Source organism: Bos javanicus, chromosome 6 (genome assembly GCF_032452875.1).
Source record: "Bos javanicus breed banteng chromosome 6, ARS-OSU_banteng_1.0, whole genome shotgun sequence".
In the NCBI taxonomy this organism is placed as follows: Eukaryota; Metazoa; Chordata; class Mammalia; order Artiodactyla; family Bovidae; genus Bos; species Bos javanicus.
Genome location: NC_083873.1, coordinates 73,880,471 through 74,024,649, shown reverse-complemented (window position 1 = coordinate 74,024,649; position 144,179 = coordinate 73,880,471). Strand labels below are relative to the sequence as shown.

Sequence of the window (144,179 nt, the reverse complement as noted above, 5' to 3'; positions counted from 1 at the left end):
TATTTTTCATTTAGTTCTCACAATAAAACTAGGTATTTTTTAACATGAGGCTAAAGGAGATATGGTTTAAAAAGCTTAAATGACTTTAAAAATAAGAATTACAATGTGCTACACCAAGATTAAAACCAACATCTGTCAGGATAAGCTGCCAGGAGTGTGGTCCATGGAACAGCTGCATTAGTATTACCTGGGACTTTGTTGTAAAAGTCTACCTTGGCCCCATCTCAGACGTACCAAGTCAATCTGTAGGGGTGGCACACAGAAATTGGGTTAAACAAACTTTCTGGGTGATTCAAATGTATTCAACAGTGTTAGAAACTACTTCCCTATACCACACAGGGACTTGGAATTGGGTTTAATTTATCATATTTACACTATGTCCTTGTACAAATCACTGAACTCTATATATAATTTCATCATCTTTGTAAAGGTGAAAAAAAAAAAAAACCCTCTATGCCTTTCTTTACAAGAGAATAGTGTATTCTATAAAGCATTATAAAATATAAATATTGGAATGTATTTGTATCATCAAACATAATTTAATATAGTTATTTTTATGTCACCCTGCATGAAATTTTTTTGTAAGTTAAAATTCTTTTAAGAAAGAAGCCAAAATACCATCTCCCTATTTTATTACTTCATCTTTTGTCAAGAGTTCTTAGCAATTGCCCTTGACCACAAAAGTAACTGATGGCCTTGTAAACATGATTATCTCATTTGAGGATCTACTTTCCAACTTTAGAAATAATTAGCTTACTTAAATTATTAAATTCAAAATTGGAGTGGAACTGTTATTTATTTTTAGGAGAATAAGTTTTTTTGGATCTCAAAACCTGCTTTGTACTATGTCAGTTACTTGCAAGATTCATTATCACTGTCAAGTTTCTATATACCATGGGCAATGCCCTTAGATCAGAAAAGGGTTATATTCACTAGATTTTCAAACATTTCCCTGGGTGTTCTAGTTACTATCTAGGAGTAAATAAGGAACAAAATGTGCTTTTAGACTTTCTCCTGAGGATGAAAATTTCCGGATTAGAGGTAGCCCTATCATAAAAGAGATTTTCCTTGAAGATGGAAGAGGCACCCCTATCTTTAATTAAGATGCTTTCAAACTTACATTTCTTTGTTCGACTTGTTTCCATGAATTTTACAAGGTGAAAATAGGTGAAGTAAAATGTTTTTACTGCTGCACTTGCCTTGAAATCTTTGAAATAAGATGGAACAACATGAAAATAGGGGTGAAAACATATCTAGGATATAGAGATAAAATTCTGGAAATGCACTAAAACGGTGTGATCTGGCTGGCAGAGCAGAAATATGAGACAGAGAGATGAAAAATTACTCAAGAGATAAGTTGAGGTCTTGACTTTTAAAAACTGAGTGTGATAAAGTTGGTTGGATATTACATTTAGGTGGCCCCTCCTCCTCCCCAACTCCATTGAAGGAGAGATTAATCCCTCAAAGAGAACATTGCTAACACTTCAAAAATCCAATTTATGAACAATGTTCAAGTGTCTGAGAATACACATTTATAATCTTAACAACCTCCTAGTCACTCAAAACTTGGAGGAAACATCATTCATTTTCAAATATCAGAGGATGTTATACCCTGAGGAGAAAATTAACATCCAAATGAAAAAAAAAATTGTGGAAAATTGAAGAAAGAACAGTAAAAGATATAGGTATTTTTGTTCCCTTAACAATAATATTTAGCTGACTGGTACTTGGGCAAATATTTTGGGTTTAATATTTTGGTTGGAAGAATTAAAATGACCTTTTCATGTTATTTATTAAGTACTTAAGAATATGGAGAGGTCTACTTCAAGGTAGACTAAAGTTGCAGGAGAAAAATTCTCAAAATAAAAATTATAATAAATATGTTTTATATGTAAAGTTTGAATCTCACATACTAAAATCCATCTTCTCAAAACAAAATTAAAATAACTAAACTTCATACACATTTAAAAACTATTATTAATGTCACCAAGTTTTCATTATTTCATCTGTAAAGTGATAGCATTTATCATAGTTGCTGTGAAGATTAACAAAAAAATCATAAAAGCTGTAGCAGAGTTCATGGCACAGAACAGATACTTGTTAAATGTTAGTTATACTACTACTGGCATTTCAAAGACTTTTAAGTATTGTTGCTGTTGTTCAGTCATTCAGTTGGGTCCCACTCCTTGCAACCCACCAAGTTCCTGTGTCCTTGGGATTTCCCAGGCAAGAATAGTGAAGTAGGTTGCCATTTCCCTTCTTTAGGGGCTCTTCCTCACCCAGGGATAACACCCGTGTCTCCTGCATTGCAGGTGAAGTCTTTACCACTGAGCCACCAGGGAAGCCTCTTTCAACTATTACCAATATTAACATCAATAATGATGACTTGTTGTTTTTAAATTTGTATTGCTACTCAGTTTTTATATATCCTATTAATATGACATTATGTTTGCTTGATTACTTGATCATAAGAAATTAAATATAAGACAGATGTTTAAAAATTATTTACTCTTGTTTCTCTTTAAATTTGCTACAATAATCTATACCACAAAGATTTTTCAAGATATGCATCAAACAACTAAAATTTAGGGGAAAATGCCATTTTCTTTGATTAAAAAAGTAACAAAACACATAGTGAAATTATTTGGCAAAATTATTTTCTGAAACCTGTGTTGGCATATAGATAGAAACAGTCAATAACAAAGGAAAACTTTTACCTGTGTTATGAATGGTTTATTTTAGTAAAAGAAGTTTAAAAAGTTTGTTGTTGATATTGTAACATAAGGCACAAAGTGTTGTTAGTTATTAATTTTGTTACTTTCCTGTATGGTTTCATTTGAGCATCCATTCTATGTAAGGCGCTTAGACACATGTGCTGTATACATTTTGAAGGTCTGGTGAGAGGAATTGTGGTATACATTAAAAGAATAAAGCTGTGCTTTAAAAAATATCCTCAAATTAATAACTGGAGTTACCCTAAGCAAGAAAAAAAAAAAAAAAAGGAAGAATTAATGAAAGGATGGGAAAAAGGAACGATGGTTACTTGCCAGGGGTTGAAATCAAAAACTAAAAATCCAAAATGAATTTCCTCTCATAGTTGGTTCGGCATTTCTCCAATATTTGCCTCAGTTCAAGGCTCTACATGACACAGTTTCCCACTCTCATAGCTGAGAATGGCCACCCTGCTGTTCCTGAATTCACAATTTCTAATTCCAGCTCATACAGAAAGACTCAACAGTGTCCTTAAATCCCAATCTTGAATTCTCAGGGACAGAATACGATTGGCCCACCGTGAGGCAACAGTTTATCCCTTCTGATTAATTGTGGCTGAAATGACAGCATCACATACAACAGTAATAGCTTTCAATCCCTGGAAGTCAGGGAGGCAAGTCAGGAATAAGAGGACATGTGAAATGGAAAAATCCCCTCCAGTGTATTGATAGTATCTAGTATTATTCACAAGGCTGAATACTCAGTGGTTTGGCTTATACTGGCTACCTTTCAGAAACTCACGTTCATGCCAAACAACTTCCATTGTAAGATTCCCTCCAAAATGTGCCCTATGACCCCACTGCAGATAGTGACTTCACTTTTCTCCACAGTCCAATAACTGTTTGGGAATCTTTTGCCATGCTTCCAGAAATATATTGAGGAAAGGCAAATTGAAAAAAAAAGCTATATTTTCTCATTGCTATTTCTATACTGTCATTTGTGAAGCATGGTTTATAAATGCTGATTAACAATGCTATTTATCTTTCACAGGCAAGATTCCAGTTATACTTGAAGCATACAAAAAGCCCCAGTGATTTGGTTAGTCTACAAAAGTCAGTTCAATAAGAAATATAAGAGTAGTCAGGTCAGTTGTATGCTATTATGTATAAAGAGTAATAGAAGCAACAACAGCCACAGAAACCAGCTCATTGGTTGCCTGAATATTTTTCTTAAACAATAAGTTGAAATGGTGTAGAGACAATTACAGAGTTAAATTTGGGGCATATCTTAGTTAAAATTCTGAGGTGTTCATCACGGTGACTGCCCTTTAGCTTTCATAATTCTCTGTGTATTTTTTAAAGCCCTTCCACTTTTTATGTGCACTGTCTTCATTGTATCTTACCACTCATAAGAGTAAGTTGAATTATATTGGGTGGTCTGATGGTTTGAATATTAGTATGTCCCCTCAAGTAACTAAAACTGTGAGTTACATGAACTTGCCCCTCTCTTAAATGGAAAATATGAGTAATTGAGCAAGATAGACTCAAATCCACTTCAAGATATTAAACTGAGAAATTTTATGAAAAATAATACTTACAATTTTACACTAAATTTTAAGTACAGAAAAGAATAACATTCAAGATTTCTCCAGGAACCAGGGGAATGTTTCTTGCCTCTATGAATAGTAATGACTACATAAAAGCTGCATATGTATCTAAAGCTAGAGGTAGCTGGAAAGAGTTAAACAGGAAAATCCCCTTGGAATATTTGCCTTCCCAAAGAAGCTAGGGAAGAAGAAGATTAACCCAAAGCATTAAGTACTGTAAGTGAATGATATGTGATGGTGACCAGCCTATAGAAGATTCGGACCTATGGGCTGCACCAGCTCATATGGAAAACTGGCACATGTGTCAAATGTTTACAAAGTAAAATTCCTCACTTATAAAAGTTATTTCTATATATTTTAAAAAGCAATCTTAATGTATTATGGCTTATTATTATTCCTCAGTTGTATCTAAGTTTGAATTGGTTTTTTAAGATAGAATGCTGTTCATCTTGCCTAATCAATCCAAAATTCATCTTTTGGGATGATTATGTTGAAGCCTAAAGTCAGACAGATAATTATGGTAGTTACTTTCGCCCCTCTGCTTCTGAGACTCCAGAATTAGGAACTATTTTCTGATTTTTCGATTTAGAAGCTGCGACAATTATCAGTATATTTCCTCTCAGTTCTAAGTGCAGACTTCTTTGAGATGTTTTTTGCAAAGTTGATACTAGGACTGAATTCTGTAAACATTTCTCTGGCTAGCTAGAGCAACGTTAGGTCTTTTCATGGAGAATAGAGGAGGGTCATTGTGGGGTCTGTGTCTGTGCACGTTCAGTCCTGTATGAGTCTTTTGCAACCCCACAGACTGTAGCCCACCAGGCTCCTCTGTCCATGGAATTTCCCAGGCAAGAATACTGGAGTGGGTTGCCATTTCCTTCTCCAGGGATTCTTCTTGATCCAGGGATGGAAGTTGAGTCTCCTGCATGGTAGGCAAATTCTTTACCGCTGAGCCACCAGGGAAACTGGGTCATTGTGAGACTATAGCAAAAGTAAGATGCGTTTATTCCTAGCTATGACATGTTATTGCTTTGTGGGTGTGCTTGCTAGCAATTGTGCCTGTTGGAGACCCAGTGGTGCTTATCTCTATGTCCTTTCAGACCAGCCCTGGATCATCTGGACCCTTCAGCAAGTTTCTTGGCACCAGTGGATTACTATTACAAACCAGCTTTGGCTTGCCCACACTTACTTTTTAATTTCTCCTGATCATTCACCCTTTCAGCCCTCATCTATTCCTTTTGTTAAGTTTCTCTGCCTCGGATAGACTGTACGTTTCTGTGGCAGTCACACATTCTCCCATTAGTTCAGAACCTCCCGACTGATGGAAGTGGGCCAGAAGATGTCTCCATGAATTTTTAGTCTCTTCCTTGCTCACTTTTTATCAGTCCTAGAGGTAGTAGCTCCCCCTGCATTGACTTTTTCCATATTCCTAGAGTCTCAACTTACAACCCTTTTATAGTAGCTAACCTTTTACTAGTTAATAATGATTTGCATTAAATGGTACCTGTTCAAATTATTGATATGGTTTTTACTTGGTGACTGATGGAAATGCATATTTGTATTTAGTCACACTGAAAAGTTTAAATTGTATTGGTGGTGAGCCTTTTATAAAAAAAATATCACTAGATTTCAAAGAAACAGAATTAAAAATACCAAATCAAGGAGGTAGGTTTATTTATTTTAATATTTAGGTTTGAGACTTCAGACGAAAATATAGGAAGGAATAGACAACATTTGCTAGTAAGAGGTAAATATATCCAGTTAACTATTGTACTCATTACTTGACTCAGTACAGAAACATCTTGTCCCTATGTGTTTCAAATACATAAGAAGCTTTGGGAATGTTTTTGTGGCTTTGAGGGTCTTCCAATGACATTCATTTCCATCATCTCTACTCATTTATGAAGAATTAGAGAACAGTAACTGAAGCAGCTTAAAATAATTAATGGGATACTGTTTCCATGTAGACAAAATTCTCTCAGGAAAGCAGCCCATATCCTATTAGACACTCCTAAATCTTTTCTATTTGGGATTTTAGTTATATAACTTCCCTTTATCATCACCATATTATAAATTACCTTGGGCAACTTTAAAGCACTGATATTTTCATGAGAAGAACACTTCAAGCCCAAAAGCATTGGAAAAGATGCTTTTGATGTTGTCTGGTAAAATCTACCTTCCTTCCCCAAAGCAGAAGATGCTGAAATTGAGACTTTCCTGGCAGTCCAGTGGTTAAGATTCCATACTTCCAGTTCAAGGGGCATATGTTTGATCCCTGGTCAGGGAACTAGAATTCCACATGCCAAGAGGTACAGCCAAGAAAATGTTTTTTTTTTAAAAAGGAAGAAAATTTATTATTCAAAAGACACTGAAATCACCTCAAAGAAATCAGTGGAAAACCTAAAGACAGTGGAAGAGGAGATTCCTTAGGATTTATCTCCTCCCAGTCTCGTCCTAAGGCCTATTAGTTCACTGTAGTGTTCACTAACTCACACTGTCTATTTCACCACCTTCATTGCTGCTGAAACAGGAAAATCTAAAATTTTCCACCATGTCCCATTCACCTCAAGGTCAGAAAGTAGAGATGGCACCCTCACTGTTCTCTAATGCCTCTACTAGGTGGTCACTCTTTCAACTGTATAGGTCTTCCAGCTCCTGTGAATTAATCATATCTGACTATACAACTCTTCTTTCATTGCAACAGACTTCAAATTTCCCTATCAGAACCGTTAATCAATTAGTCATTAATCATTAATCATCAATCAATGAAGGCTTTAAATCTACCCTTTCCAACCTAACCCTTGTCATTAGTTTAACATATCAAAGTCCATGAAAACACATTTTCCAAAGAATACTAATAGATCAGTCTTTCTCCTTATAATGAATGACTTTATCCCCCAATCCTTCTCAGCCACCTGATCTTATATTCTCCGCATGGCCTGAAACTATTTTATTTCCTAAAATGTTAACTTTGGCATGTCATTCTCTGGCCACAATCTCTTCCCTCTTCAGTTTTCTGTTCTTAGTCATAATGCAGACCAACAGTATATGATGTAAAATCAGTGCCATCGCCCCTTTATTTTCTCCACGTCCAACTTTGAAAGTGTTAATCACTCTGTTGTGTCTGACTCTTTGTGACTCCATAGGCTGTAGTCCACCAGGCTCTTCTGCCCATGGAATTCTTCAGACAAGAATACTGGAGTGGGTAGCCATTCCCTTCTCTAGGAGATCTTCCTGATCCAGGGATCAAACCAGGGTCTCCTGCATTGCATATGGATTCTTTACAATCTGAGCCACCAGGGAAGCCCATATCCAGCTTTAATTACAAGCAAAAACAAACAAACAAACAAAAACCCCTCATTTCAATCACTATCTTGAAAATGTCCAGATCCCTACACCACTGCTTTTACATTGCCACCTCATGGCAAATTTATATCCACAGTAAACGCAGTCTGAAGCTTTGTTCTTGCCTACAACCAAGTAGCTGGATGTTTCTGGAAAAAAAAAAATCACATATTTGAGAAACTTATAATAATTTGTGACTTTTAGCCTCATAAGGGACTTCAGTACTTCCCAGAGATATCACAATGTTTCTCCAGTAAGTTAGCTCGTCTTAAACCTCTGACCTCCTTATATTCCTTTGTGCAAAGAATATTACTTTTCCTCTGCTGCACTGACAAAAATAGAAGTTTCTATCAGATGCAAACTCTGTCAATATTCTCTAATAAACAGAATGGCAGATACTATAAACATTCTGCTCTTGCCTTAATGCTATAATGTGGGGGGAAAGAAATGTCTTTTACTTAAGGTTTAGCTATTTATTTAAGCTTTAGTGCCACATCTTTTGGAATTCTTAAGACTCTTTTGCTATAGATTTTCTTTTCTACCTCTCAGAGACATTTTCAATTCACTAAATTCTTTCCATTAGAATTCAAACATGTTTTGTCAGTAGTTGTCATAATATGACTCTACACTACAATCATGTGAAGTTCTTTTACAAATGCCAAGAGATTCTGGTTAATTGACCATTAGCAGGTCTTGTACATCTTTTAAAAAATAATCTCTGGATTATTTTAATGTACAGGATTGAAAAGCACTGTTATAATCTCTCATATAATTAAAACTTTACTGGGAAGAATATCCCAGTACACCTATCTGTTCCAGACATTGTTTTCTTCCCTTCAATGCAAAATATCTCAAAGAATAATTTACACTACTTGTCTAAATGGCCTTCTCTGTTGAACTATCAACACTCTTTACAAAATCTTGCCAACCAAAAAAATGAGTACCATACAATTAAATCTAATATGTACCTTCAGTCCTTATTTTACATAACTTCACATCATTTGACACTTGACTATTTGATATTCTTACAACACTTTCTTCTCTTAATTTTCTCTTCTAATTCCATCTACCGTTCTGAAAACAGCCTTTTAAACTCTTTTGTCATTGTTTCTTTTGTATAAAATCATTAAATATTGTAATTCATAATTTATTGAGATTCCTCTAGGATATAAGGTATTAATTTTAGATCAGTAAAGTTTCTATCCAATGATCTCAAAATGTGGACTGAAGCATATAGCAATCAAGACAGGTTAGATCTGACTAAAAGGTAAAAAATATCCATGACTTAAAGTAGAAAGTGTTCATTTTTCATTCATAGTTCATAATCTGCATCAGGGACTGGCAAGGAAGAAATATCTGCTAATAGTACTCACTCATGAAATACACCTGGCAGATCAGCTATCATCATAAATGTTGCCTGTTACTGTGCAAAAAAAAAAAAAAAAAGTCCCAGCCCAAAAGTGACAAGTATCACTTCTATCTTCAATTCAATGGCTAGAACTAATAGTCATATGCCCATGTTAACCACAAAAGGTCCACAAAAAGCAATTCTACCATGGGCCAGAAATCAGAGAACTGCATAACAGTGAACAACACTAATGACTGCCGCCTGAGTAAAAAGACCTTTTTCACCGTTATGGAGCTGCCACACAAGACCATTTGGGAGAGAGCTCCAGTGCTTTATGTGTGATATGTAACAAGCATTCAAGAGATCTGTGTGCACACTAAAATTAAGATCCACTTTTCTGAGGGTTCCATAAACAGACTTCAAGGAGGCTTAACAAACATGTAAAAAATCTGGTTAGTAAATGTACATAAGCAAGGTTATAATTATAATATATTATCCAAAGCAATGCACTTTTAACAGTGAAAGGTCCTTGATTAATATTTTACTAGGAAACAGACATAAAGTAGGACTATCAAAGAAACAATACAGAGAAACAGAAGATAAGAAATATTAACTAATTTCCCCCAAACCAGATGGCTCACTTGTATTAAAAAAGAAAAAAAAAAGATGAAATGGTTTTCCTGGTTCTAGTGATCATGCAGTTGCTTCAAAATCTAAATAAGATCCCTGTTCATCTTCATTGCAAATGTAGAATTTTTCATACCATTATATAGTTGGAATGAGTAATGACCACTTTCAAAAATAAAGGGATATTTTCCTTATAAATTCTACATTGCAGACTCCAATTTGGAATTATTTTTATCCTACTTATATCTTTAATTGCCTTATGTTTCTAACTTGAAGTTTGAAAATGTAAATTTCTAGAAGTTAGAAAATAAACTCTTCAGATTTTTCCTAGCAACTGTAACTATCCTAATGATAAGAAGACTTTACTAAAACTTCAGTGTAACCCTGATTTTTCTTTTCATGTGATGCATTTATGCGTCACATTAATATAACTGAAATGTAATTCCCACTGATTCTAGATTATAAGAGAATGAAGGTTTATGCTTTCAGAGGATGATCTCAATTTTTATAATCTTCATTTCTCCTACAACATGCTAGTACCTATTCTTTCAAGTAGATGTCCTTCACTTTATCTTAGTCATAATGATTCTTACTCTATCTTTGTGTCATGTGAGTTCTTGATAAAGAAATAAGTTGTAAGAAAAAGAATAACATAGAAAGCATTCTCTTGACAAAGGATAAATATACATATATACAGAGAATATATTTCAAATATATGCAAAGAACTCTTAAAACTCAATAATAAGAACCAACCAATCCAATCAAAAATATAGGTCAAAGGCCTGAATAGATACCTTGCCAAAGATTTACAAATAGGTGCCACATCATATGTCTTTGGAGAAATAAACATTAAAACAACACTGCAATTTAAAACACATTGATGGAATAGCCAAAATATGGAAAATTGACAACATTAAATGCTGATGAGGATGTAAAGCAATAGGAACTCACATCCATTGCAAAAACTTTGGATGACAGTTTAATGGTTTCTTACAAAATGAATCATACACTTACCACAAAATCCTGCAGTCAAGTTTCTTGATATTTACCTAAAATAACCAAAAACTTACATCAATACAAACACCTGCGCATGGATGTTTACAGCAGCTTTATTTGTAACTGCCCCAAACTTGGAAGCAAACAACATGTCCTTTAGTAGGCTAATGGGAAAATAAGCTATGGTACATCTAGGCTATGAAATATTATTCAGTGGAAAAAAAAAAAAAAGAGCTATGAAGTCATGAAAAAATAAGAAGGAATTGTAAATGAATATTACATGTGAAAAGAGTCAATTGGAAAACATTACATAGCAATTCATTCCAGATTATATGACACTTTGCAAAAGGTAAAGCTATGGCAACAGTAGAAAGATCAGTAGCTGCCAGGCTTAGGGGTGTGGGTGGGATGAATAACTGGAGCACAAAAGATTTTAGAGCTGTGTGGTGCTGTAATGATGGATACTTGCCATTATACCTTTGTTCAAACCCACAGAATGTATAATAGCAAAAGTAGAATTGTAACATAAACTATGAACTTTGGGTGATTATGATGTGCCTATGCATAAATTGGAGAAGGCAATGGCAACCCACTCCACTACTTTTGCCTGGAAATCCCATGGACGGAGGAGCCTGGTGGGCTGCAGTCTATGGGGTTGCCAAGAGTCGGAAAGGACTGAGCGACTTCATTTTCACTTTCATGCACTGGAGAAGGAAATGGCAACTCACTCCAGTGTTCTTGCCTGGAGAATCCCAAGGAAGGAGGAGCCTGGTGGGCTGCCGTCTATGGGGTCGCACAGAGTCAGACAAGACTGCAGTGACTTAGCAGCAGCAGCAGCATGCATGCATAAATCATCAGTTGTAACAAATGAACCACTCTTGATGAGGATGTCCATAATGGGGGAGGCTATACATGTGTGGAGGTGGGGGTATATGGGAAATCTCTATACCTTCCCTTCGACTTTGCTGGGAATCTAAGACAACTGTAAAAAGTAAAGCAATTATAGAAAATTTACATGTTCCTTTTAGCTCTGTCCTAAGGTGAAACATTTAATATCACACATGAAATAAATACCTATACAAGGTACTATATAATATTCTTCCAAGTTTTCTGATAATAGTAAATTTGAATCACCCTAAAAGAATGAATATTCATAAAGAAAATAGAAATACACCCTCAATTTGGCAGTCTGTCACATGTGAAATGAAACTTCTGAATAGACAGGAAAATAATAGTTATTGAAGCACAAACAAATATGACACCATCTATGCAAACTACAAATGACAGCTACTTAGCCATTTCACTGCTTATTTTTCTTACTGATCATCTTTAAAGAAATTCACATGGAATATGCATTATATAGAAAGTTGAGCAATAAAGTGATTTTGTTAAAGGCTTTAACATCATGAAATGAAACCTCTAAAAAAAAAAGAAACCTCTATCACATTTAAATAAGCTTGATTAATACTTTAAAGTACAAGTAAAAATAGGATTTATTATTTGAACTACTTACTACCTAACCTAATCTGGGGTATCATTAAAGTTTTTTCTTATTTTTAAAATTCTTTCCAATTTGTTGTAAATTTAAGGTCACTTATGCACATTCACTCATACCAACTTTGCTTATTAATATACCAAATTTTACATGAGTACAGGCTGATTTAATAAGGTTGTCTTTAAAATGCCTGTATCCTCTTCATTTCTCTTACCTCTCTCTTCCCTTCTGTGCAAACCAAATTAGTAATGGAATCTGCCTTAGTTCCATGTTTTTCTATATGTCTGCCGCTGCTGCTGCTAAGTCGCGTCAGTCGTGTCCAACTCTGTGTGACCCCAGAGACGGCAGCCCACCAGGCTCCCCCATCCCTGGGATTCTCCAGGCAAGAACACTGGAGTGGGTTGCCATTTCCTTCTCCAATGCATGAAAGTGAAAAGTGAAAGTGAAGTTGCTCAGTCATGTCCGACTCTTCACGACCCTATGGACTGCAGCCCACCAGGCTCCTCCATCTGTGGGATTTTTCCAGGCAAGAGTGCAAATGTCTACCTAAATCTATATATTTGTAAGAGATTCTAAATTCTTCGGGGGCATTATTCTTGCCCCAAAATACAAGCATGACGTATTTTTATGCACCTTATATTTCTTTTCAATTTAGCTTTTATAATACTTTGAAAGTCAACTGTTAGAGCTTAAACTATTTTAATGATTACATATTAGCTCATGGTGCATATATGGCATAACTTGATAGATCATCATAATGAATGATAGGTTTGTATGTTGTTTCTACAAAATGTTGCAGAAAACTTTCTTATATGTTCATCTTTATGTTCTCATGCTTTAGCATAGATTTGTATAATTCATTTTTCTAGAATGATACATAAATAATTTAAAATGTTAATATGTTTATCCAGTTTGCTGTTCAGTGTATTTATAATTTTGCATTTTACAACTCTCAGTATACAAGAAGACCATTTTCTCACCATGCTAGTTGGCAAAATCTTTTTGCATCTTTGAAATACTTTTTAGTCTGATACATATAAAACTACTTCAAGTTATCGAAATTGGCATTTATCTTACCATTAGTGAATTAAATAATTTTTCTCAAGTTTGTTAGTCATTTGAATATGTTCTTCTCACAATTTCTTATTCAAAATCTTGTTTTAATTACTCATTGAGTTGCTTGCTTTTACCATGTCAATTTGTAAGTGCTAAGAACTTTTTGTGTGTTCCAGAATCTAGACTCTTACCATTTGAGTAATTTTCTGAATTGAGGATAGTATGGATAAATAATTTCTCCAACTAGTATCCTTATATTTTTTTTTATGGTTTCTAAAGTTCTACTTTTTGTAAAAAATATTTTCATGCCTTTAGATTGTAACAGGTATTGATTTCGATTTTTCTAAGATATTTGTTGTTTTTTCACATGCATACTTTTATTGTCAAAAAAATCTTTCATCTATGTTATAAGGTAGAGACAAAACTTCATTTTCTTCTAGATCTATCATTATTTAAGCCAGATTACTTAACAAATAATATCAATACATCTCTTTCCTACTGAATTGAAAGGTATTATACTTTTCATAAAATATATTCTTGTATACTGAACTGAAATCTATCTCTGTATATCAGGTTGTATGGTTCTACTCTATTCATCTACATCAATTGTTGGTACCAAAAAAATATTGATGTTATTATGGTTATGTTGATAGACAATATGATACTGACAATTAAGTGCTTCTTGTTTTTAAAACTTCTTAGATATTGTAAGGCATTACTTTGTAATATGAATGTTGAAGTTAGTTTATCCAGGGGGCATAAGAAAATTGTTTATAAAATGTAAAAGTAATTGGAGAATTCACATCTGTAAGATACTAGTTTCATAACCAAGGATATTTGTGTTTTGCCATATGTTTAGATTTTTACATATTTCACCAAGATTTGTAATGTAATTTCTATATCATCTGTCTTCCCTAGTGGCTCAGACAGTAAAAGCGTCTGCCTACAATATGGGAAACCCGGGTTCGATCCCTGGGTCGGGAAGATCACCTGGAGAAGGAAATGGCAACCCACTCCAGTATTCCTGCCTGGAAAATCCCATGAATAGAGAAGCCCGGTAGGCTACAGTCCATGGGGTCTCAAAGAGTCAGACACGACTGAACAACTTCACTTTCACCTCTCTACATCATCCTAAAACACATTTCTAAATTTTTAGACTTTATGTTTATTGTGAAAAATAATATTTCCCCAATTTTTACTACTGGAAGTATATTTATTACTGGAAACTGGCATAAGTAATAATTGACTTTACATGCTAATATTCTATACAACTAAACTATCTTTTTTTTCTTGGCAGTTTTTTACTAGATGCTCCCAGGTTTTTGAGCAAATCAATAATAAGGAATTTGATGACAGTAAAGAAGCTAAACTTTCTTCTTATTTTCCAATGTTTATGTTGCTTATTTAGTTTTCTCATCCAATGAATCTTTAGAAACTCTAAGACAATATTAAGCAAAAATAGGTGATATCCTTTAGCTGGTATCTTTTGCTAGTTCCCATTTTAGTGAAAATATTTTTAAAGATTTCCACATTGGCATAGTATTTTTATTAAGTAAATTTAAGTAGTTTATATTATTTATACAGTTTTCTTCTATTATGTATGTTTAGTGTTTGATTTATAATGGTAGTGAAATGTTATCAAGTGTTCTATGTTTTATTGAGCTTACCTTCATACTTTTCCCCCTTATGTGTTAATATAATTATGTATGCATATATAATTCCACTGAAGCCACTTTTCCATTTCTAAAATTAAACTTATTTGGCATAATGAATTAATCTTCACGTATGATTGAACTATAATGCTAATTAATATTTTAAAAAAATTTTTAATTTTATTTTATTTTTAAACTTTACATAATTGTATTAGTTTTGCCAAATATCAAAATGAATCTGCCACAGGTATGCATGTGTTCCCCTTCCTGAAACCTCCTCCCTCCTCCCTCCCCATACCATCCCTCTGGGTCATCCCAGTGCTCTAGCCCCAAGCATCCAGTATCGTGCATCGATCCTGGACTGGCATCTCGTTTCATACATGATATTTTATATGTTTCAATGCCATTCTCCCAATCTTCCCACCCTCTCCCTCTCCCACAGAGTCTATAAGACTGTTCTATACATCAGTGTCTCTTTTGCTGTCTCGTACACAGGGTTATTTTTACCATCTTTCTAAATTCCATATATATACGTTAGTATACTGTATTGGTGTTTTTCCTTCTGGCTTACTTCACTCTGTATAATAGGCTCCAGTTTCATCCACCTCATTAGAACTGATTCAAATGTTTTCTTTTTAATGGCTGAGTAATACTCCATTGAGTATATGTACCACTGCTTTCTTTATCCATTCATCTGCTGATGGACATCTAGGTTACTTCCATGTCCTGGCTATTATAAACAGTGCTGCGATGAACACTGGGGTACACGTGTCTCTTTCCCTTCTGGTTTCCTCAGTGTGTATGCCCAGCAGTGGGATTTCTGGATCATAAGGCAGTTCTATTTCCAGTTTTTTAAGGAATTTCCACACTGTTCTCCATAGTGGCTGTACTAGTTTGCATTCCCACCAACAGTGTAAGAGGGTTCCCTTTTCTCCACACCCTCTCCAGCATTTATGATTTGTAGACTTTTGGATCGCAGCCATTCTGACTGGTGTGAAATGGTACCTCATAGTGGTTTTGATTTGCATTTCTCTGATAATGAGTGATGTTGAGCATCTTTTCATGTGTTTGTTAGCCATCTGTATGTCTTTTGGAGAAATGTCTATTTAGTTCTTTGGCCCATTTTTTGATTGGGTTGTTTATTTTTCTGGAGTTGAGCTGTAGGAGTTGCTTGTATATTTTTGAGATTAGTTGTTTGTCAGTTGCTTCATTTGCTATTATTTTCTCCCATTCTGAAGGCTGTCTTTTCACCTTGCTAATAGTTTCCTTTGACGTGCAGAAGCTTTTAAGGTTAATTAGGTCCCATTTGTTTATTTTTGCTTTTATTTCCAATATTCTGGGAGGTGGGTCATAGAGGATCCTGCTGTGATGTATGTCAGAGAGTGTTTTGCCTATGTTCTCCTCTAGGAGTTTCATAGTTTCTGGTCTTACGTTGAGATCTTTAATCCATTTTGAGTTTATTTTTGTGTATGGTGTTAGAAAGTTTCATTCTTTTACAAGTGGTTGACCAGATTTACCAGCACCACTTGTTAAAGAGATTGTCTTTAATCTATTGTATATTCTTGCCTCCTTTGTCAAAGATAAGGTGTCCATATGTGCATGGATTTATCTCTGGGCTTTCTATTTTGTTCCATTGATCTACATTTCTGTCTTTGTGCCAGTACCATACTCTCTTGATAACTGTGGCTTTGTAGTAGAGCCTGAAGTCAGGCAGGTTGATTCCTCCAGTTCCATTCTTCTTTCTCAAGATAGCTTTGGCTATTCAAGGTTTTTTGTATTTCCATACAAATTGTGAAATTATTTGTTCTAGCTCTGTGAAGAATACTGTTGGTAGCTTGATAGGGATTGCATTGAATCTATAAATTGCTTTGGGTAGTATACTCATTTTCACTATATTGATTCTTCCAATCCATGAACATGGTATATTTCTCCATCTATTAGTGTCCTCTTTGATTTCTTTCACCAGCGTTTTATAGTTTTCTATATATAGGTCTTTAGTTTCTTTAGGTAGATATATTCCTAAGTATTTTATTCTTTTCGTTGCAATGATGAATGAAATTGTTTCCTTAATTTCTCTTTCTGTTTTCTCATTATTAGTGTATAGGAATGCAAGGGATTTCTGTGTGTTGATTTTATATCCTGCAACTTTACTATAGTCATTGATTAGCTCTAGTAATTTTCTGGTGGAGTCTTTAGGGTTTACTATGTAGAGGATCGTGTCATCTGCAAATCGTGAGAGTTTTACTTCTTCTTTTCCAATTTGGATTCCTTTTATTTCTTTTTCTGCTCTGATTGCTGTGGCCAAAACTTCCAAAACTATGTTGAATAGTAATGGTGAAAGTGGGCACCCTTGTCTTGTTCCTGACTTTAGAGGAAATGCTTTCAATTTTTCACCATTGAGGATAATGTTTGCTGTGGGTTTGTCATATATAGCTTTTATTATGTTGAGGTATGTTCCTTCTATTCCTGCTTTCTGGAGAGTTTTTATCATAAATGGATGTTGAATTTTGTCAAAGGCTTTCTCTGCATCTATTGAGATAATCATATGGTTTTTATTTTTCAATTTGTTAATGTGGTGTATTACATTGATTGATTTGTGGATATTGAAGAATCCTTGCATCCCTGGGATAAAGCCCACTTGGTCATGGTGTATGGTCTTTTTAATGTGTTGTTGGATTCTGATTGCTAGAATTTTGTTAAGGATATTTGCATCTATGTTCATCAGTGATATTGGCCTGTAGTTTTCTTTTTTGGGGGGATCTTTGTCAGGTTTTGGTATTAGGGTGATGGTGGCCTCATAGAATGAGTTTGGAAGTTTACCTTCCTCTGCAATTTTCTGGAAGAGTTTGAGCAGGATAGGTGTTAGCTCTTCTCTAAATTTTTGGTAGAATTCAGCTGTGAAGCCGTCTGGACCTGGGCTTTTGTTTGCTCGAAGATTTTTGATTACAGTTTCCATTTCCGTGCTTGTGATGGGTCTGTTAAGATTTTCTATTTCTTCCTGGTCCAGTTTTGGAAAGTTGTACTTTTCTAAGAATTTGTCCATTTCTTCCACGTTGTCCATTTTATTGGCATATAATTGTTGATAGTAGTCTCTTATGATCCTTTGTATTTCTGTGTTGTCTGTTGTGATCTCTCCATTTTCGTTTCTAATTTTATTGATTTGATTTTTCTCCCTTTGTTTCTTGATGAGTCTGGCTAATGGTTTGTCAATTTTATTTATCCTTCCAAAGAACCAGCTTTTGGTTTTGTTGATTTTTGCTATGGTCTCTTTTGTTTCTTTTGCATTTATTTCTGCTCTAATTTTTAAGATTTCTTTCCTTCTACTAACCCTGGGGTTCTTCATTTCTTCCTTTTCTAGTTGCTTTAGGTGTAGAGTTAGGTTATTTATTTGACTTTTTTCTTGTTTCTTGAGGTGTGCCTGTATTGCTATGAACTTTCCCCTTAGGACTGCTTTTACCGTGTCCCACAGGTTTTGGGTTGTTGTGTTTTCATTTTCGTACGTATCTATGCAAATTTTGATTTCTTTTTTGATTTCTTCTGTGATTTGTTGGGTATTCAGCAGCGTGTTGTTCAGCCTCCATATGTTGGAATTTTTAATAGTTTTTCTCCTGTAATTGAGATCTAATCTTACTGCATTGTGGTCAGAAAAGATGCTTCGAATGATTTCTATTTTTTTGAATTTACCAAGGCTAGCTTTATGGCCCAGGATGTGATCTATCCTGGAGAAGGTTCCATGTGCACTTGAGAAAAAGGTGAAATTCATTGTTTTGGGATGAAATGTCCTACAGATATCAATTAGGTCTAACTGGTCTATTGTATCATTTAAAGTTTGTGTTTCCTTGTTAATTTTCTGTTTAGTTGATCTATCCATAGGTGTGAGTGGGGTATTAAAGTCTCCCACTATTATTGTGTTATTGTTAATTTCTCCTTTCATACTTGTTAGCATTTGTCTTACATACTGCGGTGCTCCCGTGTTGGGTGCATATATATTTATAATTGTTATATCTTCTTCTTGGATTGATCCTTTGATCATTATGTAGTGGCCTTCTTTGTCTCTTTTCACAGCCTTTGTTTTAAAGTCTATTTTATCTGATATGAGTATTGCTACTCCTGCTTTCCTTTGGTCCCTATTTGCATGGAAAATCTTTTTCCAGCCTTTCACTTTCAGTCTGTATGTGTCCCCTGTTTTGAGGTGGGTCTCCTGTAGACAACCCATGTAGGGGTCTTGTTTTGGTATCCATTCAGCCAGTCTTTGTCTTTTGGTTGGGGCATTCAACCCATTTACGTTTAAGGTAATTACTGATAAGTATGATCACGTTGCCATTTACTTTATTGTTTTGGGTTTGAATTTATACACCATTTTTGTGTTTCCTGTCTAGAGAATATCCTTTAGTATTTGTTGGAGAGCTGGTTTGGTGGTGCAGAATTCTCTCAGCTTTTGCTTGTCTGAAAAGCTTTTGATTTCTCCTTCATACTTGAATGAAATCCTTGCTGGGTACAATAATCTGGGCTGTAGGTTATTTTCTTTCATCATTTTAAGATGGTATGTCTTATGGCAAGAATGGTATGTCTTGCCATTCCCTCCTGGCTTGAGAGTTTCTATTGAAAGATCAGCTGTTATCCTTATGGGAATTCCCTTGTGTGTTATTTGTTGTTTTTCCCTTGCTGCTTTTAATATTTGTTCTTTGTGTTTGGTCTTTGTTAATTTGATTAATATGTGTCTTGGGGTGTTTCACCTTGGGTTTATCCTGTTTGGGACTCTCTGGGTTTCTTGGACTTGGGTGATTATTTCCTTCCCCATTTTGGGGAAGTTTTCACCTATTATCTCCTCAAGTATTTTCTCATGGTCTTTCTTTTTGTCTTCTTCTTCTGGAACCCCTATGATTCGAATGTTGTAGCATTTAATATTGTCCTGGAGGTCTCTGAGATTGTCCTCATTTCTTTTAATTTGTTTTTCTTTTATCCTCTCTGATTCATTTATTTCTACCATTCTATCTTCTAATTCACTAATCCTATTTTATGCCTCTGTTATTCTACTATTTGTTGCCTCCAGAGTGTTTTTAATTTCATTTATTGCATTATTCATTATATATTGACTCTTTTTTATTTCTTCTAGGTCCTTGTTAAACCTTTCTTACATCTTCTCAATCCTTGTCTCCAGGCTATATATCTGTGATTCCATTTTAATTTCAAGATTTTGGATCAATTTCACTATCATTATTCAGAATTCTTTATCAGGTAGATTCCCTATCTCTTCCTCTTTTGTTTGGTTTGGTGGGCATTTATCCTGTTCCTTTATCTGCTGGGTATTCCTCTGTCTCTTCATCTTTGTTTAAATTGCTGACTTTGGGGTGTCCTTTCTGTATTCTGGCAGTTTGTGGAGTTCTCTTTATTGTGGCTTTTCCTCGCTGTGTGTAGGTTTGTACAGGTGGCTTGTCAAGGTTTTCTGGTTAGGGAAGCTTGTGTCAGTGTTCTGGTGGGTGGAGCTGTATTTCTTCTCTCTGGAGTGCAATGAAATGTCCAGTAATGAGTTATGAGATGTCTATGGTTTTGGGGTGACTTTGGGCTGCTTGTATTTTGAAGCTCAGGGCTGTGTTCCTTTGTTGCTGGAGAATTTTCTTGGTATGTCTTGCCCTGGAACTCATTGGCCCTTGTGTGGTGCTTGGTTTCAGTGTCGGTATGGAGGCGTTTGAATAGCTCCTGTCAATTAATGTTCCTTGGAGTCAGGAGTTCCCTGGAGTCAGGGTTTGGACTTCAGCCTCCTGCTTCCAGTTATCGGTCTTATTTTTACAGAAGTTTCAAAACTTCTCCTTCTATACAGCACCATTGATAAAACATCTACGTGAAAGATGAAAAGTTTCTCTACTGTGAGGGTCACTCAGAGAGGTTCACAGCGTTACATGGAGAAGAGAAGAGGGAGGAAGGAGTTAGAGGTGACCCAAATGAGATGAGGTGGAATCAATAGTGGAGAGAGTGGGCTAGCCAGTAGTCACTTGCTTATGTGCACTCCACAACTGGACCACTCAGAGATGTTCACGGAGTTATACAGAGAAGAGAAGAAGGAGGAAGGAGACAGAAGTGGCCAGAAGGATAAAAGGGGGGAATGAAAAGGAGGGAGACAGATCCAGCCAGTAATCAGTTCCCTAAGTGTTCTCCACCGTCTGGATCACACAGAAATTCACAGAGTTGGGTAGAGTAGAGAGGGGTTAGAGAGGAGACACAGGCGACCTGGTGGAGAAAAAGGAGAGTCCAAAGGGAGAGAAAGCAGTCAAGCCAGTAATCTCACTCCCTAGTGAAAAATGGGTCCTGAAGATTGGGTTCTTAAAGGTACAAAATTGGTAACAAATACATAAAAGCAAAAATTAAAAATCTAGAGTAGAGTTTGGAATTTCAAAAATACGATGTTAAAGAAAAGAAGAAGGAAAAGAAAGAGAAAAAACGAACAAAGAAAAACAAACAAGGTCACGAAAATTATAAAGAAAATATAGGTACAAAATTGATAACTAATACCAAAAAGCAAAAATTAAAAATCTAGAGTAGAGTTTGGAATTTCAAAAATACAATGGTAAAAAAAAGGAAGAAGAAGCATAAAGAGAGAAAACAAACGAACAAACAAAAACAAACAATGTCGCAAAAATCATAAAGAAAATACAGGTACAAAATTGATATCAAATACCAAAAAGCATAAATTAAAAATCTAGAGTACAGTTTGGAATTTCAGATATACAATGTTATATAAAAGAAGAAGAGAAAGAAACAGAAAAAAAAAAAGTCACAGAAATTATAAAAAAAACTATAGGTACAAAATTGATAACATATACCAAAAAGCTAAAATTGAAAAACTAGAGTTTGAAATTTCAAAAATACAATGTTAAAGAAAAGGAGAAAAAAAAAAAAGGTCAAAAATTATTATATATATATATATATATATATATATATATATATATATGAAGTTTGCTGAAGAAGAAAAAATAGGGTCTTTTTTTTTTTTTTGCAAAGTAATAGGTTATAAAAGTGAAAATTAAAGGAACAATAGAGGACTTAAATTTTTTTTTTTAATTAAAAAAAAAAAGAAAGAAAGAATGATCGTAAAAATAGTAAAAATATATCTAGGACTTTTTCTGGTTTTGTTGTGAGTATTATGGGTTCAGTTCATTTTTGGCTAGTTCCTTGGTCCGACTTATATTTCTCAAGATCTATAGGCCCCTTCCTATGTAGTCCGTAGTAACCACAGGGTTTTGATCTATTGCCTGTAGCTTCCAAGGCGTTTCCCTCTGTTATATCTACTTCTGTTTGCTAGTCTCTTCAGTATGTGGTTTCCACCCTGACACAAAGGGGACGGTGGAGGACACTTTTTTTTTTTTTTTAGGCTCACTTGTTCAGTCGCGCTGTGGGGAGGGAGGGAGGGATGCTGCAAACAAATAACACTGGCGTAAGCTCGCAGTACCTCAGCCACACTGGGTCTGTCCCCCCCTCACGGCACGTGTAGCCTCCCTGCCCACACTGCTCGGGCTCTAGGTTGTTCTGCTGGGATCAATCCGAGGCCGGCCCTGGGCTGCATGTACCTCCCAGGTCCAAGCCGCTCAGGTTCAGGCACTCGGGTAGTCCTCAGAGGCGCAGACTCAGTTGGGCCTGCGTTTTGTGCTCTTCCCAGGTCCGAGCAGCTCAGGTGATGAGGTGTTTGGCGATCGCCAATGCTGCGACTTATCGCCTCCCTGCCACTCGGTTATCTGGGTGTAAAACTGGCACACCTTCTCAGGCAGATGTTAATCGTCCAGACCCCCAAGAAGTTTTAGTTAGCAAAGAAGCCTGCTTACAGTTTTATAGATAATGTCTCTCTGGGGCTGCGATTGCCCCCTTCCGGCTCTGGCTGCCTGTCACCAGAGGGGGAAGGTCTGCAGCCGGCTATCTCTGTTCAGTCCTTTGTTCCGTGCGTGGGCCTGGTGGTGTCTTAGGTTGGGGCTGGCTTTTCGCGTGGTAGATATCCCACAGTCTGGTTTGCTAGCCCAAATTATTTCGTTCAGATAGCGCTCAGGGTATTCAGGCCAGATTCTTACTCTGAGCGATGCAACCCGCGCCGCGCCTCCCTGCCCAGCCCCCGCTTGCTAATGGCGTGTGCAGGCGTCTGCACTGCTTCTCCGCTGGGGGAATTACCGTAGGGCTCGCAATCTGCGAGTTTTAATTGTTTATTTATTTTTTCTCCCTGTTATGTTGCCCTCTGTGCTTCCAAACCTCGGCACAGATTCGGCAGTGAGAAGGTTTCCTGGTGTTTGGAAACTTCTGTCTTTTTAAGACTCCCTTCCTGGGACGGAACTCCGTCCCTCCCTCTTTTGTCTCTTTTTTTCCTACCTCCTTTCGAAGAGTTGGGTTGCTTTTCTGGGTGCCTGATGTCCTCTGCCGGCATTCAGAAGTTGTTTTCTGGAATTTACTCGACGTTTAAATGCTCTTTTGATGAATTTGTGGGGGAGAAAGTGTTCTCCCCATCCTACTCCTCTGCCATCTTGGCTCCTCCCCTATTTTAAAATTTTTGCAACTATTTTCATAAGTGATATAATCATGTTTATAAGGTATAAAAAATGTATCTAACAATTTATTATTATATTGAATGCATATGTCTTGAACTAATTTACCAAAATAAAATGTTCTGACTTCAGTTTTACTGAGACCATGATAACAAGCATTACAGAAATCACTGAGGTAAAGAAAACTTGACATTCATGATTCTGTATTTGGTGGTTTCTTAGCATATAATTTCAGCCCCAATGCATTTAAACCCACAGAAATCTAAATTTCTTAAACTTCAATAATAAAAAAATGTCAAATTGTTCAGAAACAAATAAGCCAGTGAAATGCATGTAATTATACATTGAAACAGTTAGAACTGGATATGGAAAAACAGACTGGTTCCAAATAGGAAAAGGAGTTCGTCAAGGCTGTATATTGTCAACCTGTTTATTTAACTTATATGCAGAGTACATCATGAGAAACACTGGACTGGAAGAAACACAAGCTGGAATCAAGATTGCCAGTAAAATATCAATAACTTCAGATATGTAGATGACACCACCCTTATGGCAGAAAGTGAAGAGGAACTCAAAAGCCTCTTGATGAAAGTGAAGGTGGAGAGTGAAAAAGTTGGCTTAAAGCTCAACATTCAGAAAACAAAGATCATGGAATCCGGTCCCATCACTTCATGGGAAATAGATAGGGAAACAGTGGAAACAACGTCAGACTTTATTTTTCTGGACTCCAAAATCACTGCAGATGGTGACTGCAGCCATGAAATTAAAAGACGCTTACTAAAGTTATGACCAACCTAGATAGCATATTCAAAAGCAGAGACATTACTTTGCCAACAAAGGTTCATCTAGTCAAGGCTATGGTTTTTCCTGTGGTCATGTATGGATGTGAGAGTTGGACTGTGAAGAAGGCTGAGCGCTGAAGAATTGATGCTTTTGAAATGTGGTGTTGGAGAAGACTCTTGAGAGTCCCTTAGACTGCAAAGAGATCCAACCAGTCCATTCTGAAGGAAATCAGCCCTGGGATTTCTTTGGAAGGAACAATGCTGAAGCTGAAACTCCAGTACTTTGGCCACCTCATGCAAAGAGTTGACTCATTGGAAAAGACTCTGATGCTGGGAGGGATTGGGGGCAAGAGGAGAAGGGGACGACAGAGGATGAGATGGCTGAATGGCATCACTGACTCGATGGATGTGAGTCTGAGTGAACTCCAGAAGTTGGTGATGGACAGGGAGGCCTGGCGTGCTGCGATTCATGGGGTCTCAAAGAGTCGGACACGACTGAGCGATTGATCTGATCTGATCTGATACATTGAAAGTGAAAAGTGAAAGTCACTCAGTCATGTCTGACTCTTTACGACCCCATGAGCTATAGAGTTCATGGAATTTTCCAGGCCAGAATACTGGAGTGGGTAGTCTTTCACTTCCCTAGGAGATCTTCCCAACCCAGGGACTGAACCCAGGTCTCCCTCATTGCAGGTGGATTCTTGCAACATAATATAAGTATACATTCTTGCAATGTAATGTAATTATACATTACTTTAAATTAATGGGCTTCCCTGGTGGCTCGGACAGTAAAAAATCTGTTCATGTAAAGCTTTATCTTCATAGCTGATCCCAGAAAACAACAGCTTGATTCTGATGTGATCTGAAAGGTGCAAGAAGCCCTTCCATGCTCTGCTGCTGCTGGTGCTGCTAAGTCACTTCAGTCTTGTCTGACTCTGTGTGACCCCATAGATGGCAGCCCACCAGGCTCCGCCATCCCTGGGATTCTCCAGGCAAGAACACTGGAGTGGGTTGCCATTTCCTTCTCCAATGCATGAAAGTGAAAAGTGAAAGCTAAGCCACTCAGTCTTGTCCGACCCTCAGCGACTCCATGGACTGCAGCCTACCAGGCTCCTCTGTCCATGGGATTTTCCAAGCAACAGTACTGGAGTGGGGTGTCATTTGTTAATGTTTTGAAAATCTTGCATAGTTATAAACATACATTCTGAAAGTATGTTTTAATAAGAAATGGTTCAGTTCAGTTCAGCCGCTCAGTCGTGTTGGACTCTTTGCGACCCCATGAATCGCAGCACGCCAGGCCTCCCTGTCCATCACCAACTCCCGGAGTTCACTCAGACTCACGTCCATCGAGTCAGTAATGCCATCCAGCCATCTCATCCTCTGTCGTCCCCTTCTCCTCCTGCCCCCAATCCCTCCCAGCATCAGAGTCTTTTCCAATGAGTCAACTCTTTGCATGAGGTGGCCAAAGTACTGAAGTTTCAGCTGTAGCTTCATTCCTTCCAAAGAAATCCCGGGGCTGATCTCCTTCAGAATGGACTGGTTGGATCTCCTTGCAGTCTAAGGGATTCTCAAGAATCTTCTCCAACACCACAGTTCAGAAGCATCAATTCTTCAGCTCTCAGCCTTCTTCACAGTCCAACTCTCACATCCATACATGACCACAGGAAAAACCATAGCCTTGACTAGACGAACCTTTGTTGGCAAAGTAATGTCTCTGCTTTTAAATATGCTATCTAGGTTGGTCATAACCTTCCTTCCAAGGAGTAAGCGTCTTTTAATTTCATGGCTGCAGTCACCAACTGCAGTGATTTTGGAGCTCCAAAAAATAAAGTCTGACAATGTTTCCACTGTTTCCCTATCTATTTCCCATGAAGTGATGGGACCGGATGCCATGATCTTCATTTTCTCAATGTTCAGCTTTAAGCCAACTTTTTCACTCTCCACTTTTACTTTCATCAAGAGGCTTTTGAGTTCCTCTTCACTTTCTGCCATAAGGGTAGTGTCATCTGCATTTCTGAGGTTATTGATATTTCTCCTGGCAATCTTGATTCCAGCTTGTGTTTCTTCCAGTCCAGCATTTCTCATGATGTACTCTGCATAGAAGTTAAATAAGCAGGGTGACAATATACAGCCTTGATGTACTCCTTTTCCTATTTGGAACCAGTCTGTTGTTCCATGTCCAGTTCTAACTGTTGCTTCCTGACCTGCATACAGATTTCTCAAGAGCAGATCAGGTGGTCTGGTATTCCCATCTCTTTCAGAAATTTCTACAGTTTATTGTGATCCACACAGTCAAAGGCTTTGGCATAGTCAATAAAGCAGAAATAGATGTTTTTCTGGAACTCTCTTGCTTTTTCCATGATCCAGAAATTTGATCTCTGGTTCGTCTGCCTTTTCTAAAACCGGCTTGAACATCAGGAAGTTCACGGTTCACATATTGCTCAAGCCTGGCTTGGAGAATTTAAGAGGGCATAAAGACATTGAATAGCTTTTAATATAAAAGAATACTCAAGTCCAGGAGCTAACTGAGGTACATACGGAAGTGAAGAATTGAGTCAATATAAATTGATAGTAACTCGTCCCTCAGAGTTGTTTTTGCTCACATCTGCATTGTTAAGTATACCCTTTCTATCTTGACACTAGAAAATCATTGAAAGGGACCATGCATCTTAAGCCATTGACTAAGTGAGACAATTCACCTATTTCACAGAAGGAAGAATCCCAAGGCAACGAAGGTCCTTATACATGGCCATAATTAGATGATAAGGTTTAGATAATCTTCCTCTTCTATGGGAAAAAAAAAAGATACATATAAACACACACACACATATATAACATCTTTCTAAGATATTCAATTCTATCCAGTTAAAATTAGTATATACATGGTTTGCACCTGCAAACATATATGTGTGTGTGCAAGAGCAGTTACTCAGTCATGTCTGATTCTTTGTGACCCCATGGACTGTAGCCCACCAGGCTCCACTGTCCAAGGAATTTTCCAGGGAGGAATACTGGAGTGGGTTGCCGTTTCCTCCTCCAGGGGATCTTCCCGACTTAGGGATTAAACCCAGGTCTCCTGTGTTGCAGGCAAACATACATGTGTGCTAAATCACTTCAGCTGTGTCCAACTCTTTGCAATCCCATGGGCTGTAGCCCATCAGACTCCTCTGTCCATGGAATTTTTTTCTTTTTTTTTTTAATATCAATGTATTTATTTTAATTGGAGGCTAATTACTTTATAATATTGTATTGGTTTTGCCATACATCAACATGAATTTGCCACAGTTGTATTCCCCATCCTGAACCCCCTCCCACCTCCCTCCCCTTACCATCCCTCTGGGTCATCCCTGTTCACCAGCCCCAAGCATCCTGTATCATGCATGGAACCTGGACTGGCGATTCAAGAATATTGGAGTGGGTTGTCATTTTCTTCTCTAGTTGACTTTTCCAACTGAAGGATCAAATCCATAGCTCTTACATCTACTGCACTGGATGTTCTGTTCTTAATTGCTCAGTTGTGTCTGATTCTTTGCCACCCCATGGACTGTAGCCTGCCAGACTCCTCTGTCTATAGGGACTCTCCAGGCAAGAATACTGGAGTAGGTTGCCATGCCCTCCTCCAGGAGATCTTCCAAACCCAGGAACTGAACTGGAGTCTCCTAAATTGCAGGTGGTTCTTTCCTTCTAGTGCCACCTCACTAAATAAAAAAGGAGTTTAGCTGTTAGCTGTCTTATTATCTGAAAGTGTAATAAGAATTTTTAAAAAATTACTTTCCTAAAAATTATCAGCTGTTGAGTTCATTTAATAATTCCAAAACTGAAATCACTCTAAAATAGAATACAGAGTCTATGCTGTTGTTAATCCTAATTTAAACACTAATTTTTCATATAGAAAAGTAAGGTTGGTTGACTGTGAAAGATTGAGACCAATAAGAAGTCTGAAGGAAATCTTATACTTTCTTTCCTCAGATAAATACCTGAGACACTGGCAAGGAGAAGGGAGTGTTACCTTGAGCTGCACCACCTGTGTAAAATTCTAGAAGTATCCTAGATACAGAAAAGGTTGGGATGACCCAGAGGGATGGTATGGGGAGGGAGGAGGGAGGAGGGTTCAGGATGGGGAACACATGTATACCTGTGGCAGATTCATTTTGATATTTGGCAAAACTAATACAATTATGTAAAGTTTAAAAATAAAATAAAATTTAAAAAAATAAATAAATAAATAAAATTTAAAAAAAAAAAAGAAAGAAAAGGTTCAGTAAGATCACAATGAGCTGTCTAAAAGCCCTTTAACCTCAGGACGAGTAATCAGGATGGAAGAAAAAAAAAAAAAGCATGATATTAAGGAAGAGGGGAAAAAAACATGGCTGTTTTTCTTATTCCTTTAATTTGGGCCAAACTGCCAAAAAAAGATATGGATCTTCCTCAATCTACAATACTGAATCTTTGGCCTTTAAGGCCACAGCTCCCCACAGGTTAATAGATTTTTCAACAACAGAAGAGAGGCTGTGATCGATTAGAGCACTTCATCATGTCAAAGCATTTTTTGTTGTTGCAAAGAAGGACGGATAATGATCATTTGTCACTAGCCCAGCCATTCCTCAGTAAGAGAGGTTTTTATGAACAGTTGAGTTCCATCTTTAAGATGAAGGCTAGCATAACCAACAGATTTTATATTAGAGAGAATTGAAAGGTAATCATTTAATCATGTTACTTGTTAAAATGTTTGGTTTTTCACTTTGTAAAGTGAATTGCGTCACTTGGCGTATATTCCACACAATTTGCAAACAAATGTCAGTATTGATTTTATTCTATCCTGGTACTGTATGGAATCAGTAGAACATACATATTTACAGAACACAGAAAACATAAAAATGTAAGACTATAAATGAAAAGGACTTCTTTTGTTTCTCCATTAGGGTGTTTATTAGAAAAATAACCAAAAGTCATTTCCAGGAGTTTTAATGAGATCTAACTTCTTGGAAGGAAAGTTATGACCAACGTAGGTAGCATATTGAAAAGCAGAGATATTACTTTGCCAGTAAAGGTCCATCTAGTCAAGGCTATGGTTTTTCCAGTGGTCATGTATGGATCTGAAAGTTGGACTGTGAAGAAAGCTGAGTGTCGAAGAATTGATGCTTTTGAACTGTGGTGTTGGAGAAGACTCTTGAGAGTCCCTTGGACTGCAAGCAGATCCAACCAGTCCATCCTAAAGATCAGTCCTGGGTGTTCATTGGAAGGACTGATACTAAAGCTGAAACTCCAATACTTTCACCACCTCATGTGAAGAGTTGACTCATTGGAAAAGACCTTGAGGCTTGGAGGGATTGGGGGCAGGAGGTGAAGGGGACAACAGAGGATGAGATGACTAGATGGCATCATCAACTCGATGGACATGAGTTTGAGTGAACTCCGGGAGTTGGTGATCGACAGGGAGGCCTGGTGTGCTGTGATTCATGGGGTCGCAAAGAGTCGGACACAACTGAGCGACTGAACTGACTGAACTGAATTTTTCATTCCAGGTATCTCATGACTTCCTACTTTTGCAAGGCATCTGGTCCCATCACTTCACGGTAAATAGATAGGAAAACAATGAAAACAGTGACAGAATTTACTTTCTTGGGCTCCAAAATCTCTGTAGATGGTGACTTCAGCCATGAAATTAAAAGACTTGCTCCTTCGAAGAAAAGCTATGACAAACCAAGACAGCATCAAAAGCAGAGACATTACTTTGCCGACAAAGGTCTGTCTAGTCATAGCTATGGTTTTTCCAGTAGTCATGTATGGATGTGAGAGTTGGACCATAAAGAAGGCTGAATGCCAAAGAATTGATGCTTTTGAACTGTGGTGTTGGAGAAGACTCTTGAGAGTCCCTTGGACTCCAAAATGATCAAACCAGTCAATCCTAAAGGAAATCAATCCAAAATTTTCATTGGAAGGACTGAAGCTGGAGCTGAAGCTCCGATAGTTTGGCCACTTGATGTGAAGAGCTGACTCATTAGAAAAGAATCTGAGGAGGAGAAGGGGACAACAGAGAACAAGATGGTTGGGGGGGCATCACCGACTCAATGGACATGAGTTTGAGCAAGCTCTGGGACATGAGGAAGGACAGGGAAGCCTGGAATGCTGCAGTCCATGGGGTTGCAAAGAGTCAGACATGACTGAGCAACTGAACAAATGAGGTCTAAAGAACCAGGCATTTGAAGTACTAACCAGTATGCCTTGGTTGGTGGAAGCAGTCCAGAGTTGCAGTGCTTGGCTGTGCTGCTTGGTTATCTTCCAATTTGATGTTTGTCTCCAACATCATCTTCACCTATTGGTGAAGCTAAATTGGTTTTAGACTTGCTTTCTGTGTGTGCTTAGTATTGAAGAAAAGACAGAAGAAAGTGAATTGAGGATTTAGAGAATTTTCATGGGGACCTTGCAAAATAAAAAAATTTAATATCCTAAAATCATGATAAACTTTTTGATTCAGAGTTGGTTTTTTTTTTTTTTTCCAGAAAAGATAGTGCATAAGAATTAGATCTAAGAAAAATAGGCATATATGGATATATATATATATATATATATATATATATACACACACATATATTTGTATATATGTGAACTTTTCAAATTGCTATCTTTAAACTCCTAGGTTTTTGAAACACACAAGAACACTTATAAATGATATATTATGACAACGGTCTTATCATACCATTATATCCCCTCCCTTCACCCGAACTAAACTAAATCATTTTTACACAATGCAGATACCTTTTAAAGAATTGGATGAACTCCAAAGTGGAAATTATAAGACTTCAAAAGATTATTTTGATTGCCCTTCAGCTAGGATGGAAATTCTATGAAAAGCTCCTTTGTGACAGGCTGTCATGAGAGCCAGAAGAACCTTGAAATATTCGTATGAGGCTGGAGACAAGACACCAAATACAACTAAATAAATACTTAGAAAATTATAACATTGATGACATCTATTAAAATATTGATATTTTTGAAATAAAGTATTCAACTGAGAAACTAGATTAACAAGAAAAGAAAACTAGACAATCTAGAAATAAAATAAGAAAAAGTTTAATGAAATATTAAAGACAGACTAAAAGGACAATTCCTTGAAACAATTAATAAAATTGGCACATGTCTGGCAAGGTAGATCAAAGATAAAAAAATGATATGGAAAATAATATTAGCAATAAGACTTTTCAAACTATCATTGCCTGATTTTATGAAAATACAGATGCTACTGTTATTGTTTAATAGCTCAGAAGTGTCTGACTCTGCAACCCCCTGGACTGTAGCCTACCAGGTATCTCTGTCCATGAGATTCTCCAGGCAAGAATACTGGAGTGGGTTGCCATTGCACTCTCCAGGGGACAGATGCTATAAATTTGTCAATAAGCAGAATGTACAGCTTTCTAGAGACATAGCTTAACAAAAATTAGTATAAAATTTGAAACACATACTATTTTATAAGTATTAAGTAATCAAATAAATATTTAAAATTTTCCCTCAAGAAACATCATTAAACTCAGCTATTTTTATCAGACTTTCAAGTAATAGATATCATCAGTCTCATACAGACAATTGAGATAATAGAAAAAAATAGAATGTCCCTGGTTTCATTACATAAAGCAAGCACATTTTTGATGAAAAAGCAGGCATCAATCATACGATAAATTAAAATAACCATCCAATTTCACAAATTATCAAAAATATATTGTGACTAAAATATGAGCAAACTGAATGCAATAACATTTCATAAAATAAGTTTCAGTCTGCCTCAGAAATGTAAGTATAGTTTATAATTAAAATAAACACATTTTATTAATATATTAATATTTTAAGGTTACAAATGTATTATCAATGCAAAATACAAAGACTCTTATTTCACTAGAACATCTCAACAACTTATCAAAAGAAGTGAGCTTCTATAACTTATAAAATATAGCACAAAGTGATAGAAATGTATTTTAACTTTAGAAATTAGGAAAGGACTCCTTCTAGTGAGAGATAAAATGCAGATACTACATTTATTAAAACATAAATTTTATGTTTGGAAAGAAAACACAAAAGAGCAATTATTTTATATATGCTCATTATTATTCTCACAATAATGTCAAGTAACTTTGTAGAGAATATTTACAATATGGAGATCATACAAATCTGTATCCAAAATTTATTGTGCCTCCAACATCTAAAATGGAAATTATTTACATCTATATCATGTACAAGAGCAGGAAAAAAATTAAAATTTTAAAAGGTCTGACACAGAATTTTGATAAATGATATTGAAGAACTTTTCAGAGAAAGGTATGAAATATTCATCAAAAGACCTATAAGAAGATCTAAACAAATATAGAAATATATGTTCTATACAATTTTATTTAAATTCTCAAATATTTTTTCATGAACTGACAAGCTAATTCTAAAAATTACTGAAAAAATAGTGGACCATTAAGAACAAAAATAATTGGAAGAAATACTAGCTCTAAGGACTCATTTTTCCAAATATCTGTAGGCATCATTGCCTAATAGACCACTGTAAACAAAATCACCTATATAGGAAAGCAGGGTATAAGACAAAGGAGGCATTGCAGGTAATCATTGACCATGACAGACTTTTCAATAAGTAATGTAAAAATTGTCGCAGTTCAGTTCAGTCACTCAGTCTTGTCCAACTCTTTGCAACCCCATGAACTGCAGCACGCCAGGCCTCCCTGTCCATCACCATATCCTGGAATCTATCCAAACCAATGTCCATTGAGTCGGTGATGCCATCCAACCATCTCATCCTCTGTCGTCCCCTTCTCCTCCTGCCTTCAATCTTTCCCAGCATCAGGGTCTTTTCCAATGAGTCAACTGTTAGCATGAGGTGGCCAAAGTATTGGAGTTTCAGCTTCAACATCAGTCCTTCCAATGAACACCCAGGACTGATATCCTTTAGGTTGGACTGGCTGGATCTCCTTGCAGTCCAAGGGACTCTCAAGAGTCTTCTCCAACACCACAGTTCAAAAGTATCAGTTCTTCAGGGCTCAGCTTTCTTTATAGTCCAACTCTCACATCCATACATTTGTATGTAAAAAAAGATAAAATAAAATCCCTAGCTTGGACAAATAAAACATGAAAAATGTAAGGATTAAGGGAATAAATATGAAGAACAAAACTGTATAATTATTAAAATCAATATATGCCTTATTGCCTTAAACATAGTTTCTAAGATATAAATTTGTATGTAGAGACCTTTTTTTTATTTTTTCCATTTGAAATAATTTAGCTGTTGTCTTCACATAGTTGGCTTGTCCACAGGCAGAGAATTGAACACTTAGAGGAATGTCATCAACAAAATCTTATTGCATATCTGGTGATGTTTTATTTTATAAAAAGAGCTAGAAAGGATTGTATGCATTGTATGAATACACACTGTGAATTTGGCAAATATTTCTGTGAAGAAATGATGATTGATGATTACTTTTCAGGTATAGATGGTATTGTTGTTATTGTAGTTCAGTGACTCATGGAATTTCCCAGGTAAGAATACTAGAGTGGGTTGCTGTTTTCTTACTCCAGGGGATCTTCTGACCTAGCAATTGAACTCAGGTCTCTGAAGTTTCCTACACTGGTAGGCAGATTCTTTTTAGTTAAAAGCCCCATGTTTGTGTCACAATAGTGTTTCTTCTATTGGGCTGATCATCTCAAAAGTAAATTTGCATGCAGTGTATAGAGAATAAAGAGCAGCTCTTGCTCAAATGAACCCAAATGAACATTCAGAGTATATCTGCTCAAGCCTGCAATGCTATCTAAGTAAGAATTACACCATTTCTAAAGCAGCTTAAATTCGAGTACTGTATTAGGAGTCTCTGGAGAAACAGACCCAATAAAATAGAAATAGATAGAGACAGAACTAGGTATCTGTATATACCTATGTATTTATATATTCTTATAGGAAATGGTTTATGCAATTACAGAGGCTGAGAAGTCCCACATCTGATGTTGTCTGGAGAACCAGAAAAGTGGGTGGTGTAATTCAGCCCAAGTCTAAAGGCCTGAGAACCAGGGAAGCCAGTAGTTTTTAAGTCTCAGTCCAGTCTAAAGGCCTAAGCCTGCAGAATGAGGAGAAAGGGAGGATAATGATATAAGTCCCAGTCCAAGTCTAAAGGCCAGAGAACTAGGAGCATTCATGTCAGAGGAGATGATAGATGTCATCTCAGGCAAAGAGCACATTTTCTCTTCCTCCATTTTTGTTCTATTCAAACCATGAGGGCAATGGATGATGCCTACCTGCCCTGAAGAGAGCAATCTTTACTCAGTCTATAGAATCAAATGCTAATCTCTTCTGAAAACACCCTTACAGATACACTTAGAAATAATGTTTTGCTAGCTATCTGGGCATCCCTTAGCCTCATCATATTGACATATAAAATTAACCATCATAGGTACTATATTTCACCAAAACCTAGATTATCCTAAGGAATGCCACTTGTCATTTTCAGAACAGCAACTTGCAGTAACTCTTAACTGGAAGTTATATTTCAAAATCAAGATCATTTTTGTTCAATTCTGCTTGCCATATTTTAAGCACAGCATGGACTAACAAACATGCATTAAGATGCTTAACCGGATAGATAGCAGGCCTCAAATTAATAAGATATTGGAGAACTACTGACTACTCAACTTGAAAATAATGCTTTCAGAGCTCACTACTCATTTACTCATTCATTAATTCATTTACTTTTAACTTACTGATAGCATGTACATTTTAATTTAATTCTTTGCCCTGGAACTGAAAAGATGATTTAAACAGTTTCCACACTCAAAAGGCAGATAGCATTGTGGGTAGAAAAGATTAAATAACTACAGTAAATTATAATAGATATTCTAAAGCATGCAGAGAACTACAACTTGGTAGAAGTAATGATTAACAGAGCCATGGTTTGAGGTTTGCAGAATTTTTAGATAGGCAGGTCTAGGTTTATTCTCGTAGGATATGTAAGAATTTAAGGAAAACAAGGTTTAGATGGGCGATTGAAAAGAAAAAGCAGTACATGAAAAGCATAAAATCATTCTCTTCCAATATTGTTAAGTGCTGTCACATGGAAGAGAGCACAGAGTTGTTTTGCTTTGATCAGAAATATCAGTGAGGGCATTTTCTGTGGAAGACTGAACAGAGGATGTGTAAAGGCAGTCATTTTCATGGTACTAAAACTGGACTTGATAGATGAACACAAAGGGCTTTGGGAAAAGACTTAAAACTCCAAAAGTGGTTTCCTAGATGACACCAACCAAGTCAAGCAGAAAAGTGAACATGGTCATTCATCAAAGGAGCCAGGCAAATGCTAAATATAGAGACATGTTTGTAGAACGAGAAGCTGAAGAGCAATTTAACAGAAGGGTTGGTCTAGGTTAATTCTGTACAGTGAGTACCAGCGTGGCTTTGAAACACCACCAGCTAGACTTGGGTAAACAACTGGTCCTCACAAGTGTTATGCATAAACAGAGAGTTTGTAGAGAGAAATTTTTTTTCAGTATAAAACAGAACTTTTACTTTTTTAAATTATATTTCTATATTCTTGCAATAAATTCCTTCCTCTAAGAGGTTTAATTGTATCCCTCAAAAAAGATATGTTGGAGCCCTAATTCCCAATCTCTTGATATCTTTGATTGTGACTTTATTTAAAGGAACTTTACAGAGGTAATCAAGTTAAATTGAAGTCATTAGTATTAGTCACTCAGTCATGTCTGACTCTTTAAGACCCCTGGGGTATAGCCGGCCAGGCTCCTCTGTCCATGGAATTCTCCAGACAAGAATACTGGCATGGGTTGCCATGCCCTTCTCCAGGGGATCTTCCCAACCCAGGGATTAAAACTGGATCCCAATATCTTTCATTATGGCTCTACTTAGAAGGACCTTTACAGAGGTAATCAAGTTAAAATGAAGTCATTAGGCTAGACCCTAAATTCAATATGACTGATATAACATGTAGAAATTAGGACACAGGGCAGAGAGACACACCAGAGAGAACCATGTGAAGGCATGTGAAGATAAAAGCAGAGATTGAAGTGAAGCATCCACAAGCCAAAGAATGCTGAAGATTGACAGCAATTCACTAGAAATTGAGAAGAGGTGTGAAAAAGATTCACCCTCATAGCCCTCAGACAGAACCAACTTTACCATCATTTTGACTTCGGACATCCAGATTTTCCAGATTTTGAGACAATAAATTTCTATTGTTTAAATAAGCCCAGTTCACGATATTTTTGTTATGGCAACCCTAGGAAACTAACGTAATAATAATTTGTTGGAAATTTAACACATTATCGGGCTTCCCTGGTGGCTCAGAGGTTAAAGTGTCTGCTCGTGATGTGGGAGACCCGGGTTCAATTCCTGGGTCAGGAAGATCCCCTGGAGAAGGAAATGGCAACCCACTCCAGTATTCTTGCCTGGAGAATCCAATGGACGGAGGAGCCTGGTAGGCTACTGTCCACCGGGTCGCAAAGAGTCGGACACGACTGAGTGACTTCACTTCACTTCACTTCACTTTAACGCATTATATGCTCTGTTGTGGTTTTCTCATTGGCTCAGCAGTAAAGAATTCACCTGCAATGCAGGACACACAAGAGATGTGGGTTCAGTTCCTGGGTTGGGAAGATCCCCTGGAAAAGGAAATAACAATGGATTCCAGTATTTTTGCCTAGGAAATCCCATGAACAGACAAGCCTGGTGAGGTACAGTCCATGGGGTTGCAAAAGAGTTGGACACAACTTAGCAACTAAATAACAACAACAACATGTGCTCTGTTAGACACTTTCCTATCATGTTATTGGTTATGACTTTATTAATGTATATTAAGGATAGTAGTTAATGCATCTATCAGTAAGCCATTTCTGTAATTTTCTTTCTCTTTATTTTTTTCAAATTTCCTTGTCAAATTTTAAAATAGGGTCATAATGGCTTCAAAAAAAAAAATTGACCCATCAGCCCTCCTCCTTTATTTTCTGAAAATATTTATATTAAATGTGTGCTATTTTTTCCTTAAATGTCTAATACAATACAACAGCAAAATCATCTGGACCTTAACAATTTCTGGAGATATTTTGATAACAAACTCAATTTCTTCAATAGATACAGAATTATTCAGATTTTGGGGGAAGAGGTTGTATCACTTTTGATGTTATCTTTTTCAAGAAATATGTCCATTTGTCTAAGTTGTGAAATTTGTTGGTATAAAGTCATTCACAGTATTCAATTACTACATCTTAATTTCTAAAATATTTGTAATAGGCCCTTCATACTGGTCATTTTTGTTACCTCTTTTTCTTGTATTTAGTCTACCTAGGAATTTGTTGATGACATTGATCTTAACAACATATATCTTTTAGCTTTTCTAATTGTTGCCTATCTGTTTTCTATCTGTTTTCTATCTGCCTATCTGTTGCCTATCTGTTTTCATTGCATTTATATATGTTCTTCTATTTATTATTTCTTTAGTTCTATGTACTTTGTGTTTTGCTTTTCTTTTTCTAACACATTAATTTTGTATCATCGATAATTTATTCTAAATTATTTTTCTCTCCTAACATAACAATTTTAAGCTATGAATGTCCCACAAAGTATTTCTTTAGCTGATTCAAACAAATATTGATAAGCTGGATTTCAATTGTCATTCAGTTTATTTTCTAATTATCTTTCTTATTTCATTTATCACCCACCCAGGGATGTGTTGTTTGGCCCATGAATTGCACAGATGTGTTTTTTAATTTCTAGATATTTGAGATAGAATTCTACATCTTATTTTAATTTAATTTTATTTTTGTTAGAGAATAAAAGCTTTATGTTATTTCATCATTTTAAATTTAGAGTATTATTTTAAGGTCCACTATATGGTCAATATAAATAGCACTTTTCCTATGGAAAACAATGTGCATTGAGTATACATCATTGAATATTATAATGCAATACATAATATTTCTAGTGATGAATAGAGAGATTAAGATTTTCTGTATCTTTAATGATTTGTCATCTTTATATTCTATCAGTTGTTGAGACAGGGATGTTAACATCTCATATGTTTGTTGAATTGTCTCTTTCTGAAATTCACTCAATTTTTAATTTATGTATTTTGAAACTATTTTATTAGTTTGAGGTGCATGTACATTTTGAATTATATACTATTGAGTATTTCCCTCTTTTATCATTATAAAATGCTCTATTTTATTTCTGATAGTATTCTTTGTCTTGAAGTCTATTTTATCCAATATTAAGATAGCCACTCCAATCTTATTAAGCTTACTGTTTGTATGATAAAACTCATTCTATTCCTTTACTTTCAATCTACTTGTGAATTTATATTTAAAATATTTTTCTTGTAGGCCACATATAGTAAAGTTCTACATTTTAATCCTCCTCTGTCTATCTCTGGTCCTTGGTGCTTAGGCCATTAACATTTAATATTATTATGATTATGGCTGGATATAGTCACATATGGTTGATATATGCTGTTCAGTTGCTAAGTTGTGTCCGACTCTGTGATCCCATGGGGTGCAAGAGGCCAGACTTTGCTATTTTTTCCTGTCTCCCAGAGTTTGCTCAAACTCATGTTCATTGAGTCAGTGATGCCATCCAACCATTTCAAAATCTGTTACCCCCTTCTTCTCCTGCCCTCAATCTTTCCTAGAATCAGGGTCTTTACCAACTAGTCAACTTTTTGCATCAGGTGACCAAAGGCTTGAAACTTCAACTTCAGCATCAGCCCTTCCATTTACTATTCAGCATTGATTTCCTTTAGGACTAACTGGTTTGATTTCCTTGCTGTCCAAGGGACTCTCAAGAGTCTTTTCCAGAACCACAGTTCAAAAGTATCAATTATTCAGTGCTCAGCCTTCTCTATGGTCCAACTCTTACATCCATACATGACTATTGGAAAAACCATAGCTTTGACTATATGGACTTTTGTCAGCAAAGTGATTTCTCTGCTTTTGAATACTTTGTCTAGGTTTGTCATAGCTTTTGGAGAAGGAAATGGCAACCCACTCCAGTGTTCTTGCCTGGAGAATCCCAGGGACGGGGGAGCCTGGTGGGCTGCCGTCTATGGGGTCGCACAGAGTCGGACACGACTGAAGCGACTTAGCAGCAGCAGTCATAGCTTTTCATCCAAGCAGCAGATGTCCTTTAATTTCTTGGCTCCAGTGACTATCCGCAGTGATTTTGGAGCCTGAGAAAATGAAGTCTATCACTGTTTCATTTTTCCCCATCTATTTTTCATGAGTTTCATTTGGCGGCGGAGCAGGTTCCCTGCTCTCTCCCAGCAGGAAAGATATTGAGGTGGGGTGGGTAAATGGAATATCTGGGGCATACCCACTCATGGCCTAGACACTGAGTGTGGCTCAATTGAAAGACACTGAAAAATTCGATCCACTCTCAAGATACTGGGTGAGGGGCTGATTGAATAAAAGCAAACAAACAGGTGATTATTAACCCAGTGGAAAGATGCTGGAGGAGGGGCATGATGGAAAGAAATCAAGGAATACCTGGGGCTCAGCTGAAAGGTGGCTCCCATATGGCTCCATTGTAGAAAGACATAAGGAATGGAGCTCATACTTGCAAGTACCTAGTTAACTGAAGACATTAAATCTCACTGTAAATATTGAGGGGGATCTTTAATGCCTATGCAGTTAAAAATTAAAAGCTGGCTTGGTAAAATTTTAAGCAAGGCTTTCTATGGGGAGGCTCAGATTTCTCTGTGTCTTTGGGATGACCCAGCTTTCCTAGTGGCTCAGACATTAAAAATTCTGCCTGCAATGCAGGAGATTTGGGTTCAATCCCTGGGTCAGAAAGACCCTTGGAGTAGGAAATGGCAGCCAACTCCAGTATTCTTGCCTGGAGAAATCCGTGGACAGAGGAGCCTGGTTGGCTATATCCCATGAGTCACAAAGAATCAGATTTGACTGAGCAACTAACACACATGAAGAGATGGGACTAGATGCCATGATCTTAATTTTTTGAATGTTGATTTCTAAGCCAGCTTTTTCACTCTCTTTCACCTTTATCAAGAGGCTCTTTAATTCCTCTTTGCTTTCTGCCACTAGGGTGGTATCATTTCATGTCTGAGGTTGATTAATATACTCTCATTTATCATTTGCTTTCTGTTTATCCCCTATGATTTTTGTTGCTCTGTTTTACCTTTGGTCCCTTCTTTTGGATTATTTGATCATTCTATTTTAAGGTATCAGATTTTGGACTGTATCTCTTTGTATAACTGTGTTACTTTAGGAACTTAAATACACATATTCAAATGTTCACAGCCATTTCAAAGTAAAATTTCACTACTTCAATAAAATACAGAATGTTTGTTGCCAGTTAGGTCTCTTTATACCCCCATAAGGATATGCAGATGACACCACCCTTATGGCAGAAAGTGAAGAGGAACTAAAAAGCCTCTTGATGAAAGTGAAAGAGGAGATGAAAACATTGGCTTAAAGCTCAATATTCAGAAAACTAAGATCATGGCATCTGGTCCCATCACTTCATGGGAAATAGATGGGGAAACAGTGGAAACAGTGTCAGACTTTATTTTGGGGGGCTCCAAAATCACTGCAGATGGTGACTGCAGCCATGAAATTAAAAGACACTTACTCCTTGGAAGAAAAGTTATGACCAACATAGATAGCATATTGAAAAGCAGAGACATTACTTTGCCAACAAAGGTTCATCTAGTCAAGGCTATGGTTTTTCCTGTGGTCATGTATGGATGTGAGAGTTGGACTGTGAAGAAAGCTGAGCACTGAAGAATTGATGCTTTTGAACTGTGGTGTTGGAGAAGAGTCTTGAGAGTCCCTTGGACTGCAAAGAGATTCAACCAGTCCATTCTAAAGGAGATCAGTCCTGGGTGTTCTTTGGAAGGAATGATGCTAAAGCTGAAACTCCAGTACTTTAGCCACCTCATGGGAAGAATTGACTCATTAGAAAAGACTCTGGTGCTGGGAGGGATTGGGGGCAGGAGGAGAAGGGGACGACAGAGGATGAGATGGCTGGATGGTATCACTGACTCAATGGATGTGAGTGTGAGTGAACTCTGGGAGATGGTGATGGACAGGGAGGCCTGGCGTGCTGTGTGTGATTCATGGGGTCACAAAGAGTCGGACATGACTGAGTGACTGAACTGAACTGAACTAAAGGTTTATCTTATATTATCTTAGGTTAATAGTTGCTAAATCTATTACATCTACATATGTTGAAAATCCCACTGGACATTGTTATACATTTTATTGTCAACATGTGTACTAACACCACTTGGGAAGCACCACAATATGTTTATACTAGTTTACGTTTATCATATACAATTGTCAGATAGGGGAAGCTGTATCTGGTGAGGCTCAGGTGATCTGCAGCAGGATCTCCATTTCCATGAGGAAGGTGTCACTGGGCATGTTCCCCAATGATCTTGAAGAAGAGATGCCTAGGCATTTCAAGCTGATAAACTGCAGGGCTGGGGGCACCACAGCAGTTTTTCAAAGATACCCAGTTGTTCCAGATATTTCTACTTGGTGTTGGTCTCAAGAATGACATAATCTTTCACAGAACCTCTTGGAAATTGGGCAGACCCTTGATAGCTGGGTTAAATGCACTGTGGCTTGCAGGCTTCCCAGCTTTGACTTACTCATCTACTTCATTTTGAGCACCACATCAGCCAGAATTCTGTCAAAGATGGAGTCAACCCCAGTGCTATGGTTATGGCTCAGATGATTGTATAAACCTGTGGCCAGAAGGATGTCAACCTGCACAGAAACCAAACGGTTAGAGAACGAGGCAATCACCAATCCACTGCACCCAGCCCAGAACAGAATAACCTAGTCCTCCAAAGTGAGGTCAGAGAAGTGGGAAAAGTACTTGGCTCATTCAAAGAGAGTGCAAAGCTGCTTACTGGCTTTTTTTTTTTTTCCCAACACAGCACATTTATGTTGCCTTTAAAACATCGCAAATATGAACCATCCAGCAGCTTGCCGTTTTGGTAGCTGGACAACTTGTCTTAATCATCAGTCTGCTGAACTTCCTTTTTTAGAAACATAAAAAACATCCAAAAATTCTCTGCTAACTGTGTCTTTAACTGCTAGGGCTTGCTGAATCAAAGCAGCTAGATTTGATACAAGATCAGTGTTGTTACCTTCAGGAATTAACTTTTTTTTCTGATGCTTAAGATACTGAACAAGAAACACCTGGCCTCTTCCGAACTCTGTGGATGTATTTTTCGCCCAAGAAATTTCAAATTTCAACAAGAGACCTATTCTTTTGAATAATGATGCCAATGGGGAAGTGAGTTAAGTGCAGATCTCATCTTGAAACAGAAACCCAGCATAACACCTTTAATCATGTTTTGTGCATGACTTCAGATAGTGCCAAAGGTAGCCAGTTCCTTTCTATTTCTCCACAGTTTGTCAGCTCAGAGCCGCTTCTTTTTCTTTTGAAGGAGACTTTTGTATTCTATCCAAAGATTTAGTTGTAAGCAGAAGACGCTGCAGTGACTTTATGCAGCCACAGCATATCTGTAACTATACAAGCCAAGTAAGAGTGACGTGGGAATGCAGTGATGAAAGTGTGGGATTCAGATATGGAAAAAAGCGGGGTCTATTCAACATGAAAATCCTTACTGAAAAAAATGAAATTTGTGACCCTAACTCACAGCATACATAGAAAATATTGCCACATTGTGTGTGTGCTTAGTCGCTTAGTCAGATTTGACTCTTTGAAACCCCATGGACTGAAGTCAGCTGGGTTTCTCTGTCCATGGGATCTTTCTAGGCAAGAATACTGGAGTGGGTTGCCATTTCCTCCTCCAGGGGATCTTCCTGATTCAGGGATTGAATCATCTCCTGTGTCTCCTGCATTGCAAGCGGATTCTTTACCCGCTGAGCCATTGGGGAAGCCGATAATACTGTAAGCAATAAAAATTTTTTAAATATATACAATCTTTATAATCATAAAGTATAAAATATTTTAAAGACAAGATGCAAAAGTAAAAATTATAAATGAGAAAAAGCAATAAATTACTACATGATAAAAAAAGGTATCTAACTTGAATTTATGAGCCATTGCCTCATTGAACAGCATAGATGGACTTTACAACATAATACTGAACAAAAGAAACAAAACACTATCCATGAAATAATTCTTTTTATACAAAATTCAAAAACAGACAAAGTGATACAGTTTGTAAAAAGACAGGGAAGTGGTTATTTTTCAAAACACATATTGACTTAAAGGGGAAATGAAAGCTTCTTGGGTGCTAGTAAAGTTCTGTTTCTCAATCTGGGAATTGTTATATTTTCGTTTTTGTATTTGTTTTGTTTTATTGTGTATGTATGAAAATTCATCAAACTGGTCACTTATTTGTTGTTTCCTATCTGAACTTACACTTTAATAAATATTAAAATGAAAAGTAAGTAAGTAATACATGCAAGTTTTAGGATAATTAAAATATAAAGAGGCATTGGATGGTAATTAGAAGCACAAAAGATGATGCATTGCTATTGACAAAGTTCCAGTTAAGTTGGATTGAGGATTGAAGGATGTTCATCTTATTGTTTATTTTTACCATGTGGACATACATGTATCAACTATTTATACAACTATTACAAAATAATTAATAATCATGTTATTGCATAAAAGTGACATAATAAATAGGAGAAAGAACCTCATGATTGACACAGCCTAGACTTTCAAAATATTTGTGAAATGACAAAACATGATTAATTCATTTCAATATGTCTTTTTACTGGCATGTTAATCATATATTATCATTGTATATTTTAATAAACACTGATATTACACTAAGCATTTTACAACTTTTTGTTTGCCATTTCACACTAAATTCTAAACATCTATTTTAAATTTTTTATTGTTGCTACAGATATAATCATATGGGTGAGTCATATTTCATTTAATTTGCTTAAGAGGAAGAGCAAAATAATGATGCAATAAATTGAAAGCCTTCTATAATTGACCTAGAGGAACAGTGGTCTGAAATGCAAAAGTCCACTTGTATACAGATTTTTTCACTAAATATGTACCACATATCCTCAGTTGGTGTGGAGTTTGTTGATCCCTAGTGCAGTATTATTCAAGGGTCAACAGTATATAGATGCTTAGACTGTCTCATTCATGCAAATATGCTCACGATATTAATTTCTAAGGATGAGAGTATGGTACAAAAAACCTCTAAAAATGTTTGCCTATTAGTAAATGACTCAAAGTGTGTAGAAATTGAGTCCACATTTCACCAACAGCATATAAAGAGATTCCGTTTCTCCATGCCAACAATAATTTTGTGTTTACTATCTCTGCTCATTCATATAAGATAGAGAAAGATAATTAGGATTATTATTTGCATAGAGAAAAACAACTTTTTAATGTGAATGTTGGTGAATGTAATCATATATTTGGCATAGAGAAATACAGATATATGACAGGTAGATAGATGGATACGGGAAGTATTTCTTAAAGTTTATTTTTAATTCTTTATTAGTGAGGTTGATCATTTGTTTTATAATTCATTTTCTTTTTTACTCTAATTTATTTGGGATATTCCTTTTACCATTAATTTATTAGTGTTTCTTCTATGATAAAAAGAATGTGACTATTATCTCTTTTATTCATAGCACCTGACGTTGAATTTGTGTTCCATGTTCCAGAATTTTTGTGATGATTTTATTTCAACATAAGGCTCTTTTGAAATCTGTGTCATTGTTCTGCAATGAATATTCACTCATAATTTATTTAGTAACTGTATTTTTTGTTTAAGATTTTGAGTCAGCCATAATTATTTATGATGTAGAGACAGGAATCCAGCTTAATTTTATTTTCAATTGGCTAGCTAGCTAAAAATAAGAATTTAGTAAGACTTTAACTTCCAGTAGTGTCAAAGGTTTGACATATATTAAAGGTGTATGTTTTATATTGAGAATCTTCATTTTGAGATAGTTTAAACATATAATTGGCACCCCACTCCAGTACTCTTGCCTGGAAAATCCCATGGACGGAGGAGCCTGGTGGGCTGCAGTCCATGGGGTCGCTAAGAGTCAGACACAACTGAGCGACTTCCCTTTCACTTTTCACTTTCATGCATTGGAGAAGGAAATGGCAACCCACTCCAGTGTTCTTGCCTGGAGAATCCCAGGGATGGGGGAGCCTCGTGGGCTGCCGTCTATGGGGTCGCACAGAGTCAGACACGACTGAAGCAACTTAGCAGCAGCAAACATATAATAATTATGCAATTCTTTTTTACTTTGTAGTTATAACAAAATTTAAACCATTTCTGGTAAAAAAAAAAAAATTGAAACTATTTTGAAAAGTGTATGGTTGTATATCATTGCAGTCAATGCATTCTTCCATTTTTCCACCCTAAATCTTCCTGTACTTTGAAAGTCTTTACTTGTATATAAACAGTTTTGATGATAACACACAAACATTGAATGTTGGAAAGGGAACAACAGATTTATAATGAATTTTATAGGTGCTTAGGACACATCATTTTTTTTTTTCCAGCCTTATTTTTATGTTTACTTTTTATATGTAATATATCTATAAAGGAAATAAAACTCTTCAGCAACAAATTCTTACATATGCTTTTTCATCTGATACCAGAAAACAGTCTTGAATTCATTTTGTGGGATGTTTACATCAAATCTAGCCAACAACACATTTTTTTTCTTTTTTTAAATTTAATTTAATTTTATTTTTTAACTTTACAATATTGTATTGGTTTTGCCATATCAAAATGAATCCACCACAGGTATACATGTGTTCCCCATCCTGAACCCCAGAATATTGGAAATAAAAGCAAAAATAAACAAATGGGACCTAATTAAACTTAAAAGCTTCTGCACAACAAAGGAAACTATAAGCAAGGTGAAAAGCCAACAACACATATTAACCAATGTAAAAATCATGCTGAAATCTTGTGTTCCTATTATGTAAAATTATTAGTTTCTTCTCATTTTCATGATAGTCAGTTTGGAACTAACTTGTATATTAGGAAATAGGGAAGGGAATGAAGATTATACAGTATGTATCAGTAAATGGGTTGAAAATGTTTTTTGAGTGAACCTTTCTTTGTAAATATGATTTGGGATTTTGAAAAGAGCATATTGCAAATGCCACCCAGTGCATTCAGCAAATGTTACCTTCTATCATAGAAGATAGGCTCCAAATGTGATTTGAGTAAAAATGAACATGAGGGAATAGCTTGTAAATGACACTTAAGCTTTTCAGTCTTGATTGATTTCAATACTGAATTTGAAAACAATATAGTTGCAGTTGTAAATAAAGTTTACTTCTACTTTTATATAACTGTTAAGTGTTTTCCTTCAACATTCAGGAAATTATTGCTTCTTCCACTAAAGTCTATATTTCATGTCTGTCTGTAATAGATTTTAAAACTTTGGATAAACAGATTTGAAATCCTAACTGATCCTGTGAGTATTCCTTGCATTTCATAAAATTATTTTTGAAGTGAAACTTCTTCAGGAATACTTTAGCAGGTGATTGGCCAGCCTTTTCTGGACCTATGTGCTTCTTAATATTGTTGCTTACCGCCCTTGCCATCAAAGATACAGAGATAGGAAAATCCTTTAAAGCTTTCTTTTACATTTGCTTTTCAGCTTCATTAGAGAGTCTTTGTATTGACAAAGGATCATATCTACAAAATCTATTCAATAACAAAGTTTTAAAATGACAATTCATATAAAAATAGGAATTTGGAGAATAACCAAAACAAAATATTCTAAGCCATATTCTTTACACCCAGCATAAAATCACATCCATCTCCACAGATCATCCTCATTTATGATTTTTCATTCACATTTTGCTATCACAGAACTCATTTAGAGAGAACAAAATGTGATTACTATTTTTTAAATTGCACTAAGAATTAGGATAACTCATAAACTTTGGATTACTCTAACTTCTAGTAATGAGTCAATGATATAAGCCCTCCAATGGAAATTAAATTAAGATCAAGGTCTTGTTTAGTCACTAGTATTAATGGTTCAGTCATGTCTGACTATTTATGACCCCATGGACTGTAGCCCACCAGTTTCCTCTGTTCACGGGATTCTCCAGGCAAGAATACAGGAGTGGACTGCCATTCCCTTCTCCAGAGGGTCTTCCTGACCCAGGGATTGAACCTGGGTCTCCTGCATTGCAGGCAGATTCTTTACCATCTGAGCTATAGGGGAGTCCCCTTTAGTCACTAAATTGTATCCAACTTTTTGTGACCTCATGGCTTGCAGGCTCCTCTGTCCACAGGATTTCCCAAGCAAGAATACTGAAGTGGGTTCCCATTTCCTTCTCCAGGGGATCTTCCCTGAGCCAGTGACTGAAACTGCATCTCCTGCATTGCAGACGGATTCCTTAACATTGAGCCACCCAGGAGACCCCAAGGACAACATTTCAAGAGTCACATCATGCAAGGTGCTATATAACAGATGATTTGGTAGTGGCCCAAGGAAAAGAAATGCAAAAAAGCAAAATGGCTGTCTGGGGAGGCCTTAGAACTAACTGTGAAAAAAAGAGAAGCTAAAAGCAAAGGAGAAAAGGAAAGATATAAGCATCTGAATGCAGAGTTCCAAAGAATAGCAAGGAGAGATAAGAAAGCCTTCCTCAGTGATCAATGCAAAGAAATAGAGGAAAACAACAGAATGGGAAAGACAAGAAATCTCTTCAAGAAAATTAGATATACCAAGGGAACATTTCATGCAAAGATGGGCTCGATAAAGGAAAGAAATGGTAGGGACCTAATAGAAGCAGAAGATATTAAGAAGAGGTGGCAAGAATACACAGAAGAACTGTACAAAAAAGATCCTCATGCCCAAGATAATCACAATGGTGTGATCACTCACCTAGAGCCAGACATCATGGAATGTGAAGTCAAGTGGGCTTAGAAAGCATCACTACGAACAAAGCTAGTGGAGGTGATGGAATTCCAGTTAAGCTATTCCAAACCCTGAAAGATGATGCTGTGAAAGTGCTGCACTCAATATGCCAGGAAATTTGGAAAACTCAGCAGTGGCCACAGGACTGGAAAAGGTCAGTTTTCATTCCAATCCCAAAGAAAGGCAATTCCAAAGAATGCTCAAACTACCACACAATTGCACTCATCTCACACACTAGTAAAGTAATGCTCAAAATTCTCCAAGCCAGGCTTCAGCAAAACGTGAACTGTGAACTTCCAGATGTTCAAGCTGGTTTTAGAAAAAGCAGAGGAACCAGAGATCAAATTGCCAACATCCACTGGATCATTGAAAAAGCAAGAGAGTTCCAGAAAAACATTTGCTACTGCTGCTGCTAAGTCACTTCAGTCATGTCCGACTCTGTACGACCCCATAGAGGGCAGCCCTCCAGGCTCCCCCATCCCTGGGATTCTCCAGGCAAGAACACTGGAATGGGTTGCCATTTCCTTCTCCAGAAAAACATCTATTTCTGCTTTATTGACTATGCCAAAGCCTTTGACTGTGTGGATCACAATAAACTGTGGAAAATTCTGAAAGAGATGGGAATACCAGACCACCTGATCTGCCTCTTGAGAAACCTGTACGCAGATCAGGAAGCAACACTTAGAACTGAACATGGAACAACAGGCTGGTTTCAAATAGGAAAAGGAGTACGTCAAGGCTATATATTGTCACCCTGCTTATTTAACTTCTATGCAGAGTACATCATGAGAAACGCTGGGCTGGAAGAAGTACAAGCTGGAATCAAGATTGCTGGGAGAAATACCAATAACCTCAGATATGCAGATGACACCACCCTTATGGCAGAAAGTGAAGAAGAACAAAAAGCTTCTTGATGAAAGTGAAAGAAGAGAGTGAAAAAGTTGGCTTAAAGCTCAACATTCAGAAAGCTAAGATCATGGCATCCAGTCCCATCACTTCATGGGAAATAGATGGGGAAACAGGGGAAACAGTGTCAGACTTTATTTTTTGGGCTCAAAATCACTGCAGATGGTGATTGCAGCCATGAAATTAAAAGACACTTACTCCTTGGAAGGAAAGTTACGGCCAACCTAGATAGTATATTGAAAAGCAGAGACATTATTTTGCCAGCAAATGTCCGTCTAGTCAAGGCTATGGTTTTTCCAGTGGTCATGTATGGATGGAGAGTTGGACTGTGAAGAAAGCTGAGCACTGAAGAATTGATGCTTTTGAACTGTGGTGTTGGAGAAGACTCTTGAGAGTCCCTTGGACTGCAAGGAGATCCAACCAGTCCATCCTAAAAGAGATCAGTCCTAGGTGTTCATTGGAAGGACTGATGCTGAAGCTGAAACTCCAGTACTATGGCCACCTCATGTGAAGAGTTGATTCATTGGAAAAGACCCTGATGCTGGAAGGGATTGGGGGCAGGAGGAGAAGGGGAGGACAGAGGATGAGATGGCTGGATGGCATCACTGACTCAATGGACAGGAGTTTGAGTGAACTCCGGGTGTTGTTGATGAACAGGGGGGCCTGGCATGCTATGATTCATGGGTTGCAAAGAGTTGGACACAACTGAGGGACTGAACTTAGTTAAGGATACCACTCAAGGGACACAACTGGTAAGCTCAATATGGCACATCTCAGAAAAATCTTTAAGCATCTTATATAACTAAACCACCATAATCCTATTTTTAATAATTGATTGCAGTTGGTTAGGGGTTGTTTTCAGGCCCTTGAGGCTGCTCTAGTCTCTAACAAATGGCCCCTTCCACCTTTAAAACCAGGAAAGATGAGTGAAATCTTTCTTTTGTTGTTTTGTTTTGAGTATCTTTGACTTCCTATTTTTCTACTAGCTTAGAAGTATGTTTACTTCAGAAGTGTTCATATAGTTAGGTTATATCCACCAGGATTATTTGTATTTTGATTATCTTAGTGTCAACTGATCAGAAACCTGAACTACACCTGCAAGATCCATTTTAGTCTGTAATGATGTCATCATGGGCAAGACGTCTTTCCCTGTACTTATGGAAATGGGGAATAAAAAGAAATATACTGAGGGACAATTTTATAACTTGCCAACCATAGGAGTTGATTTTCTATCCCCTACCTATCATAAAGAGGCAATGCTCTAATTATTCTACTAAAGTAATATCAATGTACTTAAGCCAGGGATAGGTCTTCAATCCTCTATACAGCAGAAGCAGGCAATGCTCTAATTCACCTACTAGACTACTTTCATGAAGGCCCAGCAAGGAGCCCCCTACTACAGTCAGCAGCAGTAATGCTTAACAAGGTGGTAGAAGGTGAGTTAGTTAGCATTCCACTTGCTATGTCTTTGTATCAACAGGACCTAGTGAGGAGCTGAGGCTTCACTCCCATCTAACAAGACTGAATGAAGTGTATGATGCAAGGCTACTCAGCACTCTGGTATTCCTCACCTCACCTTGGTGTCAGTAAGAATCAGTGGGGACTGGAACCCTCACCCTCATCTAACTATAATATATCCTAAACGGGACAACTGCTTGAAAAAAAGATTATATAGAATACAGAGTCTCATAACATAATACCCAAAATAGCCACAGGACAATAAAAAAAAAAATCTCTGTTTTGCAAATAATCTCTCTTTTACAAATGAACAACTTGCATAAAGTACAATCATAAAGAGACATCAATATTGAGAATATCAACTACATCGACACTGTGGTTACCTGAAAAGGATTTTAAAGTAGTTGTCATTAAAATGCTTCAGTGACCAACTATGAACACTCTTGAAAGAAGTGAAAAAAAAAATAGAAAATCTCTGTTAAGGGAATTGAGATAGCAAAAAGAAATAAAATAAATTATAGATCTGAAAAATACAGTAACCAGAGGGAGCTTGGGGAAGACATCTCAAAGCATGGGCTCAATAGCAAAATGAGATGACAGAGAAAAGAATCAGTGAACTCAAAGACATATCAATAGTTATTACCTGATCTGAACTAGACCATTCAAGCATGACCTAAATCAAATCTCTTATGATTATACAATGGAAGGGACAAACATATTCAAGGGATTATATCTGATATAGAGAGTGCCTGAAGAACTATGGCTGGAAGTTTGTGACATTGTATAGGAAGCACTGATCAAGACCATTCCCAAGAAAAATAAATGCAAAAAGGCAAAATGGTTGTCTGAGGAGGCCTTACTAATAACTGAGAAAAGAAGACAAGTGAAAGGCAAAGGAGAAAAGGGAAGATATACCCATCTGAAAGGAGAGTTCCAAAGAATAGCACAGAGAGATAAGAAAGACTTCCTCAGTGATCAGTACAAAGAAATAGAGGAAAACAATAGAATGGGAAAGACTAGAAATCTCTTCAAGAAAATTAGATACTAAGGGAGTATTTCATGCAAAGCTGGGCACACTAAAGGACAGAAATTGTTTGGACCTAACAGAAATACAAGATATTAAGAAGAGGTGGCAAGAAAACACAGAAGAACTATACAAAAAATATTTTTCATGACCCAGATAACCACAACGGTGTCATCACTCACCTAGAGACAGACATCCTGAAATGTGAAGTCAAGTGGGCCTTAGGAAACGTCACTGTCAACAAAGCTAGTAGAGGTGATGGAATTCCAGTTGAGCTATTTCAAATCCTAAAAGATGATGCTAAAAAGTGCTGCACTCAAAATGCCAGGAAACTTGGAAAACTCAGCAGTGGCCACAGGATTGGAAAAGATCAGTTTTCATTCTAATCCCAAAGAATGTTCAAATACTGCACAATTGTTCTCATCTCACACACTAGCAAAGAAATACTCAAAGTTTTCCAAGCCAGGTTTCAACAGTACATGAATTGAGAACTTCCAGATGATCAAGCTGGATTTAGAAAAGGCAGAGGAACCAGAGACCAAATTGCCAACATCTTTTTGGATCATCGAAAAAAGCAGGAGAGTTCCAGAAAAGCATCTACGTCTGCTTCATTGACTACAGCAAAGCCTTTGACTGTGAGGATCACAATAGAGTGTGGAAAATTCTTCAAGAGAAGGGAATACCAGACCACCTGACCTGCCTCCTGAAAAGTCTGTATGCAGGTCAAGAAGCAATAGTTAGTACCAGACATGGAAAAACAGATTGGTTCCCAATTGGGAAAGGAGCATGTCAAGGCTGTATATTGTCACCCTGCTTATTTAACTAATATGCAGAATACATCATGTGAAATGCTGGACTGGATGAAGCACAAGCAGGAATCAAGATTTATGAGAGAAATATCAATAACTTTAGATATGCAGATGACAGAAAGCAACCAACTTTATGGCAGAAAGCAAAGAGGAACTGAAGAGCCTCTTGATGAAAGTGAAAGAGGAGAGTGAAAAAGCTGGCTTATAACTCAACATTCAAAAAACAAAGATCATGGCATCCAGTCCCATCACTTCATGGCAAATAGATGGGGTAACAATGGGAACAGTGACAGACTTTATTTTCTTGGGCTCCGAAACTGCAGCCGAGAAATTAAAAGATGCTTGCTCCTTGGAAGAAAAGCTATGACCAACCTAGTCAGCATATTAAAAAGCAGAGACATTACTTTGCTGACCAAGGTCCATTTAGTCAAAGCTATGGTTTTTCCAGTAGTCATGTATGGGTGTGAGAGTTGGACCATAAAGAAAGCTGAGCACTGAAAAATTGATGCTTTTGAACTGCGATGTTCAGTCCTGGGTGTTCTTTGGAAGGACTGATGTTGAAGCTGAAACTCCAATACTTTGGCTACCTGATGCGAAGAGCTGACTCATTGGAAAAGACCGATACTGGGAAAGATTGAGGGCAGGAGGAGAAGGGGACAACAGAAGTTGAGATTGTTGGATGGCATCACCAACTCAATGGACATAATTTGAGCAAGTTCTGGGAGCTGGGGATGGACAGGGAAGCTTGGCTTGCTGCAGTCCATGGGGCCACAAAGAGTCAGACACGACTGAGCGACTAAACTGATACTGATACTGATCTGAGTAACCTGGTAAATAGAGAGATATTGATTTGAAAAAAAAAAAAAAAGAAGAATGGAGTCTCAAAGACCCATAGAGTATACAGGACTATTTATCTAGCATTCATATCATTAGAACCCTAGAGAAGAGAAAGAGTATGTGAGGGTCATAAAAAAATTGGGTAGATCTCAAGTGAGTTTCCCCAGTGTCTCAGCAGTAAAGAATTTTCCTGCAATGCAGTCCACCTTGGTTCAACCCCTGGATGGGGAAAATACCCTGGAGGAAGGCACAGCAACCCACTCCGTTATTCTTGCCTGGAGAATCCTGTGGACAAAGGAGTCCAGGTGGTGGCAGAGTCAGAAATGACTGAAGGGAATGAGCACACACAAGTAAGTGAATAAAAGCCTATCTCAGAATGTTAGATATTGTATCATTCCATTTATTTGACATTGCTGGCTAGAGAAATTATAGAGATAGACAATAGATTGCTGGTTTACGAAGCTTAGGAATGGAAGTGAGAGAAACTTTGAGTGAGTCTAGGAAAGGTTAGTCTGATGGACCTTGTGGTGGTGTAACAGTTCTGTAATCTTGAGTATGGTGGTAGTTACATGAATCCATACATGTGGCAAAAAGGCACAGTACTGTATATAAAACACACACAGGCACACACACACACACATGCACACACACACACACATGCACACACACACACAAACAAGGGATTCTGTGTAATATATACCAATGTTAATCTCCTGGTTTTGATGTTATACTATGGTCTTTCATGATATTACCACTGTGGAAACCTGGGTGAAGAATCTCCTTATGTCTTTTGTTTTCGTTTTTTGTGACCTACAGTGAATCTAGTGAAAGTGTTAGTCTCTCATCTATACTCATTTTTTAAAAGTTTAAAAAATTATTAAACAGATACTTTTTTCATAAAATTTGGTCTACTCTGTCTCCCTCAGTTTCCCTGTTCTTTCAAATATTTTCATTTGGTCCGAATAATTTATCAGGACTTTGTCCTATAAAGCATCCTGAGAACCTATGTTGGCCCTTTTCCTTAGACAGCTAACAATAAGATATCCTACTTTTGAAATTTTCAATGCATAACTAAATTTTTGTGCTTTCTCTCTATCTGCTTAATAATGAATAGGATAATAATAACTAGATAAAAAAAAATGATGCTAGGAAAATACATTCCAGATGCCTGAGTCTACCTGTGTAACTACCTAAGGAGGACCCTGGATCTCTGGTGAAACAACATGGACCATTGCAATTGTCCCTAGATTTTAATAGGGCATTTGAGATTTCTAGAGTTGTCTCTTTATCCCATTGTTCGTTTTTTAGTGATGCTTTCCTTACATTGTAAAAATTTTGAAAGGATTAACTATAAAATGTCTAATTGCATTTTAAAAGTCTGTATGTAGTTTTCATAGCATGCTATAACAAAAAAAAATAGGCAGGAATTAAAACTGACATTGTAAAATAGCTGCAGATTCTAATACCAAAGGAAATTAAAGGAGGAATATACGTCAAAAGAAAAGTAATTATGATCATTTAGAAGACAGGTTCAACTTAGTAATACAGAATCCATATTTAAGTTAAAAATCTGTAGTCTCAAGATAAAATAAATGACATTCACAGACATGTTTGGGCTTCCCAGATGGCACTAGTGGTAAAAAGCCTGGCTGCCAAGGCAGGAGTAAGAGACACAGGTCCCTGAGTTGGAAAGGTCCCCAGGAGAAGGGCATGGCAACCCACTCTAGTATTTTTGCCTGGAGAATCCCATGGAGCGAGAAACCTCCTGGGCTACAGTCCATAGGGTTGTACAGACTCAGACACGACTGAAGTGACTTAGCATGGGCACAGCACAGACGTGTTTAAGCAACTTTATAATCTAATTATAAAAATGCTCAGTTAGTAAACTTGGTCAATCCCTAAGTTTTAAATACTGACTTAAAAAATAAAATTATGTTTAAAATAAAAATTTTTAACATTTTTTATTTTGTACTAACAAGAGGAAACCTAAGGTAGTTTGGCAGATGTTCTTTCTCAAGTTAGTATCTCAAGTAAAGTGGACCAACACAACACAAAGAAGTAAATGTTAGAAGTAAATGTTAAATTTGTTTGAAAGGTTTAAACATTCCCCTAGTAAATCGCCAAAGAATGTTGAAGGTTTTGTGACACAGTCTGTTGTATTTCATGACTGCATTTTTCCTTGTTTTAGGGTGAACATATTGGTGTCCTCAAGTTGTATTAATGAGAAAATTGCAACCTAGAAAATATTAATGCTTCAGTACCACTTGACCTGAAACAAAGGCACGGGAACATCATAGAAGGATGAAACTTTTTTTATTTATTTATTTATTTTTTTTTAAGTCCCTGTGGAGAAGGGTGGGATCCGCCTCTTTCTCTCTCCGCCTGAAGACTACCACTCCAGGGACCGCTGGTTGAAACTTTTTTTTATAAAGCTATCAACTAACTACTCAATTAGAAAGAATTAAAAAATAGAAGTTAAACCATAAATTACTGCAGTAAAGAATAATTAACTTTTTTAATTTTCTGGTCAAATTATATATATAAAAGAATAACTTTTTAATTTGTAGCCTATAAGAATATCACTGCATTTAGATTTGGGGGATATTTCATTATTCATCTTTTCATTATTATGTTGAGTCATAATTACCAACAACTGATTAGTTAAATATCAAAATTAGATTACTTTTTAAATGATGCATTTTATTTATACCGGGTTTGGACACATAAAGTCTACCTTCCCAAGCAGTTCTAATTGACTAAATCCAGTCTTATACTTTAGTGAGTTTATAAATTCAAGAATCACCTGAACAAGTGTTCTGAGAAAGCACAGAAAGAAAACACCTGAGAGAAAAGGCTGTAAGGACAAAACAGGAAAAAAAATCATCCAAACTGTCAGCACCTAGAAAAATTGTTCAGTATTTTTGACAAGAAGGTCAATGGTGAATTCTCACCTTTTGCCTTTTGGACTTAAAAATATATACAGTCAGCAAGTTGGCAGTTCTTAGTGACTATGTAATTCAATGAGGTACCGGGAGAAATCCAGTTTCTTGTCTGCTACACTGTGCTTTACAATTTCAAGAAATCTTGAGACACTTGAGCCTGACCTTCATATTCTTATTGTTACTGGACCAAGAAAAAAGGGAAGAAAAAATTTTGTTTGCTTCTTAAAATAATTAATGATTTTACAGTTACTTAGTAGGGATAAGGGACTTACAGAAATTCAGCTTATTCAGATATAGCATCATTTTTCTCTACATATAAATCTCTACTACCTTGAAATGTATTAGAAATATTAACCAAATATTTAACATAACAAATAAAAAAGCCCCCAAAATTGCAGGTTGCAATTTTGTAAAAAAAAAAATCCATACTCTGACTATGCTGAAATCTCTACATATCTTTATTAATTAGGAAAAAAAATCTCAGAGAAAAGGCAGGATGAAGTGAGATGAAATGTTCTATAGATATGCTGTATAATATGGCAGCCAAGAATTATTGAACAAATAAAATATAACTATATTTCAAAATAAGCTGTGTTTAGCTGTAAATACATACTAGATTTTGAAGACAGTATGGAAAGAAGAATGTATAAAGCTCATTAATATGTTTGTAGTAATTAAATGATGAAATGATAATATTTTGAACAAATTGAGTTAAATAAAACATATTATTAAAATTAATTTCACTTTCTATCAAGCAACTATAAAACTGTAAACTACCTATGTTTAGATTTTGTAGTTCTTATTATGTTTCTATTAGGCTAGGATGCTCAGTAGAATACTCATAGTTCTTTCATTTACAGTTCCTTTTCTATAGTAAAAATCTATCTAAATTCAGTAATGAGCAGTCTTATCACCAGGGTGGGACTGCCAACTGACCAGGTAGTTATTGTTCTCCCAGCTTTGAGGAAAAATGCTGTCAGGTGGTCCTAGTGGTAAAGAACCTGCCTGCCAATGCAGGAGACATAAGAGACATGGATTCAGTCCCTGACAGTGGAAGATCCCCTGGAGGAGGGCATGGCAACCCACTCCAGTATTCTTGCCTGGAGAATCATGGACAGAGGAGCCTGGTGGGCTACACTCCACCGGGTTGCAGGGAGTTGGACGTGACTGAAGCAACTTAACATACATGCCTAGCTAGCTCATGCTAATGGCATCTTCCCAATTACCATAACCTTGAAAAGAATAAGTCAGAATGTATGTTTCTATATTCCATTTTGCTATTCTATAAAGCTTTATTTTCTAACTTGACTTGCTTATTCATCTGTGTTTCCCCCTGTGAATTCCCAAGGATGAAGCATTTCTGTCTTTGCACTTTTTTGAGGTAAGATTTACAAGAAGTGAGATTGCACTTGCATAGGATAGATGTGAAATAAATATCAATACACATTAAATGTTCCCAAATCCCATCCCTATTTTATTTGGGATGTTATATATTTATTTCCTTATTGGATTATCTCTGCCTCCTCTCACTAGAAAGTTCTCTAAATGCAAAAATTTGGTTTAACTTAATAATTGCCATTATATATATCTACAGTTTAGAATATTGCCTGACAAAATGATATTCAAAAGTGTCTGATGGATGAATGAAAGCAGAGCCTTTGACAAGGACCAGAGAGAGTGAAGAGTCAGTTCAAGCTGTCAAGGCAAACACTTTTTTTTCTTTTTTCACCCCTTTCTGCACATAATGAGATTTTACTTTCCAAACCATCACAGTTAAGGAAATAGCCCTCCAACTTATCCTTATTAATAGGAAGGTGTTTTTTTTTCTTTCTTTTCCAATTGTCAGCTGTCTGGCAGAACATCCTATTCCATATTTGCATATTTCAAGAAGCAGATTATAAATATCAGTTAAGGCAAAATACTTTCACAGATTATTTTGTTATTCTTGTGTGAATAGAGTTGTCTCAACTTTGATCTACCTCTGCACCATTTCAGGTCAGTCTTTAATTTCTTGAACAAAGAGAACTTCTTTTAAGGGACATTCATAATTATCAAACAAAGTATTCTTGAAAGTTTTCTTGGAAGTATTTTGAAACTGTCATCAGTATACTTAGGTGATTGGGAGGAAAAGCAAGGGAGCTAAACATTGTTTTTATCACCAGTAAGTGCATCTAGATCAAAATAAATAAGATATATTCATTTTCTAAATGTTTGTTAATGTATTTATTATAAATTTATAATATTAAAAATCTCACATTAATTGATAAAGTAGGTTTTATTAATTTTCATCATATCATAGATTCTCTGAATTAGAGATCAAAATCATTTTAAAAGAGGGCAGAAAAATTAACAAAAGGGAAATTCAATCCTATGGAACTAAGACAATGTCTTTATTTTAGAAAGTAAAATTTCTTTGAAGTCCTAAAAGCTTCATGTTACCTATCAAACAAAGACAGAAATGTTCCCTAGTCAGTTATATAAAAAAAGACAGTCTCAGACAGAAGATTAAACCCTAATATATAAGACCAAGAAAATTTCTAACCAAAGTGTCAGATGCAAAGGATCAAATCTTTATTCAACTCTGAATTGTCACTACGACTTACTCAAAATGCAGTGATTTAGAATTCAGTATTAATATTATTGTCCTTTTCTGGTAGCTCAGATGGTAAAGAATTTGTCTTCAATGTAGGACACCTGGGTTCGATCCCTGGGTTTAGAAGATCCCCTGAAGAAGGGAATGACAACCCACTCCAGTATTCTTGCCTGAAAAATTTCATGGACAGAGAAGCCTACAGGCTACAGTTCATGGGGACTCAAAGAGCCAAATACGACTGAATGACTAACACTTTCCTTTTCACTTTCTCACATCTGTACATGATTCCTGGAAAAAGCATAGCTTTGACTATATGGTCAAAGCTTTGTTGTCTCTTTGACAACAAAGAGACATCACTTTGTTGGCAAAGTGATGTCTCTGCTTTTTATTACTTTGTCTAGGTTTCTCATAGCTTTTCTTCAAAGGGGCAAGCATCTTTTAATTTTGAGGCTGCAGTCACAAAGTCACTAGTGATTTTGGAGCCCAAGAAAATAAAATTTGCCCCTGTCTCCACTTTTTCCCCATGTATTTGCCATGAAGTGATGGGCCTGGATGCTGTGATCTTCATTTTTTGAATGTTAAGTTTCAAGCCAGTTTTTTTCACTCTCCTCTTTCACCCTCATCAAGAGGTTCTTTAGATCCTCTTTACTTTCTGCCATTAGAGTAGTATCATCTGCATATCTGAGGTTGTTATTTCTCCCGGCTATCTGTATTTCAGCTTTCAATTCATCCAACCTGGCATTTCACAGGCTGTATCTTGCATAGAAGTTTAATAAGCAGGAAAAACAGTATAGAGCCTTGTCATTTCCTTTCCCAATTTTGAACCAGTCAGTTGTTCCATGTCTGGTTCTAACTGTTGCTTCTTGACCAGCATATAGGTTTCTCGGGAGACAGGTAAGGTGGTTTTATAATCCCATCTCTTTAAGAATTTTCCAGTTTGTTGTAACCCACACACAGGTATTAGAATAAACCATGAAGCAAAAGCAGATGTTTTTCTGGAATTCCCTTGCTTTCTCTATGATCCAACAAATGTTGGCAATTTCATCTCTGCTTCCTCTGCATCTTGGAAACCCAGCTTGTACATTTGGAAGTTCTCAGTTCCAATACTACTGAGGCCTAACTTGAAACATTTTGAGCCTAACCTTGTTAGCAAGTGAAAGGAGCACAATTTTATGGTAGTTTGAACATTATTTAGCATTTCTGTTCTTTGGGATTGGAATAAAAACTAACCTTTTCCAGTCTTGTGCTTCTGTGGAGTTTTCCAAATTTGTTGGCATATTGAGTGCAGTACTTTAACAGCATCATCTTTTAGTATTTTAAATAGCTCAGCTGGAACTCTATCGCCTCCACTAGCTATTTTCTAGTAATGTTTCCCACTTGACCTCACACTCCAGGATGTCTGACTCTACATAAGTAACCACACCATCATGGTTATTCACATCATTAAGACCACTTTTGTATAGTTCTGTGTATTCTTATCATCTCTTGTTTATCTCTTCTGTTTCTGTCAGGTCCTTGCCATTTCTGCCCTTTTTCGTGCCCATCTTCTCAGGAAATATTCCTTGATATCTTCAGTTTTCTTGAAGACATCTTTAGTCTTACCCTTTCTGTTGTTTTTCTCTATTTCATTATATTGTTCATATAAGAAGGCATTCTTATTTTTCTTTGCTATTCTCTGGAACACTGCATTCAGATGGAGGAGGAAATGGCAACTCACTCCAGTATTCTTGCCTAGAGAATCACATAAACAGTATGAAAAGGCAAAAAGCTATGACACCAGAAGATGAGCCCCTCCAGATCAGAAAATGTTGAATATGCTACTGGGAAAGAGTAGATAGCAATTATGAATAGCTCTAGAAAGATTGAAGTGACTGAGCCAAAGTAGAAATGACACTCAGTTGTGGATGTGTCTGTTGGTGACAGTAAAGTCCAATGCTGTAAAGCACTATATTGCATAGGAGTCTGGAATGTTAGGTCTATGAATTAAGGTAAATTGGATGTGGTTAAGCAGGAGATGGCAAGATTGAAAATCTATATTTTAGGCATCTGTGAACTAAAATGAACAGAAATGGGTGAATTAGTTCAGATGACCATTATATCTAATACTGTGGGCAAGAATCCCTTAAAAGGAAAATAGTAGTCCTCATTGTCAACAGAAGATTCTGAAATGCAGTACTTGGGTGCAATTTCAACAATGACAAAGTGATCTCATTTCCAAGACAAACCATTCAACATCACAGTGATCCAAGCCAATGCTCCAACTACTGATGCTGAATAAGCTGAAGTTGACCAGTTCTATGAAGACCTACAATACTTCATATTGTGTGGCATTTCATGTGTGTATGTGTGTGAAAGTCGCTCAGTCATGTCCGACTCTTTGTGACCCCATGGACTATAGAGTTCATGGAATTCTCCAGGCCAGAATATAGGAGTGGATAGCTGTTCCCTTCTCCAGGGAATCTTCCCAACCCAGGGATAGAATCCAGGTCTCCCACATTTCAGGCAGATTCTTTACCAGCTGAGCCACCAGAAAACCCACACCTTCTAACACAAAAGATTTCTTTTTCATGATATGAAATTGGAATACAAAAGTAGGAAATCAAAAGATACCAGGAGTAACAAGTAAGTTTGGCCTTGGTGTACAAAATGATGCAGAGCAAAGGCTAACAGAGTTTTGTCAAGAGAACACACTGTTCATAGCAAACTCCCTCTTCCAACAACATAAGACTCGCCTTTACACATGGACATCACCAGATTGTCAATACTGAGATCAAGTTGATTATGTTCTTTGCAGTCAAAGATGGAGAAACTCTATAGAGTCAGTAAAAACAAGACCTGGAGCTGACTGTGGCTCAGATAATGAGCTCATTATTGCAAAATTCAGGCTTAAATTAGAGAAAGTGGAGAAAACCATAAGCCACTAAGATATGACCTAAATCAAATCCCTTCCTATTATACAGTGGAGGTTACAGATTCAAAGGATTAGATCTGCTACACAGAGTGCCTGCAGAACTATCGACTGAGGTTTGTAACATTGTACCAGAGGCAGTGACCAAAATCATCCCAAAGATAAAGAATTACAAGAAGACAAAGTGGTCGTCTGAGGAGGCTTTACAAATAGCTGAGGAAAGAAGAGAAGTGAAAGGCAAGGGAGAAAAGGAAATATATACCCAACTGTATGATGACTTTTTAGAGAGAACCAATATGGCACAATCCATGAAAGAAATAACTGACAAACTGTATGTCATTAAAAGTAAAAACTTTTGCTCTTTCAAAGACAATGCCAAGAAAATAGGAAGACAAGCCACAGACAGAAATATTCATAAAAGACTCATCTTAAAAAGGAATATTTTCCAAAATATAAAAAGAACTTTAAAACTCAACAGTAAGAAACAAACAATCCAATTAGAAAATGGTCCAAAGACCTTAAACAGATGTTTCAACAAAAATATACAGATGGCAAATAAGCATATGAAAATATGCTTCATATCATTTCTCATCAGGAAAATGCTAACTTAAACAATAACAAAATGCCATTAGATACTTTTTAGAATGGCCAAAATATGAAACATTGACAACACTAAATTCTGGGGAAGATGTGAATTAATAGTAACTCTCATTTATTGCTGGCAGGAAAGCAAAATTTGGAGCACAATTTGATAGTTTCTTACTAAACTTACATAATTTTACCATATGATCCAGCAATTAAATTCCTTGAATTGAATACTTATGTCCACACAAAAACCTACACTCAGACATTTATAGCAGCTTTATTCATAACTGCCAAAACTTATAAGCAACTAAGCTGTCATTCAGTATATGGATGAATAAACTGTGTTACATTGATATAATGGAATATCATCCCATGATATAAACAAATGAGCTATCAAGCCATGAAAGGACATGGAGCAATCTTAAATGCATACTAGTAAATATAAAGAAATTAATCTGAAAGTTTTCATATTGTATGATTCCAATTATATGACAATCTAGAAAAGATAAATTATCATAATAGAAAAAAAATAAAATTAGTAGTTTCTAAGGGTCAGGTCTTCCCTGGTAGCTCAGATGGTAAAGAATCCACCTGCAATGCAGGAGACCTGGATTTGATCCCTGGGTCAGGAAGATAGTGACCACTCCAGTATACTTGCCTGGAGAATCCCATGGACAGAGGAGCCTGGCGGGCTACAGTTCATAGGGTCACAAAGAGTTGGACATGACTGAGTGGCTGAGCACACAAAAGTCAAGGTCAGGGAGGGGTGACCAGGCAGAGCAAAAAGAATTTTTAGGGTAGTCAGACTATTCTGTTTGATACTAGAATGCTGGTGTTTCCCTGGTGGCTCAATTGGTAAAGACTCTGCATGTAAGTCAGGAGACTTAAGGTTTGATCTGTAGATTGGGAAGATCCCCTGGAGAAGGTCAGGAAGATCCCCAGGAGTAGGAGAGTAGGAATGCTGACTTCTTACAACTAGAGTAAGTCCACAGAATTCAGATAGTACAATGTAAGTGACTACAATTGGATTTTAATTTGAAACAGCTATACTGAGCCTGCCAATGCAGGATACATAAGAGAATCGGGTTCAGTCCCTGGGTGGAGAAGATCCCCTGGAGAAGGGAATGGCAACCCACTCCAGTATTCTTGCCTGGAGAATTCCATGGACAGAGGAGACTGGAGGGCTACAGCCCATGAAGTCACAAACAGTCGGATATAAATGAGGGACAAAGCACACACAGATGCTAGAATGTCAGTACATTTGTCCAAACACATAGAATACAACACCAAGAGTGAACTTAATTGTAAACCGTAAACTTTTAGTGATTCTAATGTTTGAATGTGTCCTTCAACTCTAATGTGTATACCACTCTAGCAGGGGATACTGATGATTCAGGAAGCCATGTATATAAGGGGGAGGGAGTATATGGAAATGTCTGTACTTTCCGTTCAATTTTGCTTTGAACCTAAAACTGCAAGTTTAAAAACCTGTTTTTAAACTATAGCAGCTATTCATTTTTAATATGTAAAGGTTTCTTTTATTCACTTCAAACACATAGTTCTGAGAAAATTTGCTGATTAAAACCCTCAGCTGTGAGAAACATAACTGTCTGAAATTAAATCAGTGAGAATGAAATATTCTGCCTTTGCTTAAAGGATCTGAACTATTTGGGTCACTATTGAACTAACCTTAATTTTCAACCTCAATTCTTCAGATTAGAATAATTTTTTGGTTCACTATTTTTGTTGTTTTTGTTGTTTTTACAGCATTCCTCATTTATTCTAACTTTGTATTTTCTGGAAAAACAGAACCCAAAGTCATCTTCTTAGTATGACGGGTAATCAGATTATAGCATTTCTAACAGAAACTAAATGAATGTTTTCAACTAGACATGGCCAAGGCCACATAATCAAAGCAATTATGGCTTCCTGACCAATGATTTCCTCAGTCTTGCTTTTACTGCCTCCTGGGTAAGACTGCTGTGATAAACATCTAGTAATGTTTCACGCTTCTTCCAGGTGCTCATTAGAAACAGGCATTAGGCAGAAATGTGAGCCCTATTAAAAGTCCCTTCCCATTTCTTTTTAGTTATCTGCCCCATTTTTCCTCAAGGGCAATGTTCACCAATACTGCAGAAAACTAAAATGAACCAAATTTTGTTTTATTGGCGTAAAATAAACCAAATTTTGTTTTACTGGTGTATTCCTAGTGGTATTTATCAGACAGGTTTTCTCAAGATGAAAATGTGTAGCTTAACACAGGTCGGTAGACATTTGCAGACTGATTCTTCAGTTCCAATTCTCCTTTCTCCATCAGCAGTTTTTGATCGTCCCGTTCTTAGCCACATGACTCTAGTAGAATTGGCTTCCTGAAACAAACCTCTCTGGCCACTGAAAATGAATTCAAATCAATGGAAAAAAGTAATTTCTAAGATTTCAAAAGATAGCAGAAGACAAACTCTAATTTCTCTTGGAATGTAAACCATAAAAATGTGCAAAAAGGTGCAGTCTGAATATGTGCTAGTGATCTTACTATCCTAACAGGAGAGTCTGGAACTCTAGTGTGGAAACTTACATCATCAAAGCATATCACAGAGACAGATGTGAAGTCCTATGGGAGACTGGATCCAATATTGCCTGCCTCTAGCCTTTCAGATAAATAGGTCAATAAAATCCATTCTTTATTTAAGCTACACTGAGGTTTGTTTGCTTGTTTGTTTTAAATGAACTTGAAAATATCCTCTTATAAATGACTCTGACCTAAAGACGTACAGGATATAGTCAAAGTTCAGAGGAGATACCAGTTTTGCTGATTCCACATACACCATGGCAGAAAAAAGCAAAGACTAGTCTATTCCCACTGTGGCTCAGATCATAAGCTCCTCATAGCAAAATTCAGGCTTAAACTAAAGAAAGTGGGGAAAACCACTAGGACAGTCAGGTATGAGACTTAAACCAAATCCCCTATGAATATACAGTGGAGGTGATGGATAGATTCATGGGATTAGATCTAGTAAACAGAGTGCCTGAAGAACTATGGACAGAGGTCCATAATACTGTACATGAGGCAGCCAAGAAAAAGCATAACAAAGAAAAAGAAATGCAAGAAGGCAGAGTGGTTGTCTGAGGAGGCTTTTCAAATAGTAGAGGAAAGAGGACAAGCAGCAAGGTAGAAAGAGAAAGGTACATTCAACTAAGTGCAAAGTTCCAGAGAAGAGTATGGAGAGACAAGAAGGCCTTCTTCAGTGAACAATGCAAACAAATAGAGGAAAACTACAGAAAGGGTAACACTAGAGATCTCTTCAAGAAAACTAGAAATATCAAAGGAACATTTCATCTAAAGATGGGCAAAATAAAAGACAGAAGGGGTAAAGACCTAATAGAAACAGAAGAGATCAAGAAGAGATGGAAAACCTACCCAAAAGAACTGTACAAAAAAGATCTTAATGACCTGGTAACCAAGATGGTGTAGTCTCTCACTCAGAGCCAGACATTCTGGAGTGTGAGGTCAAGTGGGCCTTAGGAAACAATGCTGCCAATAAAGCTAGTGGAGGTGATGAAATTCCAGCAGATCTATCTAAAATCCTAAAAGATGATGCTATTAAAGTGCTTGCAATATATCAGCGAATTTGGAAAACCCACCGGTGGCCACAGGACTGGAAAAGGTCAATCCTCATCACAATTCCCAAGAAGGGCATTCAATGTTCAAATCAATGAACAATTGCACTCATCTCCCATTCTAGTAAGATTATGCTGAAAATCCTCCACACTAGTCTTCAGCACGTGAACTGAAAACATGCAGATGTTCAAGCTGGGTTTAGAAAGGCAGAGGAACCAGTATCAAAATGCTAACATTTTCAGAATCATAGAAAAAGCAAGAGAATTCCAGAAAAAACATCTACTTCTGTTTCATTGACTATGCTAAAGCCTTTGACTGTGTGGATCATAACAAACTATGGAAAACTCTTAAAGAGATGGGAATACTAGACCATCTTATCAGTCTCCTGAGAAATCTGTATGTGGGTCAAGAAGCAACAGTTAGAACCCTGTATGGAACAACTGACTGGTTTGAGATTGAGAAAGGAGTACAGGCTATTTATTGTCACCCTGTTTATTTATCTTATATGCAGAGTGCATAGTGCAAAATGCCAGGCTGGATGAGTTACAGGCTGAAATCAAGATCGCTGGGGAAAATATTAACAATCTTAGATATGTAGATGATACCACTCTAATGGCAGAAAGCAAAGAGGAACTAAAGAACCTCTTGATGAAGGTGAAGGAGGAGAGTGGGAAAAAAAAAAAAAAACCAGCTTAAAATTAAATATTAAAAAAATTCAGATCCTGACATCCGGTCCCATCACTTCATGGTAAATAGAAGGGGAAAATGTGGAAGCAGTGACAAGAGTTCCTCTTCTTGGATTCTAAAATCATTGCAGATGGTGACTGCAGCCATGAAATCAGAAGATGATTACTTCTTGACAAGAAGCTGTGACAAACCTACCAGTGTGTTAAAAAGCAAAGACATCACTTTACTGACAAAGGTCTGTATAGTCAAGGTTATGGTCTTTCCAGTAGTCATGTACAAATGTGAAATCTGGACAACAAAGAAGGTGGAGTGCCAAAGAATTGATGCTTTCAAACTGTGATGCTGGGGAAAACTCTTGAGAGTTTCTTGGAAAGCAAGGAGATCAAAATAGTCAATCTTAAAGGAAACCAACCCTCAATATTCATTGGAAGGACTGACGCTGAAGGTGAAGCTCCAATACTTTGGCCACCTGATGTGAACTGCTGACTTCTTGGAAAAGACCCTGATGCTATGAAAAACTGAAGGCAGAGAAGAGGGCTTTAGAGGATGGGATAGTTGGATGGCATCACCGATTCAATGTATATGAACTTGGACAAACTGGAAGATGGTGAGGGACAGGGAAGTTTGGCATGCTGCAGTCCATGGGGTCCCAAAGATCAGACATGACTTAGTGACTGAGCAACAACAACAACTATTCCCACTAACAATGGCCCATGTACATGGCAAGGAAATGACACAGTACCTAGGAGCTGTTTGTTTGATGCTGCTGCTGCTAAGTCACTTCAGTCCTGTCTTACTCTGTGCAACCCCATAGATGGAAACCCACCAGGCTCTGCCATCCCTGGGATTCTCCAGGCAAGAACACTGGAGTGGGTTGCCATTTTCTTCTCCAATGCAAGAAAGTGAAAAGTGAAAGTGAAGTCGCTCAGCCTGTCTGACTCTTAGTGATCCCATGAACTGCAGTCCACCAGGCTCCGCAGTCCATGGGATTTTCCAGGCAAGAGTACTGGAGTGGGCTGCCATTGCCTTCTCCATGTTTGTTTGGTAGTTCTCTTTAATAATAGCAGAGAGATGTCTAATACTCTTCATTAAGCCAGTATCTGACTGAGAAAAAAAAAAAAAAAGGCAACCTTGAGGGTATTAAAATCTTGGAGACTGTTTACTTATTTTGGAAAAGAGAGAACTGAATAGACTTAATTATTGCTTTTCAGCATTGAGACAGTCTAAAAGAGTGAAAACAACCACTAACTATTCTCTGCCTTCAAAGAGAAAAACATTTGTAAGTTTTGCGAGTGCTGTTCTTTGAAGGCAAGAAAAGTGAGGCTCAGAGACATAAGAGGTCATTCATAGCCTGTAACTCATGAAATAAGAATAGTGAAAATAATAGCTACATTTTATAGCTTCATCATTCTGTTTTAGATTGTACATAGTTTATTCCTCTCTGTCTGAAGTATTATAATTATAGTCATGTCACTGTATTGACAAGAAACAGGTGTAGAGAGCAACTTTTCCGATATTGCCCAAAAGCAGCTACAAAAGATAAACCTGGGATTTGAATCCATGTCTGTCACCCTCCAAGGAACACATACTTAACTACTAGCTGTGTTTCATCACTAGAATCCAAATTCTTTGATTTTCAGTCCAGAGAGCCAAAACATCTTTAAAGATGGGATCAAATTTATCACTTTGCTTCTCAAGGAAATTATTAGTAAGAATTCAATAGAAACATGATGTTTTTGACAGATAATTATTTCTATAAATGCTATTTTAATAGCTACATCCTGTCTTTTTCTATTTGTGTGTGTATGTGAGGAGCCTGGGAGTCCTTTATTCAATAATAAATAGCAACTACTTACTCTTTTAATATTTGTGCTGATAATACAACTTCTCATGGAATTGACACTTTAGTGGGAAAAAAGAGTATTGAGCAAGTAAAATAGCAAACACATAATGTTAGTAGCTACTTAAAAAAAGCAATCTGGAAGAAAGAACAGAGTAATATTATATTATTGTTAGACTAATGAGAGGATAGAGTCTGAAAATGTAAAAATCAAGGAAAGACAAGTGAAACAATTGAGAAAGTCATTTAAAAATCTGGAGGAGCTCTTCAACTTAAGAAAGTAAGAACAAAACTATTTAGGTGAGAATAACTTGACAATTTGAAAGAATAGCATAATTCCAGTGGCTGAAGAGAAGGAAGCAGTTAGGTAGAGATAGGAGATGAATTTGGAAAAGTTGGTAATTTCATCTGTGTTATGAGGACTAGAAACATGCATGACTTTGCAGGACATTTTAACGTATTTAGGTTTTTTTTTCAGAGTTTCATGGAAGGGGAGTGGAGTTTCAGTTAAATGTGCCAACAAATTTCAGGTTTGATAATTAATAATCCATTTTTAAATGATATGGCATTATAAGTATTTTAATATAAAATAACATCTTGAGTGTAAAAATGTTTTCCTAAAGCATATTTGCCATTTTCAAATATAACTTTACTTCTCCAAGCCTTATTATGTTATCACATTAGTTCTTTGTTATATAAACAAATTTAAATAATCTAACCTTTGTGCTTAAGAAAGCCAGAACCAAAAGTAAAACTATTTTCAGGAAATCACAGAAGGTTTTATGCCTAAATATACTTTTGAGAAAGTTAAATGCAGTTCAAAGCAAGAATTTATAAATAAGATTACATCCTCTCTTGGCTAAAGTGTTCAGAACCGTAGACATAATACGGTTTTAACTTTTTGCATTCAATAGACATTATGCATTCATCTCAATGAAATATATATCTCCTTTGGGTTTTAATAGTTCCAAGCAAAATCTTCTTTAGGAAAATAGAATTAATCTTCTATTTTGTGGTCTTTATACTGTTTTAGCACAATTGGACTTTAGCTCAATTGACATGGCAGACATCAGAAGAACGAATTTTCCACTATCAGAAAAAAAATATTCATCTGTTTTTTATCTGGATTGTATCAGGATGTTCTCTTAACCAGTATATCTATCCTCTGGTTTCCAGTATATCCTATATAGAACCATAGCCATATCTGGACTTCTGAACTACATACTGCTGCTGCTGCTAAGTCGCTTCGGTCGTGTCCGACTCTGTGCAACCCCATAGACGGCAGCCCACCAGGCTCCCCCGACCCTGGGATTCTCCAGGCAAGAACACTGGAGTGGGTTGCCATTTCCTTCTCCAATGCATGAAAGTGAAAAGTGAAAGTGAAGTCATTCAGCTGTGTCCAACTCTTAGCGACCCCATGGACTACAGCCTACCAGGCTCCTCTGTCCATGGGATTTTCCAGGCAAGAGTACTGGAGTGGGGTGCCATTGCCATCTCCATCTGAACTACATAGCTGTGTACTAAATATGCATATAGGTTGCAATAACTAGATGTGATTTCACTCTTGGCAGAGAAAAAATAAGTGTCATTAGACTAAATCCCCCACTAATAACAGCTATAAAATCTGGCTAAAATACAAAAACAGTGTTTGAAGGCATTAAGAATTAAACATGATAGCCAACGTTTGAGAGAGAATACTTTGAAGGACAGGAAATACACAGATGTGAGTGCTAAATTTCCACCTATTCCCAGGCTTGAAATTTTATTATTTACTGTTTGGGATCAAAGAGCAAAAGCACACAGTGGTCCAGAGTTTGTGACAGTCTCACTGGGCTGAGCAGACAGAAACTGTCTGTCACTGAGGTCTAATAAATAAGGATGACTTCATGGGTCAAGATGCAGAGGAAAGGGAACCAGAATGAAGTCCAATATTTTGAATGCAATTTATTTTTATAAATTTTATATGCCAAAGATTCTCATTCTTAGGGTAATATTTGTAAATGACCAATCTACAGCAGTTTCTAAAGCTAAGCAGATACTTCAACAGTCTTATCACATTAAAGAGATGCAAGTTAGCATTTAAGGTTTTTTCCAGTATAAGAGGCCAAGTAAATATCCCAGCCTTTCAGTTCAACCTTACAAATATAATGCCCTGAGGGAAAAAAAAAAGCAAACTGGAAATTTATCATCATTGGTTAAGAGGGTGATATGCCCTTATCCTAATTACTGGAAGAAGATGAAATCCTTTCTGAAAGAGGATATTATTATGCAGAGTCTGTATTATGTTTAATACACAATATCCAGCATGTAGGCTAAAACTTACCTATAACATAAGGAGACAAAATTCAAAATATCAAAATTATAAAAAGTAGAGATAGAGAAAATAATAGATAACAAATTTTAAATCCCAAGGATTAGCATGTTTATTAAAAGAAAATTCAAAATAAAAAAAATCACAAAGAGCAGAAGTAAAAACAAATAACAAAAGGTGACTCATATAGCTAAAAAATGCAATGGTTGAAATTAAAATTCAGTAGATAGACTTAACATCCAACTAGACTGAGCAGAAAAGATAATTGAAAAACTAGAATACAGGTCAATAGAATGAACAGAGATTAAATAAAGCACAAAGCAAAAAAATGATGTTGAAAACAGAGGGAAAAAACCCATGATGAAAAGATATAATAAGTGTGTTTGGAGTTGTATGAAGAGATATGAGTAATAACAGAGCAGCAGTAAAACTTGAGATGGTACTGCCCAAGAATTATCCAAAATTGATGAAATGCATTATGGTAGTCTGCCTCCAAGTTGACTCACAGAGACCCCCACTCCTGATACCCATGCCTTTGTGTTGAGCATTGGCTGGACCTAGGCTCTCACTTCTAACTGGTAGAATGAAGGAGAATTAATGGTCTCAAATTCCAAGTCCACAAGGCTACAAGAAATAGTGTGTCATGTTGTTCTCTCTTTTGATCACTTATTCTGGAAGAAGCCAACTACATGAAGAGGCCTTCAAAGGAAGGAACCGAAGCCCCTGCCAACTTCCATGGTTGTCATTGTGAATGTCTATCCTTCAGCTGTCAGATAACAGCTACCCCACTAACAGCTTAACTGCAACATCATGAAAGAGCTTGGTCAGAACCACCCAGGTAAGCCACTCTTGGGGTTCTGATATTCAAAACCTTAATGAAACAATAAATATTTGCTTTAAGTAACTAATTTGTGGATAATTTCTTATTAAACAACAGATAGTTAATACAATCTCATGGTCTAAAAATGAAACCAATGGTATGCCTACAAAACATTTTGTTAAAACCTTAAAAAGATAAAAATAGCACCCAAAAGGATTGTTTAGTCAGACAAAAGATCATTTAAAGTTTTTAAAAGTACAATTCTCTAAATAAATAATAGGCCTCCTAAGAAATATAAGGACATTATTACTCAGGAGAAATATGTTAGCAAAGTGCTTGTTTTGAAGAAATCTACTGGTATTTTTATTTTTTGTTGTTGTCAAATGTGGTGACAAAAAAATATTCACAGGATATCTACAAAGATTTTCATATTCAGCAAGGTACCAGCTTGAACTGAAAGAAATAGTACAAAATGAACAGAATCCTATGGACATCCAAAATTCTGACAGGAAATAGATTAAAAAAAAAAAAAAAGCTATTTGGCTGTAAACACATGCTAACTTTCATGAAAAAGGAAATATGGTTCAGAAGGTAAATCAGGACCAAAGAGTAATTTCAAGAGACAGGAAAAGTTATTTCCGGGGATAAGTAAAAGCAAATTATAATCAAGGAATTTCCAACAAAAGTCCTGCTTTCTAATTTGCCATCTATTTAAATAACTCAATTAACTGATAAAATTTGTTTTCTGCCAGTCTTCAAAAGACATTTTATCTCTTTCAAGAATGTATATCTTTATGGAGTTTTACAACCAATAGGAAATTTAGAGATCCACTAATCTAACATTTGTGTAGAAGTTAAAATCTTTGTACCTGCAGAGTCAGGATCATGGCCCAGACTAATGTTGTCAGTAAAAATGTCAGTATAAATTCAATGAATGGCCTTCTGTCTTCACTATGGCTATGTCTCTTAACCTAATATGCAATTTCATTAACGCATATTAAACACTTTTTTTTCAATTATATAAGGAGGATTTGGTGTGATAGCTTTGTTGTGACAATGAAAGTAAATGAAATATTTACTAAGTAAAATGAAATATTTAAAAGCTTAAAGTACCCATATGTTGCTCAAAGCATAGGTTTCTCTTCTTGTATTTGGAATATTTGAGATTCCTCCCTTCCACCTTTCTCAGTGTCAAAAGCAAAGAAGAGTAAATAACAATGACCACAAAGAATAGCAACTACAAAAACCACAACCACACCATGAACGAACATTTCTATTACCAAAAGATGGGAATTAAGAAAAAAGAGAAGCTTAAAGGTGTTCCATTGGGTCAGCCGAATTATTATTATACATATTTCTATACTTTTATGACATAAAAGTACACTGATATATATAAGTAATTGCCAGCATTTGAAACACCAAAACTGGAATGAATAAGCATTCAATAAAGAATATGAGGCTAATACGCTATAGGCTTCATCTTCGAAAGGAATAAATTATCAATTATAAATTGGCAGAAATGGCCATTGTGTTTTTAAAAACACCATTAAGAAAGATTTGCCCTTCTCTTGTTTATTTTTTAATAGTGTCTTCCTACTTGCACTTAAAACTCAGCCTCTTATTTTGGTTGATTAAAATAGCTACAAAGAAGCGTGCTCCTCTTGAATGTTGGCAGGTCTGTGGTTGCTCTGACAAATAGCATACAGAGGAAGTGATTCTATATCTGCTTTCAGATCCTAGCTTCAAGAGACTGACATTGTCTTCTTCCTCTCTCAGAATACTTGCTCCTGGAATTCTGAGCTGCCCGGGTAAGAAGTCCACCTATCATAAGGCTATGATTCTGAGGACACCAAGATAGAAAATGATGTAGAAAAAACAACAACAAAAAAGAAACCCTGAGATAATATGAAGAGATATCTAGCCAGTCCCCAACTGTTCCAGCCCCGAGTTGTTTGACTTACCCCAACGGAGATGCTATATATTGTGGAGTAGAAACAAGTCTTTCCCTGTGTGCTCTGCCTATCTTGGATCCACAAGTATAAAGAATAACAACAACAACAAAAAAAAGAATAACAAAATAGATGCTGTTTGAAGCTTTTAAACTTGGTGATAGTTTATTATGCTATAATAGAGAACCAGAGCATTGACCATGATAAAGTCTAGAATTATGTATTAGAGAAAATCAAGCACCTGTTTAGGGAGTTTTCTTAATACCACTCAACCTCCAAATGGAAGAAAGTGTATACAAACTTCAAATATGTCAAATTGCAAATTAAAAATTTGTAATTAGGCCACAATTCTGATAGCAATGTTTGGAAAGCAAAGGTAAATTAGCAAAAGTTACTACAAATAAGGGACTTCTCCGGTGGCTCAGAGGTAAAGAATCTGCCTGCAATTCAAGAGCTACAGGACACATGGGTTCAATCCCTGGGTTGGGAAGATCCCCTGGAGGAGGGCATGGCAACCCACTCCACCATTCTTGCCTGTAGAATCCCATAGACAGAAGAGCCTGGCAGGCTATAGTCCATAGAGTCTTACTTAGCGTGCATGCACACACTACAAATAAGAGTTACTACTTTTGATGAGGAGCAATTCAGTCAAAAAATAAATTTACTGACCATCCACAGTATGACAGACCCCATTAAAGATATTGGAGAAAAAGTGCTAAACTAGAAGAAAGAGTCGGAGAAGGCAATGGCATCCCACTCCAGTACTCTTGCCTGGAAAATCCCATGGACAGAGGAGCCTGGTGGGCTGCAGTCCATGGGGTTGCTAAGAGTTGGAGACAAGTGAGAGACTTCACTTTCACTTTTCATTTTCATGCATTGGAGGAGGAAATGGTAACCCACTCCAGTGTTCTTGCCTGGAGAATCCCAGGGATGGGGGATCCTGGTGGGCTGCCATCTATGGGGTTGCACAGAGTTGGACACAACTGAAGCGACTTAGCCGCAGCAGCAGAAGAAGAAAGAGTACATGACCTTATGGAATTGTACACTTTAGTAGACAGACAAAAAGAAAAGAATGAAGAAAATACTTTTAGTATGAATAAGAGCTAATAAAACATTAGAAAGACAAGAGATCACCAAGGGAAAAACTACTTTAAATAAAGTGCTCAGGGAGAATATCTTTGAGCATATGTCATGTAAGATAAGACTTAAAAATGAAAAGGAAGCAACCAGATGAAGAGGAAAGCGTGGGGACATTGAGTGGGAACATGAGTGCAACATGTAAATGTGTGTGTGCCAAGTCGCTCGGTCATGTCCACCTCTTGGCAACTGTATGGACCATAGACTGTCATGCTCCTCTGTCCATGGGATTCTCCAGGCAAGTATACTGAAGTGGGTTGCTGTGCCCTCCTCTAGGGGATCTCCCTGACTCAGGGATTGAACCCATGTCTCTTATGTCTCCTGAAATGGCAGGTGGGATTTTATCACTAGTGTCACCTGGGAAGCCCCCCAACATGTACATCTCCACAAAAATAAGTAAAAATAGCTTTCAGAAGGGTACAACAGTAAAGTGAGTTTACTGATTCAACAAAGGTGAATCATGCCCAACTGCATAGATCACAGTAAGAGTGTGAAATTTTTTTTTGAGAGCTTTGGGAAGTAAAACTTTTAAGTAGTAAAACACTGTGACCCAACTCACATTTTAAAAGATCACGTTTACTGTCATATAGAAAAGAGGACTTCCTTGTAACTCAAATGGTAAAGAATCTGCCTGTGACGCAGGAGACCAGCATTGGATCCCTGGGTCAGGAAGATCTTCTGGAGAGGGAATGGCAATCCACTTTAGTATGTTGCCTGGATAATTCCATTGACAGAGAAGCCTGGTGGGCTACAGTTCAGAGGGTCGCAAAGAGTTGGACACGACTGAGCAATTAACACACACAGAGAAGAAGTTGAAGCAAATGGACAGGAGGTATTGCTTGTAATTCAAATAATAGCTAACAGCAACTGAAGATAAAGATCAATCACATAGTAAAGGAATCTAAAAATTGACAGATATTTCCAAAACAATTCAAATATGTAATCAATACATTTTTCAGAGATATAATCAATAGTACTTGCTAAGGAAAGGATAGGAAGGAGCAATTTTGGGTGTGGAATTGACAAATCTGTAGTTTTGGTGGTGGAATGTTGAATGAAATGGTTTCTGGTAACTTCTGCTTTCTCAGTGAGTTAAAAGATGAATACTCAGCCCAGATTAAAGGTGATGAAGTTTAGAGTTAAAAGGAAGAAGGAATACATCATGGCATGAAAACATGAGCCCAAAAAAAAGCACTAAAAGAGAGTTAGGTAGTCTTGAGGATCTGCTTAAAATGTGTGATATAAAATGATTCAGGTCAACCAAGCAGTTATGGGCTGTAGTACAGATTGTGAGAAAATAAATGGATATTGGGGTTTAGATCACTTTAATAGCTTCAGGTGTGTATTATGGATATGAAATAAAAGTAAGAAATAATGATAATGATGGAGTATGAATTGTAGGCTAGGCAAGGAAAAATGAACACCAGAGATTTTCAGTTAATAATGATAAAGTGCCCAATAAATGTATTGGAGATCTCAATGAAATCAAAGATTCACTGTAGTAGAGGTTCTTTAATGAATGAACTTGAAGAATAGGATATAATCAGAGAGAGAGAGAGATTTTTGATAGTGAGACTTCAGAAGTAAATTATAGCCTAAGCAAATTTATATAACTTGATATAAACTGATAAAAATCTACAAGTGAATTAGAAAATACATTACTACCTAAGATTTAACCATATTAAGTTTCTGATGAAGTGCTTTTTAAAATGAATACTGTATAAATTTGACAGAATATCTGGTTAGAATAGCTAATACAAGTAGACATAAATGTGGCCAACTCATTTATAGACAACGTGTGGAATACAACTTGATGGGGTGAGGACTCAAGTTAGGATCCTTCAATATAGCGGTACCCAACCTTCTTGCCACAAGGTATCAGTTTTGTGGGAGACAATTTTTCCATGGGCTGGGGGAAGAGAAGATGGTTTCGGGATGACTGAAGCACATCACATTTACTGTGCACTTTATTTCTATTATTATTCCATCAACTCCCCCTCAATCCTTTGGCATTGGATCCTGAAGGTTGTGGACCCTCTGGTTTAAACTGATTATGTTCCATGAGCTGAACATAATCTGTGTAAAGGATATAGCTGTAATTTTAGAAGAGCTTATTTTCTCTACAAAGAAGAGGATATTGTGGGTTTGATTTTTAAATTTAAGTAATACATCTGGTAGCCAATACAAACATTCAGGAGAAAATGAGTTAAATGTCTGAATTTTGTTGCCATTTTCAGGTACATGAGAAAAACCAAACATAGACAATGACATATTTGATAGTTCAAATGTAATGTAAGATGCGCCTCAGGGGGAACATAGACTACATTCATAGGAGGTGCATGGCTCATTCCCAAACCAGAAATATGCAAGAAGTGTAATTTTCTTTATTTTTTATAATACAGCATGATGTGAATATATATATATACATGTATATATTGAACATATAACTAACACATATATATTTTATATTTATATAAGTATATAAATATACTTTATTTATATTTAGTATATTTTATAAATGTGCTTATTATATATTCATATTATATATTCAACATATACATGTATATATATTTATTACATTTTTTAATAAATAAAATTTACACTGTATTATAAAAATTAAAGAAAATTACACTTCTTGCTTATTTCTGATTTTGGAGCATGCCAAAAGTGTTTCCAATTATTATCACAGTTGTTCTTCACAAAACTCTGAGAGATGAGGATCCTAGAGTGTGAAGTTAAGTGGGCCTTAGGAAGCATTTTTTGTGTTTGCTTAGTTGCTCAGTCATATCCAACTCTTTACGACCCCATTGACTGCAGCCCACCAGGCTCCTCTGTCCATGGGTATTCTCCAGGCTTGAATACTGGAGTGGGTTGCCATGCTCTCTTCCAGGGGATTCTCCCAACCCAGGGATGGAACCCAGGTCTTCTGCATTGCAGGCATATTCTTTACCATATGAGTCACCAGGAAAGCCCTAGGAAGCATTACTATGAACAAAGCTAATGAAGATAATGAAATTCCAGCTGAGCTATTTAAAATCCTAAAATATGATACTGTTAAAGTGCTGCACTCAGTATGTCAGCAAATTTGGAAATCTCAGCTGTGGCCACAGGACTGGAAAAGGTCAGTTTTCATTCCAATCCCAATGAAAGACAATGCCAAAGAATGTTCAAACTACTGTACAATTGTGCTCATTTCTCATACTAGCAAGGTAATGCTCAAAATCCTTCAAGCTAGGCTTAGCAGCATGCAAACCAAGAATTTCCAAATGTACAACCTGGATTTAGAAAAGTCAGAGAAACCAGAGGTCAAATTGCCAAATTCCATTGGATCATAAAGAAAGCAAGGGAATTCCAGAAAAACATCTACCTCTGCTTCATTGACAATGCTGAAGCTTTTGACTGTGTGCATCACAACAAACTGGAAAATTCTTAGAGAGATGGGAATATCAGACCACCTTACCTGTCTCCTGAAAAACCTGCATGCAGGTCAAGAAGCAATTGTTAGAACTGGACATGGTACAATGAATTGATTCAAAACTGGGAAATGAGTATGTCAAAGCTGTATATTGTCACTCTGCTTGTTTAACTTACATGCAGAATTCATCGTGCAAAATGCTAGGTTGGATGAATCACAAGTTGGAATCACAATTGCTGGGAGAAATAGCAACAACCTCTGATATGTAGATGATACCGCTCTACTGACAGAAAATGAAGAGAAACTAAAGAGCCTCTGAATGAAGGTGAAAGAGGAGAGTGAAAAAGCTGGCTTAAAACTAAACATTCAAAAAAACTAAGATTATAACATCCGCACCATCACTTCATGGCACCATGTAAGGAGAAAAAGTGGAAACAGTGACAAATTTTGTTTTCTTGGACTCCAAATTACTGTGGACAAAATTAAAAAAACATCTGCTCCTTGGAAGAAAAGCTATGACAAACCTAGGCAAAATATTCAAAAGAAGATACATCACTTTGCCAACAAAGGTCTGTATAGTCAAAGCTACGGTTTTTCTAGTAGTCATGTAGATGTGAGAGTTGGGTCACAAAGTTGAGTGCTGAAGAATTGATGCTTTCAAAATGTGGTGCTGGAAAAGACTCTTGAGAGTCCCTTGGACAGCAAGGAGATCAAACCAATCAAACTTAAAGGAAATCAACCCTGAATATTCATTGGAAGGACTGATGGTGAGGCTGAAGCTCCAATACTTTGGCCACCTGATGCAAAGAGCAGACTCACTGGAAAAGACCTGATCCTGGGAAAGACAGAGGCTAGGAGGAGAATCGGGTGACAGAGGATCAGATGGTTGAATGGAATCACTGACTCAATGCTCAGGAGGCTGAGCAAACTCTGGGACATAATGAAGGTTGGGTAAACCTGGCATGCTGCAGGTCATGGCATTGCACAAAATTGGACACGACTTAGCAATTGAACAACAACAACAACACATTGAACATATATGTCATATCTGAAGTACAGAGATCATCAGTCAGGTGTGTTAGGAAAAATATATATATTTTAAAAGTCTTCTGTGTGAGGGTGTTAATAAAGAGAAATGGAAGAATATTGCTCTATTGTCTTCCTATTTGCATCATTCTGATAAGAAATCTGCTATCATCTCCATGTCTTTACTCCTCACATATTTCAGAGCAATATGATTATTTTATGATTTGAGGTAGTTTTCTTCATACTTTTTTGTTTTGAGTTTTTGTTGAGATTTTTAAATCTGTGGATATATTATTTTCATAAAATTGGAAAAATTCTAGCCATCATTACTTCAATGTTTTCTGACCCTCCCCTTTTTCACAGACCACAATTAGGCAACTTGAAGTTCCATACATTTTCTCTGTTTCATTTTGGAAAGTTACTTTAACTATCTTTTCAAGTTCACTACTCTTTTCTTTTGCATTATCTACTCTTCCATTCATTTCATGTGTGATAGTTATTTGTGTGTATACATTTGACTAAAAAGAATAGAAATTTTAAATTACAAGTTTAATAATATTGATATTCAAATTCAGAAATTAACACATTCCTTCATAAAAGCTAAAAATGTCATGACTGACAACAATTTAACTCATTAATGAATTATATCCTTTCTTTGATTAAGCCATATTACTATAGGATTCTAAATTCTACTCTAAGGTGGGTTTAAAATGTATAAGAGATGAGAAAAGTAAGGTCATCTTATTATAAACAATTCATTCATGTTTTAAAAAGAATAATGAAAAAAGAATGATGAAAAGAAAAGCCAGTTATTAAAGTGGAGAGTGAAGCTAAGAAAATCATATCAATAATCCTTGGTTAAAAAATACAGTCACAAATGGGAACTTCCTGGCATCTATAACAAAGAGGAAAGGGAACTGTGTGCCATTTGCCTTATTTAGAAAATTACACTAAACATATGAATCTAAACATAGAAGCCATAGAGAACAAAATAGATGATATCCTTAAAGAAGCTATATTTTTAAAAGCAGCGATTTTCTCACGCATATTGCTTCTACATCATCGCCTCATTGCTGCTGCTTCACAGTGTGATCTCAGAAGTGCCACTGCCAGGGGATTTGTCTCCACAGTGAAATAAAATGTGAAGAAACATCAATGTTCATTTGACATAGCCCTTAGACCTATTATTTTCTTTAACATTTTTGCTCTGTATCTAAGCACTCTAATGGAAAGATGTAAATTATTGTTAATAATTTTGGCTTAATGTAATTACATGTACATGATACTAAAAAAAGTACAGTATCAGCCTTCTGAATGATCTTGGACCACCTATTTTCCATGACAAGAGAAAAGTGTTTATCCAAAATATATGTTGAATACTTCATATCCAAGTAAGGAAGAAATGCAACTATGAAGCTCAGCTTAAAATTATAGAAGTTTACTTTGCTAGAAAGAAAGTGCTCGCTCTTCTTTCCTAACCTACATATAAATAATCTCTGTTGGTGGAGCTCTAAATAAATAAGCACATGCTAGATCAATCACTGCACAGATGGTACTGCCCTTATTTTCAACCAGTGTTTTTCTAAGTAAAAGAGAGGGTAACAAAGGCCCAAAATAACTAATTGGACCAGATATCTGCTTATTTTCTTCCACAGGATATTAGACCAAGAGTTTTGTAAAAGGAGAAGCTGGTGTGAATTTTGAGGGGAGAGTTGGGTCCAATGGCTCTTCATTTTAGAGAACAAGTAAATATCTTTGAATATAAATACCTTTTAAATATCTTTGAGATAGACTGTACTTTGGGAACAACCTCTGCCATAATCATTCCTTTGATGTGTTTCTCTTTGAGAAGATGTATTCATTTGGGATACAAATTGAGTCTAGAAGGTATACTTCTTTTTCCTTTAAAAGAAGGATAATCACCAAAGCTCAAGCATCTATTTGACATTTTAGTGAAATTTCTTTATCCACTTCTTGTTTCTATAGTAACTCATGTTGCTCTAATAAAATGACCCGGATTGGCATCACTGTTTTCAGGTGAGATTTTTGAGATTGAATTTCCAGGCTATTTAGCACTGAATAATTTCCAACTATAGTTGTAATCTGTTTAGACTTGTGAAATCTTAAATTACCATCCAGGTATAAATGAGCAAACATTTCATTAAAAAATGAAGAGCTTTATGACAATATCTTTCCTTGGAAAATGGAGCCACCTGAGCTTTTCTAATAGCTGGTGACATCCATTAGTGGTTTTCTCTGAAATTGAAAACATTTTCCATCTGTTCATACACACTCATTACAAAGTAGTTAAGAGCCTGTGGGATCACAAAGGCGCATTTTGGCAAATTACAAAATATCAAAATGAGTTATTGAAGAGGCAGCAATGACTCTATAATAAGCTGCTCAAACTTGCAATTGTCAGGTTTTGTGTAAGAAAAGACATCTGTATGCTAAAATCTAGTTTACCTTTTACTACTTGGGACTCTTCCATTTGATGGAATTCATTTCTGTGCCTATGACCCAGATTTTTTCTTCTAAGGGAATTTGTGTAATTTTGTGAATTTTCAAAAATAAATGCTTTATTTTTCAGTCTTTGGAGAACTGCTATTTAATCGATCCTCTTCAGAGGAACACATGGCAGCAATGGGCTGAAATAAAGGCAGTGCAGGATTCAGCTGAGCACCAAGAAGAATATTTTGGTTGTCGGTTGACTAAATAATGGAAAATAAGCAGAGCCGGTGATAGAGGCCCTTCATGTGGATGTCTTCACAAATAGAATACATGGTCTTTCCTGCTGGATCCTGAAGACATTCTCTTGTCCAATAGACAGTGAAAGTTTCAGATGATCTTTGGCAGATGTTTCAGTGATTTATTTTTCTGTCCTTATCCAATAATATATTACCTATGAGCAAGCTGCTTATGTGTCACCTAGAAGTTATGATCTGAAGGACTGTGATATATGACAGGTAAAGTTTAACCTAAGGTGCAGAACAAAACATAGCAATCCCTGTAAAACAAGAGAAGTTAGGCTTTGGATGGTTACAACATGAGATCTGAAAATGAAAAAGAGACAAAACATGACATAGCATGAAAAAGAAAACCTTGTTTAGTTTTAAGTATTTCCCAAGACTTGTCTGCAAGTATCTACATATAGATATTTTTTCTTTTAAAAATAACACATAATTTTCTCTAATAGGATACTGTATAAAATACACATATAAATAATATCCATTTTTATAGAATTATATAGGATGAATATTAAAATATGATAAATAAATGTTATTTCATATTAAATCTTCCCTAGGCAATGTTGTCAATACAATTCATACTGCATGAATTATATATTAAGAACTGGAAAGAAAAGAAGAAAGGGAAAAAGGAAGGAAGAAGGAAGGAAGGGGAACAATGAAAAATGGGAGAAGGAAGAAAAATGGAAGGAGGGGAAAAAAGAAGGAGGGACAAAGAAAATACTTATTAAACTAATATGTGAAATTCTAATACCACAATACCTGGCATTCACCATTTAACATTATACTCAAACAATTTTTCAGATGTTTCTGGAGATACAAATCAAAATGAAACTGGAAGAATCACAAAGGATTTTCAACACCATTTCTCAGTGTTTGATAGTTTTGGGCAATATGGCTGTTCCTAATCCAAGCCTCATTAATTATAATAAAGATTAGTTTTAACACTTTTACATTTAAATTTTTGTTCACCAGCCAAATTGACTTTAATGACCTTTAATATTAGATTTAGTTCAAACTGTCTGTTAGAGAGTTAATAGGTCTGCTCTCTCCAAAAACATTCCCTAAGAAACCAGAAAGTCAAAAGACTCCATAGTTAAATATGTAAGAACTCTCATTAGAAAGGATTTGGTAGTTTTGATGTGTACCAGGAGTGTCAGTTCATGAAAGTAGCAATATTTTTCTGTTTCTTTCAAGATTCCTTTCTTTTTCTACATTGAACATTCAATATTCCCTTCTACTTTCTATACCCTTTAACCCATAATACAGTATCTATTTCTCTACCACCTTGTTTTCCATACCACTGCTAACTATTGGGCTTCCCAGGTGGTACAGTAGTAAAGAATCAGCTGCCAATGCAGGAGATGCAAGAGATGTGGGTTAAATCCTTGAATTGGGAAGATCCCCTGGAGTAGGAAATGGCTACCCACTCCAGTATTCTTGCCCGGAAAATTCCACGGACAGAGGAGCCTGCCAGGCTACAGTCTATCGGGTCTCAAAGAGTCAGACATGACTGAGAGACTGAATACACACCCAAACTATTAATCAAAAGAGGAAATAAGAAGGAAACCAGTTGCTTGAGCATTCAAAATGTATCAGTGTTTGCATTACACATGCAGTCTAATGTAAATGGCACATTCTTGGAATGAGGCATCTTCCTCATTCATTTGAAAAGCACTATATGGCATACATACAACTGTGAATAAGAAATATTTTCTGATGAAATCTGCTTTGGATATTTGCAAGAAGATTAACCTTTAAAACTTGAGGAAGTTTGTATGGAAACTCAAAATCATTAAACACCTAAGAATGCCTCTCAGCCCCCAATTCAATGCAGAATAGAATCTTTGCCCAGTTTGTGGTAAATGCCTTATGAAGTTTTGTAGCACTAATATCAGCTCTTATTCAGTGAAAGACAACTCATTATCCTTCAAGGTGGACAATACCAAGTACTGTAAATTTGTATTTTGAGGCTATATTCTTTTATGTATTTTAAAGTAAGAAACAGATTTGACTTCATGTTGAATTCAGTAGTAAAGCTGCAAAAATTGATATATAAATTCTGTCTTTATCAGCTGTGATGGCAAATGCAGTCTGTATGCTAATGGCTTAAATGAAATTGAGTTCAGCTTGATGGGAATAAGGCAGGGCCCTAACAAGAATAAAGTCCCAAGCCCCAAATAAATTCAAGCCATTTCTAAATTCACAGACTACTTGTTTAGTTTGCATCAAAATAGGTTTGTAAATTCTCAGCATATTTGCTACAGGCAGATGCTAGTGTTGTCTTAGCTTATTAGAACAAGGAATAGTCAGAGGTACGGATTAATGGGTACTATTGATAAATAAGAGGCTTCCCTGGTGGTTCAGACAGTGAAGAATCTGCCTGCAATATGGGAGACCTGGATTCAGTCCCTGGGTCTGGAAGATCCCCTGGAGAAGAGAATGGCAACCCACTCCAGTATTCTTGCCTGGAAAATCACATGGACAGAGAAGCCTAGCAGACTATAGTCCAAAGTCACAAAAAGTCAGACATGACTGAGCAACAAACACATTGATAAATAAGGGTGGGCTGAATACATTTTTAGCAAGCTGAGAACAAGAATGCAGACCCAGTGTTTCGGAGAATGGTTTTAAAGCTGCAGGGTGTATTTATCTATCAACATTCTTAAACAGAAGAGGGTAAATATTCAAGATAATTAAAGTGAATGACATCCATTAGCAGAATAAACATGAGCCAAATATTTCTGATATTGGATATGCTCTTATCAATGCCACATAAGTATACATTAGAATATTTTATTTTTCTACAGTGAAATAGGTTCCTTAAATAAAACCCAGATATCTTTAGGATTTTATGTTGAAACACCCAAGCTTTCCTTTCAGTATTCTTCAAGGCATGGTAACAACATTTTAAAGTGTAGAGAAATAGATGAATGGATACAAACAACATTAATTAAGAATCAACAATAAATATTTACAGCTCAAATGAACATTTGTGAAGATCAAATGTAAAATGCTTTGCATTTGCAGTTAAAAGACCAGGTTTCAAGTCCAAGATTCATTACTTACAGTCTACGGAAATGCAGAATAGTAGATTAAACCCTTCAAATTAAAATTTGGGCATTATAATAATTATCACATACAGTGTTTGTGAAAATCATACAATCTCCAGTTATTGCCTCAGTCACTAGTAACTGCTTGATTCAAAGGATTCTAAATGTTGCCTAATATATCAGTATAAATAGAACATTTGTGATTGAAGATATTAGTTTATCTGATTTTTTTCCTTAAACAAGGCAAATAATAAAGTACAGTTAAAAATGAAAACGTTTAAAACCTACTGTTTGTGTAACATAGCAAAGAACACAATTCGAGCACAATCTTGTATAAGAAATCAAAACAAATGATCTCTGTAAGGGCAGTAGGCAACAAGAAAGCAATAAAGTTAGGAAAATAAAAGTTTTCATTGAAGTAGAAGGGAAGTGTCAAGTATGAGGAAGAATAAATAGGTTCTTATCTAATTAAAAAAATAAAAGTGATAAGTAGTGACACATTTTATTTTTTAGATAGCCAAAACATAGGGCCACAGATTTTGAACATCATTTCTACTTGTTTAAACTTATTTGTGACAAGATGCATCATTCAAACTAAGTCACTTCAGTTGTGTCTGACTCTGGTGTCCCTGTAGACTGTAGCCCACCAGGCTCCTTTGTCCATGGGATTTCCCAGTTAAGACTCTGTGGGAGAGGGAGAGGGTGGGAAGATTTGGGAGAATGGCATTGAAACATGTATAATATCATGTATGAAAGTAGTTGCCAGTCCAGGTTCGATGCACGATACTGGATGCTTGGGGCTGGTGCACTGGGACGACCCAGAGGGATGGTATGGGGAGGGAGGAGGGAGGAGGGTTCAGGATGGGGAACACATGTATACCTGTGGTATTTGCAATTTTGTAAAGTTTAAAAATAAAATAAAATTTAAAAAAATAAAGAAAAACTAAAAAAAATAAAGAAAGAAAAAAAAATAATAGAGTGGGTTGCTGTGCTCTCCTTCAGGGGAAACACATCATCAGTTCAGTTCAATTGCTCAGTCCTGTCAGACTCTTTGCGATCCCATGAATGGCAGCACGCCAGGCCTCCCTGTCCATCAACCATGATCGGAGTTCACCCAAACTCATGTCCATCGAATGGGTGATGCCATCCAGCCATGTAATCCTCTGTCGTCCCTTTCTCCTCCTGTCCCCAATCCCTCCCAGCGTCAGGGTCTTTTCCAATAAGTCAACTCTTAGCATGAGGTTGCCAAAGTACTGGAGTTTCAGCTTTAGCATCATTCCTTCCAAAGAACACCAAGGACCAATCTCCTTTAGAATGGACTGGTTGGATCTCCTTGCAGTCCAAGGGACTCTCAAGAGTCTTCTCCAACACCACAGTTCAAAAGCACCAATTCTTTGGCACTCAGCTTTCTTTACAGTCCAACTCTCACATCCATACATGACCACTGGAAAAACCATAGCCTTGACTAGATGGACCTTTATTGGCAAAGTAATGTCTCTGCTTTTGAATATGCTATTTAGGTTGGTCATAACTTTCCTTCCAAAGAGTAAGCGTCTTTTAATTTCATGGCTGCAGTCACCATCTGCAGTGCTTTTGGAGCCCAAAAAAATGAACTCTGACACTGTTCCCAGTTTCCCCATCTATTTCCCATGAAGTGATGGGACCAGATGCCATGATCTTAGCTTTCTGAATGTTGAGCTTTAAACCAACTTTTTTCACTCTCCTCTTTCACGTTCATCAAGAGGCTTTTTAATTCCTCTTCACTTTCTGCTATAAGGGTGGTATCACCTGCATATCTGAGGTTATTGATATTTCTCCCAGCAATCTTGATTCCAGATTGTGCCTCCTCCAGCCCAGCATTTCTCATGATGTACTCTGCATATAAGTTAAATAAGCAGGGTGACAAAATACAGCTTTGACATACTTCTTTCCCTATTTGGAACCACTCTGTTGTTCCATGTCCAGTTCTAACTGTTGCTTCCTGACCTGCATACAAATTTCTCAACAGGCAGATCAGGTGGTCTGGTATTCCCATCTCTTTCAGAATTTTCCACAGTTTCTGTGATCCACACAGTCAAAGGCTTTGGCAGAGTCAATAAAGCAGAAATAGATATTTTTTCTGGAACTCTCTTGCTTTTTCAATGATCCAGCGAATGTTGGCAATTTGATCTCTGCTTCCTCTGCCTTTTCTAAAACCAGCTTGAACATCTAGAAGTTCATGGTTCATGTACTGCTGAAGCCTGGCTTGGAGAATTTTGAGCATTACTTTACTAGCGTGTGAAATGAGTGCAATTGTATGGTAGTTTGAGCATGCTTTGGCATTGCCTTTCTTTGTGATTGGAATGAAAACTGAACTTTTCCAGTCCTGTGGCCACTGCTGAGTTTTCCAAATTTGCTGGCATATTGAGTGCAGCACTTTCACAGCATCATCTTTCAGGATTTGAAATAGCTCCACTGGAATTCCGTCACCTCCACTAGCTTTGTTCGTAGTGATGCTTTCTAAGGTCCACTTGACTTCACATTCCAGGATGCCTGGCTCTAGGTCAGTGATCACACCATCGTGATTATCTTGGTCTTGAAGATCTTTTTTGTACAGTTCTTCTGTGTATTCTTGCCACCTCTTCTTAATATCTTCTGCTTCTGTTAGGTCCCTACCATTTCTGTCCTTTATTGAGCCCATCTTTGCATGAAATGTTCCTTTGGTATCTCTAATTTTCTTGAAGAGATCTCTAGTTTTTCCCATTATGTGGTTTTTCCTCTATTTCTTTGCATTGATCACTGAGGAAGGCTTTCTTATCTCTTCTTGCTATTCTTTGGAACTCTGCATTCAGATGCTTATATATTTCTTTTCCTCCTTTGCTTTTTACTTCTCTTCTTTTCACAGCTATTTGTAAGGCCTCCCCAGACAGCCATTTTGCTTTTTTGCATTTCTTTTCCATGGGGATGGTCTTGATCCTTGACTCCTGTACAATGTCACGAACCTCCCTCCATAGTTCATCAGGCTCTCTGTCTATCAGATCTACTCCCTTAAATCTATTTCTCACTTCCACTGTATAATCATAAGGGATGTGATTTAGGTCATATCTGAATGGTCTAGTGGTTTTCCCCACTTTCTTCAATTTCAGTCTGAATTTGGTAATAAGGAGTTCATGGTCTGAGCCACAGTCAGCTCCTGGTCTTGTTTTTGCTGACTGTATAGAGCTTCTCCATCTTTGGCTGCAAAGAATATAATCAATCTGATTTCAGTGTTGACCATCTGGTGATGTCCATGTATAGAGTCTTCTCTTGTGTTGTTGGAAGTGGGTGTTTGCTATGACCAGTTCATTTTCTTGGCAAAACTCTATTAGCCTTTGCCCTGCTTCTTTCTGTATTCCAAGGCCAAATTTGCCTGTTACTCCAGGTGTTTCTTGACTTCCTACTTTTGTATTCCAGTCACCTATCATGAAAAGGACATCTTTTTTGGGTGTTAGTTTTAAAAGGTCTTGTAGGTCTTCACAGAACCATTCAGCTTCTTCAGCATTACTGGTTGGGGCATAGACTTGGATTACTGTGATATTGAATGGTTTGCCTTGGAAACAAACAGAGATCATTCTGTTGTTTTTGAGATTGCATCCAAATACTGCATTTCGGACTCTTTTGTTGACCATGATGGCTATTCCATTTCTTCTGAGGGATTCCTGCCTGCAGTAGTAGATATAATGGCCATCTGAGTTAAATTCACCCATTCCAGTCCATTTCAGTTCGCTGATTCCTACATTGTCGACATTTGCTCTTGCCATCTCCTGTTTGACCACTTCCAATTTGCCTTGAATCATGGACCTGACATTTCAGGTTCCTATGCAATATTGCTCTTCACATCATCACACCTTGCTTCTATCACCAGTCACATCCACAGCTGGGTATTGTTTTTGCTTTGGCTCCATCTCTTCATTCTTTCTGGAGTTATTTCTCCACTGATCTCCAGTAGCATATTGGGCACCTACCAACCTGGGGAGTTCCTCTTTCAGTATCCTATCATTTTGCCTTTTCATACTGTTCATGGTGTTCTCAAGGCAAGAATATTGAAGTGGTTTGCCATTCCCTTCTCCAGTGGACCACATTCTGTCAGACCTCTCCACCATGACCCGCCCGTCTTGGGTGGCCCCACATGGCATGGCTTAGTTTTGTTGAGTTAGACAAGGGTGGTCCATGTGATTAGACTGACTAGTTTTCTGTGATTATGGTTTCAGTGTGTCTTCCCTCTGATGCTTTCTCACAACACCTACCATCTTACTTGGGTTTCTCTTACCTTGAACGTGGGGTATCTCTTCATGGCTGCTCCAGCAAAGCGCAGCCACTGCTCTTTACCTTGGACGAGGGGTATCTCCTCACTGTCGCCCCTCCTGACCTTGAACATGGAGTAGCTCCTCTTGGCCCTCCTGCACCCATGCAGCCAGTTGGGTATTACCAGTTGCAAGCAATATTCCCCATTTTAATTCCTTGTGAAAACATAGGTCCAAGTTTCAAGGTTTTCCTCAAGGGTATCTCAAGAAAAACTTGAGTATTTCTTTAGCAGAGCCAGTTAGCTGGAACATGAAGAGAGAGGGCTTGAAATGGAAGAAAGCTGTGCCTCTAAGACGCTTCCCCCATCAGGGTCTTCCTCTGGACAAGCCAACTCCAAGTGCAGAGCTAGTGAGGCCAAGCAAGTTTAAGGGATGGTTAGTGACAGGTGGACACATCATAGCTACCACCAAAAAGGAGATTTTCTAATAATAATTTTTGTTACATTTTTCTCTCAGCAGTAATAATAGTAGCAAATATCAGCATATAATGAATAAATGGAGGCATTAAATGACCATCACTGTTCTTTGGAAACTTACTTTATATATCCATTTTTTAAATCATGTATATCGCATACCAACTCGATGCAATAAATTTACCCTTTATTGTTTAGTCACTAAGTCTTGTCTGACTCTTTGCAACCCCATGGACTATAGCCCACCAGGCTCTTCTGTCCATGGTATTTCCCAGGCAAGAATACTGGAGTGGGTTATCATTTGGATCTTTCTGACCCAAGGACTGAACCTACATCTCTTGCATCTCCTGCTTTGGCAGGTGGATTCTTCACTGCTGAGCCACTGGGAAAGCCCACCCATGGAGTATTAGCTAATATAATTATGGAGACAGCAGAAAAAGTTATAAAACTACTCAATGGTAACATATATGAGAAAAGAATCTTAAAAAGAATGAATATATGAATACATATAGCTGTATCACTTTGTTGTACACCTGAAACTAACACATCATAAACCAACTATACTCTAATAAAAATCATGGGGAAAGACTATATAATAAAAAAAAAAAAAATCTGTAAATTCTTTTCCTGTTAAACTAAGTATACTGGACCAAGTTCATTGAATGGTTCAGAGAAGCCCACAGACCATATGGCTTGCAGAACTTTTTTTTAAAAAGGGAAATACATCATATTATAAATACTTTTGTGACACAACAAAATGATTCTAAAAAAAAATTTAGGTTGCTTTTGCTCATTGATAACCATATATAGAATTGTCTACTGCTTTTTTAAAATACTTTAATATGTCTAGCTAATACAACAGAAATTTAATATTAGAGAATAAAAATATCAAATATTGAGATATAACAATTTAAGGAAAAAAACAAGGATTTTGAGCTCAGAGGACTTGATTCCATTCTTAGTTTTATCTCTGTTAAAGAAAAACTATTCTGGCATTTGTTAAAATGGTAAGGAAGACTTTATTCCAGACTATTGCAATAGGTGTCACAACTATGGCAATAGGGCAGAAAGACTGAACTCAACCTTGAACACAACAAAGGAAAGGGAACACAGCTGAAGAGCAGGTTGAAGAAGGTGTTGGTGGATGGAAAATTACCAAGAGGAGACATCAAGAAGTGGGGAGTTCTTACTATGGTGACTCGGTATTTTTGCTGAAAGCAGGTCAAGTTGGAGGATGGGGGATTTGATCAGATATAAAGAGTGAAGGATTCTCTCTAAACTGACTCAGCAGAATTCTTGCTAAAAATGGACTATGTGGGCTTAGAAGGGCTGGGACACAGTCTGATCTAGTTGAGAAGAAGGCTTAGAGGAGTTTGAATAAAGTTTGGTTAAAGAGAGTCTTTTCACCACTTATTAGCTCTATGACCTTTTAATTTGCCAAAACTTTTTTTTTTTTAATGTCTCATTTTTTAAAATTTATTTATTTTTTATTGAAGGATAATTTCTTTACAGAATTTTGTTGTTTTCTATCAAACCTCAACATGAATCAGCTAGGGCAATAATGGAGAAACAGACATAGAGAAGAGACTTATGGACATGTGGAGAGGGGAGGAGAGGGTGAGATGTATGAAAAGAGTAACATGAAACTTACATTACCATATGTAAAATAGATAGCCAATGGGAATTTGCTGTATGGCTCAGGAAACCCAAACAGGGGCTCTGTGTCAATTTAGAAGAGTGGGATGGGGAGAGAGATGGAAGGGAGGTTCAAAAGGGAGGGGATATATGTATACCTCGCCAAAACTTTTTAAGCATCAAATTCCACAGCAGCAAAATCGGGACATCGATCTTAGGAAGCTGTTATGAGGTAGCGTTCCTTTGGCACTTGCCTTGCATGCTGGTCCAGCTTTCAAACACCTGGGATCCCCAGGTTCTTAGGCTAGACTTCAGTCACGAGAAGAAAGATTCTCCTAACCACATGGCCTTACTTCCATAAGAATTTCAGTGAAACAGTTTTAACGCCCTAGCTTTAGCATTTAAAGTTGTTTATAAATGTTGGCTTAAAGCTCAACATTAAGAAAACTAAGATCATGGCATCTGGTCCCATTACTTCATGGGAAATAGGTGGGGAAACAGTAGAAACAGTGTCAGACTTTATTTTGGGGGGCTCCAAAATCACTGCAGATGGTGATTGCAGCCATGAAATTAAAAGACGCTTACTCCTTGGAAGGCAAGTTATGACCAACCTAGATAGCATATTCAAAGCACAGACATTACTTTGCCAACAAAGGTCCATCTAGTCAAGGCTATGGTTTTTCCAGTGATCATGTAAGGATGTGAGAGTTGGACTGTGAAGAAAGCTGAGCGCCAAAGAATTGATGCTTTTGAACTGTGGTGTTGGAGAAGCCTCTTGACAGTCCCTTGGACTGCAAGGAGATCCAAACAGTCCATTCTGAAGGAGATCAGCCCTGGGTGTTCTTTGGAAGGAATGGTGCTAAAGCTGAAACTCCAGTACTTTGGCAACTTCATGCGAAGAGTTGACTCATTGGAAAAGACTCTGATGCTGGGAGGGATTGGGGGCAGGAGGAGAAGGGGATGACAGAGGATGAGATGGCTGGATGGCATCACCGACTCCATGGACATGAGTATCAGTGAACTCCGGGAGTTGGTGATGGACAGGGAGGCCTGGCGTGCTGCAATTCATGGTGTCTCAAAGAGTCAGACACTACTGAGCGACTGAAGTGACTGATGCTTTTAAAAGATAGAAACCCAACATGACAGTTTAAACCCCAGAGACTTAGTGTATAGCTCCAGTTGCCCAAAGGTGATGGCAACTTAAATTTTAGTTTTCTAAAGAATGAGAAAAAAAATAAGATTACATTAGCAAACTTTTTTTTTTTCTCTATCCCCTCTGAGCATTGAATTTCATCTCATCTTCATAAGTTTATAAATGATTTGAAACACTAAACGATGATGAAAGAAGTAAATATCAGGGATCAAGTAAAGTTTGTTAACATAGCCAGTGTCAAGTCTCAATAAAGTAAATGTATGGGAGAAAGACGACAAGTACAGTCTTTCTGTTCACTTCCTGGTCACCATCCATAGGAACTCTCATTTTTACCGGACTTTCTTTTTACCAGAGAGGATTCAGTGTGAAGTAAACTCAGCGTGCATGTGTGTATATGTTTTCATCCATCTGTTATATATTATATTTTAAAATGTCATTTTTCTGAAAATAAAGTCTGGGCTACTTGTTTTAAAGCTGATTTTGTAGAATGTGAAATAAAGACAAGTAGGACCCAAGGCATCCCATTTTTAAAGGGCAAAACTCTATATTATTTTCTCTTCAAAGAAAGGTTTTATTCTATATTGCTTTATCCTTACCCAGTATCAGACAAAAAATTAAATTTTATTTAAATGTGCATGTCTAGTCTTTTAAATAATTTATGACATTTTGTGAATGAGTAAAAGAATTTATCCATGGAAAGTAAAGTTTGAGAATATTGTTTTTCTTTATTTTATATATCTTTTTCTTACTTAAATCAATTTTTTGCCATATGAACAATGGTTAGTAAAATATTGGTTTTATGACTTTGCATGCTATTTTCCCCTATAAGTTATTCATACCTAAAAGTGGAGAAATCTATAACACAAACTTTCAACAAAGATTTTCTCAACATTCTGTGTCAGGTTGAGAGAAAAAGAAATTCTAGAAAGTAGAGAAGTCTTTAAGATATATTCCAGACCCAATATTTTGCTCAAGTAAAAATTCTCCCTTTTCTTTTAAATTTCCGCAATATCATTCATATTTTAAATAATTTTTAAAAAGATTAATTTTCTAATTTCTGTGACTTTATGAAAGATAATAACAATGAGAACAATTACTACCCATGACTACTTACCATATTCTATTAGAGTATTGTACTTACAATATTCATTTTCCCACAAAGTATCTATATGATAGGTGATGTTATTTTTATATTACAGGTGTGGAAATTTCAGCTTACTAGACATAAGAAACTTACCTAAGACTGTACAGCAGCAAGGTGGCAAAGTCATGATTTTAAGACATGTCTACATCATTCTTGAACTCTTCCTTTCCCCTATGTAAAACAGCTTTTATAGTTATAACTCTACAGTTAATTCAGTTTCTGCTGACCAAATTATTAACTGTCTGAGAAAACAACTTATAATTTTACCCTTGAAAAGTTTTTGTTTACTTTTTGGTTCTTCTGAAGGGGTTAATTATTATGTGAAACAAGGAAATGGCTTCATGCAGAAGGAAAAAAAAATGATATCTTATTCCCAGGATCAAAATAAAAGCCCACACTCTCGCTTTGTCAAAATATGCTTCCTGTCCAGGTTCCTGGCTCAGAAATAAAAAAATAATAAATGTGTTGGGTAAAATTCTAACCTGAGGTGATTATTCTGGCCTAATTAGGACTTTGGGTATTGCTTTTGTACTAAGAAAGGGATCTTAAATTTCTGATGAAGGGTTATAGTACCTGCAGTGATGCTCAGTTAGCAGATAATTGATGTTTATCCAAAGAAAATAGAAGAATAGAGAAAGAAATGCATCACAAAAAAAAAAAAAAAAAAATTCTCAGAGTAGCCAAGATAGCAGAGTAGGAAGACCCTGAGCATACCTCCTCCCACAAGCACACCAAAATTGCAACTATTTATAGAGGAACTATTGGTGAGAAACATAGAAAGATTATTGGAAAATACCTTCTTCTACTAAATATATAAAGAAGGAACCATAGGGAGAAGGGTAAGAGTGGCAAAGATGTTATACCCAAAACCCGTATCCCTGGTTGGGAGACCCAAAAATGAGAGGATAATAATTTCAGAGATTCTCTCTAGGGAGCAATAAGAGGTGTTAGCCCCACATCAGGCTCTCCAGGCCAGGAGCCCTGCACCAGGATGATGAGGCCCAGCATATTTGATTATGAAGGCCAGTGAAGCTTACTTTCAGGAGATCCAGAGGGCTATGGGAAAAAGAGATCCACTATTAAAGGGCACACACAAAACCTCACATGCTCCAGACCCACAGCAGAAACAGTAATTCAAAAGGAGCCTGGCTGAGACCCACATGCTGTTCTCAGAGAGATGCCTGGAGAGGCAAGAACTCATCATAGGGATATAGACACTGACAGCACCCATTTTGAGGAGCTCATTCGACCTCAATGACACTGGTGCTAGCAAGCACCATGTTGGAAAACTTGCTCTAGCTTATTAGTGTTGGGACCCAGCCCTGCTCACCAGCCTGTTGGCACCAGTATTGGGATGCCGCAGGCCAAGCAGAGAACCTCATGCACTTTGGTAGGAATGTGTACTAGTGCAGTCACTGTGGAAAACAGTATAAAGATTCTTAAAATATTTACAATAGACCTACTGTAGCAATTTAATCCCTGGATATCTATCTGAAGAAAGTGAAAATACCAATTTGAAACTCCCTTGTGTTCACAGCAACATTATTTACAAGAGCTAAGATATAAAAACAACCTAAGTGACCATCAGTAGATAAATGAAGATGTGGTGTATATATATACAGTGGAATATTATTTAGCCATAAAAACAAAATCATGGCATTTGTGAAAACATTGATGGACCTAGACAGTATTATGTTAAGTGAAATAAATCATACAGAAAAAGTCAAATACTAGGTGATTTCACTTATTTGTGGAATCTAACAAACAAATGAACAAACATAAAAAAAGAAAACAGAGATACAGTTATACATTCAGAGAATAAACAGGTGGTAGCCTGAGGAAAGAGGATTAAGGAAAGCAAATAGATGAGGAAGATTAAGACAAAATTCCAGCTGAAAAACAAAGGAGTCAAGAGTATAAAATGTACAGTGTAGGGGAAATAGTCAATAACTATGCAATATCTTGAGTGTTTGAGTGTCTCCTGCAGAGGTATGGGTCAGCAGTGTCCTGCTGCAGGGGCAGGGGCCCTGGGTGCAGCAAACCTGGGTATGGCATAAGCCTTCTTGGAGGAGGTTGCCATAAACACCACCATAGAACCTGCATTTATAAAGGACTGGGGAAACAGACCCTTGGAGGGAACAAACAAAAACTGTGTGCACCAGGACCCAGGAAAAAGGCGCAGTGGCCCCACAAGAGACTGACCCAAACTTGCCTGTGAGTGTCCAGGAGTCTCCAGTGGAGGTGTGGGTTGGCAGAGGCCTGGTGCAGGGTTGGGGGCACTGAGTTCAGCAGTGCATCCATGGACCTTTTGAAGAAGGTTGCCATTATCTTCACTACCTCCACCATAGTTTGGCCTCAGGTCAAACAAGATAAAGGGAACACAGCCCCACCCATCAACAGAAAATTGGATTAAAGATTTAATGAACATAGCCCCACCCATCAGAACAAGATCCAGTTTCCCCTCAGTCAGTCTCTCACATCAGGAAACTTCCATGAGCCTCTTATTCTTATTCATCAAGGGCAGACAGAATAAAAACCACAATCACAGAAAACTAATCAAACTGAACACAGGGGTCACAACCTTGTCTAACTCAGTGAACTATGAACCATGCCAGGTAAGATCACCCAAGATGAATGGGTCATGGTGGAGAGTTCTGACAAGATGTGGGCCACTGGAGAAGGAAATGGCAAACAACGTCAGTATTCTTGCCTTGAGAACCCAATGAACAATATGAAAATGCAAAAAGATAGGACACTGAAAGATAAATTCCCTAGGTCAGTAGGTGCCCAATATGCTACTGAAGAACAGTGGAGAAATAACTCCAGAAAGAATGAAGAGACGGAGCTAAAGCAAAATCAACACCTAGATATGGATGTGACTGGTGATGGAAGTAAAGTCCAATGCTATAAAGAGCAATATTGCATAGGATCCTGGAATGTTATATCCTAGAATCAAGGTAAATTGGAAGTGGTCAAACAGGAGATGACAAGAGTGAACATCAACATTTTAGGAATCAGCGAACTAAAATGGACTGGAATGGGTGAATTTAACTCACATGACCATTATATATACTATTGTGGGTAGGAATCCTTTTGAAGAAATGAAGAAGCCCGCAGTGTCAGCAAACAAGTCTGAAATGCAGTTCAGTTCAGTTCAGTTCATTCAGTCGCTCAGTCGTGTCCGACTCTTTGCAACCCCATGAATCGCAGCACGCCAGGCCTCCCTGTCCATCACCAACTCCCGGGGTTCACTCAGACTCACATCCATCGAATCAGTGATGCCATCCAGCCATCTCATCCTCTGTTGTCCCCTTCTCCTCCTGCCCCCAATCCCTCCCAGCATCAGAGTCTTTTGCAATGAGTCAACTCTTCGCATGAGGTGGCCAAAGTACTGGAGTTTCAGCTTTAGCATCATTCCTGCCAAAGAAATCCCAGGGCTGATCTCCTTCAGAATGGACTGGTTGGATCTCCTTGCAGTCCGAGGGACTCTCAAGAGTCTTCTCCAACACAACAGTTCAAAAGCATCAATTATTTGGCGCTCAGCTTTCTTCACAGTCCAACTCTCACATCCTTACATGATCACTGCAAAAACCATAGCCTTGACTAGACGGACCTTTGTTGGCAAAGTAATGTCTCTGCTTTTAAATATGCCATCTATGTTGTTCATAACTTTTCTTCCAAAGACTAAGCGTCTGCATGCATTCAGAAACAACAGAATGCTCTCTGTTTTTATCCAAGGCATACCGTTCAATATCACACTAATCCAAGTCTATGTCCCAGCAAGTAATGCTGAAGAAGTTAAAGTTGAATGGCTCTATGAAGACCTACAAGACCCTCTAGGACTAAAGGCCAAAAAAGATATCCTTTTCATTAAAGGGGCTGCTGCTGGGGCTGCTAAGTCGCTTCAGTCGTGTCCAACTCTGTGCGACCCCATAGACGGTAGCCCACCAGGCTTCCCCGTCCCTGGGATTCTCCAGGCAAGAACACTGGAGTGGGTTGCCATTTCCTTCTCCAATGCATGAAAGTGAAAAGTGAAAGTGAAGTCGCTCAGTCGTGTCGGACTCTTAGCAACCCCGTGGACTGCAGCCCACCAGGCTCCTCTGTCCATGGGATTTTCCAGGCAAGAGTACTGGAGTGGGGTGCCATTGCCTTCTCCTCATTAAAGGGGACTGGAGTGCAAAAGTAGGAAGTCAAGAGATACAGGCAAATTAGGCCTTGGAGTACAAAATGAAGCAAAGCAAAGGCTAACAGAGTTTTGCCAAGAGAATGCACTCATCATAGCAAACACCCTCTTTCAACAACACAAGAGAAGACTCTACACATGGATATTACCAGATGGTCAATAATGAAATCATATTATTATAATCTTTGCAGCCAAAGATGGAGAAGCTCTACGCAGTCAGTAAAAACAAGACTGGGAGCTGACTGTGGTTCAAATCATGAACTCCTTCCTGCCAAATTCAGACTTCAATTGAAGAAAGTAGGGAAAACCACTAGACCATTAAGGTATGACTGAAATCAAATCCCTTACAATTTACAGTGGAAGTGAAAAATAGATTCAAGGGATTAGATCTGATATACAGAATACCTGAAGAACTAAGGACAGAGGTTGATGACATTGTACAGGAAGCAGGGATCAAGATCATCCCCAAGAAAAGGAAAAATGCTTGTATGAGGAGGCCTTAAATAGCTGAGAAAAGAAGAGAAGTGAAAGGCAAAGGAGAAAAGGAAAGATATATCCATTTGAATGCAGAATTCCAAAGAATAGCAAGGAGAGATAAGAAAGCCTTCCTCAGTGATCAATGCAAAGTTATAGGGGAAAACAACAGTATGGGAAAGACTAGAGATATCTTCAAGAAAGTTAGAGATAACCACAGAAAAGTTCAGGCAAAGATGGGCACAATAAAGGACAGATATGGTTTGGACCTAACAGAAGCAGAAGATATTAAGAAGAGGTGGTAAGAATACACATAAGAGCTATACAAAAAACATCTTCATGACCCAGATAAGCAGGATGCTGTGATCACTCAACAAGAGGCAGACATCCTGGAATGTGAAATCAAGTGGGTCTTAGGAAGCATCACTATGAACAAAGCTAGTGGAGGTGATGGAATTCCAGTTGAGATATTACAAATCCTAAAAGATGATGCTGTGAAAGCGCTGCACTCAATATGCCAGCAAATTTGGAAAACTCAGCAGTGGCCACAGGACTGGAAAAGTCAGATTTCATTCCAATCCCAAAAAACAGCAATGCCAAAGAATGTACAAACTACTGCAAAATTGCACTCATCTCACATGCTAGCAAAGTAATGCTCAAAATTCTCCAGGCCAGGATTCAGTAATATGTGAACCATGAACTGCCAGATGTTCAAGCTGGTTTTAGAAAAGGCAGAGGAACCAGAGATCAAATTCCCAACATCCATTGCATCATGGAAAAGGCATGAGAGTTCCAGAAAAACATCTACTTCTCTTATTGACTACATCAAAGCCTTTGACTGTTTGGATCAGAACACACAGTAGAAAATTCTGAAAGTGATGGGAATACCCAGCCACTTGACCTGTGTCCTGAGAAATCTATGTGCAGCTCAAGAAGCAACAGTTGGAACTGGATATGGAAGAACAGACTGGTTCCAAATTGGGAAAGGAGTACATCAAAACTGTATATTGTCACTCTGCTTATTTAACTCCTCTGCAGATTACATCATGCAAAATGTCAGGTGGATAAGCACAAGCTGGCATCAGATTGCCAGGAGAATCAAACACCTCAGATATGCAGATGACACCACCCTTATGGCAGAAAGCAAAGAAGAACTAAAGAGCCTCTTGATGAAAGTGAATGAGGAGAGTGAAAAAGTTGGCTTAAAGCTCAACGTTCAGAGAACTAAGATCATGGCATCTGGTCCCCTCACTACATGGCAAAGAGTTGGGGAAACAATAGAAACAGTGACAGACTTTATTTTGGGGGTTCCAAAACCACTGCAGATGGTGATTGCAGCCATGAAATTAAAAGACGCTTGCTCCTTGGAAGAAAAGTTACAACCAACCCAGACAGCATATTAAAAACAGAGATATTACTTTGCCAACAAAAGTCCGTCTAGTCAAAGCTATCACTTTCTAGTAGTCATATGGATGTAAGAGTTGGACTATAAAGAAAGCTAGGTGCCGAAGAATTGTTGCTTTTGAAACATGGTGTTGGAAAAGACTCTTGAGAGTGCCTTGGACTGCAAGGAGATCCAACCAGTCCATCCTAAATAAAATAAGTCCTGAATATTCATTGGAAGGACTGATGCTGAAGTTAAAACTCCAATACTTTGGCCACCTGAGGTGAAGAACTGACTCACCGGAAAAGACTGATACTGGGAATAATTGAAGGCAGGAGCAGAAGGGGACCACAGAGGATGAGATGGTTGGATGGCATCACTGACTTGATGGAGAAGAGTTTAGTAAGCTTTGGGAGTTGATGATGGGCAGGGAAACCTGGTTTGCTATAGACCATGGGGTCGCAAAGAGTGGAACTTAACTGAGCAACTGAACTTAACTTATGTAATAACTTTGTATTGTTGACATATCCTAACTGAACTTACCTTGATAATCATTTTGAAATGAATAGAAATATCAAATCACTATAGCATATACCAGGAACTTATGTACTTCAAAAACAAACAAACAAACAAAGTCATAGGGAAAGAGAGAAGATTTGTGGCTACCAGAGGCAAGGGAAAGGAGGGTGAATTGCATGAAGGCAGCCAAAATGTACAAACTTCCAATTATAAGACACATAAATACTATGGATGTAATGTACAACATTAATGCAATTAACACTGCTGTATGTTATTTATGAACATTATTAAGAGAGTAAATCCTGTACTCTCATCACAAGGAAATTTGTTTCTATTTAATTTCTTTTATCTATGTGAGATACTGGACATTCACTAATATCACTATGATAATCATTGTGTAATGTATGTAAGTCAAATCACACTGTACACTTTGAGCTTATTATACTATAATTTTTTTCTTTTTTTATACTTTATTTTATTTTTTAACTTTACAATATTGTATTGATTTTGCCATATATCAACATGCATCCACCGCAGGTATACATGTGTTCCTCATCCTGAACCCTGCTCCCTCCTCCCTCCCCATACCATCCCTCTGGGTCATCCCAGTGCACCAGCCCCAAGCATCCAGTATTGTGCATGGAACCTGGACTGGCAACTCGCTTCATATATGATATTATACATGTTTCAATGCCATTCCCCCAAATCATCCCACCCTCTCCCTGTCCCACAGAGTCCAAAAGACTGTTCCATACATCAATATCTCTTTTTCTGTCTCATATACAGGGTTATTGTTACCATCTTTCTAAATTCCATATATATACGTTAGTATACTGTATTGGTATTTTTCTTTCTGGCTTACTTCACTCTGTATAATAGGCTCCAGTTTCATCCATCTCATTAGAACTGATTCAAATGTATTCTTTTTAATGGCTGAGTAATACTCCATTGTGTGTATGTACCACTGCTTTCTTATCCATTCATCTGCTGATGGACATCTAGGTTGCTTCCATGTCCTGGCTATTATAAACAGTTCTGTGATGAACATTGGGGTACACGTGTCTCTTTCCTTTCTGGTTTCCTCAGTGTGTATGCCCGGCAGTGGGATTGCTGGATCATAAGGCAGTTCTATTTCCAGTTTTTTAAGGAATCTCCACACTGTTCTCCATAGTGGATGTACTAGTTTGCATTCCCACCAACAGTGTAAGAGGGTTCCCTTTTCTCCACACCCTCTCCAGCATTTATTGCTTGTAGACTTTTGGATCACAGCCATTCTGACTGGTGTGAAATGGTACCTCATAGTGGTTTTGATTTGCATTTCTCTGATAATGAGTGATGTTGAGCATCTTTTCATGTGTTTGTTAGCCCTCTGTATGTCTTTGGAGAAATGTCTATTTAGTTCTTTGGCCCATTTTTTGATTGGGTCATTTATTTTTCTGGAATTGAGCTGTAGGAGTTGCTTGTATATTTTTGAGATTGGTTGTTTGTCAGTTGCTTCATTTGCTATTATTTTCTCCCTAACTCTAACCCTAATTTTTTTAAAAAAATGATTCCTACCACCTAGATAATGTAGTGGTGGTGCAGTGGTAAAGAATCTGCCTACCAGTGCAGGAGATGCAAGAGACGCAGGTTTGATCCCTGGGTTGGGAAGATCCCCTGGAGTAGTAAATGGCAACCCACTCCAACATTCTTTCCTGTAAAATCCCATGGACAGAGGAGCCTGGCAGGCTGCGGTCCAAGGGGTCGCAAAGAGTCAGACATGCCTTAGCCGCACGTACACACAGGCATACACATACACACAGGCATACACATACACACACACACACACACACAACATATGTTCCACACAAGTCCAAGGCCCAAATGCATGTCGTAAGGGACTGTTGTTTGTTTTATTCAGTGCTGTATGCCAAGAACTTCAGTAGATTCCCAGTAAACATTTGTATAATAAATGGTCTACTATTCATTTGTAATAGCAATTTAAAGATGGAAGAGTTTGAAGAGGGAGAGGGCACTATAATTTTTTTCCTGGTTTTCAACTGTCAATTTTATTGTAGAGAGATTTTATTCTAAAATTTTATTTGAATAGTCTGAGAAGCAATGAAATTGAAGCCATGAAAATTTTGTGTAAATCAGGCTATTAAGGACACTGTTGTCATTTACGTCTATGGGCTTTCTGCTGGAGGCATTCTTAAAAAACATGGGAATTTGTGACATGGGAGACAGGAGCAGGGATCAGAAACAGGAGCTCTCAGACACAGGGATCATATCTAACAGCACTGGATTCCCAGTGTAGGCACAAATTTGAAATATAAAACTTCAGAAAAAATGGGGAAGGTCAGGGAAGGAGACAACTGCGTTTAGCATCACTCCTTGACAGAAAAACAGCTCCTGTACTGATCCCTGGGAGGACATGATATAAACTGCTCACAGAAAAGTAGGTAAGCCTGAAAGAACAAGGTTACCTTGTGAGACCAAAAGAATATGAATCAGTTAGGGTATCCAACAGCAACTAAAAAGGCAACAGATAATTTTTATTAATAGCTATTATAGAATGTCTATTATGTTCCAGGTGCTTTGTATCCATTATTTCTAATCTACTAGCAACCTTCCAAGGTCACATTTACTTTTCATATAAGAGGAAACTAAAACCTAGCTGGCGTAGTTACTTTCCCATAGCCACACAAAGATGGGATTAAAAATCTATGCCTGTCTGGTTTTAATACCTTTGTGCTTTACATTATACCATGATACCTGGGAAACATGTAACTCTTAGTGGAAACAATCCTAATTTATTGATTGCCCCAGATACTGAAGGGCATCTGCCCAAGGCTGAAAGGGATCTTACAGTACAAGGACTACTTAGTTTTTTTACACTGCCCTTTCTTTCAATAAATAGTATTTTAAGCATTCTATAACTGTGATAGTAGGCATTTTTCCTTAAACAAGTTGCCCTTGATATGGAGACACAAAAAAATAAGTTAGGGAGCACTTTGGTATCACAAGCAGCCATTTGTGAAGGCTGTTGGAATTGGAACTTCAATAGAGTAAAAAAAAAAAAAAAGAATTTAAAGCTTCATTGATTTAAGTTGGGTACTTGATATTTTTTTCCTTATGTCTGTGTTAGCCTGTGGCAGTTAAAGTTTACATTAAATAGAGTCATCAGCTCTCTTTTCTCGATTCTCCTCTTCTGACTCTATAAATTCTATTGCATAAATCTCACTAAAGGAAATGTGAAAAACCTCCAGGCTTTGAAAAATGCCATTCAAGTATGCAATAAAGCATGTAATAAAGACCAGATGTAGATGCCATGGTTTAAAACACTACCAATGATGCATAACTCAAACATGAGGAATGCTATAAAGGGAAAAACAGGACATTGTATTTAAAACCTATTTCAAAAAAAGCAGTGGAGCCCAGTTGATTAGTCCCTGCAGTAAGAGTTAAAATAACTTCAGATTTTATCCTATTCTTTTTTGAATGACTGAAAGCTTATCTTAGGATTTTACTTTTGTCCTAAATTTAGCTACCTTTCTCCCAAGGACATCTAAGTAATGTGTAAGCATAGAAGAAAATGAACATATATCCTTATGCAGCCATATGATTTAAGAAAACCAATTATTTAACAAAAATTACATATTGCTTCATTATTCTGCAAAAAAAAAAAAAAGCTCACTCATTTGTAACAACATTAATGCATAAAAGAAATATGAATTAGTTCTTTACTGCCACTTGACTTCTTATCAGGAACAAAAATCAAATATAGGCTCTCTAAAATATTGCTGCTATTATGTAGTGCATACATGCGTGCTCAGTCATTTCAGCCATGTCCAACTCTTTGTGACCCTATGGACAGTAGCCGGGCAGGGTCTTCTGTCCATGGGATTCTCCAAGCAAGAATGCTGGAGTGTGTTTCCAGGCCTTCCTTCCAGGGAATCTTCTCAACTCAGGGATCGAACCTCAGTCTCCCACTTTGAAGGCAGATTCTTTGCCTATTGAGCCACCTCAGTTCAGTTCAGTGCAGTTGCTCAGTCGTGTCCAACTCTTTGCAACCCCTTGGACTGCAGCAATTATTTACAATTATTATTGTGTTAGTTTCTGTTGTACAATAAAAGGTTCATCCATATATATATATATATAACTCCTTTTGGACTTCCCACCCTTCTAGGTTATCACAGAGCACCTAGCTGAGCTTCCTGTGCTTTATAGCCGCTTCCCACTATCTATTTGACACACGATACTATGTTTATGTCAGTCTTAGTTTCTCAATTCAACCCACTCTCTCCTTCCCCACCATGTCCACATGTCTCTTCTCTTCGTCTGTATTTCTATTCCTGCCTTGGAAGTGGGTTAACCTGTACCATTTTTCTAGATTCTATATATATGCATTAACATGTTATTTGTTTTTCTCTTTATTACTTCACTCTGTATGACAGATTCTAAATTCTAGGTCCATCCACATCTCTACAAATGACCCAATGTCATTCTTTTTTATGACTGACTTAATATTCCATTGTATAAATGTATTGTGTCTTCCTTATCTCTTCATCTGTCATTAGGCCTTTAGGTTGTTTCCATGTCCTGGCTATTGTAAACAGTGCTGCAATGAAATTTAGGGTACATATGTTCTTTTGAATTATGACTTTCTCAGGGCATGTCTGTACTTCAGTTCAGTTCAGTTTAGTCGCTCAGTTATGTCTGACTCTTTGCGACCCCATTAACTGCAGCACACCAGGCCTCCTTGTCCATCTCCAACTGTAATAATTGTAAAGCAATTATATTCCAGTTGTTAAAAAGGAGGGCATAATAAAAAACACTATTTACAATGACTCATGACATTTTGTTTAATCACAGGACTACTTTATGTAGATGAAAATAGACCAATCCTGGCATAGCTTAGCAACTTTTCACTGATACGCCATATTATACAACAAAATACCAATTTCCATGTGTAACTTAATTCTAGAAATCTATTCTCAACAAATTTGACCCTGTTCCTGTCTTGAAAGATAGTTTATCATTCTCTGGCTGTAAGAACATTGAAGTCTGAGATTTTCAGCTTCTAAGTGGTCCCAAACATCTTTCAAGAGAAGTGAATGACATTTATATTGCTTAGGAAAGAGCTACTCAGTCATCCTGACAATTAATCACAAAGTACAAAGGAGTAGACACTTTTAAAGAGAGAACAAGAAAGAATATGTGAAATGGGTCAAGAAGATTGATACTCCCTCATATGTTTAGGTAAAGGTAAAATTTTTAATAGGCATCACTGTGATTTGTAATTGCTTACTTTTTTTCATAATTATATTCACCTAAAAGAATAATTTGGTCTCCTAGTACATATCTATGAGAGGTTTTAAAGTCCTTGTTAGGTTCACTGGTATGGAATTTCTAACAAAAGTGGGAGAAGTTGAGTCTAACTTTTTAGTCATATCTGCCCATGCTTTCTTTGCCTTCTCATTTTTTGAAATACATTGTTCACTCCTCAGGAATGTCTTATGGTATTTATTCTCTTAGACTTTTATATGAATCCATTCATTTCTTAAAGCTTTGCCTCTCTACTCTGATATTCTTTAACCCTCTCATGAAAATTAATAATATATAGATTATGTGATAATATTTTGACTATTATTGATGATGGTGGTGGTGGTTTTAGTCACTAAGTCATGTCCAACTCTTAAGACCCCATGGACTCTAGCCTGCCAGGCTCTTCTGTCCATGGGATTCTCCAGGAAAGAATACCAGAATGGGTTGCCATTTCCTTCCCCAGGGTCCCGATCCAGGAATCAAACTGAGGTCTCCAGCATTGCAAGCAGATTTTTTACCAACTGTGCTACAAAGGAAGCCCATTATTGATAATAGTATTAACTATTGATAACTCTATTAATGATTAGAACTATGAACCATCTTGTATGTTCAGTTATAAGTTAGGACATATCTGCTTGACTAGTTTGTATATACAGCAAAAGGAAAATTCATGTTAGATATAACACCTAAAATAATGAATATAGTGAGCTCTGCAACTAGTTGATTAATAATATGATTCACTGAGGCATTGAAGCAAGTTATCTAAATAGAAATAATGAGTTTACTTGAATTACAGGAACTAATAGGAAAAGGTTCAGTTCAGTTCAGTCACTCAGTCATGTCCGACTCTTTGTGATCCCATGAACCCCAGCACGCCAGGCCCCCCTGTCCATCACCAAACCCCGGAGTTTACACAAACTCATGTCCATTGAGTCACTGATGCCATCTAACCATCTCATCCTCTGTCATCTCCTTCTCCTCCAGCCTTCATTCTTTCCCAATATCAGGGTCTTTTCAAATGAGTCAGCTCTTCCCATCAGGTGACCAAAGTACTGGAGTTTCAGCTTCAACATCAGTCCTACCAATGAACACCCAGGACTGATATGCTTTAGGATGGGCTGGTTGGATCTCCTTGCAGTCCAAGAGACTCTCAAGGGTCTTCTCCAATGCCATAGTTCAAAAGCATCAATTCTTCAGCACTTAGCTTTCTTTATAGTCCAACTTTCACATCCATACATGACCACTGGAAAAACCATAGCCTACTAGACGGACCTTTGTTGACAAAGTAATGTCTTTGCTTTTTAATATGCTGTCTAGGTTGGTCATAACTTTCCTTCCAAGGAGTAAGTGTCTTTTAATTTCATGGCTGCAGTCACCACCTGCAGTGATTTTGGAGCCCCCAAAAAGTCAGCCACTGTTTCCCCATCTATTTGCCATGAAGTGATGGGACCAGATGCCATGATCTTTGTTTTCTGAATGTTGAGTTTTAAGCCAACTTTTTCACTCTCCTCTTTCACTTTCATCAAGATGCTCTTTAATTCTTCACTTTCTGCCATAAGGGCGGTGTCATCTGCATATCTGAGGTTATTGATATTTCTCCCTGCAATCTTGATTTCAGCTTTTGCTTCATCCAGCCCAGCATTTCTCATGATGTACTCTGCATATAAGTTAAATAAGCAGGGTGACAATATATAGCCTTGACATACTTCTTTTCCTATTTGGAACCAGTCTGTTGTTCTATGTCCAGTTCTAACTATTGCTTCCTGACCTGCATACAGGTTTCTCGGGAGTGAGGTCAGGTGGTCTGGTATTCCCATCTCTTTCAGAATTTTCCACAGTTTCTGTGATCCACACAGTCAAAGGTTTTGGCATAGTCAATAAAGCAGAAATAATGCTTTTTCGATGATCCAGTGAATGTTGGCAATTTGACCTCTGGTTCCTCTGTCTTTTCTAAAACCAACTTGAACATCTGGAAGTTCACAGTTTACGTATTGCTGAAGCCTGGCTTGAAGAATTTTGAGAATTACTTTACTAGCATGTGCGATGAGTGTAGTTGTGCAGTAATTTGAGCATTCTTTGCCTTTACCTTTCTTTGGGAAAAGAAATTACAAACTACCTTGAAAAGGTTAGGGTTGTTGTAAATATGTTTTCTTTTCTTTTTTTTTTTTTTCAGCTTATACTTTTAAAATTTAATCAAAGTCATGTTCTGGGTAAATCCTTCAAGTTTCAATATTCTTCCCCCCCTCCCCCCACCAATAACATCTAGCTGAAGAAGGTAAAGCAGTTTTAATTAGGGTGAAAGAAATGGGGAATTTGTACTTATATAAATAACAGGAAAAAAATGAAAACTATGTTTTTATAGTAAGCTGTAACTTTGAATCATCTCATTATATTTTTCCCTATAGACAGAAATTCCCAGGTGTTTGCTTAAACAAATATTAGATGAAAGGAAAGGCAAATTCAGTTATTTCAGTTGCTTATTTCAGCAACTGAAATTAGCATGATGGAAATGTTCAGGAAGAGATATAATTAGAAACAACAGATGTGTTTTTATATATCGAGTTGCCATATTGTAATCACAGAAATAATCACAATGTCTAAGAAAGTCATATCTTTATCCATTGGTGTTGATGTGAAAACAGCAATACAATATAGACATTTCAGTAATTGGAGTCTTTTCTCCCAAATATGCTATATTAAAAATATAGGTATTTTTTACAAAGTCACCTTGCTTCCCATCAGATTATATTCTTCAAGAACATTCTTCCCACCATGACATGCAGCAAGAAATCTCACTGATGCTGCTCTTTACAAAATCACACTTCCTTCCAGCCTGTTGAGTCGGGTATGAGTTCAGTAAGGGCACTACCTTTCTATTTGGTTAAGTTGAATAATAAATTACATTAAACACTTTTATAAAAATAGTACCTGATCAAGAATACAGAATCCCTGCCAGTGATAATAAAATTGCCAACAATTGTACAGATCATTTATACATTTGATTAAGAATATATTCTACAGTGAATAATCCAACTGTTTGAGATAATAAGGAAACATAAGAACTAGAATACATAAGAATTAATGATTATGATACTTGAAATGTTGGAAGTTTATGCCACAGTTTCCATTCATATTTCTAAATCAACATTTCCCACCTGAGATATTACAACTCTATTGTCACATATACTTATATCTCAAATGGTTTCTACGTAAAGATAGATCTTTCTTCTAGTAACAACTAATATTCTAACAAAACAAATTGTCAACAAAATCAAGCAAGATTTGCCAGTGATGATAATGACAATGAAAGCTAAATGTTATTTTCTCTAAGCAGTGCAACAAAATACTAATTTTACCTTGATGACTTCTAAAATACTTAAGAAATCCTCATCACTCTAATGTTTGTGGTATATGCTTCCTACTGAGTTGATTAATAGATGCTAGATAATAAGATTTGTTCTAAAATGCTATTAGGATAAAGGAATGAGCAGAATGCACTGTTAGGAAGATGACTTCATTCTATCTTTTTGAACTATATTCAGAAGTTTGTAACTTGTTCATTTCTTCTTTTAATTATGTGATCTATTACAGTCAACCTTCTGTCAATAAAAAGTCTTTTTGCTTGGCTTCTATTGTTGTCGTTCAGTCACTAAGCCATGTCTGATTCTTTGCAACCCCATGGACTGCAGAACGTCAAGCTTACCTGTCCTTCACCATCTCCCAGAATTTGCTCAAACTCATGTCCGTTGAGTCGGTGATGCCATTCAACCATCTTATCCTCTGTTATCCCCTTCTCCTGCTGCCTTCAATCTTTCCCAGCATCAGGTGTTTTCCTGATGACTCATCAAGATGAGTCAGCTCTTTGCATCAGATGACCAAAGTATTGGATCTTCAGCATCAGTCCTTCCAATGTATATTCAGGATTGATTTCTTTTAAGATTGACTGGTTTGATCTCCTTGCTGTCCAAGGGACTCTCAAGAATCTTCTATGAGAAGTCTATATATTTACTCACAAGTTCAATATCCAGAGCTGCACTATAAGAAATGTAACTTTCAATTTTCAGGACTAAAATTGTAATATTTTTATAAACTTTTGATTTGAGGACAGTTTCTGATTTATAGAAAAGTTCAAAGATAGCACAAAAAGTTTCCATGTTGTCCACACCCAGTTTACCCTCTTGTCAATACTTTATATTAGTATGGTGCATTGCTCATAATTAATGAAACAATGCTGATACATTATTATTAATTAAAGTCCATACGTTACTCAAATTTCCTTAGTTTGTTACTAAAATTATTTTTCTGTCTCAAGATCTTATGTAGGATATCACATTACATTTTGTTATCTTTTCTCCTTAGGCTCCTCTTAACCATGACAGTTTCTAAAACTTGCCCTATTTCTTATGACTTCAACAATTTCAAGAAGTATTGTTCAAACATTTTGTAGAATACGCCTAGACTGGTATTTTTCTTATAATTATATCTACTGTTATTTTGTAAGGAAGACCATGGAGGTCAAAGTCATCTTTATTGCATCATATCAGAAGTACATACTGTTAACATGATTTAACACTGTTCATGTTAAACTTAACAACCTGTATTGAGATAGAATTTGTCAGGTTTCTCTATTGTACAGTTACTATTTTTTTCTTCTATTCTCTACTGTAGTCTTTGGAACATGGCCATTATGTACAGCCTACCTTGAAAAAGTGGGAAGTTATACTCTACCTCTTGGAGCCTGAATTATGTACATAAATTATTTGAAGACTTTTTGCCCAGAAGATGTGTTTATTTTCCTCAATTACATATTCATCATTGATATGCATTTTATATTTTGGGTTATGCTCCAATACTGTTGTGTGTGAATGTGCATGTGTAGCTCAAATTGTTTTATATTTGGCAACTTGAAACTCTTTCATTTGGTACCTATGTCCCCTTAATATACCTCTACCATTGCTTATGTTTTTTTTTTCTTCAATTGTAATTTTTAGTACTAACTCAATTTCAGGCACTGTGAAATGCTTCAGGCTCATCTTGTACATGCCCTGCCCCAATATTTGTTAAATCAACTATTTCCCCAAGTACTCCTACTTTTTTCCATTTTAAAATGGTATTAGAAACCAAGATATGAACACTTAGTTTATTCTTTGCTACTGAGGAATTATTGCCTATAGATGCTCTCACCTGATTTAACAAGGAAATTTATATGCATATATTAACCCATATATAAGGTTTTCAGGTGGTGCAGTGGTAGAGAATCCATCTGCCAATGGATTCTCTACCTTGCAGGACACACAAGAGACATGCGTTCCCTCCCTGAGTTGGAAAGATCCCCTGAAGAAGGAAATGGCAACCCACTCCAGTATCCTTGACTGGAAAATTCCATGGACAGAGGACCTGATGGACTTCAGTGCATGGGGTCACAAAGAGTCAGGTACAACTGAGCAACTGAGCACACACACACGTATGTATACATACATATGTATGTATACATATCTGTAATTATTTCTCTATGTAACATCTGTTTATGCAAAGGTAAATATGACTTGGTCCTATTGTCTCCAGCTGAGTCCTTTAAGGCATGAATCATTCTAGCCTCCTTCTCTTGCTGAATGTACCCTTCCACTTTAACAGTGAGAAATCCTACCATTTATTTTCGTAATTGTTAAATTTTAGGATACATGTAGAGTGTTTTCAGAATTGTAAATTTGCACTCCCGTGTAAAAAAATTAGTTCATGTACTACTATATAGAGTTATGTACATTTCCCTTTGTTTTTAGTCTCACAGATTCCACTTACTTCCAAAGTTACATAGGTCAGCAACTTTTCCTTCCAACCCCAATACAAGGTTGTTTCTTCTATCTGTAAGACAGTTATCCTTGGTAGCTCAGCTGGTAAACAATCTGCCTGCAATGCAGGAGACCCTGGTTCAGTTTCTGGGTTAGGAAGATCCCCTGGAAAAGGGAATGGCTAACCACTCCAGTATTCTGACCTGAGAATTCCATAGACAAGGGAGCCTGCCAGGCTATAGTCCATGAGGTCACAGAGTTGGACATAACTTGGCAACTTTCACTTATATTCTTTTGCCATGGACAGTACCCCATCATAAGACTCATGCCATCTTCTTTTTTTTTTAATGTACCATAAGATTTTGGAGAAGAAAATAGCAACCACTCCAGTATTCTTGCCTGGGAAATCCTGTGGACTGAGGAGCCTGGTGGGCTGCAGTCCATGGGGTTGCAAGTGTTGGACACGACTTAGTGACTAAACCACCACCAACAACAACACCATAGTAGGGTTTACTCTGAACTAAGTTATGTGAGTATGCATGGGTGTGTGCTAAGCCACTTTAGTCCTGTCTGACTCTGTGTAACCCTATGTACTATAGACCAGCAGGCTCCTCTGTCCATGGAATTCTCCAGGTAATAATACTGGAATGGGTTGCCATGCCCTTTTCCAGGGGATCTTCTCAACCCAAGGATTGAACACCCATCTCCTACGTCTCTTGCATTTACAGGGATTTTCTTTACCACTAGTGCCACCTGGGCAGGGACTCTATGGGGTATAGCCAGTTAACAGTGTTGTGACAGTTTTAAGTGAACAGTCAAGGGACTCAGCCATATGTATACATGTAGCCTTTCTCCCCCAGATACCCTTCCTATTCAGGCTACCACATGACATTGAGCAGAGTTCAATGTGCTACACAATATGTTCTTGTTGGTTATCTATTTTAAATATATCAGTGTGTACATATCCATCTCAAATTCCCTAACTATCCCTCCCCCACAGCAATAAACTTATCTCTGCAGTTTTTCCTTTTCCAGGATGTCATACAAATGGAATCAAGCAGTCTGTAGAATTTTCACATTGACTCCTTTCACTTTACAATATGGATTTAAAATTCATCCATGTCTTTGCACAGCTTGGTAGTCCATTGTTTTGTTTTGTTTTTTAATTGAGAGTATTCCATTGGAAAGTTGTATTATGGTTTGTTTGCATGTTCACCTGAGTGACATCTTGGTTGCTTTGTTTTGAGTGATTATGAATAAAGATGTTATAATTACCTGAAAGCCAGGTTTTTTGTGTGGAAATTGTGTCATATAAGTTGGGTAAATGCCTAGAAGTGCAGTGGTTGGATTGTATAGTGGAGCTCAGGTTAGCATTTTTAAAAACTGCCAAGTTGTCTTCCAAAGTGAATGTTGTGAATTACCATCAATAATAAATGAGAGTTCTTCAGTAGTAATTGGTTTTATCCATTTATTGAATTTTAGCCATTCTACTGAAAGATGACACATGAGCAAGAGCTAAAATTGAGAAAGATGAGAAGAGCTGCAATGAATTTCTATGTACTACTCAATCTTACTATTTCTCCACTTCTAGATCATGTATGGGCACTGGGATTGGGTAAAAGGCTTGTGTTAGCATTTTAAACTGTGTTCTTTTAAAGTGTCTTGAGTATTCTTCCCTTAAGGGAAATTGTCACTGTGGTTTTTTTCAGTGTGGGCTTCAGTCATTTACCTTGTTCAAATAGCCCCTCTATCTCTGTCAGAATTCCTTCATTAATTTCCTTAGAATCCCTGATCTCAGTCTCCAAAGCCCTTTACATTTTTTCCAGAGAAGTTCTGGGTTTTGATCTGCCATTGCACTTCCAGGTCATACCCAGAGGGTTTCTTTACACAACCAAGCAAGTCCAAGGGGATTCAGAGAAATCTCTTTTAGAGATCTTGTGGTTAACCTTTTATTTAATAATTTTGTTTTGTTTTATTTCTACCACATATGGAATCACACACATTGCCCTGTAGGGCACTTACATAGCCACCCAAATCTGCAACAGGCTTGGCCCATCCTAAGACTTCTCAGTCTAGCGTGAAAGGAATTCTTAAGTGAGAGTGGGAAGTGCAGAGACTGAAATGGCTCTCCGGGGAAAGAAAGGGGAAACTGGTTGATCCATAGAAGGTGATAATAAAATTTAGAATTGGCCATATTTACAAATAATGACTATTCATTTTGTTATTGATTTAGTTGCTAAGTCTTGTCTGACTCTCGTGAGCCCATGGACTGTAGCCTGAAAGAATCCCCTGTCCATGGGATTTTGCAGGCAGGGATTCTGCAGTGGGTTGCCATTTCCTTCTCCAGAGGATCTTCCTGACCCAGGTATTGAACCCTGGTCTCCTGCATTGCAGGCGGATTCTTTACCAACTGAGCTATCAGTGATGGTGCTCCTGATTATTAGCGAAACATTACATCTTCTCCAGGGAGTGTCTGTGGCTCTGAACTTTTAGGAGATAAGTGTGCTTCTGGAGGCAGCTAGAATAAGAAAGAGTCACAAAGCTGTATAATGAGCCCCCAAGTATCTTTGGTTCTGAAAAATCTGTTGGGCCAGTTCTGCCCAGTCTCATTTCCTTTGAGATGTCCATGAATGAGATCCAGACCTTCTTTGCAGGGGGTTCCTATGATAACAAAGTTGGTTAGAATGTCAGTTTATTTATTGATAAAATGGTTAATCCTCAAGGACAGCACTGACTATCCTTTATCTTTAAGGTGTTGTACATAGTTTGAGTATTAACAGATTATACACTTTGTTAGTATATTTTTCTATTATTTTTTAAATCATAAAAATTCCAGATATTTGATAAATAGTATTAAGTTAAAATATATGCAAATATGATTTTTTCTCGCTTTTATTTGCTTTTGGTAACACTTTGTGTCTTTCTACTCTTGATTAACACACCCATCTTTTTTCTCCTCCTTGACCCAGCTTTGAATGTAAAAATACTCCCTATTTGTAGGATATATGATTATCTATGACCATTTTAAAAGGAAGAAAAATCACATAACATTCTATTTTCCTCAACATTAATTTTTATTTAGTGATAAATGGACATGCTTATAAATGAAAAAATTTCAAATATGGCAAGTTCATAGAAACTTTGCTTTTCTTTTTCTAATCATTCAATTCTGTCATCCTGTCACCACTAAAAATTTTCATCTTTAGAACTTAATTACCAAGGTCAATTTCTAACAATTCCTTTATTCTGTCACTATGAAAAAAAGAGCCATTTGAGTAGAAGCCCTGATTAAAAATGAAGCAGTCATATAAATTGAACAGGTGACATTCTTTTCAAGGCTTATATTTTATTTTTATTAGCAGAAATTGTGTTTCATATAATTAATAGGAAGTTTTTACTGGGTTAAGAAGGAGAAACAAAGAGTTTTAATTATGATGCATAGAAATGTGTATTTATATTTGGCAAGAATTAATAACTTCTAAATTCTAAATTTGTTTCAATGCCAGTATGTATCACATATCCTAGACTAAATCAGAGTTTTTCTGAAATTTTGTGGAAATTCAGACTTTCAAGGTGACTTATTTTCTATCCTTCCAATCATTTATCCTTCATTCTCAATTAAAAATATTTTCTATCCGTTCATAGTTATCTGAAAGTTGAATTACATATTCTGTTTTCTTTAAATGCTTGACAGGTGTCATGTAAATTTTATGTAAGCTTCATTCTCATGTTATTTAAGAAAAGTTATGTCTGTAAAAAGCTTGAAAGTAAAATATACTTATTTATAACTTTACAGGTAAGTATTGAAGAAGATAATATATACGTTGTTGTTTTTACTTATTCATCTTAGATTTTTTTAAACTGAGGTATAATGACATACATTATATTATTTCCTAGTGTGCAATGTAATGATTTGGTATTTGTATATACTGCAAAATTATCACTGCAATAAGTCCAGTTAATATCCATCACCATACACAGGTCAATAGATCATGTCTCACTCTTACCCTTACTGTTGCATGAGGGGTAGACAAGTTTGGTCCTAGTCATACCTCTATTCCAGTCCATAATCTTCTCTCATGTTGCTTCCTTTGACTGAAATGGTCTTACTCACCTGCCTTTGCTGAACCAGGTCCTATTCCTTTAAATTGCTACTTGTGGTAGACGGAATAATGGCCACACAAAGAGAACAACAGACTGGTTCCAAATAGGAAAGGGAGTACATCAAAGCTGTATATTGCCAGCCTGCTTATTTAACTTATATGCAGGGTATATCATGAGAAACACTGGGCTGGATGAAGCACAAGATGGCATCAAGATTGCTGGGAGAAATAGCAATAACCTCAGATATGCAGATGACACCACCCTTATGGCAGAAAGTTAAGAAGAGCTAAAGAGCCTGTTGATGAAAGTGAAAGAGGAGAGTGAAAAAGTTGGCTTAAAGCTCAGCATTCAGAAAACTAAGATCATGGCATCTGGTCCCATCTGCTGCTGCTGCTGCTGCTAAGTCGCTTCAGTCATGTCTGACTCTGTGCGACCCCAGAGACGGCAGCCCACAGGCTCCCCCGTCCCTGGGATTCTCCAGGCAAGAACACTGCAGTGGGTTGCCATTTTCTTCTCCAATGCATGAAAGTGAAAAGTGAAAGTGAAGTCGCTCAGTCGTGTCCAACTCCTAGTGACTCCATGGACTGCAGCCCACCAGGCCCCTCCATCCATGGGATTTTCCAGGCAAGAGTACTGGAGTGGGGTGCCATTGCCTTCTCCGCTGATCCCATCACTTCATGGCAAATAGATGGGGAAACAATGGAAACAGTGATGGACTTTTTATTTTTGGGGCTCCAAAATCACTGCAGATGGTGATTGCAGCCATGAAATTAAAAGACACTTACTCCTTGGAAGAAAAATTATGACCAACATAGACAGCATATTAAAAAGCAGAGACATTACTTTACCAACAAAGATCCACCCAGTCAGGGCAATGTTTTTTCCAGTACTTATGTATGGATCTGAGAGTTGAACTGTAAAGAAAGCTGAGTGCTGAAGAATTGATGCTTTTGAACTATGGTGTTGGAGAAGACCCTTGAGAGTCCCTTGGATGCAAGGAGATCCAACCAGTCCATCCTAAATGAAATCAATTCTGAATATTCATTGGAAGGACTAATGTTGAAGCTGAAACTCCAATACTTTGGCCACCTGATGTGAAGAACTGACTCATTTGAAAGGACCCTGATGCTGGGAAAGATTGAGGGCAGGCAGAGAAGGGGACGACAGAGGATGAGATGGTTGGATGGCATCACAGACTCAACAGACATAAGTTGGGTGGACTCTGGGAGTTGGTGATGGACAGGAAGGCCTGGCATGCTGCAGTCCATTGGGTTGCAAAGAGTCAGACATGACTGAGTGACTAAACTAAACTGAACTGAACTGAAAGATGCCTAAATCCTAACCCTTAAACCTGTGACCATTAGATTACATGGCCAATGAGAACTAAAGTTGCAGATGGATGTAAGTTTGATAATAAGCTGATCTTGATATAGATAGATGATCCCAGATTATTTAGATATGTTCAATGGAATTTCGGAACATCTTAAAAGTACTGAAGGGAGGCAGAAGAGAGGAAACCACAGTGATGGCAATATGAGAACAGTGTAACAACCATAGTTTCTGCCTTTGAATATAGAGGAAGGAGACCACAAACAAAGGAATGTGGGTGATTTCTAGAGACTGAAAAAGGAAACAAATTGCCCCCAGAAGGAGTGCAACCCTGAAAATCTTGACTTTAGCCCAGTGAGATCCATATTGGACTTCTGGTCTCCAGAACTGTAAGATGATAAATTTGTGCTATCTCAAACTACTGAGTTTATGGCAATAGTAATCTAGTATAATACCAAAATGGTCTTAAATGGAACTTCCTTAAATATTTCTGGAACATCTAGAATAGTTCTCTTTGTTCTACTTCATAGTAGTTTTCTTAAATTTAATTGGATAAATATCCTTTAGTTAATGTTTGTTACCTGTTTGACAATGTGAGCTCAATGAAGACAGGGATTACATACATTGTATCCTAGGAATATTCTCAGTGCTTAACATAGGACTTGCCTCAATCAGCGCTTCCTTGAGTGTGTGTGTGTGTGTGTGTGCGCACGCACGCGTGTGCACACATGCCCATTCATGTCCAACTCTTCATGACGCTATGGGCTGTAGCCCAGCAGGCTCCTCTGTCCATGGGATCTCTCAGGCAAGAATACTGGAGTGAGTTGCCATTTCCTCCTCCAGGGGATCTTCTGGATCCAGGGATCGAATCTGTGTCTCCTGCACTGAAGGAAGATTCTTTGCCACTTGAGCATCAGAGAAGCCCCAATAAGTGCTTGATAAATACTTACTAGATAGGATTTTTTAATTTTAAATAAGAAATTGACTAAGGTTTGTCCATCTATGATTATCAAGAACCAATCTAGGGAAAACTAATTTTGAATTTTTTTTAATGTGGACCATGTTTGAAGTCTTTATTGAATGAGTTACAACATTGTTTCTGTTTTGTGTTTTAGTTTTTTGGCTCCAAGACATGTGGGATCTTATCTCCCCAACCAGGGATCAAATCCACACCCCCTGAATTAGAAGATGAAGTCAGAACCACTGGAGCATCAGAGAAGTTCCAGGCCCCTGATTTCTTTATGCAAATATTTTAAGAAAGGGATCTCAAGAGAGTAAACATACTTTGCCCAGGAGAGAACCTAACCAGTGTTAAAATGTCCTCCCTGTCTTCTGTATTTTGAAGGCAGAGTATTCTCCTTCAATCTGAATCCTAATCTATAAGACTATTTACACATAGTCATAAAAATAGATGGGGCCCTAATCCAGAAGAACTGGAACCTGATAGAACAGAATGTAATCCAGTAGCAGAGCAAAAGATGTCTGAGATCTCTCTTACCATGGGTGCACAAAAGAAAGGCCATCTGAGGACAAGAGGGTGGCAATCCACAAGCCATCATGAGGTCTCACTAGAAACCTATTTTGATGGCACCTCAATCTTTCTGCCCACAGAACTATGATCAATTTGTGCTTTCAAGCCACTCAAAAAAAAAAAAAAGAAGAAGAAGAAAGGAAAATATCAAGGTATTCTTTTTTTAAATTTTATTTTATTTTTAAACTTTACAATACTGTATTAGTTTTGCCAAATATCGAAATGAATCCGCTACAGGTATACATGTGTTCCCCATCCTGAACCCTCCTCCCTCCTCCCTCCCCATACCCTCCCTCTGGGTCGTCCCAGTGCACCAGCCCCAAGCATCCAGTATCGTGCATCGAACCTGGACTGGCGACTCGTTTCATACATGATATTATACATGTTTCAATGCTATTCTCCCAAACCTCCCCACTCTCTCCCTCTCCCACAGAGTCCATAAGACTGATCTATACATCAGTGTCTCTTTTGCTGTCTTGTACATAGGGTTATTGTTACCATCTTTCTAAATTCCATATATATGCGTTAGTATACTGTATTGGTGTTTTTCTTTCTGGCTTACTTCACTCTGTATAATAGGTTCCAGTTTCATCCATCTCATTAGAACTGATTCAAATGTATTCTTTTTAATGGCTGAGTAATACTCCATTGTGTATATGTACCACAGCTTTCTTATCCATTCATCTGCTGATGGGCATCTAGGTTGCTTCCATGTTCTGGCTATTATAAACAGTGCTGCGATGAACATTGGGGTACACGTGTCTCTTTCCCTTCTGGTTTCCTCAGTGTGTATGCCCAGCAGTGGGATTGCTGGATCATAAGGCAGGTATTCTTAGTATAAATACAGACATTTATTTAAGAATTATCTGGTATAAATTATCTGATATAAAAATTAAAAACCAATAATTTTAAAGTGTATAATATTTTCCATATCACTGCTGCTTCCATGATAGTTCTATGTTCAAGGACTGAAAAGTAATACAAAATAAGAAAAAGAAAAACTTCTTTCTTTACTAACACTTGAAAGTGAAAAGGAATTAGCTCCCGAGATGATTGGAAATACTGTCAGGTCACAGAGGAATACTTGGGGAGTATCCAGGAATTTTAAAAAAAGACATTATCAAATGCCATAAATAATGTTTCCATAAAGCCCTGTCATAGTTCACACTGCCAATGCACTGGCATCTCTTTGTGAAGAATTGGTTCCAAAGTTTCTCAGCATAACCAAATTCCTAGGAAGTATAAGTAAATATCCGAGAGAAGTGGCTGTTGGTGTTGGCAGATTTACTGGGACATCAACCAAATCAATTCAGCAAAGAAGGCTTAACTTACTTACAGAGGGTAATCCTTGCATCTGTTTCTTAGAAAGCTCTATTCTGTTATTTTTGCTTATTGAAATTATTGTCAATCTGTAGATTTCAGTAAATTATTTGAGTTGATTTCAAATAGAGCTTTTATTTATTAGTAGCCTCTATATTACAGTGACCTCTGCGTGCATGCATATGTGCAGTTTCTTCAGTCTTGTACAACTCTTTGCCACCCTATGGATTGTAGCCTTCAAGGCTTTTCTGTCCATTGGATTCTCCAGGCAAGAATAATGGAGTGGGCTGCTGTGCCCTCCTCCAAGAGATCTTCCCAATGCAGGGATGAAACCTGTGTCTCTTACCTCTCCTGCATTGGCAGGAGGTTCTTTACCACTAGCGCCATATGGGAAGCCCATAGTGACCTCTAGCCAAAGTCAGTTTACCAAAACCTATTATCTTTTATGTGAGAAAAGGCAGAAATATTAATTACAGAATTCATACCATTTTATTCTACTTGAAACTCTCATTAGGCATTTAAAAAAGTGACTTGTGACTCAAAAGTAAGATATCTTATTTGTTAATGAAGCCAGATATTAAGAGGATACCAAGAAATTATGTTTTAATACTCTGAATTAATTAATTGAATAAATATGGCTAGGCATTTATTATGACTTGTGTGTTCTACTGGAGTCTTAGTGGAACTGATGGTCAAATAAATCTGTGTGATATAGTAGAAACCATGATAAATGAATACAAATACACATAGTTCATTAAAACACAGAAAAGAGAAATAATTCCCTGAGGAGAGAAGCATCTTAAAGAAGAAGAATTGAGCTAAGTCTTAAAAATTAGGTAGAAAAATGCTGTCTTGTGTTTGGTTTGAATACGCCAGAAAGAGTGCTTTATTTACTTGTAGTGTTTATTACAAAACAAATATAAGATCCAGCAGTTTAAAGATTTTTTACTAGCAAAACACCTCTACTGTATATATAGTATATATACATTGTACTGTTACTATAGTGTTTGCAAATGACATGAAAGAGAATATGGACCCCACATGTGGGGTTTTCCTTGGGCCCTGATCAAAGTTTAGGTAGTTGAGTGGAGAACTTCCTGTATCAGAGGGACAAGCTATGGGTAGAGGCAGCCTTCTGCATCATTGTGAGCCACCAATGCTGTAAGGAGATGATGGCCAAAGAGTCATCCCACTGGGCCTGCTGCCCTCCCTACAGCAGGGCTGAGAGGGCTTCCCAAAGGACGGAGTCTCCCATCCTCAGGCCCAGCCTTCCGTCAACCCCATTGTTCCCTCTGTGGTGTGTACTCTCACAACAGCTACTGAGGCCATCACACTTGACCCCTGCCCGCTTCATCCAAGAGCCCGTCCCTAAACCCTCTCTCCAAGCTAATCTCTCAGTGACTGCAGATCCCTGGGGTCGGAGCTTCTTCATCATCCTGTCCCCTATCCCAGCTGCAACTGGATCCAGGCACCTATACCCTTCACCTTCCTCCAAAGTGCCCCAATGTTCTGAAGAAACTCACAGAGTGAGTGCTGACCCAATGCTCTATTGACTCAACTCTCCTTCCAACTACCCCAACCCTGCAATCTTATTGGCCTCAGGCTGGCAGTGCTGCCCATGGCCCCGCCCCCTCCTCCAAAAGCAACTTATACTCAACTCTGACCCTGGTCCCCTCTAATAAGCTCATGTCTACAAGACACCAATGGTGAAAAAAACTATATACACATGTAAATTATTATATATGATTTTACACAGATATAAGAAATGTTTTATATTTTAAAGTAAGAAAAGTTTCTACAAAATGCACATGGCTTATAATAAGATTAAGGTTCTCACTACAAGTTAGAATGTAGAAATTAAATTTATAAGAAACCAGCACTCTCAGTCAGGTAAGTATAAAATCTTTACAGAGTTTTTTTTGGTTTTGGTGGTGGCACTTTTTGTTCATTTGTTTTGCTTTGCTTTGTTTTTTTACCATACTAAGAAAAGTAAATTAACTTGTGGCAGGAAGTCTTTCAGATGTTCACTAATGATCCCCTGGATCTTGGCATTCTCTGAATGTGAAATATTGGCCCTTTGAATGTTGTGCATGGGTCAAGGAAGATAATAAAAATCCCCTTAGTCATTTTAGATTTTCAATGACTGCATTGCAATAGCATTCCAAGTCTGCATACCAGGTAGAGGGATAGTTCCAGTGTCCAAAAGCTAGGGAAAGGGCAGAAGAAATTGAACCAAATGATCAAAAGAAAACATCCCCAGAGAAAAAAGGCTGGCAGTTGGGAGCAAAGTGAGACCACTCATGATTGGGAAAACTAGAGGTAGTTTAGAAAAATACAAAGGGATAGCTAACATCTCTATAAATCTTAGAGTCAAAGCCTTGACAAACGAAAGTCTACACTGTACTCTCAAAATATCTGATGATAATTGTGAGCTAAGTCTAACTAAATTTGTAGCCAAGCCAATGCACAGTTCAATTACAGAACACTCAATCACCACTCTCACACACACACTAATGGTCTTGTGGAAGGTAGGTTTGCCCTTTTCTGGAGGTAAGTATTATTTACTTTAGTTGATGGGCTTCCCTGGTGGCTTAGCGGTAAAGAATCCACCTGCAATGCAGTAGGCCCAGTTCAATCCCTAGGTTGGAAAGATCCCCTGGAGGAGGGCATGGCAACCCACTTCAGTATTCTTGCTTGGAGAATCCCATGGATGAAGGAGCCTGGCAGGCTACAGTTCATGGGGTCTTAAAGATTTGGACACTACCGATGAAAGTGAAAGAGGAGAGTGAAAATTTTGGCTTAAAGCTCAATATTCAGAAAACTAAGATCATGGCATCTGGTCCCATCACTTCATGGGAAATAGATGGGGAAACAGTAGAAACAGTGGCAGACTTTATTTTGGGGGGCTCCAAAATCACTGCAGATGGTGACTGCAGCCATGAAATTAAAAGACACTTACTCCTTGGAAGGAAAGTTATGATTAACCTAGATAGCATATTCAAAAACAGAGACATTACTTTGCCAACAAAGGTCCGTCTAGTCAAGGCTATGGTCTTTCCAGTGGTCACGTATGGATGGGCTGTTAAGAAAGCTAAGTGCCGAAGAATTGATGCTTTTGAACTGTGGTGTTGGAGAAGACTCTTGAGAGTCCCTTGGACTGCAAGGAGATCCAACCAGTCCATTCTGAAGGAGATCAGCCCTGGGATTTCTTTGGAAGGAATGATGCTAAAGCTGAAACTCCAGTACATTGGCCACCTCATGCGAAGAGTTGACTCATTGGAAAAGACTCTGATGCTGGGAGGGATGGGGGGCAGGAGGAGAAGGGGACGACAGAGGATGAGATGGCTGGATGGCATCACTGACTCGATGGACGTGAGTTTGAGTGAACTCTGGGAGTTGGTGATGGACAGGGAGGCCTGGCGTGCTGCGATTCATGGGGTCGCAAAGAGTCGGACAGGACTAGCGACTGAACTGAACTGAACTGAAGTGACTAACAACGCACGCACCCACTTTAGTTGATACTTTATTTTTACACACAGTGAATGTCATACAACCAAAAATTATAATCTATTATCAATAATATCTACAACAAGCAAAGCACATCATTCAGATATCTAATACTTCAGTGAAAGTGTTAGTAGCTCAGTCATGCACAACTCTTTGTGACCCCATGGACTCTGGCCTCTGTCCGTGGAATTCTTGAGGCAAGAATACTGGAGTGGGTACCCATTCATTCCCTTTTCCAGAGGATCTTCCTGACCCAGGGATGGAACACAGGTCTCCTACATTGCAGGCAAATTCTTTACCCTCTGAGCCAATAGAAAAGCCCAATAATTCAGTATTCTCTTTCAAATACAGATAAATGTTATATCTATGACTTTGAATAAACAAAGTCATACATATTTGGTATATTGAAATTCTCTCAGTTAATATAAAAGTACATTAATTATTACATTAAACAATGTAGTATTTTTAAATAGTTAAATAATTAGGGTAATAGATTTTAATTAAAGAGGGGATTATGAGACAGTGTGTTGAGAATTATCTTACTTTTTGAGCTAATAAATATTTTTGCGTTTAAACAATACCAATCAGAATAATAGAGATGAGAGTACTATCATCTTTGCAGAAACTCTACAACAGATAAGGGAAAAAAAAGGAAAAAAAAATCCAAAAGAATCTATAGAACAAGTCAAAACATAAGAATAATAAATGTTTTTCTTGAGTCAAAAATAAATAAATAAATTTAATATTTAATGCCTTATTTCAAAAACTGAAAAAATCAATGATCTTGTACTTCATTTAGACAGAATATAAAACTATTGAGTGTAAAAAAAATAAGAACATTAAAGAATTAGGAACACATTACAGACAGACTATTTTCTTCAACATAAACTGAAAGAGAAGAAATTATCAGTCCTTTACAATAATGTCAAACATTTAACATTTCACTACAAATATTAAATAATACAACTTTAATAATAGGGATGATTATAATAAAACTTTAGATTAATCCCCCACTCTTAGGAATTTTTCTATAAAAGTGATAGGTAACTTCAGCCTGGGCTCTGGGTAAATATTGATTTTAGTCAGAAACCAGTTGGTTTTCAGACAAATAATGGATTCATTAACCCTCTAAACTAGCAATCTTATTTTATAAAACTTCATTTTTTTTTGTTTTTTGTGTTTTTTGTTTTTTTCTGAAAAATGGAGACATTTTTTCACTTCTGGAAATTAGCAGAGAGTGGCCCTCCTCATTCCTCTGGAGCCATTGGTGGCAGCTCCTGTCTTGCAGCTTCTGTGTGACATTCCCCTTTCCTCTCCTTTTCCTGAACCAAGACTGCCCTGCAGCTTACCTTGACTGATACTGATTTCTTCCATCCTGTAAGTCCCTGGAAGGTGCTACTTGCTGGCATTTGAAAAATAAACACACAACTAGACTATTAACATACTTTTTTTCTAGGGTGATTTTTACAAGACTACATTTTAAAGAGCCTTTGTAAAAGCAATGCATGTGTCTAATTATTAGTAACAAATGCCATGCACTTAGCAAATTGAAAACGTTAATGAATTAACTGAAGAATCCAAAGCTGAGTTCCTTGTTGCTCCTTCTATATGTTTTATAGAACACTATTATAGAGTACCAATCAATTGAGAAAGTGATTCAAGTCAGAAGTGCTAGCTTATTCATAGGAATATTATTAAATCAATTAACCTACTAATGGCATCTGCCAGTTCATTTTCAAGAAAGGTTCAGTAGCAATAAAATTAAACTACAATCATAAATTTTTCTCTGGTTCAGGTATTGAAGGAAGAAAAATATTAATGTTTTTTAATTTTGTTTTTAACGTTAGTCAGATTGTTTCAAGAAGCTCAGAAATGAATTACGCTATCAAATGAGAAATCTATTTTGAAGTGTTTCCCAGTAAGTGAAAGTTATTTTTATGTAAACTTTTTTTTTTTTTAATTGCTGAAAGTGCAATTACCTTTACACATGACCTTCTGTTTAGGGAGAAAATGAAATAAACTCATGCTGCTATCATTTTATATCATGGTTCTTCTGCCTGATTTTCCCTCACCAGCTTATCTCCAGTACTCTCAGTCAGTTCAGTCATTCAGTCATGTCCAACTCTTTGCCACCCATAGACTGCATCACACCAGGCTTCCCTGTCCATCACCAACTCCCAGAGCTTGCTCAAACTCATGTCTATCTAGTACTCTAAACGGTCGAAATTACCATCTCTTAGGAAGATGGGTCAGAATAGAGAATGTTTGAAAGCAGTGCATTAAGAATGGAAAAAACATTTAGATGTATTTATTTAAGGTTTAGTGAAACTGACACTGAACTAGTTAGAAAATGTGAAAGATTTCGGAAATAGTTAAAACATAGTCTTCCCTTAGGAGAAATTGGCATTCTTTCTGATGAGTCAGAGCATATATTAACATCATTAGGAAAATAATGCATTTTTGTTATATTTGTATGGGAAAATATAGGTTCCCTGAATACCTAGAAAGCTAAAGAATAGTCCATAATGGATTACTAAATATAAGATAATTTCAAATGTTCACAAAATAACAAGGGAAGGAAAAGAATAAAATCAATTGGTTAATGATGAGAAAAGTCAAGATTACATGGAAAGAATGTTTGCCTCATGATGTCTGAAGTATATTCAGATAGCCTTTTTTTTTAACTTACAAAGAAATCAAAGGAGCAGCTTATGTTGTTGTTGTTTAAAGAATTTGTGGTTTTTGTCTTTCTATCCATCTTTAATGAAATTGCTTCCAGCAACATTGAACTAAAACTAAGAATAAAAAATGTATGTATTCCAGTTCAAAAATAGCTTGCATATAGAACTTTTTACCATGTTGGCAGTAGCAATAAACGAATAAAATGTAAAATTTGGACCTCATACTAAATAAAGTAAAAAGCAGTCTTATTTCAGTCCATTTGTTGATAATATGGATGACACTGCAAGTTAATAACATGTCAAGGATAAAAACTTCACATTTCACATTGCTATAAAATCTTATTTTAGAGCTTCTTTTCCTAAAAGAATGGGCTTCCTTTCCTAAAAATGTTTTTTAATGCTTATATGATCATAAGAAAAACCACTGCATCAATTGCTTTTGTTACATCATTAATAATTTATCTTCTTTTTCTAGAATTTTGTTGTCTTATAATTGAGCTTGCTACATTTTAGCTGTACATATTATATGATAATTAGACTTTTAAAAATATTATTGATTCAGATGTTATTCCAGATGAGGTTATGATTTATTAAATTGATAACAGAGGAATATCTGAAATGATACTAAATTATAAAATAGCCCAGTCTTCTAGCTTTAATATTCTAGATGATCATGCTTGGGAGGTTTTGAATGTCATTGTTTGAGACATTCCAAATTATTTGAAATGCTTCACATGAGAGGTATAATAGCTTTGCAGCACTCATGTTCCCATGGCAATTTGTGAAAGAAAACCAAACTCTCCTCTTTCAGTTAAAGCCAATTTAATCCTTTGAATTAAAGAGCTATGTCCAACTTTATAGCTACTGAGAAGTAGAGAAACATGAACTTTTGGAACTCTATCTCAGGATATAATTTTTAGAAGAAAAAGTTGATAAAATACCATTTGTGTAATTTATTTAATCTTCCACAACCATTTTTCAAGGGCATGCAAAAATGTTGAAAATAGGAATTTCAATGTTTATTGTCTGCTTCAAGCCCAGTGAAGACTATAAAGCAAAATGATTAAATACATTTCCTGAGAAATGGAATATTTTTCTCTAATCCCAGAAGTTGCATAAGGAATTTCTTTGTCAAAACTCAAAGCTTGGAAGATAGCGGAGGAGTAGAGAGACATGGAGTACATCTCTCTCCACGAATACATCAGGAATACACCATCAGACCCAGAAGTGCATGCAGAACACCAGCTGAGAGGGGACAGGAGTTCCTGACCAGCAGAAAAGAATATATAGACCCACACAAACTCGGTAGGAGGAAGGAAGTAGGAGGAAAAACAAGTTTCAGTTGGCCTGGACCTGCCCTCGGCCGAGAAGCAGAACTGAAGCAGGGGTCCGATCCCCACATCAGGGCAATTTTCTGATCAGAGGAGAAACACTTAAGGCTGAGAGTGAAACAGCTGATCTGTGGCAGCCTAAATGGAATGAGAATCACACAGTCCTTGTTGCAGCCATACATACCCTGGACAGGACCACTGGTATCCTGGAAGGCACAGCAGCTGGAAGCTAGAGTTTAGGGACTGTGGAGCAATCCTAGGGCAAGGGCTGCTGTTGTCTGTGGAGAGATAGATTGAGGGGATGTGAGGGAGAAGATCATGGTAGGAAATGTCAGTGGAGGAAAGCCCGGTAGCCATGGAAGCAAGGCGATGCTGCTGAGTCACGCATGGGGGTGAAGCCATCACCATAGCCTCTCTCTCCCCACACACCAACATTGGCAGCTGAAAAGTAGACAGGGTGGCCAATCAAACACCTGACACATGAACTACAGAGTAGGATCCCACGTAGGGTGACCCTTTAAGTGCCTGACACACTGATCTATAGAGTAGGACCCCAACCAGGGTGGCCCCTCTTATGTCTCTGACACGCTGAACAACAGAGAAGGACCCCAGGCCAGGGAGCCTTCTAAATAACTGAACCAATGGAGTTTTGAAGAAAGACTGGCCAAAGAGCCCTTCTGATTGCCAGGTACAAGAGGCTCAAAAAGAGACTCTTATAGGGCCATAACTCCTGTGGTGAAGGCAGTCCATGTCCCTACACACTTGGCATCGCCAGGGTCCCCACAGGCCAAGCAACTGCGCCAACTTCTCGTTCAACTCTCACTGGGGCAGAACTGCCACAGGCATAAAAAGTCTTGTGGCTATACGTGCAGGGTTGCTTTGGTCGTGTCTGACTCTTTGCAACCCTGTAGGCTGTGGCCCACCAGGCTTTTCTGTCACGGACAGGGGTTTCTCCAGGCAAGAAAACTGGAACGCATTGGCCAACACTGGTTGCTATTCCCTTCTTGAGCTCTATATTTCCTGCTTCCCTAGCTGCCAATTCCCCTGAGCACCTGGTGCTGCCAGAACCCTGCAGTCCAAGCAGCTGCACCACCTCCATACCTGGCCCTCACAGGGGCAAACCCAAGTCCTCCAGGGCAGCCTCAGGAGTAAACCCCATTGGATGACCCACATGCAGAGGTTGAAATAAAACCACAATTGAAACCCAGGGGCAGTGTGACTAAAGAAGAAAACCCAAAACATTCCTACCATGCTGGAGTCCAGGTCCAGCAGCCAGGGAATCAGCCTGAAGGGATGGGCGGTGTCGGCGAGTATTGATGCAGCCTCTCATTCATATTTCTTGGACTGCATATTTATTTCAAGCTTAAGATTCTCTTTTATACTTTTACAAAAGCATTAGGTCAGAGGTTTGACATTTTCAGTTCCCCCTGACCCAGGTTTGTTGTCTCCATAAATCATTGTTGCCCGTCAAAAGGAGTTCCTGCCTCAGCAATTCTCTTATGTACTTCTTCTCATGTGTCCTTGTGAATACATCATAACTCATGCTAATGTCTGGGCTGCATACCACATTCCTCAGTTTATTTCTTATCTTTCAAAATCCTGTTTGCCCCTAGTATCCTGAGCTCACTTTCTCTAAAAAGGCTTCTAACCACTAATATCTCCAAAATTCCTAATCTTTATAAGCTATAGTAAAATATGCTAACATTACAACATTCCTTAAGTCTTTAGCTTCTAACTATTTTAATTATTCCTAAGCCCTAAGTTCAGCAAACTCCTTTAGGCCATAAACATTTCCCTCACAAATAGGTTTCAGATAGCAATCCCTCCCATGGCCTCAAGCTGCGGCCTATGTGCTCATCATGGAACACTCTTTTGTAAAGGTCCTTGAATGAATGTCAATGATTAACTTTATGAATTATTCTCTGAGCACAGCTGCTGAAGACTTTGTGCCTTCTCATGCTCCTCTCAAGAACAATAAGCACCTTAATATTCTTTTCAGTCAACTCAGCCTAGGAGAGGAAAAAACAAATCAGAATCACAAGGCCTAACTCCTTCATCCCGGGTCCGTACCTGCCGGACAAGGAGAGGGAGTTGGGGCCATGCCTTCATTTTGTCAGTAATGCCTAACACAGCTCCCAACACTACCAGCTGTTCAAGTTGTAGATTAAATCCACAGGATCAACTCGGCAGACTCTATGCCTATGGAATGTATCATTGAGAGCTCCCTCAAAAGAAAAATGCACTGGTTCTGATAGCTGTGGACACTGGAGGCAAGAACACAGAGTAGGACCAGATTAGAATCTGAGCTGCCCCCCACAACAGGTCCAGAGATCAGCACAGTGTTGGAGGGCATCCTAGGGAGGTGAGGTGACCTGTGACTCCCAGCGAGGGAAAGGTCTCTGATAGCAGTAACTCAAGAAAGGCATTTATTATTCTCATGTTTTGACTTGCTCTGTAGATTCTTTTGGATTTTTTTTTTCTTTTTTTCCCTCTTTTGTTGTAGTTGTCGATTTTATTGACTCTATGAAATCTAATTAAGCATTTAAGCTTTTTTTTTTTCTAAGTCACATTGTTTTGTTGTTATTATAAACCTCTACCCCTACGTTGGGCTTTTGCTGTTCTGGGGAGTTTTCCTTTTTTTCTCTCTTGCTCTCTCTTTTTAATTTTAATTTTTTAAACCTATTGTTATTTTTTCTACATTTATTTGTTTGTTTGCTTTTCCTACTGTTCTTTTCTCCTTGCAGTTAATCTTTAATGTATAAAGATCTTCTTTATCTACCCCTATTTAACTTTGCATATCTATTCTTTCTTTTTTTTTCTTTCTCTCCTTTCCTCTCAACTTATTTGTTAGTTTTATTTTCATTGCTTTATTCCCCAATTGGCACCTTGCTTTAGTTTTGTTTTCCAGTTTGTGCTTTGGTTAGTTTTGTTCTGGTAGACATAATTTTTGGTTTCTTCTGTTCACTAGATCAATCTATTGTACTTCATTTTCATTGGAATGTTTTGATTTCACTTATGGGTGTATATGTATATGTGTATATTCAGTCACATTTTTTAGTGTTGTTATAAACCTCTGCCTCTATATTGGGCTTTTGCTGTTCTGGGGAGTTTTCTTTCTTTTTTTTTTTCCCTCTCTCTCTCTCTTTTTTTAAATTTTAATTTTTTAAACCTATTATATTTTTTCTACATTTATCCCTTTGTTTGCCTTTCCTACTGCTCTTTTCCCCTTGCAGTTAATCATTAATGTATATAAATCTCCTTCATCTACCTCTATTTAACTTTGCATATCTATCCTTTCATTCTTTTCTTTCTATCCTTTCCTCTCAACATATTTTTTAGTTTTGTTTTCACTGCTTAATTCCCCCATTGGCACCTTGCTTCAGTCTTACTTTCCAGTCTATGCTTTAGTTAGTTTTGTTCTGGTAGATGTAATTTTTGGTTTCCTTTGTTCATCAGGTCAATCTCTTATACTTTATTTTGTTGTAGTGTTTTGATTTTGCTTATGGGTGTATATATGAATATTCACTCACACTTTTTACTGTTGTTATAAACCTCTGCATCTACATTGGGCTTTTGCAGTTCTGTGGAGTTTTCTGTTTCTTTTCTTTTTTCTTTCTTTTTCCATTTTTTTATTTTCTCTTTTTTATAATTTTGCTTTTAATTTTTCAAACCTATTATATTTTCTCTACATTTATTCCTTTGTTTGCTTTTCCTACTGTTCTTTTCCCCTGGGAGTCAATCTTTAATGTATATAAATCTTCATCTACCTCTATTTAACTTTGCATATCTATTCCTTCTTTCTTTTCCTTTGAACATATTTGTTAGTTTTGTTTTCATTGCTGTATTCCCCACTTGGCACCTTCCTTTAGCTTTGTTTTCCCATGTTGTGCCTTAGTTAGTTTTGTTCTCAGCTGGAAAATATAATTTTTTATTTCTTTTGTTCACCAGGTCAATCTATTCTACTTTATTTTAATTGGACTGTTTTGACTTTGCTCAAGGGTGTATATGTATACGTGTATATTTCATTTTTAATTATTATTTGCCTGATTTTGTAACTGTAATTTGACTGGGGTTCATCTTTGGTTTCTTGTTTTTGGATATTTATTTTAATCTCACTTAATGTCATAGCAAACCAATTGTGGAAAATTCATTCCCGACAAGAGTTTAAGACCTGAACCTTTGGAGTAGGAGCACTGAATCCAAGTCCCTAGATTACCAGAGAACTAACCCTCAGTTCGGAGAAGGCGATGGCAACCCACTCCAGTACTCTTGCCTGGAAAATCCCATGGATGGAGGGGCCTGGTGGGCTGCAGTCCATGGGGTCGCTAAGAGTCAGACACGACTGAGTGACTTCACTCTCACTTTTCACTTTCCTACATTGGAGAACGAAATGGCAACTCACTCCAGTGCTCTTGCCTGGAGAATCCCAGGGACGGGAGAGCCTCGTGGGCTGACGTCTCTGGGGTCACACAGAGTCGGACACGACTGAAGTGACTTAGTAGCAGTAGCAGCAGCAACCCTCAGTTCAGTTCAGTTCAATCGCTCAGTCATGTCCGACTCTTTGCGACCACATGAATCGCAGCACGCCAGGCTTCCCTGTCCATCACTAACTCCCAGAGTTCACTCAAACTCACGTCCATCGAGTTGGTGATGCCATCCAGCCATCTCATCCTCTGTCGTCCCCTTCTCCTCCTGCCCCCCATCCCTCCCAGCATCAGAGTCTTTTCCAATGAGTCAACTCTTCGCATGAGGTGGCCAAAGTACTGGAGTTTCAGCTTTAGCATCATTCCTTCCAAAGAAATCCCAGGGCTGATCTCCTTCAGAATGGACTGGTTGGATCTCTTTGCAGTCCAAGGGACTCTCAAGAGTCTTCTCCAACACCACAGTTCAAAAGCATCAATTCTTCAGCACTCAGCTTTCTTCACAGTCCAACTCTCATATCCATACATCCCACTGGAAAAATCATAGCCTTGACTAGACAGACCTTTGTTAGCAAAATAATTTCTCTGCTTTTCAATATGCTATCTAGGTTGGTCAAAACTTTTCTTCCAAGAAGTAAGCATCTTTTAATTTCATGGCTGCAGTCACCATCTGCAGTGATTTTGGAGCCCAAACAAATAAAGCCTGACACTGTTTCCACTGTTTCCCCATCTATTTCCTATAAAGTGATGGGACCTGATGCCGTGGTCTTAGTTTTCTGAATGTTGAGCTTTAAGCCAAATTTTTCACTCTCCTCTTTCACTTTCATCAAGAGGCTTTTGAGTTCCTCTTCACTTTCTGCCATAAGGGTGGTGTCATCTGCATATCTGAGGTGTTTGATATTTCTCCCAGCAATCTTGATTCAGTTTGTGCTTCTTCCAGCCCAGTGTTTCTCATGATGTACTCTGCATATATGTTAAATAAGCAGGGTGACAATATACAGCCTTGACAAACTCCTTTTCCTATTTGGAACCAGTCTGTTTTTCCATGTCCAGTTCTAATTGTTGCTTCCTGACCTGCATATAGGTTTCTCAAGAGGCAGGTCAGGTGGTCTGGTATTCCTATCTCTTTCAGAATTTTCCGCAGTTTATTGTGATCACTTAAACTAATGAACATATCATCAAAACAGATATTAATAAGGAAACACAAGTCTTATATGATACATTAGATGAGATGGATCTCACTGATATCTTCAGGACATTCCATTCAAAGGCAGAAGAACATACCTTCTCAAGTGTACATGGAACATTCTCTAGGATAGACCACATCTTGGGTCAAAAATCAAACCTCAGTAAATTTAAGAAAACTGAAATAGTATCAAACAACTTCTCTGAACACAACACTATGAGACTAGATATCAATTACAAGAAAAAACCTGTAAGAAGCACAAACACATGGAGATTAAACAACACATTTCTAAATAGTCAACAGGTTACTGAAGAAATCAAAAGGGAAATTAAAAAATTTATAGAAACAAATGACAATGAAAACACAAAATCTATGGGTTGTAGCAAAAGCAGTTCTAAGAGGGAAGTTTACAACAATACAATCCTATTTCAAGATCAAATAGACAACCTAATTTTACACTTAAAACAACTGGAAAAAGAACATAAAAACCACAAAGAGAGCAGAAGGAAAGAAATCATGATATGAGCAGAAATAAAGGAAAAGGAAATGAAAGGAATACAAGTAAAGATTAATAAAACTAAAAGCTCATTCTTTGAGAAGATAAAATTGGCAAACTTTTACCCAGATTCATCAAGATAAAAAGAGACAAGACTCAAATAAACAAAATTAGAAATGAAAAAGGAGAGGTTACAACAGAGAATATGCCTTGGATCATCAAAAAAGGAAGAGAGTTCCAGAAAAACATCTACTTTTGCATTATGGACTACGCCAAAGTCTTTGACTGTGTGGATCACAACAAACTATGGAAAATTGTTCCAGACCTCCTGACCTGCCTCCTGAGAAATCTGTATGCAGGCTAAGAAGCAACAGTTAGAACTGGACATGGAACAACAGACTGGTTCCAAATCAGGAAAGAATTACATCAAGGCAGTACAAGGCTGTAATTACCCTGCTTATTTAATTTATATGCAGAGTACATCATGAGAAATGCTTGGCTGGATGACACACAAGCTGGAATCAAGATTTCTAGGAGAACTATCAATAACTTCAGATATGCAGATGATACCACCCTTATGGCAGAAAGCAAAGAACTAAAGAGCCTCATGATGAAAGTGAAAGAGGACAGTGAAAAAGTTGGCTTAAAATTCAGCATTCAGAAAGCTAAGATCATGGCACCTAGTCAAATCACTTCATGGCAAATAAATTGGGAAACAATGGAAACAGTGACAGACTTTATTTTGGGAGGCTCCAAAATCACTGCAGATGGTGGCTGCAGCCATGAAATTAAAAGATACTTGCTCCTTGGAAGAAAATCTATGACCAACCTAGACAGCATATTAAAAAGCAGTGACATTACTTTGCCAACAAAAGTCCATCTAGTCAAAGCTATGACTTTTTTAGTTGCCATATATGGATATGAGCGTTGGACTACAAAGAAAGCTGAGCATGAAAGAATTGATGCTTTTGAACTTGGTGTTAAAGAAGACTCTTTAGAGTCCCTTGGACTTCAAGGAGATCCAACTAGTCCATCCTAAAGGAGATCAGTCCTGAATATTCATTGGAAGGACTGATGTTGAAGCTGAAACTTCAATATTTTGGCCACCTGATGCAAAGAACTGACTCATTTGAAAAGACCCTGATGCTGGGAAAGATTGAAGGCAGGAGGAGAAGGAGATGACACAGGATGAGATGGTTTGATGGCATCACTCACTCTATGGACATGAGTTTGAGTAAGCTTTGGGAGTTTGTTATGGACAGGGAAGCCTGGCATGTTGCAATCCAAGGGATCTCAAAGAGTAAGACACAACTGAGAGACTGAACTGAACTGAACTGAAGGAGACTAAAGACCTGTACACAGAAAATTATAAGAAACTAATGAAAGAAATCAAATATGACATAAACAGATGGAGAGATATTCCACTTTCCTGGGTTTAAAGAATCAATATTTTGAAAATGACTATACTATCAAATGAAAACTACAGATTCAGTGAAATCTCTGTCAAATTCCCAATGGCATTTTCCCCAGAACTGGAACAAAAAAAATTTCACAATTCATATGGAAAGACCCCAAAAAGCCAAAGCAGTCTTGACAAAGAAGAATGGACCTGGAGGAATCAACCTCCCTGACTTCAGATTGTGCTACAATGGTACAGTCATCAAGACAGGAAGCATGTACTGGCACAAAAATAGAAATACAGACCAATGGAACAAGATAGAAAACCCAGAAATAAACCCATGCACCTATAGGTACCTTATTTTTTACAAAAGAGGAAAGAATATACAATGGGGCAAAGACAGACTCTTCAGTAGATGGTGCTGGGAAAACTGGACAGCTACATGAAAAACAATGTAATTAGAACACTTCCTAACACCATACACAGAGATAAACTCAAAATGGATTAAAGACCTAAATGTAAGACCAGGACCTATAAAACTCTTAGAGGAAAACATAGGCAGAACATTTGAGGACAAAAATCAAAACTAGATCCTCTATGATCCACCTCCTAAAAAAAATGGAAATGAGAACAAAAGTAAACAAGTGGAACCTGATTAATCTTAAAAGCTTTTGCACATCAAAGGAAACTACAAGCAAGATGAAAAGACAACCTTCAGAATGGGAGAAAATAATAGCAAATGAAACAACTGACAAAGAATTAATTTCCAAAATATACAAGCAGCTCACACAACTCAATGACAGAAAAACAAACAACCCAACCATAAAGTGGGGAAAAGACCTAAACAGACATTTCTCCGAAGAAGACATACAGATGGCTAACAAACACATGAAAAGATGCTCAACATCGCTCATTATTAGAGAAACGCAAACCAAAACCACAACGAGATATCCCCTCAAACGGCTCAGAATGGCCGTCACCGAAAAGTCTGTAAACAATAAATGCTGGAGAGGATGTGGGAAAAAGGAAACTTTCTTGCACTGTTAGTGAAAATGTAAATTGATACAGATACTATGGAAGATGGTATGGAGAGTCCTTAAAAAATTAGGAATAAAACTGCCACATGACCTAGCAATCCCACTCCTAGGCATCTATCCTGAGGAAACCAAAATGGAAAAAGATACATGTATCCCATTGTTCATTGCACTAGCACCATTTACAATAGCTAGAACATGGAAGCAGCCTAGATGTCCATTGATGGATGAGCGGATAAAGAAGTTGTGGTACATATACACAATGGAATATTATTCAGTCGTAGAAAGTAACGCATTTGAGTCAGTTCTAAAGAGGTGGATAACCTAGAATCTATTATAGAGTGAAGTGAGTCAGAAAGAGAAAGGTAAATATTGTATTCTAATGCACATGTACAGAATCTAGAAAATTGGTACTGAAGAGTTTATTTACAGGACAGCAGTGGAGAAACAGACATAGAAAATAGACTTATGGACATGGAGAGAGGGGAGAAAGGGTGACATGTATGGAAAGAGCAACATGGAAACTTACATTACCATAGGTAAAATAGATAGCTAATGGGAATTTGCTGTATGGCTCAGGAAACTCAAACAGTGGCTCTGTATCAACCTAGAGGGGTGGGATGTGGAGGGAGATTGGAGGGAATTTCAAAAGGGAGGGGATATATGTATACCTATGGCTGATTCATGTTGAGGTTTGACAGAAAACAGCAAAATTCTGTAAAGCAATTATCCTTCAATAAAAAATAAGCTAAAAAATATTTTAAAAAATAAATTACAAAGAAAAAAAAAACCTCAAAGCTTCAAATAAATATATAGTTACTTAGAAAGCAGTGGTCCTTTCAAAATTTTGAAACTTGATAATGTCATATAATCTGATATGCACTACTTTCTACCATTTGATAAGTTTAAACCCCCTCTAAGACAAATCTCAGTATATTTCTAGGGCTGTCTTTTATTTATGTATTCATATAGGCAGCATCATTATGAACAAATGGAGCCTCAAGCATTGTGCTAGATTCTGGGGAAGATGAAAAAGAATAACTAAATATTGCCCATGATCTTAGAACTCAGTCACTGGGTGGAGAGAGGCAGATGTGCAAATAGTACTGGCCCTACTGTATGTAAAATCAAATATTGAAACATATTGTAGTACAAAGTAGTGATAGTTCAGCATGTTTTGTGAATGCAAGAAGCTAATTCTGTTAGATGTAGTGATGGAAGCCTTAAAGTTAGAAGGAATATTTGAGCTGGATCTTGAGAGACAAATAGGATTTTATGAATCAGAAAAGGGACAAACATCACAAGCAGCTGAATCTATTTACACAGACACAGAAGAACAAAAAGCATTTCTGGTTTGTAAAAGATCATCAGTAGTGTTAAAGTAGAGGCTGTATTTGAAGGAGTCTGACAGACAGAAGTAGAAAAGCAGAAGGGTCATACAAAGAAAGAACACATATACCAAGTTAAGGGGGTTGCAATTTATTTAATTCATAGTGACTAAGCAGAGGTTTTTCACCTAAAGCTTGTATGGTAAAAATTGTGTTTTAGAAAAAATCATTCTCAGAAGAACATAGAGAGAAAACTAAGACAGCAAGAGATGGCTTATCAAGAGGGCATGTAAAAAGTGGCACTAAACAGTATATAAGATCTAAATGTTAGTATAATAAGGATAGAGAAAAAAAACCTGAATTCAAGTGTTTCTTGGGAAACCGGATGGAGTATAACACTGAAAACAACGAAGAAATATACAGACACAAGAATAGTATAAAAAATGGAGAAGAGGAAGGATAGTGAAATTAGTTTTGGATAGCTTAAGCTTAAATCATCTTAGAGAGACATGAAAGTTATTCAGGGTATCAGAGGTAAGCAAACACTTTCTATATAGGGCCAGACAGTAAAGATTTCTGTTTTTGTGAGCCATGTATAACTCTGGCATTCTGTCATGAAAGCAATCATTGAAGGTAAGTGTATGGATATGTCAGCAAATTTGGAGAACTCAGCAGTGTCCATTATACTGGAAAAGGTCAGAATTCATTCCAGTCCCAAAGAAATATCAACAGTGTCACATATGCAAATGATACCACTCTAACATCAGAAAGTGAAGAGGGACTACAGAGACTCATGATGAGAGTGAAAGAGGAGAGTGAAACACCTGGCTTGGAACTCAACATTCAAAAAACTAAGATCATGGCATCCAGTTCCTTCACTTCATGGCAAATAGAAGGGGGAAAAGTGGAAGCAGTGAGAGACTTGATTTTCTTGGGCTCCAAAATCAATTCTGACAGTGACTGCAACCAGGAAATTAAAAGATACTTGCTCTTTGGAAGAAAAGCTATGCCAAATATAGACAGTGTATTACAAAGGAGATGCATCACTTTGCTAACAAAGGTCCATATAGTCAAAGTTATGATTTTTCCAGTAGCAATGTACAGATGTGAGAGCTGGTCCATAAAAAAGGCTGAGTGCCAAAGAACTGATACTTTTGAATTGTGACACTGAAGAAGATTCTTGAAAACCCCTTAGACTACAAGGAGATCAAATCAGTCAATTCTAAAGAAAAATCAACCCTTAATAGGATTGATGCTAAAGCTGAAGCTCCAAAACTTTGGCCACCTGATGCAAAGAGCCAACTCACTGGAAAAGGCCCTCATGCCGGGAAAAATTGAAGGCAAAAGGAGAAGGGGGCAGCAGATGATGAGATGGGTAGATAGCATCACTGACTCAATGGAAATGAACTTGTGCAAACTCCAGCAGATAGTAAAGGACAGAGGAGCCTGGTGTGGGTTCCCTTAAATATATGATAGGAAATAAATGCAGGCAGGGGGATTATTGAGGGATGCCCTTTGGGTGACGAATATAAATAAGTAAAGAATGTAGGCTTGAGCTGAAGTAGAACTTGAACCTGGGATGTGCAGGCAATCTGCAGGTAACAGTTTAACAAGTCCTACAGAAAAAAAAAAAAAAATCCTTGATTTGTAGCATTTGCTGATATTTATGATGTATTTAATTCTTTCAAGCTATCAACATAAACTCACTGAACAGGAAATTGGGAAAGTGGAAGTGTTAGTCACTCAGTCATGTTCATGTCCAACTCTTTGCAACGGCATGGACTGTAACCCGCCAGGCCCCTCTGTCCATGGAATTCTCCAGGTAATCATTCCCTTCATCCAGGGGATGAAATCCCTTCCTGACCCAAGGATCAAACCAGGGTCTCCTGCAATGCAGGTGATTCTTTACTGTTTGAGCTACTGGGGAATGATCCACAAAATGGCCTCTCAGCAGCTCTCTGGAGCTGGCTCCAGCACATCACTGAATTGACCTATAATGCAGGTCCAATAGAGGCCTCACCTAACCCAGTATAACCTTCTGGAGCTCAGATTCTCTCCAGTTTGACCAAACTGAAACATGAGGATTAGGTCTTCATATCACTATTATCTCTATAGTCATCGGAGATGAGTTGCCCAAAAAAAGTGAAGTGAAATAAAGTGAAGGTGACTCAGTCGTGTCTGACTCTTTGCTACCCCATGGACTATATAATCCATGGAATTCTGCAGGCCAGAATACTGGAGTGGATAGCCTTTCACTTCTCCAGGGGATCTTCCCAAACCAGGGATTGAACCCAGGTTTCCCACATTGCAGGTGGATTCTTTACCAGCTGAGCCGCAAGGGAAGCCCAAGCAAAGGGCTGAAAAAAAAAAAAAATCCCTTTTATTTTTGAGAAGAGTAAACTGTGCAACTCAAGGATGAGGTGTATCAACTTCATGAAGATTTTTCTGGGATAGATACCACATCATTGATAGTATGCTACCAGGTAGGAGACTATATTCACATGAAATTACACTTTATTCAAGATTTCACAATATTTAGCATCACAAGGTGTAATAACTATACTACGTGCTATACCTGTCATGAATCGCTATTCCACAAAATATTTTTTTAATATATCCACTGACTTGCTTTGATGATAAAATAATTAGGAAATACATAACTCAAGCAATTCTTATACCATTTGGTATCATCAATGATGATGTCAAAATTAACAGTCACAACCATCATAGCTTTCATCCTTTGCTTCATTCAGTGTATTTCTTCTCATTAAGAGTCAGTCTTAATAATGAACTCCCCAGGTCGGTAGGTGCCCAATATGCTACTGGAGAACAGTGGAAAATAACTCCAGGAAGAATAAAGAGACAGAGACAAAGCAAAAATAACAGCAAGTTGTGGATGTGACTGGTGATGGAAACAAGGTCCAATGCTGTAAAGAGCAATATTGCCTAGGAACCTAGAATGTTAGGTCCATGAATCAAGGCAAATTGGAAGTTTTCAAACAGGAAATGACAAGAGTGAATGTCAACATTAAGGAATCAGCAAACTAAAATGGACTGGAATGGGTGAATTTAACTCAGATGATCATCATATCTACTACTGTGGGCAAGAATCCTTTAGAAGAAATGGAGTAGCCTCATACTAAACAAGAGTCAGAAATGCAGTACTTGGATGCAATCTTAAAAACAACAGAATGATCTCTGTTCGTTTCCAAGGCAAAACATTCAATACCATGGTAATCCAAGTCTATATCCTGTCCAATAATGCTAAATAAACTGAAGTTGAATGGCTCTATGAAGACCTACAAGACTTTTGAGAACTAATACCCAAGAAGGATTTCTTTTTCATTATAGGGGACTGGAATGAAAAAGTAGGAAGTCAAGAAACACCTGGAGTAACAAGAAAATTTGGTCTTAGAGTGCAGAATGAAGCAGGGCAAAAGCTAATAGAATTTTGCCAAGAGAACACCCTCGTCATACCAAACACCCTCTTCCAAAAACACAAAAGAAGACTCTACACCTGGACATCACCAGATGGTCAACACCAAAATCAGATTGATTATATTCTTTGCACTCAAAGATGAGAAGCTCTATACAGTCAGAAAAAACAAGACCAGGAGCTGACTGTGGCTCAGATCATGAACTCCTTCTTGCCAAATTCAGACTTAAATTGAAGAAAGCAGGGAAAACCACTAGACCATTCAGGTATGACCTAAATAAAATCCCTTATCATTATACAATGGAAGTGAGAAATAGATTTAAGGGACTAGATCTGATAGAGTGCCTGAGGTTTGTGACGTTGTACAGGAGACAGGGATCAAGACCATCTCCATGGAAAAGAAATGAAAAAAAGTAAAATGGCTGTCTGAGGAGGCATTACAAATAGCTGAGAAAAGAAGAGAAGTGAAAAGCAAAGGAGAAAAGGAAATATATAACCATTTGAATGCAGAATTCCAAAGAACAGCAAGGAGAGATAAGAAAGCCTTCCTCAGTGATCAATGCAAAGAAATAGAGGAAAACAATAGGATGGGAAAGACTAGAAATCTCTTCAAGAAAATTAGAGATACCAAGGGAACATGCAAAGGTGGGCTCGATAAAGGACAGAAATGGTATGGACCTAACAGAAGCAGAAGATATTAAGAAGAGGTAGCAAGAACACACAGAAGAAGTATACAAAAAAGATCTTCATAATCACGTTGGTGTGATCACTCACCTAGAGCCAGACATCCTGGAATGTGAAGTCAAGTGGGCCTTAGGAAGCATCACTATGAACAAAGCTAGTGGAGGTGATGGAATTTCAATTGAGCTATTTCAAATCCTAAAAGATGCTGCTGTGAAAGTGCTGCACTCAATATGCCAGCAAATTTGGAAAACTCAGTAGTGGCCACAGGACTGGAAAAGGTCAATTTTCATTCCAATCCCAAAGAAAGGCTATGCCAAAGAATGCTCAAACTACCGCACAATCGCACTCATCTCACACACTAGTAAAGTAATGCTCAAAATTCTCCAAGCCAGGCTTCAGCAATATGTGAACCATGAACTTCCAGATGTTCAAGCTGGTTTTAGAAAAGGCAGAGGAACTAGAGTTCAAATTTCAACATTCACTGCAGCATGGAAAAAATTAGTCTTCCAGAAAAACATTTATTTCTGCTTTATTGACTATGCCAAAACCTTTGACGGTGTGGATCAAAGTAAACTGGAAAATTCTGAAAGAGTTTGGAATACCAGACCACCTGACCTGCCTCTTGAGAAATTTGTATGCACATCCGGAAGCAACAGTTAGATCTGGACAAGAAACAGACTGATTCCAAATAGGAAGAGGAGTATGTCAAGGCTGTATACGTCAAGTCCCAATATACAGCGATATACTGCTTTTTTAACTTATATGCAGTGTACATCATGCACAAAACATGCTCTTAATGAAAGTGAGAGATGAGACTGAAAAAGCTGGCTTAAAACTCAACATTCAGAAAACTAGGATCATGGCATCTGGTCCCATCACCTCATGGCAAATAGATGGGGAAACAGTGGAAACAGTGACAGACTTTATTTCTTTGGGCTCCAAAATCACTGCAGATGGTGACTGCAGCCATGAAATTAAAAGACACTTACTTCTTAGAAGGAAAATTATGACCAGCCTAGACAGCATATTAAAAAGCAGGGACATTACTTTGCCAATAAAGGTCCTTCTAGTCAAGGCTGTGGTTTTTCTAGTAATCATGTATGGATGTGAGAGTTGGACTATAAAGAAAGCTGAGCACTGAAGAATTGTTGCTTTTGAACTGTGGTGTTGGACAAGACCCTTGAGAGTCCCCTGGACTTCAAGGAGATCCAATCAGTCAATCCTAAAGAAAATTTGCCCTGAGTATTCATCGGAAGGACTGATGTTGAAGCCAAAGCTCCAATATTTTGGCCACCTGATGTAAAGAGCTGACTCATTTGAAATGACCCTGATGCTGGGAAAGATTGAAGGCAGGAGGAGAAGGGGATGATGGAAGATGAGATGGTTGGCTGACATCACCAACTCAAAGGACATGAGTTTGAGTAAACTCTAGGAGTTTGTGATGGACAGGGAGGCCTGATGTGCTGCAGTCCATAGGGTTGCAAAGAGTCAGACAGGACTGAGCGACTGAACTGAACTGAAGAGTCAATCTTAACTATAATAAGGTATGAACACCTCAAGAGAGACATACCCATATTTGAAAAATTATTCAACATCTTATTTTACAATTGACAAAGCATCTTAACTTCCCTGAAACTAATTTTCTAAATCTATATGTTTAAAAAGACATCTATTCTTTTAATGCTTGATTTGATATTATGTAATTTGTATTTTAAAACTTGCCTATTATCACTTTCCATGTGTTCAGTCTGCTCAGTCTGATAATAATAATAACATTTATGAATTATATCTCTTCCTCTATATACTGTCTTATTTCTGTCCCTTCTTTCATAGCCTACCTTCTCAAAACTGATGTATAAAATCATTACTTCTCAAATTTAAATATGCTTGGCAATCACCTGGATATCTTGTTAAAATGTGTATTTTCATCCAGTGGTTGTAGAGAGGTTCCTAAGTTTCTGCATTTCTGAAAAGTTCCTTGGTAGGGTTGATGCCATTGGTTCCTAAAACATTGCTTGCATAGCAAGCACCTATTCCTTACTCCTTTGACAAAAACTAAGTAACAGACCATAGAATAGAACAACATTTATATCATTTGACTGCATAGCTCCAGTAATCACTTTGCAGTCAAACCTGATGCATATGTTTTAGTACCTAACTTTATTGAACTCTCAGCCTTTGATATTGCCAACAATGTTGATGGTGCCATTATCAATCCTAAGTGGATAAATGCTACCTCATTCTCTAGATGCCACAGAAGCTAGTGAAATCATGACCAGCTAGTCTCACTGCAATTTAGGGGATTTTTATCTTATCCTTATGAAATATTATAGTCATGTATATTCTTTCTTATCCCTTTACCTGGTTAATCTCTTCATCCTTTAGCACAAAATTCAGACTCAGTCCTTCTGGGAATAGTTCACTTATAGAAAAATAGAGAAATTGTGAAATTAAAAAAGCAAATAAAAAAATCTTATGTTTTATACTAAAAAACAGCATATTTGTTTTTTTATTCAAGCATATTTTTTGCTTCATTTTTTTTCCAGAAAAATGTGACTCATGAGTTAGCTAGTGCAGTGTTAAGTAAATTCAAAACATTGACATATTCTATTATCTGAGCAGAGTGGTGCTCACACTGATCTTTATAAAAAAGGAAAAGACTTGTTACCCCATACCAGCAACTACAATTATTCTTCCTCCTCAAATACCACACACACACACACACACATACACACAACATCCATTATCCAGCTTAAAAATTCCAAATGTTTATATATTACCATGAGGACATTAGGAAATGGAAGAGTAAGGGTAACACAAAACCCACAGGACATAAGAAAACTAGTAGATCACTTATTTCAGTGTTCAAGAAAAAGACTGAAGTAGAATCAAAGTGAAATTTTCAAATGGGCTATGAAATGGTAAGAGTAAACTAAAGTTTATGTTTAGTCTGTGATGCAATTAGACAAGTATACAGGATCTTGCTGGAACTGAAGTGAGTGAGCATGGAATAGATAAATGCTACATCCAGACATACCACCAGACACCAGATCCATTCTGTTTCAGGAAACTGAGGCATGAACAAGTTAAACAATGTACCCAACATTACGTAGCAAGTGACAATGCTAGATTCTCATTCAGGCAATATAATTCTGAAGCCTGAACTTCTAATTCTCAAATTACATTCCAGGTACCACCCTTGGAATTAGGACCCTACAAGACATAGCAAAACATTGTATGAGTCTTTGCTCTGTCATGAAATTTGCAAAACATTTATTTGGATGTGACGTTTCTTTCTGAGATTTGGAAAGAACTAAATTAAATATATAAAATAAAGTTGTTA

General features: G+C 37.2%; 1 pseudogene; it reads right to left on the bottom strand.

The window, feature by feature from the left end:
- Positions 1–41,508: 41,508 nt before the first annotated feature.
- On the bottom strand, positions 41,509–44,873 carry LOC133249158 (retinoic acid receptor RXR-gamma-like; annotated as a pseudogene).
- Positions 44,874–144,179: the final 99,306 nt, after the last annotated feature.